The following is a 144,179-nucleotide window of genomic DNA, read 5'->3' on the forward strand; positions in this document are numbered from 1 at the left end:
CGAGATCTCGATGACTTCCAATCAAAAAATGTGTACAAATGGAGAAGGAATCTTCAACACCAGCATCATACTCCATCCATAGTATCTGTTAGATTCTTAGGTCTGGATACCGATTACTCATCAAGCCAGAACAACACTTGTAATTTTCAGAATCGCAAAAGAAGGATGGAACCTAATGGTCACCAGAGAAAGAAAAAGAGGACTGTTCCGATGAACCTTTCTAAAATACCTTTGACAAATGATCAGATTGAAGTCTTTAGCCTTGTGTTATCCTTCTCACCTGCAGCTAGATTTAATCCTTTTGCAGCCGCGATGCACTTACACCTAATTGCAAGTAAATTTATTTATAAAAAGATTTTCAAGAGTGCTGAGCCTAACGATATGGTTCCAACCGCATGCGAGAAAAATGCATTTCTGATCTTGAAGGAACTCCAACAGGAACAACATGTTCCCTCTTGAACTACCTCCCAAATCCCAAAAATTTCCTGCTCTTGCCATCTGTTCACGTGATTTTTTTGTTAACTTGGTACAGTACTTCAGGTAGCATTGAGAGAACTAAAGCAATTTAAACATAAGTTGTGATAAAAACTATCTGATAAAGGGGATAACATTTTAGCATGGCCTATACATATGTATGAACAAGAAATGCTCAGACTGCTACTTGATGGCCAATGGTACAAAAGGCTTATGTATAACCCCCTACCTCAGTTTCAACCTCTACTCTCAGACATGTTGATGAAGGTATGTGAAACTGGAGTCATCACCTATCTCCCTCTGGTTATAGAATTTTGGATAACTAGAGGAGGAAGACATGTGAAGACTCAAACTTCAAGGTTAGATTTTAGAAAGGCAGATTTTAAGAGACTCAGAAAGAGAATAGGAGGGATCCAATGGCTGGATGTCCTTAAGGACAAAAATGTCCAGGAAGGATGGGAAATTTTTAAAAATGAGATTCTCAAAGCACAATCGTTAACAATCCCGAAAAGTAGGAAGAATGGGAAGCATTTAAGGAAACCAGGATGGATGAACACAGAACTTAAACACATGCTAAAAAGAAAGAAAGAAATGTTTATTAAATGGAAAGAGGGAGGCATATCTAAAGAAGATTATAATGCAGTCTGCAGATCCTGCAGGGCATGTATCAGGTTAGCTAAAGCTGACAATGAATTAAGGCTTGCAAGAGATGTCAAAAGCAATAAAAAAGGATTTTGGGGGTATGTCAAAAGTAAAAGAAAAGTCAAAGATGCTATAGGATTTTTACAGGATGAAAATGGAGAAATGGTAAGAGAGGATGTTGAGAAGGCCAAACTTTTTAATTCCTATTTTGCATCTGTTTTCTCTCAGAAAGAAAATGTAACATCAACTGATCTTCACTGTCCTTTTAAAGGAATAGAAGAATCCAAGTTATCTGTAAACAGAAAGATTGTGAGGGAATATTTAGCTAACATAAATGAGTTCAAGTCTCCAGGTCCAGATGAATTACACCCCAGAGTACTGAAGGAGATCGTAGAAGAAATTTTAGAACCACTCTCCATAATCTTTGAAAATTCTTGGAGAACAGGAGAAGTCCCAGAAGACTGGAGAAGAGCAAATGTTGTTCCTATCTTCAAAAAGGGGAAGAAGGTGGACCCAGGGAACTATAGGCCGGTGAGTCTGACTTCTATACCAGGAAAGATCTTTGAACAAATTATTAAACAACATGTATGTAAGTACCTGGATAAGAATGAAGTGATTAACCAGAGTCAGCATGGGTTTATAACTAACAAGTCATGTCAGACTAACTTAATTTCCTTCTATGACAGAATCACTGACTGGGTGGATCAGGGAAATGCTGTAGATATAGTATATCTTGACTTCAGCAAAGCATTTGACAAAGTATCTCACACCATCCTTATTGAAAAAATGACCAAGTATGCAATGGACCAGGCAACTGTTAGGTGGATTCATAACTGGCTTAGTGATCGGACTCAAAGGGTGATTGTAAATGGCTTCACATCCAGCTGGATGAATGTCTCAAGTGGGGTACCACAGGGCTCCGTCCTGGGACCTGTATTGTTCAACATCTTTATCAATGATTTAGATGAAGGAATTGAGGGTAAACTGATTAAATTTGCTGATGACACAAAGCTAGGAGGGATAGCTAATACTAGAGAAGAGAGAGAGAGGATTCAAAAAGACCTAAGTAAACTGGAGCAGTGGGCAGCAACCAACAGAATGGTTTTTAACAGGGAAAAATGCAAAGTACTACATCTGGGCAATAAAAATGAAAAAAGCATATACAGAATGGGAGGAATAGAGCTAAGCAACAGTACATGTGAAAAAGATTTAGGTATACTAATAGATCATAGACTGAACATGAGTCAACAGTGTGATGCAGCAGCAAAAAAGGCAAATACAATTCTGGGATGTATTAACAGAAGCATACAGTCTAGATCACGTGAAGTCATTATTGGTCTTTACTCCTCTTTGGTCAGACCTTATCTGGAATACTGTGTACAGTTTTGGGCCCCACATTTTAAAAAAGACATAGACAAACTGGAGCAAGTTCAGAGAAGAGCGACCAGAATGGTGACTGGTCTGCAAACCATGTCCTATGAGGAACGGTTGCAGGATTTGGGAATGTTTAGCTTGCAAAAAAGAAGACTGAGAGGAGACTTAATAGCTGTCTACAAATATGTCAAGGGCTGTCACATTGTAGAAGGATCATCTTTATTCTCATTTGCACAAGGAAAGACTAGAAGCAATGGGATGAAACTAAATGGGAGGAGACACAGATTAGATATTAGAAAAAACTTTTTGACAGTTAGGGTGATTAATGAGTGGAACAGGCTGCCACGAGAGGTGGTGAGTTCCCCTTCAATGGACGTCTTCAAACAGAGGCTGGACAGACATCTGTCTGAGATGATTTAGTGAATCCTGCTTTGAGCAGGGGGTTGGACCAGATGACCCAGGAGGTCCCTTCCAACTCTACCATTCTATGATTCTATGATTCTAAGATGACCAAAGTGATGCTTATGAAGGAACTCACCTCTATGACCAATAATTCCTATGAACGCTTCTATAAAACTTGGTTTTACTGGCTGGAATTTTGATCCCCTGTTGAATATCTGACTCTAATTGGGGATAACTGAATCTTCATTTTTTGAGCTTCATCCTATTCCTTTCCCCACTCCTTCCCACTCTTCCACCTTCCTTTTCTCTCGCCTTCTCACTTCCTTTATTCTTCTGAACATACTCATATGTTGTTGTTAGATTACTTTGAATGTGAGATTATGTTTATGGAATTAACATTCTGCCTTCAATATATGTTTTATGTTAAGTTCCTAGACTGTGTGCAGAATTCTTGGAATTTATAACACTGTGCTATGGTTATAACTCTCTAATGGTGATTGTTCTATATTTTGGCATGGTTAGTATCTTGTGCTTGTGATTGTACCTCTTTGTTTCTTTTATATATTAATAAAGATAAATAAAAAAAAAATTGAAGTCATCATCAAGCAAGAAATCGGGGGACTGAGTTAGAAAGTCTAGTATTGCAACCATATATTTACTCCCAAAAATTCATAAAAATCCAATAGTCCCCCCGGGTCGACTTATTGTTTCACCTGTAATAATTTCTGTGAACCGTTATGCAAATGAATTGATATCTTTTTGACACCCATAATGGAAACCCTCCCTTCATTCATCAAAGATATCCTCAGATTGGATGGAGTCCAACTTGAAGTCGATATGTTTCTTGTGACGTGCAACATAGTCAATCCAACATGAACAGGAATTGACAGCATTGAGCTTTTTCTCTCCATTAGTAACTTGGACCCGCTTAAATATAAGTTTATATTTGAAGCCCTTACTTTCATTTTACAGCATATATTCTTTTTCAAGTGTTCCTTCTACCTATTGCTCCAGGGCACTGCCATGAGCCGGATGGGCACCCTCTTATGAAAATTTATTTCTGTGTGAGAGGAATATTTTTCTGACAGAACCAATTGCATCAATACAACAGGTCTTGGGGCCAGTATATAGATGACATTTTTATGATCTGGCACGGTTCCACGCTTGAATTCAATTATTTTGTCGCAGCTCTAATTGTCAAAAACGTCAATATCAAATTAAGTCACCAGGCCAGTTCAAGAACAATTGACTTTTTGAATCTGTACATACAGGTTGACGAACAAGGCTCTCTTCAAACGGATATACATAGAAAGAATACGGCTGCTAATACTCTGTTGCACTACACTTCTTACAATACAAGACATCTATTAAAACACATACCCACTGGGCAATTCCTACGCATAAATAGAATATATTCGGATGATCACAGATATGTCAATCAAGAAGATATCCTAACTCAACGCTTTAAGGAAAGAGGATATAGTCATAGATGTATTGATAAAGCAAAGTATAGAGCCAGACATACAGGACACACAGAATTTTGCATTGGCTCAGTTTCAGGATTCGATCCAGTGACATTTTGCTTCGTGGTTTCTTTAATTCTCTGCTGGCCTACAATCCTTTTTGTCTTTTCTTCTTGTCTTTTCTTTTGTCTTGGTTTTCCTTTCTTGGCTGGCTTCTCTCCAGGTGTTTTCCATTTTTCCTTTTGGCTCTGTCCTATCCCATTTTGGGATGGGCTTTATATTCTCACCTTTCACTTACCTCATTAGCTGGCTATACTTCCATATAGATTGCCATTTGGAGTTTCAGCTCCTCATCTAGGGGTTTACCTTGTCCGGTAAGTCCCAATTGTTTTTCCTGCTGCAAATCTGCGAGTTTTCTTCCCCAGCACCTTTCCATTCTTCTCCATGTTTGGAGGTCTGGGAGGTTTCACTTATTCTGTTTGTTTTTTTTGTTCTCCTTATTTATCCCTGTCTATCGTTTCTGAACGTGTTTTAGTTTCTTACCCTGTGTTTTCATGTCTCCCTGCACTCTTTTCTCTATCTTTGTTGGATTCTATCTTTGTTGCCTCCCCTCTGGTTCCTTGGGAGGTATGAGAAACCCCTCAACGGGCTTTTATGAGGCAGGTCCAAGGAGGTGCATTTAGTTGTGTGGCTATGGACTTTTCTGGTCTGAACTGTGACCAGTTGAATACAAGTGCGACTTCTCTCTTTGGTAGTTCTTTCCCTCCTCTGTTACCCATGTGAGCGTGTGAGCACAATCATAAGTTCTTAAACTAAAGAGCGACCAGTAATATGGACATAAGAACGATTCAGTCAGACTCATCCTGGACTATCTGTTAAGTCATCATCAAGTTTAAGAGGTTTTCCAGAAACACTGGCCAATTCTGTTATATGATGATAAATTTAAGAAGATCATCCCAAAACAACCTTCTATTATCTAAAGATGTTTCAGAAATCTAAAGGATCAACTTGTCCATAGCCATCATCGTGACTCAGAGATAGGTTACATCTTCAATTCCAAGGGCCCACGATGGGGGTGCACACACCCTGCGGCTGCTGTGTCGCATACCAAAACATCGAGAAATGCAACAACTTTCATGACTCGGAAGGTACGAAAATCTTAAAGATCACACACTCTATGAACTGTGGCACTACACTGGTCATCTATTTTGCAACCTGTTCATGTAATTTAATTCACATAGGATTGATGACCAGGGAATTTCGGTGTAGAGTAAGCGTAAACGTTCTCGACATCAGGGCAGCTAGAGAAGTAACAGTGATTCATTGTTTAAAACCAATTCTCAAACATTTTAAGCTCCATCACTCCATCACGGGTGTGATGAGAAACTTCTCAAAGAGCGTGTTATTGCCCACATAATTCACAACATAAGGGGAAGAGATTGGAAACGTGCACTTGCACAATGCGAGATTTTCTGTTTTTTTAATAGTTTTATCCTTATTTTTATATTTGTCCCCGTTTTTAATTTCAGGTACTTGGAACATAACCATTGATTTTGAACACATTGGACCTACAGTATTTTAACTACCAGTCCATGGATATGTTGATATTCATACATATTTATATCTCTATTACCAACAACATTACATGTGTCTAAAATGGGGTAAATGTGTTACTGTATGATCAGACTAGCATTATCCTTATATACTTACATATATGTTTATCACATACATTTCCTGTTTTATCGTCAACTTTTGGCATAATTTTTTGCTGATAACTCCATTTTCTATTCATTACTTGAATTCTTTATGTCATTTATATGTAGTTAAAAACATATAAGTGGTTATTACTATGCGATCACTTTTATTATTTTATTTATTTTTTCCATCCTCATCTACTTCTCTTAGATTTTAGTTTTCTTGTTGGTCAGCACATTTTGTAGCATCTTGTTCACTTTTTATGGCATTGTACTGTATGTGCCCTTCTTAACATATGGTCACTTTATGTCTCTCATATACTGTAGTACATTGCATTGCACATATTTTACTTAGCATACGTCTACCTCATTCTTCTTATATAGCTTTTAGACCTCGCCGTATTTACTCGAGCGATGACTAATTCATGACTCAAGCAAAAGATCTCTCACAAAGGTTCCATAATAGAGGCTATAGGAGTCATGATATTGATAAAGCCTTCCTATGGGCTAAAAATACAAATAGACAAAGTCTTCTTGCCAGCCGCAGGAAATCTAAACATGATGGATCATCAGAGGAATTGTACCCGAGGTTCATCACGACCTTTAATGACAATTGGAGAGATATTCATAAAATTTTGGCAAAACATTGGTCAATCTTACAAACAAAGACCTTATTCATCAACTCTCTGAACGACCAACAATGACCTGGCGAAAATCCAGCACATTAGGTGATATACTGACTAAAAGTCACTATGTACCGCCCAATAGTCCTTTTCTGTTTGGGAGTAGGGGCCTCACCTGGGGCAGTTACTCCTGTGGGAAATGTTCCGTGTGCAGATACATTCCAAAAGTTTCTCAATTTTCTAATTCAAGTGGGAATAAATCCTACAAAATAGTCCACTTCATTAACGGCGACACTGAAGCAGTCATTTATCATATCACCTGTCCCTGTGGACTAAATGATTTAGGGATGATTAAGGTGCCGTATCATTTTTGCTGCATAAGTCCCTTTTCCTGACTACCTGGAGGAACCTACATTTGTGTGAGGTCAAATCAAGGGATATCTTCCTTTAGAAGATTTTGAGGATGATTGGGGTCGGTTCTTGCGGACTTATCCATGAACGTTCATTTATTGCTATCTTATTGGACAAACTTATGGGGCTAATATTGAACTACCAAACAATGTTTACAACCATATATATTCATGTATATGTTTTTACTATTCTTCTAGCCTTAGCGTTTCGGTTCTATGTTATTATGCAAAACGGACTGTTTAAAATCTTTATCCTTCTCCTCTAGTATCTCTACATTTCCCTCCGGTTCATGAGGTTGTGTGAGCTGTAGGAGCTGTAGGCCACTCCATGTGCTCAGACAGTCTTGCCCTGCCACATTGTCCAGCAACACACACAGCACATTACATCCTTGGCAGCTTTCAGCCTACCTGGACGTGCTCCCGCGTATGCACTGCTCTGCCTCGGTGGGGGCAGAGTTTCATTACGAGGAGTGCGCCAATTGGCAGTTGGAGACACTTGTCTTTACATATAAGGTGTCACTCTTTTAAGGTAGCCATGCCTCCTGACGAAGCCGCTTCCGGCGAAATGCGCATCAAGGCTCTCCAGTGCATCCCCCGCATCTTCCTCTGTGCCCCTTTACACCTCTACCATGACTCAAGGTAATGGATGTTTATTATCTATCTGAGAGCCATTTTTTCTGATGGCGGCATATGCCTGGCTCACATAAGGAATGATAACTGACTGTCAGATACATTGGCCTCAGTGCTTTGTCCATTTGGACAATTGGACCATTGCAGGGAACCTCCTATAAGTGGTTTATATTTTAGCACTTGCACCTTATGCACTAAGCACTTTTTTAGGCCTAATCCTAGGATTGTGATATTCAGTTTAAAGTTGGGATTGGTTTGTATGTGCAGTATCTTATTATCACAACATACATTCATGACCTTTGCCAGACCACTGAATACATTGAGGGTTATTATACTATGGGCCACATATAGGGGATGCAGGTCTCTTTACAGGAATTTGTTACCATCATATCCTGTCTCCTTTTAGCTGTATCTCTCCCATTTGTTATCCCCTTATGATTTTGTGTTTTGTAATTATTTAATATTTTTGTTTAATAAAGTATATCTATATAATTTAATCCCTTTTTTTGGTTTCTTGGAGATTGCCTGCGATAATTATTCGTCCTATTCAGGATGCACGGGGATTTTTTTGTAATCTACAGATTCTAATCCTTCTCTCCACTGTTCTTGCTTTGGTTATGATATACTTACATATATGTTTATCACATACATTTCCTGTTTTATCGCCAACTTTTGGCACTTTTTACTGATAACTCCATGTTTTATTCATTACTAGAATTCTTGAAGTCATTTATATGTAGTTAAAAACATATACAGTGGGGAAAAAATGTATTTAGTCAGCCACCAATTGTGCAAGCTCTCCCACTTAAAAAGATGAGAGAGGCCTGTAATTGACATCATAGGTAGACCTCAACTATGAGAGAGAAAATGAGAAAACAAATCCTGAAAATCACATTGTCTGATTTGGAAAGAATTTTTTTTCAAATTTTGGTGGAAAATAAGTATTTGGTCAATTACAAAAGTTCATCTCAATACTTTGTTATATATCCTTTGTTGGCAATGACAGAGGTCAAACGTTTTCTGTAAGGCTAAGTACCCATGATGCAGAAATGCTGCAGATTTTTTCCGCATCTCCCTGGCAGGAAAGACGCATGCGGATTTTACATGCATTTTTCCTGCCAGGTAGAAGCGTTTGTCACGCGTTTTTGAATGCATTTCTGCATGCGGGTTATCAAGCGCTTTTCCATGCGATTTTAGCATCACTTGGAAAAGTGCTTAACTTGGTCACACTATATAAATCATGCAACCGGCATGGATTTATATAGTGTGACCAAATTAATAATTAAAAAAAAAGAATAAAAATGGTAAAAAAAAAGATTATACTTACCTTCTAATGGCCCCCGGTCTTTTCTCCGCAGTGTCCGGTCTCTTGTACGGCTTGCGGTGGTGTGAAAGGACCTTTCATGACATAATTTAGTCATGTGACAGGTCATACGACCGCCGAAGTCACGTGACCTGTCACATGACTAAATGACGTCATGGAAGGTCCTTTTAGACCATTGCGAGCCGTACAAGAGACCGGACGCATCGCTGAGGAGACCAGGGGCCATCGGGAGGTAAGTATAATCTTTATTTTTTATTTTAAATTCTTTTTATAACAGGTTCTATGGTACCAGGGTCTGGAGTAGAGTCTCCTCTTCTCCACAGCTGGGTACCATCCGCACAATGAATCGCTTAATATCCGCATGTGCACATGTAGTCATGTGGATATTAAGCAATTCAATGCAAGTCAATGGCGGCAATTACGCTGCGTGCCAGCAAAATTAATGGACAAGCTGCGTATTTTTCCACAATGATAATCCGCAGCGGAAATTTCGGCAGCATGTGCAGAGCACATGTGGATTATCATTGGGGACCATGGGGCACGTATTACCAGGTGCTTTTTAAGCGTTTTCGCTGTGGAAATTCTGCGGCAAAAACGCTTGAAAAACACATAGTGGGCACGCAGCCTAAGTCTTCACAAGGTTGGCACACACTGTTGCTGGTATGTTGGCCCATTCCTCCATGCAGATCTCCTCTAGAGCAGTGATGTCTTGGGGCTGTCGCTGGGCAACATGGACTTTCAACTCCCTCCAAAGGTTTTCTATAGGGTTTAGATCTGGAGACTGTTTAGGCCACTCCAGGACCTTGAAATGCTTCTTATGAAGCCACTCTTTCGTTGCCCTGACGGTGTGCTTGGGATCATTGTCATGCTGAAAGACCCAGCTACGTTTTATTTTCAATGCCCTTGCTGATGGAAGGAGGTTTGCACTCAAAATCTCACGATACATGGCCCCATTCATCCTTTCATGTACACGGATCAGTCGTCCTGTTCCCTTAGCAGAGAAAAAGCCCCAAAGCATGATGTTGCCACCCCCATGCTTCACAGTAGGTATGGTGTTCTTTGGATGCAACTCAGCATTCTTTCTCCTACAAACACGACGAGTAGTGTTTCTACCAAACAGTTCTACTTTGGTTTCATCTGACCATATGACATTCTCATAATACTCTTCTGAATCATCCAAATGCTCTCTAGCAAACTTCGGACAGGCTCGGACATGTAATTGCTTAAGCAGGGGGGACACGTCTGGCACTGCAGGATCTGAGTCCCTGGCGGCGTAGTGTGTTACTGATGGTAGCCTGTGTAATGTTGGTTCCAGCTCTCTGCAGGTCATTCACTAGGTCTCCCCATGTGGTTCTAGGATTTTTGCTCACCGTTCTTGAGATCATTTTGACCCCACAGGGTGAGATCTTGTGTGGGGCCCCAGATCGAGGGAGATTATCAGTGGTCTTGTATGTCTTCAATTTTCTAATTATTGCTCCCACAGTTGATTTCTTCAAACCAAGCTGCTTGCCTGTTGCAGATTCAGTCTTCCCAGCCTGGTGCAGGGCTACAATTTTGTTTCTGGTGTCCTTCGACAGCTCTTTGGTCTTCACCATAGTGGAGTTTGGAGTGTGACTGTTTGAGGTTGCGGACATGCGTTTTTTATACTGATAACAAGTTCAAACAGGTGCCAGTACTACAGGTACTGAGTGGAGGACTGAGGAGCCTCTTAAAGAAGAAGTTACCGGTCTGTGAGAGCCAGAAATCTTGCTTGTTTGTAATTGACCAAATATTTATTTTCCACCAAAATTTTTTAAAAATTCTTTCCAAATAAGACAATGTGATTTTCAGGATTTGTTTTCTCATTTTGTATCTCATAGTTGAGGTCTACCTATGATGTCAATTACAGGCCTCTCTCATCTTTTTAAGTGGGAGAACTTGCACAATTGGTGGCTGACTAAATACTTTTTTCCCCATTGTAAGTGGTTATTACTATGAGATCACTATAATTATTTTGTTTATTTTTTCCATCCCCGTCTACATAGTCTACTTCTCTTGCAGCACCCATTCCTTTAGATTTTTGATTTTTTTGTTGGTCAGCACATTTTGTAGCATCTTGTTCACTTTTTATGGCATTGTATGTGCCCTTCTTAACACATGGTCATTTTATGTCTCTCATATACTGTAGTACATTGCATTGCACATATTTTGTTTAGCATACGTCTACCTAATTCTTCTCATATAGCTTTTATAATACTGCACATCCCTCAGCATGTTTATGTTTTTAGCACTCCTTCACTCAATGCTCTTCACACAGTGTGTACAGTGCTATACAGGGCCACCATCAGGGCATTACTGCCCTTACTGCTGTATGGGGCCCGGTGAGCAGCAGTACAGAGGGTCCCCCCTCTTGTGCTTCTGCTCATCGGACCCCATGGTGTAATAATGTGGCGAGTGCCGGGGCGCACACCTCGGCGCTGTGTGCTTTACCGGACCTTGCAGCTACTGCTCCTTCATATTTCTCCTAACTTCTGGTCAGGTGACAGCGGGTACGCGATGACGTCATCGTGTACGCACTGTCACCTGACCAGAAGTCTGGAGAAGTATGAGGGAGCTGGAGCTGAGCGGTTGCGGGTCTCTGGGAAAGCAACTAGAGTGTTGACAGGACAGCAGAAGCCGAGTTGCGCCTGCAGGTGATGGTAAGCATGATCAAACTTTTTTTTTCTTTCTTAAATGAATTTAATAGGTGAGGGAGGGGGGCTGCAAGTAATGGAGTGAGGGGGACTGCAAGTCATGTAGTGAGGGTGGGCAGCAAGTCATGGAGTGGGGGGCTGAAAGTCATGGAGTGGGGGGGGCTGCAAGTCATGGAGTGAGGGGGGCTGCAAGTCATGGAGTGAGGGGGGGCTGCAAGTCATGGAGTGAGGGGGGGCTGCCAGTCATGGAGTGAGGGGGGCTGCAAATGAGGAGAGGGGGGGCTGCAAGTTATGGAGTGTTGGGCTGCAAGTCATGGAGTGAGGGGGGCTGCAAGTCATGGATTGGGGGGAGCTGCAAGTCATGGAGTGAGGGAGGGCTGCAAATCATGGAGTGAGGGGGGGCTGCAAGTCATGGAGTGCAGGGGGCTGAAAGACGTGGAGTGTGGGGGGGCTGCAAGTCATGGAGTGGGGGAGCTGCAAGTCATGGAGTGAGGGGGGCTGCAAATTATGAAGTGAGGGGGCTGCAGATGATGGTGTAAGGGGGGGCTGAAAATGATGATGTGGGGGGCGATAAATTGCAAATGATGGAGTGAGGGGAGGGGGCTGCAAATGATGGAGTGAGGGGGGCTACAAGTAATGGTGTAAGGGGGGCTGCAAATGATGGCGTGAAGGTGGCTGCAAATTATGGCATGGGGGGGCTGCAAATTATGGAGAGGGGGGCAGCAAATTATGGAGTGATTGGGACAGCAGAAGTCGAGTTGCGCATGCAGATGATGGTAAGCATGATCAAACGTTTTTTTTTTTCTTTCTTAAATTAATTAAATAGGTGAGGGAGGGGGGCTGCAAGTAATGGAGTGAGAGGGGCTGCAAGTCATGGAGTGAGGGTGGGCTGCAAGTCATGGAGTGTGGGGGGCTGCAAGTCATGGAGTGTGGGGGGCTGCAAGTCATGGAGTGAGGGGGGCTGCAAATTAGGAGAGGGGGGCTGCAAGTTATGGAGTGTTGGGCTGCAAGTCATGGAGTTAGGGGGGGCTGCAAGTCATGGAGTGAGGGGGGGCTGCCAGTCATGGAGTGAGAGGGGCTGTAAATTAGGAGAGGGGGACTGCAAGTTATGGAGTGTTGGGCTGCAAGTCATGTAGTGAGGGGGGCTGCAAGTCATGGATTGGGGGGAGCTGCAAGTCATGGAGTGAGGGAGGGCTGCAAATCATGGAGTGAGGGGAGGCTGCAAGTCATGGAGTGCAGGGGGCTGAAAGAGGTGGAGTGTGGGGGGACTGCAAGTTATGGAGTGGGGGATCTGCAAGTCATGGAGTGAGTGGGGCTGCAAGTCATGGAGTGAGGGGGGGCTGCAAATTATGAAGTGGGGGCTGCAAATTATGGAGTGAGGGGGCTGCAGATGATGGTGTAAGGGGGGGCTACAAATTATGATGTGGGGGGCGATAAATTGCAAATGATGGAGTGAGGGGAGGGGGCTGCAAATGATGGAGTGAGGGGGGCTGCAAGTGATGGTGTAAGGGGGGGCTGCAAATGATGGAGTGAAGGTGGCTGCAAATTATGGCGTGGGGGGGCTGCAAATTATGGAGAGGGGGCAGCAAATTATGGAGTGATTGGGGGCTGCAGATGATGGTGTAAGGGGGGGCTGCAATGATGGAGTGAGGGGGGACAAGGAACTGCAAATGATGGAGTGAGGGGGGATGAGGGACTGCAAATGATGGAGTGGGGGGACAAGGGACTGCAAATGACGAAGTGGGGGGGTGAGAGACTGCAAATGATAAAGTGAGAGGGGGACAACTAATGATGAAGTGAGAGGGGGACTGCAAATTATGAAGTGAGGGGGGACTGCAAATGATGAAGAACTGAGTGAGCGCGTTGAGGTTGCAAGTATGACTGAATTGGTGGAAAGAGTATGGTGCTAACTAATTTATATATTAGGTGGGGAAAATGTCTATTTATAGTTAATGGGGGCCCAGTGGTGGATTACAATTTATATTTGGAATGGTGGGTTGCATAATAACTAATGATATATTAATGGTGGGTGCACGTCTGTATTCAGCTGAGAAGGGGAAAAAGTTGGGAATGTGCTCTGGAAGCGGTGCTCTAGATAACTGTGTTATTTTATACAGAGACAAGTCGTGGCTGGTAGAAGTGATGGCGATCTGCGCTGAATGAAAAAGAAAAGCAAAGATGAAGGACTTCTACTAGAGACGTCACTGGTGAGTCAGTGTGTTACCTGTACACCTACACTATATATAGAGCTCCTGTGTATAATATCACTGGTGTTCACTGTATTACCTGTACACTATATACAGAGCTCCTGTGTATAATATCACTGGTGTTCACTGTATTACCTGTACACTATATACTACTCCGCATGCGTGGACGCCAGCGCCATTTGTTGTAGCAAAATTTTTTAGCTCTAGCAAAATGGACGCGGTGCGTGCACAGTACCATCTATCGGCAAGTGACCTATGCTACTACGCATGCGCCGGCACCATTTTGCTGGAGTTAAAAATTTTTTTTAGAAGACCACAATATGAAGTGTGCAAGTGCAGTATTTAAAATGGGAGGCAGGTCACTGAAGGATCAGTGACCTGTGTGAGGCAGTGACTGGGATCGTATACGAGGGACGTTATATATCCCCCAGAATGTGTACAGAGACCTATTAAATCCATTGGAGTGCATTGCAGTCACAGCTGCATCTGCAATGCAGGAGTGAAGGTGAGCATTGACCTCGTCAGGCTATCTGGCTAAGGCAGATTAAGTAAAACCTGGCACGGCCTTCATTTCTTGGAGGAGGCTACAGGAAGGCAGTGGGGCGGTCTCCTCCCTCCAACCCGGGTTTTCCAGTGGCTCTTGCCACAGGTCCTTTAAAAACCCTGCATTAAGGATTAGTGTTGTTCAGTGTTGGGACCTGCGAGGAGCATAGCAGGAAAGCTCTGCGGGCCTGTGATTAGCTGAACCCACGCCTGGGAAGGCTCTGCACCTGTCAAGCTCTGAGCGGCCCGGCGCGGCCGTTGCCCCAGGCAACCATTGTTATGGACTTGTGTTAATCCGGCTGCGAACTGGAGGACTTTCTGTTTACCTGTAAGTTTTGCTGAATAAAAGCTGTTTATGTTGGACTTGCTTGGGTCACTGCCTCAGTTACTGCATGGTGTGAACACCGCCGCCCTCCACCTGTCATTTAAGCTTATAAGGATGAATATGAGAACAGAGCACCAAAAAAAAACCCACTCACAGGCCGCCCTGAAGCATGAGCATATCATTATCTCCAAACTGCAAATAAAGATTTAACAACAACCACAGGACGGATTTCATCAACCAAGGTATCATTTTAATCAGTGTTACGGCACCAACCTGACAGTGTATGTAGTTTACTGAGCACAATCCTGCTGACAGGTTCACTTTAATAAAGTTATATGTTTTTAGATATGTCTGACATTCTTTTCTCTTTTTGGTTTTCAAGATTGTTTATGCCCTTAAGACATATACTGACATATACAGTTATATGAAAAAGTTTGGGCACCCCTATTAATCTTAAGCTTAATGTTTTCTTAAAATTGGTGTTTTTGCAACAGCTATTTCAGTTTGATATATGAAATAACTGTTGGACACAGAAATGTTTCTGCCTTGAAATGAGGTTTATTGTACTAACAGAAAATGTGCAATCTGCATTCAAACAAAATTTGACAGGTGCATAAGTATGGGCACCTCACCAGAAAAGTGACATTAATATTTAGTAGATCCTCCTTTTGCAAAAATAACAGCCTCTAGTCACTTCCTGTAACTTTTAATGAGTTCCTGGATCCTGGATGAAGGTATTTTTGACCATTCCTCTTTACAAAACAATTCCAGTTCAGTTAAGTTTGATGGTCGCCAAGCATGGACAGCCCTCTTCAAATGATCCCACAGATGTTCAATGATATTCTGGTCTGGGGACTGGGATGGCCATTCCAGAACATTGTAATTGTTCCTCTGCATGAATGCCTGAGTAGATTTGGAGCGGTGTTTTGGATCATTGTCTTGCTGAAAGATCCATCCCCTGCGTAACTTCAACTTTATCACTGATTCTTGAACAATATTGTCAAGAATCTGCTGATACTGAGTGGAATCCATGCGTCCCTCAACTTTAACAAGATTCCCAGTGCCGGCATTGGCCACACAGCCCCAAAGCATGATGGAACCTCCACCAAATTTTACTGTGGGTAGCAAGTGTTTTTCTTGGAATGCTGTGTTTTTTTGACGCCATGCATAACGCCTTTTTGTATGACCAAACAACTCAATCTTGGTTTCATCAGGCCACAGGACCTTCTTCCAAAAGGAAATTGGCTTCTCCAAATGTGCTTTTGCATACCTCAGCCGACTCTGTTTGTGGCGTGCTTGCAGAAACGGCTTCTTTCGCATCACTCTCCCATACAGCTTCTCCTTGTGCAAAGTGCGTTGTATAGTTGACCGATGCACAGTGACACCATCTGCAGCAAGTTGATGCTGCAGCTCTCTGGAGGTGGTCTGAGGATTGTCCTTGACTGATCTCACCATTCTTCTTCTCTGCCGTTCTGATGTTTTTCTTGGCCTGACACTTCTGGCCTTAATAAGAACTGTCCCTGTATTCTTCCATTTCCTTACTATGTTCCTCACAGTGGAAACTGACAGGTTAAATCTCTGAGACAGCTTTTTGTATCCTTCCCCTGAACAACTATGTTGAATAATCTTTGTTTTCAGATCATTTGACAGTTGTTTTGAGGAGCCCATGATGCCACTCTTTAGAGGAGATTCAAACAGGAGAACAACTTGCAAGTGGCCACTTTAAGTAGCTTTTCTCATGATTGCATACACCTGGCTATGAAGTCCAAAGCTCAATGAGGTTACAAAAGCAAAAAAAGTGCTTTAGTAAGTCAGTAAAAAGTAGGTAGGAGTATTTAAAACAAGAAAATGATAAGGGTGCCCATACTTATGCACCTGTCAAATTTTGTTTGAATGCAGATTGCACATTTTCTGTTAGTACAATAAACCTCATTTCAAGGCAGAAACATTACTGTGTTCAACAGTTATTACATATATCAAACTGAAATAGCTGTTGCAAAAACACCAATTTTAAGAAAACATTAAGCTTAAGATTAATAGGGGTGCCCAAACTTTTTCATATTACTGTATAGAAATCAGAAAACTTTTGAGTCATATATAGGTTGGACAGGCAACTTTTAATATTAACTCATATAGTAGGTGGCCTAATTGGTAGAAGTTTATACTCAAAAATGGCAATAGAGATGCTAATCTGTTTCTAAATTTAGTCGCATAAAACAAACACAATGGGGTTGATTCACTCTTATGCTATGCCGGTCTTCAGGTATCTTTCCCTCCTCACTTAAACATGCCATCATAACCCTTTTACTTAAAAAGCCATCCCTGGACCAGAACTGCACTGCTAACTACAGACCTGTCTCTAAACTTCGTTTCATCTCTAAACTCCTGGAACACTTGGTCCACTCCCTTCTAATCCGCTATCTCTCAGATAACTCTCTCCTCAACCCTCTATAATTTGGTTTCCGCTCCTTACACTCCACTGAAACTGCCCTCACTAATGTCTCTAAGGCTATGTGCCCACGATGCAGAAATGCTCAGGATTTTTTCCTGAGCGTTTCTGCATCTGCCTGGCAGAAAAAACGCATGCGGATTGTACATGCATTTTTCCTGCCAGGGCCATGCGGATGTGAAGCGTTCTTCACATGCATTTCCGCATGCGGGTTGACAAGAGCTTTCCAAGCGATTTTAGCATCACTTGGAAAGTGCTTGTCAACTTGGTCACACTATATAAATCCATGCAAACGGCATGGATTTATATAGTGTGACCTTAAAGAATGGTAAAAAAATAAAAATATACTTACCTTCTGATGGCCCCCCCAGTCTTGCTTCGCTCCGTCCTGGCTTGCCGGCAGCTCGCGGTACACTGCACTGAAGGACCTGCCGTCATATGACTATGACGTCAGCGCAGGTCCTTCAGTCCACCGCGAGCTGCCGGCAAGGGAAGACAAGCACACCGGGGGCCATCAGAAGGTAAATATAATATTTATTTTATTCTTTTTTTTTACAGGTTCTATGGTACCCGGGTCCGGAGGAGAGTCTCCTCTCCTCTCCTCCAGACCCGTGTACCATCCGCACATTGAAACGCTTGGATTCCGCATCTACAGATGCAGTGATGCGTAATCCATGCATTTCAATGCAAGTCAATGGCGGCGAAAACGCAGCACTTCCGCAAAATAATTGGTAGTGCTGCGTTTTTTTCCGCAGTGATAACCCGCAGCGGAAATTTCCGCACAATGTGCACAGCACATGCGGATTATCATTGGAGAACATGGCAGGCTTTCTACCATGCGTTTTTTAAACGTTTCTGCAGCGTTTTTGCCGCTGCGGAAGCGCTTAAAAAACATATCGTGGGCACACAGACTAATGATCTACTAACAGCTAAATCCAAAGGTCACTGCTCCCTGCTGATTCTCCTGAATCTCTCTGCCGCATTTGACACTGTGGATCACCAGCTCCTCCTCACTATGCTCCACTCTATAGGCCTCAAGGAAACCGTTCTCCTCCTACCTCTCTGACCGCCCCTTCACTGTATCTTTTGCCGGCTCCTCTTCCTCTACTCGTCCCCTTACTATTGGGGTTCCGCAGGGCTCAGTCCTAGGACCCCTCCTCTTCTCTCTATACTCTGCCCTTATTGGACAATCAGCAAATGTGGGTTCCATTATCATCTCTATGCTGACGACACCCAACTATACACCTCTTCACCTGACATCACCCCTACCCTAATACAAAATACCAAGGATTGTCTGTCCGCTGTCTCTAACATCATGTCCTCCCTCTATCTTAAACTGCATCTCTCTAAAACTGAACTTCTTGTGTTTCTCCCCTCTACTAACCCAACTCTACCTAACATCGAAATTACCTTGGAGGGTTCAACCATAACTCCCAAGCAGCACGCCCGCTGCCTTGTGGTCATATTCGACACCAACCTTTCCTTTACTCTGTAGCGCCGGCGTCCCTGCCCTCTGCTAGGCAGGGACGCTGTTCCCCTCACCCCTCTGCTCCGAGCCCGGCGTCCTCCTCCCGCTCTGCTGGCAGCGCGCGCTCCTTCCCGGCCACTGTGCTTAGGGCGCGCGCGCGCTCCCTCCCTCTTAAAGGGGCCACGCGCGCCGTCCTAAGGAGTCCCCGGCCAATGGCCGGAGGACTTCACCATATATAAGGCACCTCCTCCAACATGGAGGTGCCCGAGCAATGTTGTTGCACTGTTCACTACTCTGCTTCAGCCCTCAGGTCCCGTTGCCAGTTACCTGCCAGATTCCTGCCAGTTTGCTGTCTGATTCCTGCCTGATATTCCGCTTACCTGCCTGCTAGCCTGAGGTCCGACGGTCTGCCTACCGACTCCTGTCAGTCTGTCTAAGGACCAGCTTGCCCGCTCACCTGGGAGCGCACTTCTGCTACCTGCCTGCTAGCCTGAGGTCCGACGGTCTGCCCTCCAACTCCTGTCAGTCTGTCTATGGACCAGCTTGCCCGCTCACCTGGGAGCGCACATCTGCTACCTGCCTGCTAGCCTACCTGGAGGCTCCGCCGTCACGTGCTGTGACCACCCGCCTGTCCAGAGACTCCTGCCCGCTCACCTGGGAGCGCTCATCTGCTGCCTGTCTGCTAGCCTACCTGGAGGCTCCGCCGTCACGTGCTGTGACCACCCGCCTGTCCAGAGACTCATGCCCGCTCACCTGGGAGCGCTCATCTGCTGCCTGTCTGTTGGTCTACCTGGAGGCTCCGCCGTCACATGCTGTGACCACCCACTTATCCAGAGACTCTCGCCTGCTCACCTGGGAGCCCACGTCTACCATCTGCCTGCTAGCCTACCTGGAGGCTCAGCCGTCACAGGTCGTACCAACCCTTTACCCAGAGACTGCCCCGGGCACTTGCCGTGACCTCCTGCCCGTTCATCCAGAGACTGCCCCGGTCGCTTGCCGTGACCTCCTGCCCGTTCATCCAGAGACTGCCCCGGTCACTTGCCGTGACCTCCTGCCCGTTCATCCCTGGTCGCCACCCGCTCCCTTACAAGGACCGCCCCCTTGTATAGTAGCTCAGAGGTTCCGCCTCCCAGACCCGTTACAGTTTGCTCGGGCCATGGAACCCGGTGGCACCCAAGCTCCCTCACTCTCGGACCTGTGTCATGAACTGTCCCGTCAGAGGTCCCAACAGGAGTCCATCCTGGGTCACCTGCGGAATGTCAATTCTCGCCTGGACACTCTGACTGCTCCACCAGCAACCACCGCCAGTGCCATGACTCGCAATCCGGCAGCTCCGCTGCCCACCAATACTATGGTATCCTACCCCGGACCCCGGCTTTCTGCACCTCCTCGCTTCGGAGGCGACTCCGCTCAGGCTCGGGGCTTTATAAATCAGTGCACCCTGCACTTTGAACTCCTGTCCCACCAGTTTAACTCCGACCGGGCCAAAATTGCCTTCATCATGTCCCATCTCACCGGGGAGGCCCTGGCCTGGCTAAATCCTCTATGGGAGAGAGGAGACCCCCTGGTGTCCGACTTGTCTGCCTTTCTCACGGCTTTCCGGAAAGTCTTCGACGAACCCGGACGGAAGACCTCATCCGCATCATCTCTGCTACGCCTCCGTCAGGGAAGTCTCACCGTGGGCCAATATGCCATACGGTTCCGTACCCTTGCCTCGGAGCTGGCCTGGGATAACGACGCTTTGGTATCTGTCTTCGGGGAGGCTCTGTCCGGCCGTATTAAAGATGAACTCGCCGGTCGAGACATTCCTACCACTCTCGATGACCTAATAACTCTTGCCACCCGGATTGACTTACGGTTCCAGGAGCGTGCCAAAGAAGTCACCCGTGAGAGGAGGTTTCCACGTCTAGCTCCTACTTTTCAGAAACCCGTCACTCCCTCCGTTTCTCCCCAGGTACACTCTCCTGAGCCTATGCAGGTCGACCAGACCAAGATGGTCAAAACCCGTCAGGACTTACGCCGTGCCGAGGGGAGCTGCTTCTACTGTGGCAGTAAGGAGCACCGGATCCGTACCTGCCCGGAGAGGTCGGGAAACGCCTGTGTCTAGGTTCGCTCAGAGAGGTCGACCTAGACAAGAATAAATCCTCTCCATCTCTGCTGCTGTCAGTCTCAATTATCTGCGGGGAGAATCGTTATTTCGAACTAGCCCAACTTGACTCTGGAGCGGCCGGGAATCTTATTTCACAGGCCCTGGTAGAAAAATACTGCATTCCCACCAAACCTCTGGCTATACCATTATCTGTCGCTGCTGTGGATGGGGGCCTCTTACCACGTCCCATCCAACTCATCACCGAATCCGTAACTCTGCAGGTGGGAATGCTGCATTCTGAGAGCATCTCTTTTCATGTTCTGCCTGGACTCTCTCACGCCCTCTTACTAGGTCTACCTTGGCTCCAGAGACATGCACCCGTGCTTGACTGGCAGACCGGAGAAGTCCTTCGCTGGGGACAGGACTGTCATAAGACTTGTTTGGTTCCTGTTCATCCCGCCCGTCCTTCTCCTACCCCAACTAATCTACCTGGACTTCCGATTCCCTATTGGTCATTTGCTGATGTCTTTAATAAAAAGGAGGCAGAGACATTACCCCCTCATAGACCATACGACTGTCCTATCGACCTGTTACCTGGTACTACGCCTCCCCGTGGGCGTATTTACCCATTGTCCGCTGCTGAGACCCGGTCGATGTCCGAATATATTGAGGAGAATTTGGCCAGGGGATTCATCCGGAAATCTACCTCCCCGGCGGGAGCAGGCTTCTTTTTCGTAAAAAAGAAGGACGGCTCTCTCCGTCCCTGTATAGACTATAGAGGCCTTAACCAGATCACGGTGAAGAATAAGTACCCCCTTCTGCTCATTCCAGAATTATTTGATCGTCTGAGGGGGGCTAGAATCTTCACCAAACTGGACCTCCGTGGGGCGTACAACCTGGTCCGTATCCGTCAAGGGGATGAATGGAAGACTGCATTCAACACCCGGGACGGCCACTGTGAATATCTGGTAATGCCCTTTGGTCTCTGTAACGCTCCTGCCGTCTTTCAAGAGTTGGTCAATGACATCTTCCGGGACCTTCTCTACTCCTGCGTAGTGGTGTACCTGGACGACATCTTGGTCTTCTCTCCGGATCTCCAGACTCATCGGAGAGACGTTCGTCAGGTCCTGCTCAGGCTCAGGCAGAATCACCTCTTCGCTAAATATGAGAAGTGCCTCTTTGAGCAGACCTCGCTTCCGTTTTTGGGCTACATTATTTCTCAGACCGGCCTACGAATGGATCCAGAGAAACTGTCTGCCATCGAGAAATGGCCCCGACCGGAGGGGTTGAAGGCCATTCAGCGGTTCCTGGGCTTCGCCAACTACTACCGCCTCTTCATACCGCACTTCTCTTCCCGGACTGCCCCAATTTCCGCGCTCACCCGTAAGGGCACTAATCCCAGAGAGTGGCCGCCTGAAGCAGAGGAGGCCTTTCTTTCCCTAAAACAGGCCTTCTCTTCCGCCCCGGTGCTGCATCGCCCAGATGGCAACAAGCAGTTCTTCCTGGAGGTTGACGCCTCCTCCTCTGGAGCCGGAGCGGTACTTACCCAAAAATCATCTTCCGGGAGAATGGTAACTTGTGGCTTCTTCTCCAAACTCTTCTCCTCTTCTGAGCGCAACTATTCCATAGGAGATCGAGAGTTATTGGCCATCAAGCTGGCATTGGAGGAGTGGCGTTACCTGCTCGAAGGGGCTCTTCACCCGGTAATAATTTACACTGACCACAAGAACTTGGCTTACCTCCAGCATGCCCAGAGACTTAACCCGCGCCAAGCTCGGTGGTCCTTGTTTTTTGCTCGCTTTGATTTTATTCTTCATTTTCGCCCGGCTGACAAAAACATCAAGGCGGACGCCTTGTCCCAATCCTTTCTGGTGTCTGATCTCGAGGAGGAACCGAAACACATCATCGATCCCGCCAGAGTAATGCAGGTGGCTCCCGTGAGTCTAAATCGTCTCCCTCCCGGTAAGACGTTCGTATCAGTACCTGATCGGGAGAAGATCCTACACTGGGGTCACTCGTCTAAACTAGCTGGCCACGCCGGTCAGAAAAAGACCCTCCAGCTTATTACCCGGCACTACTGGTGGCCTACCCTGCACAAGGACGTAATAGACTTTGTTTCTGCCTGTGTGTCCTGCGCCCGCAACAAGGTTCCGAGACATCTGCCAGCCGGTCGCCTCCTTCCGCTCCCAGTACCTGCTGCCCCCTGGCAGCATATAGCAATGGACTTTATAACTGATCTCCCCGTCTCTGCCGGTTGTACGGTCATTTGGGTGGTCGCTGACCGCTTTTCCAAGATGGCTCATTTCGTTCCTCTGCCAGGCCTCCCGTCTGCACCCGAGCTGGCTAAAGACTTTATCCGCCACATCTTCCGTCTTCATGGACTGCCCCTCCACATAGTGTCGGATAGTGGGGTACAGTTCACCTCACGCTTCTGGAGAGCCACTTGTAAACTGCTAGACGTCACCCTGGACTTCTCCTCCGCTTACCACCAACAGTCTAATGGTCAAGTGGAGCGGATCAATCAGAACCTGACCAGTTACCTCCGGCACTTCGTTAATGCCCACCATTCAGACTGGGTGGATCTCCTGCCATGGGCCGAATTTTCTTACAACAATCACGAGAGCGAATCTTCCTCCAAATCCCCGTTTTTTGTTGTCTTCGGTCAGCATCCTCGGATCCCATTTCCCGTCTCCACCTCGGTGGACAATCCGGCTGCGGAATTTCTTGTTAACAAATTTTCCTCCATATGGGAGAGTACCCGGTCCGCACTCCTTCTGTCATCCGAGCGTATGAAAAGACATGCTGACAAAAAACGTCTGGATCCTCCTCAATTCCGTCCAGGGGATAAGGTCTGGCTCTCGTCCAAGTATGTCCGGCTCAAGATTCCTTCCTATAAGTTAGGGCCTCGGTTCATCTGTCCTCTGGAGTTCATCAGTCAGATCAACCCGGTGGCCTATAAATTGAAACTCCCGGCCAACTTGCGGATCCCTAACTCCTTCCATGTATCTCTCCTCAAACCTGTGGTACTTAACTCTTTTTCCAAGTCTACAGGTACGCCTCCTGCTCCGGTTTCCGCTGAAAACGAATTTGAGGTAGAGAACATTCTGGCCACCAAAAGGGTAAGAGGGAAGACCTTTTTTCTAGTAGATTGGAAGGGGTTTGGTCCTGAAGAGAGAACGTGGGAGCCCCGGGAGAACATCCATGCCCCTCTCATCCTAGCTAAATTTCTCTCTGGCCTAAAAAAGGGGGGGCCTAAAGGGGGGGGTACTGTAGCGCCGGCGTCCCTGCCCTCTGCTAGGCAGGGACTCTGTTCCCCTCACCCCTCTGCTCCGAGCCCGGCGTCCTCCTCCCGCTCTGCTGGCAGCGCGCGCTCCTTCCCGGCCACTGTGCTTAGGGCGCGCGCGCTCCCTCCCTCTTAAAGGGGCCACGCGCGCCGTCCTAAGGAGTCCCCGGTCAATGGCCGGAGGACTTAACCATATATAAGGCACCTCCTCCAAAATGGAGGTGCCCGAGCAATGTTGTTGCACTGTTCACTACTCTGCTTCAGCCCTCAGGTCCCGTTGCCAGTTACCTGCCAGATTCCTGCCAGTTTGCTGTCTGATTCCTGCCTGATATTCCGCTTACCTGCCTGCTAGCCTGAGGTCCGACGGTCTGCCTACCGACTCCTGTCAGTCTGTCTAAGGACCAGCTTGCCCGCTCACCTGGGAGCGCACTTCTGCTACCTGCCTGCTAGCCTGAGGTCTGACGGTCTGCCCTCCAACTCCTGTCAGTCTGTCTATGGACCAGCTTGCCCGCTCACCTGGGAGCGCACATCTGCTACCTGCCTGCTAGCCTACCTGGAGGCTCCGCCGTCACGTGCTGTGACCACCCGCCTGTCCAGAGACTCCTGCCCGCTCACCTGGGAGCGCTCATCTGCTGCCTGTCTGCTAGCCTACCTGGAGGCTCCGCCGTCACGTGCTGTGACCACCCGCCTGTCCAGAGACTCCTGCCTGCTCACCTGGGAGCGCTCATCTGCTGCCTGTCTGTTGGTCTACCTGGAGGCTCCGCCGTCACATGCTGTGACCACCCGCTTATCCAGAGACTCTCGCCTGCTCACCTGGGAGCCCACGTCTACCATCTGCCTGCTAGCCTACCTGGAGGCTCAGCCGTCACAGGTCGTACCAACCCTTTACCCAGAGACTGCCCCGGTCACTTGCCGTGACCTCCTGCCCGTTCATCCAGAGACTGCCCCGGTCACTTGCCGTGACCTCCTGCCCGTTCATCCAGAGACTGCCCCGGTCACTTGCCGTGACCTCCTGCCCGTTCATCCCTGGTCGCCACCCGCTCCCTTACAAGGACCGCCCCCTTGTATAGTAGCTCAGAGGTTCCGCCTCCCAGACCCGTTACATACTCCCCCATATCCGATCACTCACTCGCTCCTGTCACGTGCATCTTAAAAACATCTCCAGAATCTGACCTTTTCTCACCTTTGAAACTGCTAAAACTCTTACTGTAGCTCTTATTCACTCTCATCTGGACTACTGCAACTCTCTTCTGATCGGTCTCCCTCTTACCAAACTTTCTCCTCTCCAATCCATCCTGAATGCGGCAACAAGAGTTGTATTTCTGTCCAGCTGCTTCACTGATGCCTCCATCTTGTGCCAGTCATTACACTGGTTGCCCATCCGCTACAGGGTCCAATATAAACTCATCGCTCTCACCCACAAAGCTCTCCACAGTTCTGCACCACCTTATATCTCCTCTCTCATCTCTGTCTATCGCCCTACACATGCCCTCCATTCAGCAAACGACCTAAGACTAACATTCCCCATAATCCGAACCTCGCACCTCCGTCTCCAAGACTTCTCTCGTGCTGCGCCAGTTCTCTGGAATGCACTACCCCAGGTGATCCGACTGATGCCTAGCCCCATGTCTTCAAGAGGGCTTTAAAAACCCATCTCTTTAAACAAGCCTACCACCTAAGCTACTCAGTAAATTAACTTTCCCCTGTTCCCTCCTTCTAAATATTATTCACAATCTGTTCCCTATTCATCATCTGTCTCCACACCCTGCATGCACAAGATAACTGCACTCAGTACTTGAATATTGCACTTAAACATACTGGTTGATGACCGGATCATGCAGTTTTATGTGAAAATCCCTATTTATTATAATTGCCAGATCTGAAATAACAAGCACTTTTCACCTATTGTGTCCCCCCATTTCCTTGTAGATTGTAAGCTTGCGAGCAGGGACCTCACTCCTAATGTAACTGTTTAAAATGTCTTAACTTGTATTGAATTTATTGTCTGTATATGCCCCCGCTTAATTGTAAAGTGCTGCGGAATATGTTGGCGCTATATAAATAAAAAAATATTATCATTATTATAATATAGGGGCGCTGAATTCATTAAGAGACGCATGTCACTTAATGAATTTGATGCATCTGAGTAGCATACAGCACCATATGCTGCACCAGAAATGCTACTCCAGTAAGAGGCTGGGGTAGCATTTCTGGCGTACTAAACACAGGAACTTTTATGACATCTCATCCTAAATCCATATGTATTAATATGGAGTTGGTTCCCCTACTGGAGCTATTTCAGCTTCCACTCTTCTGGGGAGGCTTTCTACAAGATTTTGGAGAGTCTGGTGATGTTTGCCCATTCATCCAGAGGAGCATTTGCCAGGTCAGACACTGATGTTGGACATGAGCTTGCAATCTCTGTCGCTCTCTACCTGCCCTCCAAGTGTAGTGCAAGGTCTGTTACTCTCTACATGCCCTCTGTAAGTCATACGGGGTTTGTTACTCTTTTCTTGCCCTCCATTTGTAGAGCACTGTGTGTCACTCTCTACTTGCTCTTCATGTATAGCATGGGGTCTGTCCCTTCCCTCTAACTATTATGGGGTCGGTCACTCTCTACCTATCCTCCATGTGTATTGCGGGGTCTGATGCTCTCTACCTGTCCTCCATGTATAGTGTGGGGTTGGTCACTCTCTACCTATCCCCCATGTGTAGTGCAGGGTCTGATGCTCACTACCTGTCCTCCATGTGTACTGCGGGGTCTGTCACTCTCTACCTGTCCTCCATGTGTAGTGGGGGGTCTGTCACTCTCTACCTGTTCTCCATATGTAGTGTGAGGTCCATCGCTCTCTGCATGTCCTCCATGTGTAGTGCAGGGTCTGATACTCTCTACCTGCCCTCCATATATAGTGTGGGGTCCATCGCTCTCTACCTGTCCTCCATGTATAGTGCAGGGTCTGTCACCCACTACCTGTCCTCCATGTGTAGTGTGGGGTTTGATGTTCTCTACCTGCCCTCCATGTGTAGTGTGGAGTCTGATACTCTCTACCTGTCCTCCATGTGTAGTACGGGGTCTGTCACCCACTACCTGTCCTCCATGTATAGTGCGGGGTCTTATGCTCTCTACCTGCCCTCCATGTGTAGTGTTGGGTCCATCGCTCTCTATATGCCCTCCATGTGTAGTGTGGGGTTCATTGCTCTCTACCTGTCCTCCATGTGTAGTGTTGGGTCCATCGCTCTCTACCTGCCCTCCATGTGTAGTGTGGGGTCCATCGCTCTCTACCTGTCCTCCATGTGTAGTGCGGGGTCTGTCACCCACTACCTGTCCTCCATGTGTAGTGTGGGGTCTGATACTCTCTACCTGTCCTCCATGTGTAGTGTGGGGTCCATCTCTCTCTACCTGTCCTCCGTGTGGGATCTGTCACTCCCAGTCCGCCCTCCCAGTGAGAAAACAGCAAAGTGTTTTTTTTTTTTGATTAAGCCCAGACCCAGATGATAGCTATGTCTCATTGAGTTACTGAGTTATCAAGGATGAAAACAGGTCCACTCCCTGTAACCTTTTCAAGAACAGATTTTTTTCGTTTTTACGCTTTTGTTCCCCCCTTCTTCTTCCAAAATGTATAACTTTTTTATTTTTCCATCGCTATAGCTGTATGACGGACAAGTTGTACCTTTGAAGAAAACTATAAATTTTACTATTTTACTATATAATGTTCTGAAAAATAAATCGAACTTTTATGGGCTTGATCATACCAAATATGTTCATTTTTTTATTTCTTTCCTTTTGAACTTGGAAAGCATAATGATTTACATTTTTATAATTTTTTTTATAATATTGGCTGTATTATTATCATTTTATCTTTTAGTCCCCTTAGTGGGCTTGAAACTGTGATTGTTTGACAACTTATACTATGTACTGCAATATTACATTATTGCAGTTTATAGTGTACCTGATGTTCTCTTATGATGCCCAGCCTGAGGACTAAAATGACAGCTTTGGGACCTTCAGCAGGTCCCAGTCAGCCATGGTGACCCATCGGTTCCCAGCAATCATATCCTTGATTGACAGCAGAATTTAAAAGGTTAAATAGCAGTGATCTGAGTTAGCTTTGGTCACTGCTGTTACAGGCAGATGCTGGCAGTCTAACACCACCAGAGTTTGTCTGGTATGCACCCCGCGTGCGACCTGTAACGAAAATTCTAAGTCACAGGTCATTAAAGTGGACTTTTAATAAACTTGGACTATATAAACTGTACATTTCTTCAGATAGTGGCAGGAATATACATTAAATTTTTTTTTTGCATTCCGCTGTGCAGATATAGTTTGCCAAAATTACTAGCGCCCAATTGTTTTTGTTTTTTTTACCATTAAACTGGGCATTTGATGCTGTTAAGCTGTGTGCTTTCATCCCACTATGACGCTGTCCAATCATAAAAAGACAATGTCATAGGTAGGAAAACATTGACACCCACAATTCTAACCAACATGAAACACCCATACTGCTATATGCAGGAATGTAGATTCATAAGGTCCAGGTTTGTGAAAGGTCCTGGTTAAAGAGACCCTGACAGCTGATACGTGATGCCCAGTCCATGGGCAGAGAGTATCAGTCAATGACACAATTTCAGAGAATAACAATGTAAAAGACAACATGGACCGAGCCACACGAGAGATTAGTCGGACAGGTGGGTCCCTGGGACTTCATCCTGTCCACTGCCAATGACTGACAGGTCTCCCTATACACACATGCAGAGAAGGATCTGTCACTCAAGGGAAGGCAGAGAAGCTGCCGGGGACCCATCCGACGAGTCTCCTGTACGGCTTGAACTACAGCATCATTTAAAGTATGTTTTTTTCTGAAATTCTGGAGCGTTTCAGTCAAACATATTTGGCTGAAATATTAGACATTGTCTAAAACACTTGTCCGTGGATCAGACAGGATGCATCAGCTGTCAGGTTACCCTTAAAGAAACTCTCCCATCTATTTTTTTATTAAATGTGTGTATATGTGTACGTAGTGTATTGTCAGTGTATTAAAGGGGTTGTCCACTACTATTGATAATGCCCCACGTATTTTTATGGTTAAAAGAAATGTCTTTGTAAATACCTTGCGCTGCTGTTCTTGCCTATGAGCGGCGCTATCCTTGGCCGCTCACAGGCATCACGTGACCCCCGGCAGCAGCCGGCTCCGACATCCGCCGATGTCACATCAAGTTCCGGCTGCAGCCGGGCGTGACCCAGTGCTGAGCTCCATGATGAGTGATGGGCGGGGTTACCCCACACGTCACACCCACCATCCACTGCGCGCTTTCCCTCTCATTCATTGGGAAAGCACACTGTGGATGCTGGGTGTGACGTGCTGGGTAACCCCGTCCACAACCCAGCAGCCACCACGGGGACCGCGTCACTGATGTCACACCTCACTTGACGTGACATCAGCGGGGGTCATGTGATGCCTGTGAGCAGTCACCGATAGCGCCACTCACAGGCAGAAACAGCAGCACAAAGGTATTTACAAAGATATTTCTTTTCACCACAAAAATACATTGGGGCATTATCAATAGTAGTGGACAACCCCTTTTAATGTACTCATCTACCACCACTCTTTCTGGAGTCCAGCGCCGCTATTCTTCGCTTCTCAGTGACATCATCGCAATTCCGACTAGCCGGCTTACTCTATGCTCTATGTGTGAGCCAGGAAGTCTCTTTTACACTGTAAGCCAATGGCACCTGGTTCTGATGCTCCATAGACTTATAATGTAAAAGTCACTTCCAGGTCACACAGAGCGCAGCGTCACTCGGAGTCTGCAGAGCAGTGAAGTCACTAAGAGGAGAAGAACGGCGCTGGACGCCGGAGAGAGTGGTGGTAGGTGAGTATATTAATACACTCACACTACATTACATGCACATATACATACAATTAATAAATAATTATAAATGGGAGTCCTTCCTTAAAGGGGTTAAAACCAAGTGTGTTGACATGTCTGCACCTGACAGGCTCCCCCACCCCTGATTGATTGTAACAGAGCTGAAAACTTTCCCGTTATGGTGTCTGCCATTTCACTAGACTGTATGATCCTGTTTTTTTCTTTCCAGCACTTGGGGCACAATCTGTGACCTAGAATAAAAACTGTGACTGGATACCCTGCAGTAAATAAATGAATAGTAATCGCACATGTAAATAACATAGGGTACTTAGTTGTCATTTTTTTTTAATCAAATGAGCGTAAAAGCCATCCCAACGTGACAAGCTGTACCAGCTGTGAGAAAGTGTACCCACTGTGACAAGATGTACCCACTGTGACAAGGTGTACCCATCGTGACAAGGTGTACCCATCAGACATGGTGTGCCCACTGTGACAAGGTGTACCCACTGTCACATGGTGTACCCATCAGACAAGGTGTACCAACTGTGACATAGTGTACCCATCAGAGAAGGTTACCCACTCTGACTAGGTGTACCCACTCTGACAAGGTGTACCCACTGTAACTAGGTGTACCCATCAGACACGGTGTACTCATTACACAAGGTGTACCCACTGTGACAAGGTGTACCCACTGTGACATGGTGTTCCCATTACACAAGGTGTACCCACTGTGACATGGTGTTCCCATTACACAAGGTGTACCCACTGTGGCAAGATGTACCCATCAGACACGGTGTATTCATTACACAAGGTGTACCCACAGTCACAAGGTGTACCCACTGTTGTAAGGTGTACCCATCAGACGTGTACCTACTGTGACATGGTGTACTTATTACACAAGGTGTACCCACTGTGACAAGGTTTACCAATCAAACAAGGTGTACCCCCTGTGGCAAAGTGTACCCACCAAACAAGGTGTACCCACTGTTGTAAGATGTATCCATCAGACGAGTACCCACTGTGACATGGTGTACTCATTACACAAGGTGTACCCACCGTGACATGGTGTACCCATCAAACAAGGTGTACCCACTGTGACATGGTGTACCCATCAAACAAGGTGTACCCACTGTGATATGGTGTACCCATCAAACAAGGTGTACCCACTGTGATATGGTGTACCCATCAAACAAGGTGTACCCACTGTAACAAAGCGTACCCATCAGGTGGTCTGATCTCCAGTATCTCACCACACTATGTGTCAGTTATAACCCACAACCTGAGTGAACCTGGCGAGTACTGGATGTGACGCAGTGTGAGATCAGCGGTCAGTGTCACCTGTTACTCCCCACATTGGTGTCCGCTTCTTTGCCTGGTTGGGCCAGCATTGAGTGCACTGACTTTGATGAACGGCATACTTATCTGTTGAAGTTTGCGTTTAGTGGCCCAAAGTCAGTAAGCCCATTAAACACCACCCTTGGTTGCCCACTTTGATGCCCATTTGGTGCCAGCGGTGTATATTTTGCAGCTGATACCACCTCACTACATTATATTTGTGATTAGTTTTGCTGTTTTTTATATTTGCAAAAATAAGTGAAAAAAAAATGTGAGTAAGAGACTGCTGAAGAAGCCCCGTCTGCACGGTGCATTGCTTGTTGTATCCGCGATGCGCTAACAGTCACGTGACTGACAACGGGACCCCCTACAGAGAAGCCCCCTGACAATTAGCGGGAGACACAGGCTGTCCCACCATGAACGTGGAAACCGGTCACTTCTATAACACCAGTGTCTGCAGCACCGCGGCGACCCACACACCGGACCGTGCACTAGCTGCGCCACGCCCCTTCCCGTCCACTTCAGTCATGTGACGTCTTGACGTCACAACCACAGCGCTACATGCCGGCAGTCACCGGTCGGCGGGAAGTTGTCTCAGACGTCCACGAGTCCTGCCTGTACCGAGCAGAAGAGGAGCATGATGGTTACCGGAGCTTTCTGTCAGTTGTACCACTTAACTGTGTGAAGGAAGCTCCTCTGTTTACGTCCCCGCTTCCACAGTCGTGACTGACGCGTGTAGCCGCTTATTACCTCTAGTCATGGCTGACTGTAAAAAGAGCAGTCCCTTCCTGGATCCCATAATGGGTAATCATACCGTGCTCTCCCATCTTGTATCTGGCGTGTTCAGGGGGCTAATAAGGAGGCAGTAACAGCTTATATAGGTATTGTGTATAAGGGGAGAGGTACTGTACAGCACATTAATGGCGGAATAGGTACTTGTATCGAGGTGGGGGGGAGAGAGGGACGGGGTACGCGTCTCGAGGTGGGGGAGAGAGAGGGACGGGGTACGTGTCTCGAGGTGGGGGGGAGGGACGGGGTACGCGTCTCGAGGTGGGGGGGAGGGACGGGGTACGTGTCTCGAGGTGGGGGGGGACGGGGTACGTGTCTCGAGGTGGGGGGGAGGGACGGGGTACGCGTCTCGAGGTGAGGGGGGGAGGGACGGGGTACGTGTCTCGAGGTGGGGGGGAGGGACGGGGTACGCGTCTCGAGGTGAGGGGGGGAGGGACGGGGTACGCGTCTCGAGGTGGGGGGGCGGGGTACGCGTCTCGAGGTAGGGGGGGAGGGAGGGGGTACGCGTCTCGAGGTGAGGGGGGAGGGACGGGGTACGCGTCTCGAGGTGAGGGGGGAGGGACGGGGTACGCGTCTCGAGGTGAGGGGGGGAGGGACGGGGTACGCGTCTCGAGGTGAGGGGGGGAGTGACGGGGTACGCGTCTCGAGGTGGGGGGGGAGAGGGACGGGGTACGCGTCTCGAGGTGGGGGGGGAGAGGGACGGGGTACGCGTCTCGAGGTGGGGGGGGAGAGGGACGGGGTACGCGTCTCGAGGTGGGGGGGAGAGGGACGGGTACGCGTCTCGAGGTGGGGGAGAGAGGGACGGGGTACGCGTCTCGAGGTGTGGGGGAGAGGGGGACGGGGTACGCGTCTCGAGGTGTGGGGGGGAGAGGGACGGGGTACGCGTCTCGAGGTGTGGGGGGGAGAGGGACGGGGTACGCGTCTCGAGGTGGGGGGGAGAGGGACGGGGTACGCGTTTCGAGGTGTGGGGGGGAGAGGGACGGGGTACGCGTCTCGAGGTGGGGGGGAGAGGGACGGGGTACGCGTCTCGAGGTGTGGGGGGGAGAGGGACGGGGTACGCGTCTCGACGTGGAGGGGGAGAGGGACGGGGTACGCGTCTCGACGTGGAGGGGGAGAGGGACGGGGTACGCGTCTCGAGGTGGGGGGGGAGAGGGACAGGATGGGGTCACGTGTATTTCTTATGTCCATACACGTGCCAAGGATCTGCCAAACCAGTGTTCAGCCAGCTTTATGGCCAGTCAGCCTTTACAGTTAAAGTGCTGTACTTTACACCTTATGCCTGCTACACTTGAGATTTGTCTGAATACAGCTGTATTGGATGTAATTGTATTGTTTGCTTATTATTTCTTAGGAGAGAAAACCGCGCATCAAATTCAGTCTACGTCATTTATTGATTCAGCCATCAAGATGAGAAGAGAGGCACATGCCCGCAATGTTGTCTTAGCCTGGGGGCTTTTGAATTTGTCTCTGGCAGGAATGATTTATACAGAAATGTGAGTAAAACTAGAAATTTTCAACCATTTTGACCTTCCCAATAAACCCTGTGCCACAGTGTGTGATGGCTACAAGTGTGGCAACCCTGATTTGATTATTTTCTTAAACTTGTCTCTATGCATAAAGTTACGTTGATAATGCAACATTTTTATGGTCTGTTTCCCAGTTATGTACAAGATATTTTGTTTTAGTTAACATGTCTGTGTAATATACTGTATTTCTGTAGAATATTTGCAGTTCACATGCTGCTAAAAAAGACAATACAATGTTATGGCATTTTCTTCTTCCACAATGTAAGGGCTCTTTCACATGTCAGTGTCTCCAGTACACGTGTGGTGAGTTTCCACACGTACCGGAGACACATACACATGTCAGTGTGTTTTCACAGACTATGTATCCGTTTTTTACACGCTGTATGCTGCAAAATGTCCCACACTGATGACACATAGATGACCTCCGTGTGTCATCAGTGTGACACTTACTGGTGTTCCCAGGCGCCGAATGCTGGAGGCATCTGTCATCATTGTCCCCTGCTGGCGCTGCGATCAGCACCAGAAGGGGAGAATTCTCACAGTTGTATTGTGCCTTTGCTGTGTCCAGCAAGTTTTAAAATAAGAATAAAATAAAAAAAATCCTTATACTCGCCTTTCCAAAGTTGAAAAAAATCCAGTGTCCCACGCTGTAATCCATCTGACCGTCAGGTGACCACACACGCTCAGGAGCAGGGCAGAATGATTCACTGCAGCGAGCGGGCCCCTGACCTGTGCTGAGCTCACTGAGCGGTGTCCTGTCACTCACTAAGCTCACCCGGCGCTTGGGAATAGTGCTAACGGTACACTGATTCCCAGGCACCAGTACGTGTGATACTGATGCGGCACACGGGTAGACACAGATATCTCCGGTACTGTTACCAGTACCGGAAATATCTGGACATGTGAACGAGCCCTAAGACTGCTAAGGCTAAGTTCCAACAATGAATATTTAGTGCGCTTTTTATATTCTATATTTTCTGCACCAATTAGCTAAATTAAACTGCATTATTTTTCAAATTTTCATTCCGTTTTTGAATGTGTTTTTTTTTTTTTGTTAAACTCCTTGACAGCATCATAGGAGGTGCCCTAATAGGGACAGGAAACACAAAGAGGATAAATAGCCCCTCCTATCCTCATTTTTTTGTTCTCCCTGTCCCTATGGGACAAAGATTACCTTTTCTTACCGGGCTGCTGAGGTCAATTGCCTTACCTTCCTCCTCTGATAGCTGTTCCTGTCTTCCTTGGATTCAGGACCACCCCCCTTCCCAATATCGTGCTACTATTCAACGTCACTTCTAGTTGCGTTTCACGCTGCAATGCGGTAGAATGCACTTCCAGTTTCCACCCGTCCAGCACAGGCTCTTGATCTCAGGAGATTGATGGCTTCGTTTTTTCGGCACCGCCAGTGGCTTCGTCAGTGGTCCAACCATAGATTATGGCCGCGCTAAGTCTTGGTCACTGGTCTGTAAGTAACTGACTGAAGACACCTTAAGATAAAACCAACATTACTTTATCTAGGGAGCGTCGCCTTCCTGCTTCGCATCTGCTGGGCATAGCACAACCTCAGGCCCAGTAAGTACTTCCTGGTATGGGTAGCTCTCAACTTTTTTTTTTTGGTGCAGCTATTATTGCTTCTCCCCTCTTTACTTTCAGGAGGATTAGAATCTTGCACCAAAAGTTAAAGATAAAACTGCAAATCATAAATGCGCCATTTGCTGTGAAAAGATTTCAACTTTTCATAAGAAACTCACTATTGCACTAAAAAAATAGTGAGAGAGGAACAACTTTCCCTATTAGAAGAAATAAAGGACATTCTCTCTGTATCTATCTTCTCTTAATCCCCTTCTCTGGAACCATGTGGGGCCAAAAAGAGGTAGATATTATAAGAGAATTAAGATTCAGAAGTCCGTGTCATAATTTGAGAAGATGCTGGAGGAAGGAGGACTCCATTTTATGGTCCAAGAGAACAGGAAATCTTTTTTTATCTGAGGACATGGAAAAGCTCCCTATGTCAGTAAGAGCACTATGGAAGAGAGAGTGAGGACAAACACGGGCAGTCAAGGACAAATTGTTTGGCTGATTCATAAGATCCAAAAGGAAGATGGTATTTCCAATTAATGATTGTCCAGAGTCTGATTCTGGATGAATGAGAATTCCCTGAGAAACCATTGGGTGTCCCAAACGAAATAAAGGACTTATTTTCCATGGGGGAAGAAGTAGCTAAATGCTGGTCTGAACTACCAAGGATTGACAGCAAGCTAGCTAACAAGACGACCTTACCGTTCTGAAGTTTCATCACATTTTTACGTTTTTACGATCTATGACGTATAGGTACGTCATAGGTCGCCTCCCCTTCTTTGATGTGGGCTCCGGTACTGAGCCTACACCTTTTCCGGAACATGACGGCTGATAGGAGCGCATGACAGCTGATCAGATCAGCCACGGGTGGAATCGCGATCCACCCGTGGCTGTTAACATGTTAAATGCCGCTGTCAATCTCTGATGGCTGCATTTAACATGCCCGCGCCGGAAGCGTGTCACTAACTTCACCCAATAGCTCCCCTGTCACATGATCACGGGGCTCCAATAGGTTGGCATGACAACCAGGGGTCTGCAGAAGAAAAAAATATATACATACGGTGGCGACCAAAAGTTTTGCATTTTTTTTTTTTTTTTTTTAAAAAGTGTGATTACTTCTGTCTGGTCGTTATGATGCCATTTCCCTGGTGATGAATTGAAAGTGCATGAAGTTGTCCTCATGCAAGACCTTTAATTTTAACCAAAATACTTTTGAATATAGGTATGGTCATTTAATTAAAGAGAACTGACTGCCAAAAGTTTTACATATACAATTTATTGGTCACAACATAAGAGTAATTCATTGTTTACAATGCCATAACTTAGTATTTTGTATCCTAACCTCTTGGTTTAATTATTGCACCACACCGATGGGACATTGAAGCCACTAGGGTATTCAAGACATCTTGAGAGATCTTGCTCTATTCCATTTGCAAATCAGCAAGCAATTCATCTTTATTGCTATGGGTACTGGCCCCAACTCGTCGCCCTAACTCATCCCAAAGGTCTTCTATAGGGTTTAAATCAGGTGATTGGCTTGGCCATTGCAACAGGTGAACATTTTTCTTTGCTAACCAATTTTTGACTAAATTGGATGTGTGCTTAGGATCATTGTTTTGCTGGAATTTCCATCCCCTGCCTACTTTGATTTTACTATGTGCCAGTATTACATTCTCCAGTATATCCTTGTACATGGTAGCATTCATATTTCCAGCAATTCTATGCAGAGGGCCAATGGCAGACGCAGAAAAGCAGCCCCACACCATGACATTGCCACCACCATGTTTCACTGTAGGTGTTTGGTACCTTACATCAGGGTTCCCCAACTCCAGTCTTCAAGGCCCACCAACAGGTCACGTTTTCATGATTTCCTTAGTATTGCACAGCTAATGCCTGTTGCATGATTGCCTGTGCAGGTGATGCAGTTATCACCTGTGCAATACTAAGGAAATCCTGAAAACATGACCTGTTGATGGGTCTTGAGGACTGGAGTTGGGGAACCCTGCCTTACATCATTACGTTTTCCAATTGGGCGGTATATATAGTGCTTGCCATCACTACCAAACAGATTGAACTTTGGTCTAAGGTGTTGTGGTCGGATGAATCAATCTGTCTCTTTTCCATTGGCTGTGTTCTTTGGCAAACTCAAGTCGGACCTTCCTGTTCTTTGCAGAGATGAAAGGCTTCTTGACTGGAACTCGTTCATTCAACCCTACTGCTCTTAGCCGTCGCACCACAGTTTGGCGACTCACTTTGATCCCATATTCTTCGTTCATTTCGTGTGAAATCTGTAGAGCACTTTTATGGACAAAGGGTACTGACTTTTTGTTAATAATGTGATCAACTCTGGAGGAAGTTTTCCGTGGTCGTCCACTTCTAGGTTTGTCTTCTGTTCCATAACCTTCTTTTCCTTTCTTTAATATACGTGACACTTGACTCTGAGAACAGTTGAATTCCTTAGCTACCTCTTTTGGGCTTTTGCCTGACTTCACTCTCAGAATAACAAGTTTCCTGACATCTGGTGATAAATTTGGCTTTGTCTTTGCTATCTTTTAACCTAAAAAAAAAACACACCAAAAAATAAAATAAAGCATTTTAGGCAAAATTCGACTACCCATGACAAAATATGCAAAACATTTGGCCAAACAAATGTTGAAAACTAACGCACAAAATGATAAAACAGTCTCAAACACAATTTTTGTCCTTATAGCTGACAAGTATTTGCTTCCAGTTTGCTAAAATCACCAGGACAATGGCATCACAACAACCACAGAACTAATCACACTTTAAAAAAAAAAAAGCAAAACTTTTGGTCGCCACTGTATTTGGTATCGCCATGTTTGGAATCGCCCGATCTATCAAAATGTAAAAAGAATTAACCTGATCGGTAAACGGTGTAACGAGAAGAAAAATCGAAACACCAGAACTTCATTTTTTGGTCACTAAAACATTAGCTCGGTGCACAAATAAATAAGCCCTCACCAAAAAACCCCCCGAAAAAACAATTGTGGAATTCAATGTCACTGCACTTGGATTTTTTTATTTCCTGTTTTCCAGTACACTATATGATAAAATCAGTGCCGTTCAAAAGTACAACTCGTCCTGCAAAAAAACAGCCCTCACACTGCCATATTGAAAAAAGTTATGGCTCTGGGAAGAAGGGGAGCAAAAAACAAAAAACGAAAATCCCAAGGTGGTGAAGGGGTTAAAGACCTGATGAATTGGAAGATAAACTGTGTGTTGAAGAAATCTACAGAAACTACTGCAGCATTGTTAAGAACAAATGTTTCCATTTGTGCTCTGAGGTCCATGTTTCGATAGGTAAGCCAAATTGATGATCTTCTTAGAATGGGAACTCCTAGAGAAGATTTGACCTCCTTGCCTCTTCTCCAGAAAGCCACAGGATTTCTAGCAGATGTCGCAGCTGAATCAGAGTAGAGGCTAGTTCAGTACTGTCAAGTATAACGAGACAGGCTCTATGGCTAGAGGTGGAATGGAAATGTAGTTTCTAAATCAAAACTATGCTCTATTCCTTTTCAGGGAGAATATATTATCGGTCCAACCTTAGACGAGTTAAAGATTTCCTCTGTGGCAAAACATTTCTTCAAGTTAGTGGGTTCTGGAATCAGATAAGGCCTGGCGATAATCAAATGATGTCATCTGATGATAATTCTCCTCTTACACGCTCCAGAGTTTAAAGATAATTTTAAAGGAAATCTATCAGTAGGATAAACCCTCCTAAGCTATCCATATGGGTATGCAGGTCATAAAATGATATAGTTTATTTAACTTTCTATCTGCAATCTGATGTCTTATTCCAGAGAAATCCACGTTTTTCTTATGTAAATGAGCTATGGGACTCTGAACAGCTTGAAGTTGGAAGTTCTTCTTATACTGTTCTCCGATCAGTCAATGATCTACTACATCATGATCCATTTTACCATCCAAAACCTCAGAATTTCTGCTTGGCTTGTTAAACAGCAATTCTAAAAGCTAGAGGCCTTTTACACAGTCATATGTACCCTTCAAAGAAATGGGCAGCAAATAGTAAATGCCATGTATAGCAAAATATGGACGAGATTTATTTCTTGGTATGGTCTTATTCCTCTGGATCCCCTTCATCCGGACATTGCCAAAATGCTTGACTTTTTCTAAAATGCTGTAGAAAAAGGATTAAAGCCCAGTGTCATAAGTCCAAGTTTCAGCCTTGAGCACTTACTTTGATAAAAATATGGCTGAGCGTCCAGGGCTGTGGAATCAGAGTGGGTATAAAATGGACCGACTCCAACTCCTAAAATATATATAATAAACTAGATGGTGGCCCGATTCTAACGCATCGGGTATTCTAGAATATGTATGCGGCCGACCGGGCGCAATCAGCAAAGCGGTGTTTAAATTTGGCAGCAACATCGGTGATTGGTCGCGGGCGGCGGCCACGACCAATCAGCGAACCGTGTTAGTGAGGACTGGAGAGCGTGTTTAAATTTGGCGCCAAAATCGCTGATTGGTCGCGGTCGCCGGCTGATCAGCAGAGCGGTGTTTAAATTTGGCGCCAAAATCGCTGATTGGTCGCGGTCGCCGGCTGATCAGCAGAGTGGTGTTTAAATTTGGCGCCAAAATCGCTGATTGGCCGCGGCCAATCAGCGAATCTTATTAATGAGGACCGGGGAGTATCCCGACCGGCGGCGCCGCTCCCCGGTCCTCCCTTCACACTTGCCGTCGGGAGATCAGCGGCCCTAGGCGCTGATCTCCCGACGGTAGTCGCATGGAGGGCAGCGGTGCCGCCGGTCGGGGTCCTTCTGCTGCTAGCAGCCGGGAGATGAGCGACTGGCGTCAGTCATCTCCCTGCTGCATCGCCGCTGACCTCCGTGCGGCAGATGAGCCGCTAACGGCCGCCATCTTTTTCTGAAATCCCGCGTCGCTGATTGGCCGGACCGGACAGAAAGACAGACGGGATAAGACAATTATATATATTAGATTGGGTACAGTAGTTCAATGCAATTTGTGGGGAATATTTTTTCATAAGAATTTGGGAAAGTTATGAAATGTCCTATTCCTGATCTAAGGGTCTAGACTTTTAGCTGAGATGAATCTGTGCTACAGTAAATTTATCACTTAAACATGAGCCATGTATGAGGGAGTCGTGGAAATTGAGGAGTCGGAGGTTTGGCTTACCGACTCCACAGCCCTGTGAGCATCATTGGGTAAAAAGGTTCATGACTGCAGTCTCTTGAGTATTTGCAAGAATGTGGAACTTTATACCATCATGGGATCTTATATTTTCCTCAATGGCTTTAATACCTCCATTTGAAACCGCTGTTCCTTACAGACTAAAACTATCCTGAAAGGCAGCTTTCCTGGAAGCCATCACAGTTGGTAGGAGATTCGGTGAATTCTAGGCCCTCTGTTTGAGAACCCTGTCTAAATATGCTAGAGGATCAAATTGTTTTCTGTCTGTGTCCATCTTTCCTGCCCAAAGTTATATTGAATTTCTACATGTCTCAAGGAATTGCTGGATTTTATGGAAGGAAGAACAGAGAAGAACTGCACTCTTTATAATGATCAAAATATTGGAGGAAAGAGCATAATCTTTGTTTAGTTCTATGGACTTAACAAAGGGAAGAAGGCTTCAAAGAATACTATTGCCCACTTGTTTGAAAAAAAAGAAAAAGTGATCTGTGAGCCCTGTAGAAGCTATGATGTATCATCCCACGAAGGTTAAAAGTTTACTTTACAAGAGCCGTCTGTCTCCTGGGCCCCACTGAGCAGAGTTGACACGTGATCCTAGGTCCATACCTCACTAGACTTTATAGATTATATGTAACGTCTACTACAGACTTTGCCTTTGGGTGAAACGTTCTCCATGCACTGGACCCTCCCTGATAATGTTCATTTGGCATTCCTTCTATGAAGCTATCGTCGAGGGTGGCCTGGTAAAATAGAATTAGATTTACCGTGAATTCGGTTTCTCGGATCCTTCTATGACAGCATGGGTAGTTTCCGCCCTTCTGTTTCCTCTTCTGTATTTCTTGGTGTTAAACAATTTGAGTGTTCGTGTTGAGGAGATAATAATAATAATCTTTTTTTATATAGCGCTAACATATTCCGCAGCGCTGTACAAAATTATCATCACTGTCCCCATTGGAGCTCACAATCTAGGTTCCCTATCAGTATGTCTTTGGATTGTGGGAGGAAACTGGAGAACCCGGAGGTAACCCACGCAAACACGGGGCGAACATACAAACTCCTTGCAGATGTTGTCCTTTGGTGGGATTTGAAACCAGGAACCCAGCACTGCCAGGCTGCAGTGCTAACCACTGAGCCACCATTCTGCCCAGGAGATGGCGAAGGGCTATTTATCCTGTATTAGGTCAGGGAGTCAACCTCCTTTTGGTGCTGTTGTAGAGGGTTCCTAGAAACCAAATAACCGTTAGGTCTGATTATATTTTTGACATGTGCTTTTATGGAGAGTTTTTTCTGCTGTGGTTTTTGGTATGTCAAGTTTAAAAACTGCTTTGTTACCTAGCTTTGATAGTAATGTGTGGATTACATGCATTTTTAGTGTGTTTTTGCTCTAACACACTAAAAAAGCACATGCGGTTTTTTTTTTTTTGTTTTTTTTTTACAAGCAGATTTTCCTCATCACATTCAAATCTATCAGAGAATCTGCAAATAAAATGCATTTTTACCACAAGAGAAATCGACATGTTGCGGATTTAAAGAACGCAGTCTATTCTGCATTAAAAAAAAAAAAAAAAAAAAAAGCACCGTGGCATGAAATTTCTATAAATCCCGTTCACTTTGCTGGAGTTCTAAGGTGTTGCATTTTTAGAGCAGCGGAACTGCACCAAATGCTCTTCATGAAAAACCACATTTACACCAAGTTCCCAAGTGTTGGAAAAAAAAAAAAAAATCTGTTCCGTCTTTGTAATGAGTCCCCAAAACCCACTGGTACCTTCATACACTGTGTTTATATGTATGTATTTATACAACAACATGAATACTAGCGTTTTCAAATAAATAAATTGTATAGCAGCTCCAATACGAGCCCTGTGTATACTCCTCGAATGCAAAATAAAAAGTGAATCTAAAATGAGTACCGCAAGCTAATAAAGTGAATAATATACAAAAAAATGGAAATAATACTGAATATTATGCAAAGTAGTGTCAGCTAGTCTTGCAGGGTGGGCAAATTACATAAGTTCTAACATATGTGCAGTAGATTCATAGATCGCTGGTAAAGAGTGGTTATATAATCTGTAATCCACATTACCAGTACTAGACAAGGCTGTGGAGTCGGTAAGCCAAACCTCTGACTCCTCAATTTCCACGACTCTGACTCCTCATACATGGCTCATGTTTAAGTGATAAATTTACGGTAGGACACATTTTTCTCAGCTAAAAGTCTAGACCCTTAGATCAGGAATAGGCCAGACATTTATAGAACATTTCATAACTTTCCCAAATTCTTAAGAAAAAATATTCCCCACAAACTGCATTGAATTACTGTGCCCAATTTATTATATATTTTAGGAGTCTGAGTCGGTCCATTTAATACGGACTCCACCAAAATGGGCTCCGACTCCACAACTCCGACTCCACAGCCCTGGTACTAGATCCTGAGATAGACCTCTGGATAGTCTCGTGTGTGAGTAGTATGATCCAGGGCTCTCCTGCCGTTAGCATCCCTGGTAACCAGTTGTGGAGTTTCCGGGGAATGGCGTGTGACGTCACTCGTTAGAAAGTATGATGGCCTGAAGGAACCCAAAAAAACTACACGTTTCGGAAAAGATGCCGTTTACTTGTGTCAGGGGGGTTTATGTACATATTTCACAAACACTTTTTACCAGTGATCCATGAACCTGCCGCACATACAACCCCTGGCAAAAATTATGGAATCACTGGGCTCAGAGGATGTTCATTCAGTTGTTTAATGTTGTTGAAAAAAAGCAGATCACAGACATGGCACAAAACTAAAGTCATTTCAAATGGCAACTTTAGGGCTTTAGGAAACACTAAAAGAAATCAAGATTAAAAATGTGGTACTCAGTAAGGGTAATTTTTTTTCAGACCAAGCAGAGGGAAAAAATTATGGAATCACTCAATTCTGAGGAAAAATTATGGAATCACCCTGTAAATTTTCATTTCCAAAACTAACACCTGCATCAAATTAGATCTGCTCGTTAGTCTGCATTCTAAAAAGGAGTGATCACACCTTGGAGAGCTGTTGCACCAAGTGGACTGACATGAATCATGGCTCCAACACTAGAGATGTCAAGTGAAACAAAGGAGAGGATTATCAAACTCTTAAAAGAAGGTAAATCATCACACAATGTCGTCCGAGCACCACGTATTTATAGCGTGCTCGGGCTTTAAGTTTTCGTCGCTCCGTGAACATGATTTGCAACTGTTTGACAGATTTAATACATGTGAGGAATGCTGGAAAAACAGGCATTCCTCACAAGGATTAAATCTGTCAAACAGTTGCAAATAATGTTCACGGAGCAACGAAAACTTTAAAGCCCGAGCACGCTATAAATACGCGGTGCTCGGCCGAGCATACTCGGCGAAAGGGTTAACAAAACATACTCGCTCATCACTAATCTTCAATAAATGCCCAAGTTTACATTGATATTTTGGACAGTTTTCTTATCCCATCAATTGAAAGGATGTTTGGGGATGATGACATCATTTTTCAAGATGATAATGCATCCTGCCATAGAGCAAAAACTGAAAACATTCCTTGAAAGAAGACACATAAGGTCAATGTCATGGCCTGCAAATAGTCCGGATCTCAATCCAATTGAAAATCTTTGGTGAAAGTTGAAGAAAATGGTCCATGACAAGGCTCCAACCTGCAAATCTGATCTGGCAACAGCAATCAGAGAAAGTTGGAGCCAGATTGATGAAGCGTACTGTTTGTCACTCATTAAGTCCATGCCTGAGACTGCAAGCTGTTATTAAAGCCAGAGGTGGTGCAACAAAATACTAGTGATGTATTGGAGTGTTCTTTTGTCTTTGTTTTTCATGATTCTATAATTTTTTTCCTCAGAATTGAGTGATTCCATAATTTTTTCCCTCTGCTTGGTCTGAAAAAAAATTACCATTACTGAGTACCACATTTTTTATCTTGATTTCTTTTAGTGTTTCTTAAAGCCCTAAAGTTGCCATTTGAAATGACTTTAGTTTTGTGCCATGTCTGTGATCTGCTTTTTTTCAACAACATTAAACAACTGAATGAACATCCTCTGAGCCCGGTGATTCCATAATTTTTGCCAGGGGTTGTATGTTAGGACTTTCCATCTGTAATTTGCCCACCCTGCAGGATTAGCTGTCACTACATTACAGGGGAGACTATTTCAGATTCTTATTACATTCAGCATTCTTCGTCTCATCACCACTTGTGACAGCTCGGATTCAGAGCATAAATGTAACCACAAATACATTGACGTTTCTTTGTTTCCAATATGCTTATGTGTGCCCGGAAAACCACTCTAACAGAGGATCTGTAAATATCTTTAGCTATATACAATGGTGTGAAAAAGTGTTTGCCCCCTTCTCGATTTCTTATTTATTTGCATGTTTGTCACACTTAAATGTTTCAGATCATAAAACAGCCCCATACCATCACACTACCATGTTGTTCCTTTTCTGAAATGCTGTTACTTCTACGCCAGATGGGACATACACCTTCCAAAAAGTTAAACTTTTGTCTCTTTAGTCCACAGAGTATTCTCCCAAAAGTCTTGACGATCATAAAGATGTTTTCTGGCAAAATTGAGACGAGCATTAATTTTCATTTTGCTCAGCAGTGGTTTTTGTCTTGGAACTGTGCAATGCATGCCATTTTTGCCCAGTCTTTTTCTTATGATGGAGTCATGAACACTGACCTTAACTTAGGCAAGTGAGGCCTGTAGTTCTTTGGATGTTGTTGTGGGGTCTTTTGTGACCTCTTCCATTAGTCGGCGCTGTGCTCTTCAGTTAATTTTGGCCGGCCACTCCTGGGACGTTTCATCACTGTTACATGTTTTCACCATTTATGGATAATAGCTTTCACTGTGGTTCGCTGGTGTCCTAAAGCTTTAGAAAAGGCTTTATAACCTTTTCCAAACTGATAGATCTCAGTTACTTTGTTTCTCATTTGTTTCTGAATTTCTTTGGATCGCAGCATGATGTCTAGCTTTGGAGGATCTTTTGGTCTACTTCACTTTGTCAGGCAGGTCCTATTCAAGTGATTTCTTGATTGAGAACAGGTGGGTCAGTAATCAGGCCTGTGTGTGGCTAGGGAAATTGAACTCTGCTTCCCAAAGATGTAATAAACAACAGTTTAATTTATGTGTTAGGGTTGGGGGGGGGGCAATCACTTTTTCACACAGGGTCCTGTAGGTTTGGATTTCTTTTTCCCTTAATAATAAAGACCTTCATTTAAAAACAGGGTTTTGTGTTTATCTTGTCAAATATTTCAATTTTGTTTTGTGATCTGAAACCTTTTAAGTGTGACAAACCTGCAAAAGAATAAGAAATCAGGAAGGGGGCAAACACTTTTTTGCACCACTGTACACACAGTTTTCAATAAATGGTTTTCAGGGCTTTATTTCTTTTTTGTTTCCTCCGATTTAGTAGTCCTGGGCTACAAATCTTTTTAAAGTGTACCTGTCAGCGGATTGTGCTCAGAAAACTACATGCTACCTGCCTCTTATTTTTACATAATTCATCTAGTAATGCGGGGCTAGGTAAAATAGGAGGCCGGTCAGTGAAGGCACAATGAGCATACACGTGAATATGTAAGCAAAGCACCAGATAGAGCGCCCCCCACAGGTCGCCCCAAAGCACGAGCATATCATTATCTCCAAACTGAAAGTAAAGATTACACAAGAATCACCTGACGGATTTCATCAACCAAGGTATCATTTTAATCAGTGTAATGTCCCCCACCTGACAGTGTATTTAGTTTACTGAGCACAATCCTGCTGACTGGTGCATTTTAAACAAAAATGCTCCTCTACTTAGCTATTTTAATCTGATAAACACTATAATTGGGAATTCTAGTATTTTTAATTTGACTATGTATTTCTTTCAGGTCTGGGAAGATGTTTAGTACATATTATAAAATTTCATGCTGGCCCTTATGGTACATTGGTAAGTTGTGAATCGCTCATTTTCATGAACATTCAATATTACTTGTTTCAATTTCAGTCTATTTTTTATTTATACATATATATATTACAGTATATCTGCTGGATTTTAAAGGGGGTGTTTAAAAGGATTACTTGTTTATATACCTTGACTTTTGTGTCTGTCTTTTTACTTGAGACTGGTTTATCATTGATATTGACACATTTTCATAATTCTGTGTATCTGTTCCCTAACTGGAAAGCTACCACTATATCTGTATATATTATGTGCGGATTTACTCTTTGCCATCTAAGGGTGAAGTCCTTATCCAAATGATGATAATCAAAGGGAATCTGTCACCAGATTTTTTTGCTACCTTATGTTATAGCTGCATAATGTAGAGGCAGAAACCCTGGTTCCAGTGATGTTTCACTTACTGGGCTACAGTGTGTCTTTTTTATACAATCTCCTGCTGATCATCATAGATTTATCAGTAGAGGACTAATAAACCTGCTGCCATGTAGTCCAACCATGCCTCCACCACTCAGTTTTCTGCCTATGCACAGTGTACACAGAAACCTGCTAATCAGTGGTGGGGGCGAGGTTATAGCAAGCTGAGCATTTAGAGAACTGCTAGACCTGTTGCTGAGGAAAAGGTTTTTAATCAAATTTTTTTTTTATCCGTGAGATTAAATTGGACAACCCCTTTTTGATTATTTTGTTTACTTATTTAGGTTAACCCCTTGGTGACCGGACCGATTTTTTTAAAATCTGACCAGTGTCACTTAATGTAGTAATAACTCTGGAATGCTTCTACATATCCCATTGATTTTGAGATTGTTTTTTGTGACACATGATACTTAACCTAAATTTACCATTATTATAAAGTAATGTTTTGCGTTTTTCTTTATAAAAATATCTGAATTTTGACTGTTTTAAAAATTGCAATTTTCAAACTTTGAATAACTATCCCTTTAATCTCAATGGTCAAACCACACAAAAACATTAACAAATACCATTTCCCTCATGTCTGCTTTACATCAGCTCCATTTGTAAAGTGTTTTATTTTGTTAGCATTTTAGAAAGTTTAAAAATGTTACAGTAATTTTTCATTTTTTCAAGGAAATTTACAAAAATTATTTTTATAGGGACCTGTTCAGTTATGAAGTGACTTTGGGGGTCCTATATGTTGGAAACCATCCAAAAGTCATATCATTTTAATAATGAATAGCTATCTATACAGTCTCTAAATAGTGAGACTATATCTCGTTTGTCCAGATTGTGTTTACATTTTAGACTGTTTTATCTCATGGTTTTTAATTAAATTATATTTGATCACATTACTAATTTCCCATTTGCTCACATCTTTTTGCTTTATCTTTAGTGATTTACTCTTGATCTGATATACTGATTTGTATGTAGCTGATTATCTGAATTGTCCTAATTATAATAGTGATTACGGCATGCTCAATGAATAGTGATTGGTGATTGTTACAGCTCCCTGCACTGCCCCGATGACTGGAAGTGAGCAGCTGAAGGGAGAATAGAACTTCATTTTCTCCCTATAGCTGCTGCTCCAGTTGCCCTTCCAGTTATGATTAAAATGTTATTTGCATACAAACTAAAAAATATCTGCCATTTTTGTATGTGGTGTACTACCTTCAAGGAGTAATATACAGATTATAATGTACTTGCAGAATTGTGTAAAAACGGAATGTGATTTTTTTTTTTAACATATATATTGTGTTTCTCAACAGAACTGGCATTTGCTTTATTGTTTAGTCTGAATGCGTTGGTTGATTTTTGGAGATATTTCAAATGTACTATGACTTCACCAAATCTTAGTTTAAGCCCTTCCCAACAAAAACTTCTTGGAGTACAAAATTCATGTAAGTATTTACAGCGCATAAATTGACTCCAGTGTGTGTAATTTTTTGATATTTTATTTTTATTTTTATATTTAAGTTGTTAAGGAGAAAAATGAAAATTGATACAAGAAAGAGCCTCAATAGGTCCCAGTACAATATTTCTTATATAAATAAATCTAGGTTTATGATTTAATCTTAAACCACATAAATACCCTTAATGAAGGTACGCCGAAAAACTTGCGTAGGGGTGGGAACATATCGAGGATACTGCTGTCTACACCAGTCTAGGTATATATTTTCTCTTACACCTTACCTGGGCATATTGCATGATCTATGGCATTACAGTGACGCCTATATGGAATCGGCATATTGGATCCAGTTGCACTTTATTACAGGTTTGTGGTGTCGGTAAGCCACACCTGACTCCTCAATTTCCATGACTACGACTCAGACTCCCTCATACATGGCTCCTGTTTAAGTGATAAATTTACTGTAGCACAGATTAATCTCAGCTAACAGTCTAGACCCTTAGATCAGGAATAGGACAGACATTTATAGGACATTTCATAACTTTCCCAAATTCTTATGAAAAAATATTCCCCACAAACTGCATTGAATTACTGTACCCAATTTATTATATATTTTAGGAGTCTGAGTCCGTCGATTTTATACCGACTCCACCAAAATGGGCTCCGACTCCACAACCCTGCTTTATTATATTGGGATCTACTTATCTCATGGATTCACATATTTGGATTGACTAACAATTATCCAATTGCAATAGAATCCATGTTGCGATATTGATATTTATATTGTATAAGATTACATCATAAACCTAGATTTTTTTGTATGAGTAACTTAGCATTCTGGTACCTATAGATCAGTATACACATTTCTAATTTTATATACATGTCAGGTCTATGCATTGCATAATTGGATTACTCATTAACTATAAGACAATAGACATCCAGTATATATAATTATGTGTGTATATGTGCCATTTATACAACAGCCCCTTTGTTGTGTACATTTTTATTTTTCTCCTTATCAACTTCCATATGTCATGCGCTTCCTTTCTGCTATATTGCAGACTCAGTGCATCTCTTAATCTTATTGTTTTCTAATAAAATAACATTTTCTCGTTTTTTTTTCATCCTCTTGGTTGTATTGTCATATTTTTACCAAGGGTCATGCCCATTTCTTTATTTCTTATATGTACGCATACTTCAGACTTTGGAAATTACATATTTGATATACAATGGTATTGTCTGTCCATATATAAAGTATGTATGCTATTTAGTGTTTGGATCGCCCCCAAACTTATGATTCATCATATAGATATTATTTTGCATACCAAACAGTGCTGCAGCGCTCTGTGTGAACCGAGATATATGCAAACATTAAAGGGGTTGTCCCACAAACATAGTACATTTTAATCAATAGATTAAATAGATTATTTGAACAATAATAAATTCCACAATTGAATGTGTTAAAAAAAAAAAGTTTCTGTGCTGAGATAATCCTATAAATAAGCCCCTGCTGTGTACTGTCTGACTGTACAGATTTGCTCCAGATTATGGTCAGCCCCTGCCAATGCTCATGGCCAGGGGAAGACTCAGGACTGATGACATGGCAGAAACATTTGCTTCCGAGGTGGAAGAGACATATGGAAATGTGTTACCTCAGAAAGTAGTAGCTGTGAGCCCCTGCTGTGTCCTCTGTACAGTCATGGCCAAAAGTTTTGAGAATGACACCAAAATTATATTTTCACATGATCTGCTGGCCTCTGGTTTTTATTAGTGTTTGTCTGATGTTTATATCACATACAGAAATATAATTGCAATCATATTATGAGTACCAATAGGTTATATTGACAGTTAGAATGAGTTAATGCAGCAAGTCAATATTTGCAGTGCTACCCCTTCTTCTTCAAGACCTCTGTAATTCTCCCTGGCATGCTCTCAATCAACTTTTGTACCAAATCCTGACTGATAGCAGTCCATTCTTGCATAATCAATGCTTGCATTTTGCCAGAATTTGTTGGTTTTTGTTTGTCCACCCGTCTCTTGATGATTGACCACAAGTTCTCAATGGGATTAAGATCTGGGGAGTTTCCAGGCCATGGACCCAAAATCTCTATGTTTTGTTCCATGAGCCATTTAGTTATCACCTTTGCTTTATGGCAAGGTGCTCCATTATGCTGGAAAAGGCATTGTTGGGCGCCAAACTGCTCTTGGACGGTTGGGAGAAGTTGCTCTTGGAGGACATTCTGGTACCATTCTTTATTCATGGCTGTGTTTTTAGGCAAGACTGTGAGTGAGCCGATTCCCTTGGCTGAGAAGCAACCCCACACATGAATGGTTTCAGGATGCTTTACAGTTGGCATGAGACAAGACTGGTGGTAGCACTCACCTCTTCTTCTCCGAATAAACTGTTTTCCAGATGTCCCAAACAATCGAAAAGGGGATTCATCAGAGAAAATGACTTTGCCCCAGTCCTCAGCAGTCCACTCCCTGTACCTTTTGCAGAATATCAGTCAGTCCCTGATGTTTTTTCTGGAGAGAAGTGGCTTCTTTGCTGCCCTCCTTGAAACCAGCCCTTGCTCAAAGAGTCTCCGCCTCACAGTGCGTGCAGAAGCACTCACACCAGCCTGCTGCCATTCTTGAGCAAGCTCGGCACTGCTGGTAGTCCGATCCCGCAGCTGAAACCGTTTTAAGATACGGTCCTGGCGCTTGCTGGTCTTTCTTGGGCGCCCTGGAGCCTTTTTGACAACAATGGAAGCTCTCTCCTTGAAGTTCTTGATGATGCGATAGATTGTTGACTGAGGTGCAATCTTTGTAGCTGCGATACTCTTCCCTGTTAGGCCATTTTTGTGCAGTGCAATGATGGCTGCACGTGTTTCTTTAGAGATAACCATGGTTAACTGAAGAGAAACAATGATACCAAGAACCAGCCTCCTTTTAAAGTGTCCAGTGATGTCATTCTTACTTAATCATGACTGATCGCCAGCCCTGTCCTCATCAACACCCACACCTGTGTTAATGGATCAATCACTAAAACGATGTTAGCTGCTCCTTTTAAGGCAGGACTGCAATGATGTTGAAATGTGTTTTGGGGGTTAAAGTTCATTTTCTGGGCAAATATTGACTTTGCAAGTACAGTAATTGCGGTTAAGCTGATCACTCTTTGACATTCAGGAGTATATGCAAATTGCCATTACAAAAAATGAAGCAGTAAACTTTGGAAAAATTACTATTTGTCTCATTCTCAATACTTTTGGCCATGACTGTATACTCACCTATCATAAGTGTCTCATACCACAGCTGGGGAAGCATGTGCTGACCATGAACTGGAGCAGCTCTGCATGGTCAGACACAAACATTACACAGTACACACAGCAGGGTGTTTTTTATACACATCCAATTGTGGAACTTTTAATTTATATAATATTTTAATATTCTAAAATCCATTAATTAAAATGTTCTTTGTTTGTGGGACAAACCCTTTAAATATATGAAGTCTATATTGCAATACTGCCTCATAGACTATACTTTTATAAAACTGAGGCACTTGGTATAAAGGCCATGTTATTCTGAGGGATCAGTGGGGAGGATAAGGCTAAAAAGCCATAAGTGTGGCCATAGTGTTCCTAGAAAGGAGGTTGCAATAGGTGGGCCACTCTTCATTTACCTAGGGGTAAGAAAATTTGTGGAAAGGAGGATAGTTGTGCTTTTGTCTCACTTTTTAAAAGGAATGAAAGTAATGATAGCAAGAACTAAATGGTGCTGTCAGAGCATGCGCAGTTGCATCTACAAGTCATCACTTCAAGTTCTCAATATGAACATGTGCTGCCCACTGCATGCAGACGGCCAGCGTGGAAGCCATGTGTTGTAGATGCGACCGCGCATTTGCCGCCAACAGCACCATTTCATTGGAGACCTAATGTGTTTTCAGACACCACAAAAATGACTTAGTTTGCTTGATATGTAAAATAGGAGGCAGGTCACAGACCACGGGACCAGGGCACCAAGAAAAGTCCCTACCCACAGGCCTGCTCTGATGCACAATGATTACGTGATTACAGGAAATCTTCACACTGATTACATAAAAACCACAAAACGAATTTCTTCACCACAGATATAATTTAGTCAGTATTCCAGCACCAATATGGCCACGTGTGTACTTTACTTTGACAAAATCCTGCTGACAGGGTTTCTTTTAAGAACCGTCCACACATAGGTACTCTTCACCCAAAGTCCTACCTATCATTTAAAAATATTTTTTCTCTTAAATGGTAAGTACTACTTTAAAAGTTCCAGATTGGTTGTGCTTCAGATTCTTAGTAGGGATGATCAGACCTGTGGATGTTCTGATTCATCAGGTCGACCGAACTTTAAGTTTGAGTACCTGAACTCAATAGAAATCAACTTTGCTGGAAATTGTCTCCCTCTCTCTCTTTCATCTGTAAAACTAACTTCTCTCCTCTTTTTTTTTTTCCTCTTTAAAACAGACTTCCAGGAGAAGTCCATGTTTCAGAGTTAAGCACCGGACACTGGGTGTCCAATACGAACCCAGAACTTTACAGTTCCGGTTCGCTCATCTCTAGTCCTGAGATCACCACCGCAGGAAGAGGCACACAATTGGGCTCAATAGAAAGTTTATGAACTCCTACTCCATTCTTTGTATAGGTTAATTTTTTTTCGAGCGCATATACTGCTCGAAATTTCTGCATGTCCATGGAGATGATCAGTGCTCCTGCCTGCTGAGCAGCACACTGCACGGTGGCTTTTTGATCGAACGGTGTTCGCAGGACCCAGATCCCCATTTATCTTTTACATGTTAGATAGTACTGATCATCATCTAAAAGAAAAATGATAGGTACTGTCTAGCTTAAAAATGGACACTCACCCTTTTCCCCTCTTCCTCATTACACTGTGTGTAGAATTATTAGGCAAGTTGTATTTTAGAGGATTATTTTTATTATTGATCAACAACTATGTTCTCAATCAACCCAAAAGACTCAAATATCCAAGCTTAATATTTTTGGAAGTTGGAGTGGGGTTTTGTTAGATTTGGCTATCTTAGGAGGATATCTGTTTGTGCAGGTAACTATTACTGTGCAGAATTATTAGGCAACTTAATAAAAGCCAAATATAATCCCATCTCACTTGTTTATTTTCATCAGGTAAACCAATATCCGTGCACAAAATTTAGAAATAAACATTTCTGACATGCAAAAAAACAAAAACAAAAAAAATTAGTGATCAGTATAGCCACCTTTCTTGATGACACTCAACAGCCTTCCATCCATAGATTGTCAGTTGCTTGATCCGTTTTCGATCAACATTGCATGCAGCAGCCACCACAGCCTCCCAGACACTGTTCCGAGAGGTGTACTGTTTTCCCTCCCTGTAGATCTCACATTTTATGATGGACCAGAGGTTCTCTATGGGGTTCAGAACAGGTGAACAAGGGGGCCATGTCATTATTTTTTCTTCTTTTAGACCTTTACTGGCCAGCCACGCTGTGGAGTAGTTGGATGCTTGTGATGGAGCATTCTCCTGCATGAAAATGATCTTTTTCTTGAACGATACCAACTTCTTCCTGTACCACTGCTTGAAGAAGTTGTCTTCCAGAAACTGGCAGCAGGTCTGGGAGTTGAGCTTCACTCCATCCTCAACCCGAAAAGGTCCCACAAGTTCATCTTTGATGATACCAACCCATACCAGTACCCCACCTCCACCTTGCTGGCGTCTGAGTCGGAGTGGAGCTCTCTGCCCTTTATTGATCCAGCCTCTGGCCCAACCATCTGGCCCATCAAGAGTCCCTCTCATTTCATCAGTCCATAAAACCTTTGAAAAATCAGTCTTAAGATATTTCTTGGCCCATTCTTGATGTTTTCTCTTATGTTTCTTGTTCAAGGGTGGTCGTTTTTCAGCCTTCCTTACCTTGGCCATGTCCCTGAGTATCGCACACCTTGTGCTTTTTGATACACCAGTAACGTTGCAGCTCTGAAATATGGCAAAACTGGTGGCGAATGGCATCTTGGCAGCTTCACGCTTGATTTTCCTCAATTCATGGGCAGTTATTTTGCGCCTTTTTTGGCCAACACGCTTCTTGCGACCCTGTTGGCCATTTGCCATGAAACGCTTGATTGTTCGGTGATCACGCTTCAAAAGTTTGGAAATTTCAAGACTGCTGCATCCCTCTGCAAGACATCTCACAATTTTGGACTTTTCACAGCCCGTCAAATCTCTCTTCTGACCCATTTTGCCAAAGGAAAGGAAGTTGCCTAATTAAGCACACCTTATATAGGGTGTTAATGTCATTAGTCAACACCCCTCCTCATTGCAGAGATGCACATCTCCAGATTTACTTAATTGGTAGTTGGCTCTCAAACCTATGCAGCTTGGAGTAGGACAACATGTATAAAAAGTATCATGTGATCAAAATACTAATTTGCCTAATAATTCTGCACGCAGTGTAATTGTACTATTCTTGTGTTTCGGCACTGCTGGTGAACTTGCGTATCTGTGGTGGGTGGGCTAGCTGTGCATTAGGTCTCCCAGCTATGTTATGTCTGTCAGTCGCACATGCTGAATGGAGTTCTTGATGACTGCCTGGTGGGGCAGCAGGGGCAATTGTGCACGGCTTGGCTGTATAAAGAATTAGGGACTTCGGCTCAGAGGGCACTATGTCGCTGTTGCTGGTTTATTTTATTTTTTTCCATGTTTGTTTGTTTTTTTTTTTTGTTTTTTTGTAATGGTAACTCTCCTCTGATTTAAGAATATCCAAGTCCTTCCTGTTAGCGTATGAGAAGTGGAAAGAGAGGGGAAGCTGCATACACTGAGCTTAGCGTAGTTATCGGAGTGCACTTCCACCTTTCAGCTCTAAGGTGGAACCAAAACATTGCGAGAAATTCTGCTTTTTACACTACTGACTTTATATGTGGCTTAAAGTGAGTGATTTTGGGTGTAAATTTTTCTGTTACACTACTGATATAATATTTAATTTGCAGATGTGCAGTTTACTCCACCAAAGGATATTGCTAAAAGTGTAATTCCAGCAACCACACCTTCACCAAGTATACAAGGCCAAAGTGTACTGAGCTACAGTCCATCACGTTCACCTAGCACCAGTCCCAAATTCTCCTCTAGCTTCATGAGTGGATACAGCCCCCAAATGCAAGGTCTACTGCCAAGCAGTGGCAGTTCTTTTGCTACAGCCGTACCCTACTCCCCAAACAGCAGTAGTTACACCAAGGTAATGTTTAATCTTAAATCCAATTATTTTATTTCTGAAAAGCTTAGTGTGAGCCTCGACCAGTGGTAAAACCACTTCATGACCATGACTCCTTAATATGAGAATAACATCAAATAAGGAGGAAACACTGAGACAAGGTACTATAATGTTGGTTTTAGAAAACTGCTGTTGCCCCTAAGCATGAGGAAATGCTTGTCATATAGTGTATGCTATAAATCACTGTACAGTATACCTTAAAGTAACATCTGGGCATTTACAGCTCTGCTTTAAGGGAACCTGTCACCATGAAAGTGACATCCAATCTGTGGTCACCATGTTGCTGATCAGATTGATATATAGTTTTGTGGGAAAAGGTTCAGTATAACCTGTGTTTTCATCATTTAATCCTCTGCTCTTTCTTGGATTCTCTGTCTAGTGGGCGGTCCTATTAGTGACTGACAGCTATCTCTTTATGCACACTTAGAAAGATAGCTGTCAGTCACTAATAGGACCGCCCACTGGACCAAAAATCTTAGAAAGAGCAAAGGTATAAATGATTAAATAACAGGTTATAATGAACCTTTTCCCAGAAAACTATATATCAATCTGCTCAGCTTCCCCTGTTCTATAACACGGTGCCTGTCGATTGGACGGCATTTTCCTGGTGATCGGTTCTCTTTCTCTTTCTGTGTAAATCTAGCCTAATGGCATTTTACCATTTGTGTTCTTGCTGTCAATGATTAGAAATATTACTGTGTTTTTGTTTTTTTCTTTAAACAAAAGGCTGAGGCTACAAACTTAGTGTGTGCCTCACTATGAGAGAAAGCATTTACCGTATATACATAGACTATGCACATTTGTGAAGTGAACATGATCAGGAGTGGTTTCCAACCTTAAAAGAAATCTGGCAGTAGGATCAACCCTCCTAATAACGTCTACATGACCATGCAGGTCATAGGAAGCTGAGTAATTCCTTGATATCTGCAATTTATTATCTTATTTCAGAGAAGTCCACATTTTTCTTAATATGTAAATGATCTGTTAAGATGTATGGGTGGGACCCATCTTCCCAAGTTTGTCTCTAGATCTTATTTTAAATAGAAAGGGGGGCGTTACCATATGTAATGCCTGACTGTCTGCTCTCCTGATCTATATGTTTCACACTGGTTATTCTACCCCTACAGCCCCCTTTCATTTAAAATGAGCTCTGGAGGTAGATCCTCAAGAGATCAGTGTCCCGTCCATAGATCTTTAACAGTTCATTTACATTTTAAAGCTGTTGTTCACTACTCAGACAACTCCCTCCTGAATTGCTGTGTTACCTTTCAGTAAAATAATACCTATACTCACCACCTGTGCTGTTCTAGCGGTGTCTGCACGGGATCTCCCGGGAAACTGGTGACAATGTCACATGATCCCTGCGACCAATCAGTGGCCACTTCACTGACCCCTCCCTTCGGGTGTAATTGACATCTGCAGGAAGTCAGATCTGCAGCTGCTCTTGCCTCTTTCGGATGTCAATTATGTCCGAAGGAGGGGGTCAGTGGAGTGGCCACTGATTGTCACACGATCCCTGCGACCATTGGTGGACAACCCCTTTAAGAAAAACACGGATTTTTCTGGAACAAGGTATTGGATTGCAGATATAAAGGTAATGTTTTATTCTGCTTCCATTGACCTGCATATCCACATAGACTGCTTAGGAGGGTTGAGGCAGATTCCCTTTAATATGTATACATGAATGCTTCACACTCCAAAGTATACTGTAAACGTTGGGCAACTTTCTAAGTACAAAACCCATATAAAAGAAGGGTGTGCAACATATTATAATTCTGGTCTGAAATATGCACTGACTTGTACAAGCTCTGTTCCCTGGTACAACAGGAGCTCTTCTAGTTTTTTGCCTGTGACCGTATATTACGGGAGAGGTGTGTGTGAAGGAGGCTGGCTGATGGCTCATTTCTGTAGCTAAGCCCAACCCCCTTCTGTCTACATCAGATGTGGCATACAAGGGGCCTGACTTGGCTATAAAATGAATAGTAAAGTAGCAACAAAAGTTCAACTGTGCTGACATGCAGCTGTACAGCCCCTCGGCATACCTAACCAGCAGGTCAGCTAGTTTGAAAAGGGTATGAGAAATAAAACAGTCCTACCACCTCGTATCCAGGCTTCTCATTGCTGATGTGCACAAGAGCCAGCTGGCCACGCAGATGCTTGCACTGATTCTAAAAGATTCCACGGTCAGATTCCAGCACTTTTCCTAAATTGCCTTTATTCTTTAACAGTGCAGATGTAAATGTAGGGAGCATGTTGTTCTCTCAGCGCATTTCAAACACCCCAGTTCTGATTCCTGGCTAAAGAATCCTCCTTTCTTAGCCATGAGAGAGAACTCCTATTATGTTTGCATGGTGTTTTTAAAATTGAAGAATAAAGAATACATTTTTATTTATTTTTTATTTTTATGGAGAATGCTGGGATGCAATTATGCACTCTTGGAATTATTTACAAAAGGAAAAAAAAAACTACTGAGTGGGCTTGCTAAAGAGCCAAATGGTCAGCTGTTATCACCTAATCATGCCATACATATGTGGATCCAACCCACAATGGACAGAAAAAAAATCTGACTTGGCAATTGACCTTTCTGGCTGTTGATCAGCTGATACATTTATACTTGAAGCAAGCTTTGCTGTTTAATGGTAATAATAACCTTCTCTTGCATTTTGCCATATGTATTTTATGCCAATTACCAGACTGTACATGTGTGTTGTGATTGCTGGTGCCAGTTGGTGTATGGCTGTGATTGCCACACTTACCTGGCAACCATGATCAAAGAACTGTTATTGGCCATTTAATGTTAGAAAGTACTGATCACATAGCTGTCAACTGCAGGGGACTTTGTTCTATACGGATAGCCTTGCAAAAGTTGACGCTACATGAAATGGCAAAAAATTAAAGTGAGATCTCTTTCAATCTTACTTTTTTGTTTTCTCCTCTCCATAAATAATTAAATTTGTATGTCTCCTTCCAGATGCAAAACTTTAGCCCTTCACCAGGGTCACCAGCATACCCAAGTAGTCTTGGTCCATTGGAAAACAGTGGCTTGAGATCTCGGTATCGCTCATCACCATTTGCTTACAGTTCCCCTGCTGGAAAGGATGACTGCATGACCGATCTAAAATTACTGGATACATTCATCCGTAGTGAAGAAGAAAAGCAACAGCGTTCTCAGCTGGGTATGAGCTCTTTGTGAAGAAGCTTTATGGTGATTTAAATTGCTAAATGTGTTAACCCCCCCCAAAAAAAAAAAGGTAGTGTATAATATTTGTATGTACAATATATATTACCAGTGTATGTATACTCTGTGCTCTTGGTCATAACTTGTTGTCTGCACAGTATGACCTAATAAAGAGTTTATTTTAATTAAGCATAATCTTGTACTATAGGGCACCTTTTCTACATTCCCGCCATCTTTAGTATATAGTAGTATATGTTTACTGTTTGATTCATATGGGACCCTGCAGAACTGGTGTGTTTGTCCTATGGGAATTTTCTCTTCAATACCCTTTCTGAATGGAAATTTAGGGAGTCCAGAATCCAGCTCAACATCAAACAGCCCAACCTTCTGGAATTATAGCCGCTCCATGGGAGATTATGCTCACACTCTCAGGAAGTACCAGTACCAGCTGGCATGCAGGTCTCAGGCCCCTTCTGCACACAAGGATGAGGCAGATCTTGGCTCCAAACAGGCAGCAGAAGAGGTACAGTAATAAATCCGGCATGCTGTTTGTGGTTATGCACAGGGCTGTGGAGTCTGTAAGCCAAACCTTCGATTCCGACTCCTCAATTTCCATGACACCGACTCCAACTCCGACTTCCTCATACATGGCTCATGTTTAACCTTTTCATGCCAGAGCCTGTTTTCGCCTTCGTGACCGGGCCAATTTTTTCAACTCTGACCACTGTCACTTTATGAGGTAATAGCTCTGGAACGCTTCAACGGATTCCCCTGATTCTGAGATTTTTTTTGTGACATCTTGTACTTCATGATAGTGGTAAAATTTCTTCGATATCAGTTGCGTTTATTTGTGAAAAAATCGGAAATTTGGCGAAAATTTTGAAAATTTTGCAATTTTCAAACTTTGAATTTACATGCCCTTAAATCAGAGAGATATGTCACACAAAATAGTTAATAAATAACATTTCCCACATGTCTACTTTACATCAGCACAATTTTGGAACCAACATTTTTTTTTGTTAGGAAGTTCTAAGGGTTAAAAGTTGATCAGCGATTTCTCATTTTTCCAACAAAATTAACAAAAACATTTTTTTAGGGACCACATCTTATTTGAAGTGACTTTGAGGGGCCTTTATGACAGAAAATACCCAAGAGTGACACCATTCTAAAAACTGCACCCCTCAAGGTGCTCAAAACCACATTCAAGAAGTTTATTAACCCTTCAGGTGCTTCACAGGAATTTTTGGAATGTGGAAGAAAACAATGAATATTTAACTTTTTTTCACAAAAATGTTACTTTAGACCCAATTTTTTTTTTTCACAAGGGTAACAGGAAAATAATGGACTACACAATTTGTAGTGCAATTTCTCCTGAGCACGCTGATACCCCATATGTGAGGGAAAACTACTGTTAGGGCGCACTGCAGGGTTTGGAAGGGAAGGAGCGCCATTAGACTTTTTGAATGTAAAATTTGTTTGAGCACCTTGAACCCCCAGGTCCTTCACAGAAGTTTATAATATTGAGCCGTAAAAATAAAATTTTCACATTTTTCCCACAAAAATGTTTTTCATCTTCTAATTTTGCATTATCATAAGGGTAACAGGAGAAATTGCACCATGAAATTTGTTGTGCAGTTTCTCCTGAATATGCAGATACCCCATATGTGGGGGAAAACCACTGTTTGAGCGCACTGCAGGGTTCGGAAGGGAAGGAGTGCTATTTGACTTTTTGAATGTAAAATTTGTTTGAATAATTAGCAGACGCCATGTTGCATTTGGGGAGCTCCTGATGTGCCTAAACAGTGGAAACCCCCCCACAAGTGACACCATTTTGGAAACTAGACCCCTAGGAGAACCTATTTAGATGTGTGGTGAGCACCTTGCACCCCCAGGTCCTTCACAGAAGTTTATAATATTGAGCCGTAAAAATAAAATTTTCACTTTTTTCCCACAAATGTTTTTCATCCCCTAATTTTGCATTATCATAAGGGTAACAGGAGAAATTTGTTGTGCAATTTCTCCGGAGTACGCCGATACCCCATATGTGGGAGAAAACCACTGCTTTGGTGTACGGCAGGGTTCGGATCGGAAGAGAAAGGAGTGCTATGTTGGCTGGGATAGGTGGCAGACACCATGTCACATTTGAAGAGTCGCTGACATGCCGAAACAGCAGAAACCCCCACAAGTGACCCCATTTTGTAAACTACACCTCTCAAGGAATTCATCTAGGGAAGTAGTGAGTATTTTTTAATTTTTAAATTTATACCATTGGGCAGTGAAGAAAACATAATTATATTTTTACCACCAAAAAATGTTTTACCCTCAGATTTTACATTTTCACACAAGGCAATGGGTAAAAATGGTTCCGAAATGTGTCACACAATTTCTTCTAAACGTGGCAATACCCCATATGTGGCTGTACCACTTAGCCATACGGCGAGATCCGGGAGGGACGGAGCGCTATTTGACTTTTGGAGAACAAATTATTGTAGAATAGTTTGCAGACTCCATATACACAGCCCCTAAGTGCTAGAAGAGCAGAATCCCCACTCAAGTGACCCCATTATGGAAATTATACCCCTTTGGGAATTTACTTACTGGTGGTGTGATGATTTTGACTCCATGGGTGTTTTCCAGAAACAAGCGGCAGTAGATGTTGCTGAGTGAAAATTTCAAACTGCCGTTGAAGTGACCAGTATGCTGTAGTGACCAGTACGTTGTGCCCAGCTCGTGCTTCTGGAGACATGCACCTGTAAATTAGGCAAGCTCTCATCACTACAGGAATGCCAAACATGTGGACCCTAAATGTAGTTTAGGCACATTGTGGGGCTCAGAAGGGAGGGAGGCATTTGGATTTGGGAGCACAAAATTTTCTGAATTTCTTTTGGGGGGCAAGGGCCATTTCGCTTTTCTAGAGCCTTTGTGCTACCAGTAACTTGGAAGTCCCTTATATTTTTAACAGATAACGGACCTGAGTGGGGACTAGCTTATTTTGAGGACTGAGTTGAACCTTTTTATTAGGAACATTTTACGTAACATTTATCCGGCGCTCTAGGCTGAGCACTTACATCGGGTTTTCCATCTAAATTTCCAAGTGATGTAATTCCGATGAAACCCCTGCGGGATCCATTCACTATAATGAGGCAGCAGAGTTACTCTGGACTCCGTCTGTCCTCTGTTTAGCGGTGTCCTTTTTTTTTTTTTTTTTAAGAAGTGCACAAAATTGTGGCCAACCGCACTTTTATGCACGCCTTAAAAAAACTGACACCGTGAGATCGCAGGCCAGTCGGCATCCACAGTGCCTCTATCTGCCTTATTATAGGGAATCTTCCGTCATTGGTTCCGTCTGAATCACGTATTTTCAGAGATTTACACGGAAACTCTGGTGTAAGTGCTCCGCGCAGAGCGCAGGATAAATGTGTGCCGAGCCTTACTGTGATCTTTGGGAGACCTAATAAACAAATCAGTAGTAGGTGAAGAATTCTGTTTATTTTCTATGCCGTTCCTCGTGTGGTATAAGTGATTAGATTACTTTATTCGGTTCGGTACGATTACAGTGATACCAGATTTATATCGGGTTTTTATGACTGACAGCTGTCACACACTAAACGCTTTTTTTTGCAAAATCTAGTTTTTGCATCACCATATTTTGAGAGCTATAATTTTTCCATATTTCGGCCAACAGCCATGTGAGGGCTTGTTTTTTGCGGGACGAGTTGACATTTTTATTGGTACCATTTTTGGGCACGTGACATTTTTTGATCGCTTTCTATTCCGTTTTTTGGGAGGTAAAATGAAAAAAAAACAAAAAACCAGGAATTGTTTTTTGAGTTTTTTTTTTATGCTATTCTGCGTGTGGTAAAAGTGAAAAGGCAGCATTATTCTTCGGGTCAGTACGTTTACAGCGATACTACGCTTACCATATATTTTTTTTTTTATGTTTTGGCGCTTTTACACAATAAAACAATTTTATAGAAAAAATATTTTTTTAAATAGCTTTATTCTGAGAGCTATAACTTTTTTATTTTTCGGCTGATGGAGCTGTATGGCGGCTTTTTTTTTGCAGAACAAGATGACGTTTTCAGCGGTACCATTTTTATTTCCATTTGGCTTTTTGATCGCATTTTATTCCACTTTTTATTTGGCGATATGATGAAAAAGCATAGTTTTTTTGCTGCGTTTTTTATTTTATTTTTTTTACCGTGTGCACAGAAGGAGTTAATTAGTGTGACCGTTTTATAGATCGGGTTGTTTCGGACATGGCGATACCAAATATGTAGTTTTTTTTTTGTTTTTGCATAAATATATGGATTTATTGGTTTAATATTTTATTTATTTTGTGATATTTTTTTTTATTTTTTTTTAACAGTTTGAAAAAAAAAATTTTAGACTTTTTTTTACATTTTTACTCAGTCCCTGTATTGGACATCAATTTTTATTTTTCTAATCACTGTTCTCATGCAATGCAATAGACATGTATTGCATTGCATGAGAGCTCTGCTGACAGTGTAAAACTGTCATTATCTCCTGCTAGACTCAGCTGCAGGCTGAGCCTAGCTGGACATCGTACATGGCAGACCCGGAGGCGGTCATGTGACCTCCGGCTGCCATGACAACGCCAGGTCATCTCAGACATCGGGGGCCGTCGGAGAGGTAAGTGGACGACCCCCTCTCCTCTCACTATCTTCTAAATGCCGCAATCGCTATAGATCGCAGCATCTAGAAGATAGCAAAGGGTTAACATCATTGGGACCTGATCCAATCAGGTCCCGATGATGTCCCCTGTCAGAGCTGTCGCTCTGCACCGCACCTGCAGCGCTTACAGGACCCTGGGGGTCCTGAGTGCTGCGGGACCACCGACCGTTTATAAACAGAGCCCAGGCAGCGCTGACGTTTATATACAGTGGGTGGTCGGGAAGGGGTTAAGTGATAAATTTACGGTAGGACACATTTTTCTCAGCTAAAAGTCTAGACCCTTAGATCAGGAATAGGACAGACATTTATAGGACATTTCATAACTTTCCCAAATTCTTATGAAAAAACATTCCCCACAAACTGCATTGAACTACTGTACCCAATTTATTATATATTTTAGGAGTCGGTCCATTTTATATTGACTCCGACTCCACCAAAATAGGCACCGACTCCACAGCCCTGGTTATGCATCTAAACCATATATAGTATTTTTTTTATTACATTCACTTAATATTCTTGATGGTTTATTATGCTAAAGATGTTCTGAACTATCATATAGTAATGAATGTTCAATTCTTTCCTCAAATGATTTTGAAGCTATTAACTATCCTTTCTTTATGAACGTTCATACTCATGATTTTTATTGTGTTCCAGAATATTAAGATTTGAGAGTCCACAGTGGTTGATACCTTTTTAATGGCTAACAAAAGATGGTAACAAATAGCAGCTTTCAAGACTACTCAGGTCTCTTCATTATGATGAAGTAGTCCTGAGTAATCTCGATATCTTGCAATTTGTTACTATCTTTTCAGTTGGCCGTTAAAAAGGTATCAACCACTGAGGACTCTCAAATCTTAATATTTTTCTATCTACTGGCTAACACGGTAAAAGATGTATCTTTTTCCTACATTGTGTTCCAGTTAAGAAGTAGCTTGCAATTTAAATCTACTCATGCAATTTGTAACCTTTAAAGAGGTATTCCCATCTCCAAGATCCTATCGCAATATGTAGTAGGTATAATAATATTAGCAAATACCTCCAATTAGAAATGTAGTATAGTTTTTCTGATTAGCTATGTCTCTTTCCCTCATGTGCAGGCATTGCAGGACCTTAGATATCCATTGTTGCGACGACTTGCAACTAGGTAACTAAGGTCCTGCAATGGCCTGCACACGAGTAAAGAGACATAGCGAATCCGTAAAACTATACTACATTTCTAATTGGAGGTATTTCCTAATATTATTATTACACCTACTACATATTGAGATATGATCTTGGAGATGGGAATACTCCTTTTAAAGAGGTGGGAGTTTGACACCCTGCACCTCCTCAGATCAGCTTTTATTGGTGTTGGCTGGAAGTTCTCAGATGTCCAGATGAATAGGGGGTGGACCTGCAGTACCCAGCCATGGCAACTATAGTTTTGACAGTTGCTGTGTTTCCGCAGCATAGAAAAATTTCCTAAGGATAGGAGGCCATCAATAATAAAGAAAAAAAAATGACCAATCTATTTAATAGAATAAATAACTCTTTATTTTTGTTTTTTGTAGATCTGGGCAAGAGTAACAATGAACCGTCAACTTTTGGATCACATGGATTCATGGACAGAAAAACTCCGTAATGTATGTCCTACTTTTATTATTTAAAATTTGTAATTTCTGCCAGAAAAAAATACCTGTTTAATTTTCCCATATTTTTTTTTTAAGTGGATAAATGAAACCATTTTGGTTCCATTGGTCCAAGAGATGGAAACCGTTAACATGCAGATGAGAAGGCTTGGGTGTCCTGAGCTGCAAATAGGAGGTAAATAACTTGAATCACTGAGTGCTGTTAATATGTATATATTATAGTAGAACAGAATGTACTCGCCAGAGCTTTTGAAATACAATTATTTAAAGGTAACCGGACAGCTAGGTAATGCTGCCCGAGTCACTGCAAGCATGAATCGGCCACTCGCTCTGTCATTTCAAGCAGGTATGTATGCTGCAGTGTTTCAGAAAAAAAAACCCCGACTTTTAAATGTATGTTCTCTTTGCAATGCGGCAGCAGCTCAGAGTGAAACATATCTGCCTGACATGACGGTGCTTCATACTGAATCTGTACCCTCCTCTGTGTGGGCGACCAGCTAAGAGCTGAGCACTCCTGTCTCCTCTCGGGTAAGGTGGGTTATGTGATCGTTGGGAGGCCCCACCAATCTGCTTGTAATTATTATGGCAATGAAATATGAAAATACATTTCAAAGGTTTAACTACTTTTTAACATGCAAATTGAGGACTATAGAGTATGAGCTCCTGTTTGTTTTTGTTTTTTTTGCAATTTCTGAGCTTTTGCGCTGTCTGAACTTGGAGTGAATTTGCAGGGACTTCCACTCCAGGAAAATGGTCAGCTGTCTTGAATGTCTTTCACTTGGAAATAACCTTTCTCATTTATGGACTCCAAATTGTTTGGCAATAGCCTTATAACCAACTCTGTAATGGGCAGTAGCAATTGCTTCTCTAAGATCATTTCTGTCTTTCCTCCTTGGCATTGTGTTAATACACCTGAATGCTGTGTTCACATTTTGTGGCTGCGCTGCATTGTTTTTGCCACTATTGCTGCCACAGTGTTTGAATGCATCTTCATAGATGTGATCACACTTGCTAATGAACTATTAATCAAGTGCTTTTGATTGGCAGCACCTAACCGCTACATACACTCTCAATTTCTATGGAAGCTCAATTTCTATGGAAGCAGTAAGGGTGTTCTTAATTTTCTAACTGACTGCTTCTGCTTGGGGTGTGTATGTGTATGTATATGCAGAATTATTAGGCAAGTTCTATTTTAGAGGAATATTTTTATTATTGATCAACAACTATGTTCTCAATCAACCGAAAAGACTCATAAATATCCAAGCTTACTATTTTTGGAAGTTTTTTTTTTAGATTTGGCTATCTTAGGAGGATATCTGTTTGTGCAGGTAACTATTACTGTGCAGAATTATTAGGCAACTTAATAAAAACCAAATATAATCCCATCTCACTTGTTTATTTTCACCAGGTAAACCAATATTAGTGCACAAAATTTAGAAATAAACATTTCTGACATGCAAAAACCAAAAAAATGAGTGATGAATATAGCCACCTTTCTTTATGATGACACTCAACAGCCTTCCATCCATAGATTCGGTCAGTTGCTTGATCTGTTTTCGATCAACATTGCGTGCAGCAGCCACCACAGCCTCCCAGACACTGTTCCCAGAGGTGTACTGTTTTCCCTCCCTGTAGATCTCACATTTTATGATGGACCACAGGTTCTCTATGGGGTTCAGATCAGGTGAACAAGGGGGCCATGTCATTGTTTTTTCTTCTTCTAGACCTTTACTGGCCAGCCACGCTGTGGAGTAGTTGGATGCATGTGATGGAGCATTGTCCTGCATGAAAATCATGTTTTTCTTGAACGATACTGACTTCTTCCTTGCCACTGCTTGAAGAAGTTGTCTTCCAGAAACTGGCAGTAGGTCTGGGAGTTGAGCTACACTCCATCCTCAACCCGAAAAGGTCCCACAAGTTCATCTTTGATGATACCAGCCCATACCAGTACCCCACCTCCACCTTGCTGGCGTCTGAGTCGGAGTGGAGCTCTCTGCCCTTTATTGATCCAGCCTCTGGCCCATCCATCTGGCCTATCAAGAGTCACTCTCATTTCATCAGTCCATAAAACCTTTGAAAAATCAGTCTTAAGATATTTCTTGGCCCATTCTTGACGTTTTATCTTATGTTTCTTGTTCAAAGGTGGTCGTTTTTCAGCCTTCCTTACCTTGGCCATGTCCCTGAGTATCGCACACCTTGTGCTTTTTGATACTCCAATAACGTTGCAGCTCTGAAATATGGCAAAACTGGTGGCGAATGGCATCTTGGCAGCTTCACGCTTGATTTTCCTCAATTCATGGGCAGTTATTTTGCTCCTTTTTTGGCCAACACGCTTCTTGCGACCCTGTTGGCTATTTGCCATGAAACGCTTGATTGTTTCGGTGATCACGCTTCAAAAGTTTGGAAATTTCAAGACTGCTGCATCCCTCTGCAAGACATCTCACAATTTTGGACTTTTCACAGCCCGTCAAATCTCTCTTCTGACCCATTTTGCCAAAGGAAAGGAAGTTGCCTAATAATTAAGCACACCTTATATAGGGTGTTGATGTCATTAATCAACACCCCTCCTCATTACAGAGATGCACATCACCAGATTTACTTAATTGGTAGTTGGCTCTCAAGCCTATGCAGCTTGGAGTAGGGCAACATGTATAAAAAGTATCAAAGTGATCAAAATACACATTTGCCTTATAATTCTGCACACTGTGTGTGTGTGTGTGTGTGTGTGTGTGTGTGTGTGTGTGTATATATATAAAAATATAGATATATAGATATAGTCACAATTTTAATGAGAGGATATTTGTGGGAGATAATAATAATCCTACAAACCTATAAAATATTGGTGTTGCATTTTGTAGATTTTTTTTCCAAAGTATAATTTATTTACATAAAGAAGCTTAAAATCAATTTAAAAAGATCAGAGGACTGAGGCTGATGTACAAAAATATCATGATCATATTATAAATCTAATGAAAATAGCAAACAAGGACACTAGGTGGTGGAATGTAAATAGGGCAATCCCTATATTTGACTTCTGAAAGACAGGTGCATCTCACTAAATTAGAATATCCTCAAAAAGTTAATTTATTTCAGTTCTTCAATACAAAAGTGAAACTCATATATTATATAGTCATTACAGAGTGATCTATTTCAAGTGTGTATTTCTGTTAATGTTGATGATTATGGCTTACAGCCAATGAAAACACAAAAGTCATTATCTCAGTAAATTAGAATACTTTATAACAAGAGCTTGAAAAATGTTTTTAAAATCCAAAATGTTGGCCTACAGAAATGTATGTTCAGTAAATGCACTCAATACTTGGTCGGGACTCCTTTTGCATCAATTACTGCATCAATGCGGCGTGGCATGGAGGTGATCAGCCTGTGGCACTGCTGAGGTGTTATGGAAGCCCAGGTGGCTTTGATAGCAGCCTTCAGCTCGTCTGCATTGTTGGGTCTGGTGTCGCTCATCTTCCTCTTGACAATACCCCATAGATTCTCTATGGGGTTAAGGTCAGGCGAGTTTGCTGGCCAATCAAGCACAGTGATACTCAGGGCTGTGGAGTCGGAGCCCATTTTGGTGGAGTCGGTATAGAATGGACCGACTCTGACTCCTAAAATATATACTAAATTGGGTACAGTAGTTCAATGCAGTTTGTGGGGAATATTTTTTTCACAAGAATTTGGGAAAGCTATGAAATGTCCTGTTCCTCATCTAATGATCTAGATTTTTAGCTGAGAAAAATGTGTCCTACCGTAAATTTATCACTTAAATATGAGCCATGTATGAGGGAGTTTTGGAGTCAAAGTTGGAGTCGGTGTCATGGAAATTAAGGAGTCAGAGTCGAAGGTTAGCTTACCGACTCCACAGCCCTGGTGATACAGTTGTTTTTAAACCAGGTATTGATACTTTTGTCAGCGTGGACAGGTGCCAAGTCCTGCTGGAGAATGAAATTTCCATCTCCAAAAAGCTTGTCAGCAGAGGGAAGCATGAAGCGCTCTAAAATTTCCTGGTAGACGGCTGCACTGACTTTAGTCTTGATAAAACACAGTGGATCTACACCAGCAGATGACATGGCTCCCCAAACCATCACTGATTGTGGAAACGTCACACTAGACCTCAAGCAGCTTGGATTGTGGCCTCTCCACTCTTCCTCCAGACTCTGGGACCTTGATTTCCAAATTAAATGCAAAATTTACTTTGCATTTACTTAGTGTCAATGACTGCCTTCTGAACATCTGTTAAGTCAGCAGTCTTCCCCATGATTGTGGAGCCTACTGAAACAGACTAAGGGACCTTTTTAAATGCGTAGGAAGACTTTGCAGGTATTTTTTGTTAATTATTCTAATTTACTGAGATAATGACTCTAGTGTTTTCATTGGCTGTAAGCCATAATCATCAACATCAAGAGAAATAAACACTTGAAATAGATCACTCTGTTTGTAATGACTCTATATAATGAATTTCACTTTTTGTATTGAAGAACTGAAATAAATTAACTTTTTGATGATATTCTAATTTAGTGAGATGCACCTGTATATAAAGTGGCCAAATAATTTTTTAAATAGCAGGCAGTTGATGTAAAAAAAATAAATTTGGCCAAGAAGTAAAAAAATATAACCTGAAGTGTGAACATGGGTGGTTGGTGTATATTCTCTCAATTCACTTTATTTTTTTACCTTGGTCTTTTATAATAAATTGTTTGGTCACTTTATATATATATATATATAATATATATATATATATATATATATATATATATATATATATATGTATATATATATGTATGTAAATATATATATATATATGTAAATATTTATATAGCAATTGGCTATTCTGTTCCACCACTTAGTGACTTTGTTTTTATATTTTCATTGTAGTTATAATTATATATAACATGATCATTGTATTCTTGTACCTTGGCCTCTGTCCAGTGTTTTTTTTTTTTTTATCCCCTTAATCCCATAATTATTTTCCCTACACTCTGTGGTGGAGATACAGGGTGCCTAGTCTGTTAATTTTCTTATTCAACTGTACGTTTAATTTCCTTCAGCTCTGCGGGTGTGACAACCCCTTCTCATTCCTCTTGTTTGGCCCCCTTTGCCTTCAGACAAATTGAACATCAAGAGGAAGTCGGAAAGCAGCCGCAGCCCTGGCTTCCTGTTGATGGTCAATTTGTCTGAAGGTGGGGATAGTGAAGCTGGCACTGATTGGGCGCAGGTCTAGTATGGCATAATAACCTCACTTGAGACCCGGGAACGCGAGTGCCGACACCGTTGGAACGGTTAGGGGGGCGATTATAGCTGATTTTTATTTTAGCAGGGCCAAACATGAGGCATGAGAAGGGGTTGTCTAAGTAGTGGACAACCCTCTTTAAATGCCGCCCCCCCCCCCCCCCCCCCCAAAAAAAAAAAAAAAAAAAATCCTGTATGACGTTATGGGGGCACACTGTACATTAAATGAGAAATTCTCACAGGTAAACAAAAAAGCCACGGTCTATCTAAATCACTCTTACTAGCCCCACATAAAAATATTTGTAACAGAATTGAGAGCACTTTTTTGAATGTATATTACTAATCATGTGTGCTCATAAAACATTGGAGATACACTTATTTCTCCACCAATATCACCCTATAACCACAAAACTAAAAAGAGAATAAGACAGTGATGTAAAAACGAAGCTCCATGTATCTTAAAAAAAAAAAAAAAAAAAACTTAAAGGGGTATTCCCATTTCCAAGATCCTATCCCAATATGTAGTAGGTGCAATAATATTAGAAATGTAGTATAATTTGCTGTCGCTTACCCCATGTGCAGGGCATTGCAGTAGCTTTTGTATCCATGGTTACAACCACTAGCAACTAACAGTCACTATATGAGTGGTCGTAACTATGGATACCTAAGCTACTGCAATGCCCTGCACATGAGGGAAGATATAGCGAGTCACAAGAACTATACTACTTTTCTAACTGGAGGAATTTGTTATCATCATCATCATTATCCCTTTTAACAATTACTTGAATAGCCAAGCATGAAAATATTTTTATAGCCATTTTAAACCGCATGTATGAGAATAAACAAATGTGCCTGGTTAGGAACGGCTATAAATTGCCCGGTCTTGAGCTGGTTAAGTGTCGTGTATATTTTTTTTAAATTATATTTTGTAAGATATTGGTGTTTCATTTTGAAGGTTATTTTTTAGAAGGGATAAAATTATATTGTAGTATTAGTATTTGCTTCCTTCTGCATTTTGGCCTAGTTTTTGTTAAATAATGACTGTGTAATTTGTCATGTGGTGTTAATCTGAGGTTGTATGTGTTGTCTTGTCCGGTTGTATAACACTATTGGATTCAAAGTCTGGGTACTTTATCTCATGACTTTACATCTAGTATTGTGCCTTCTAGATAATTGGTTTGTATTTTAAATTCGTCATGTTGAATGTGGAGCATGAGAAGAATGTGAAATGTGTACCTGACTTATAGTAAACCCTGGAAGACGCAGAATTGCTTTGTGTTTATATCTAGAGTCCAGTATTAGCAGTTTAAAGCAAGCGGCTATTGTAAAGGCACCGCTGATCCCTTCACTCAATGTTATTGTTCAGTACCTGGACATCACCCCAAATCAAGAATACCTCTTTGAAAGAATTAAAGGTAAGGACTTAAGGGGTATAATGTGCTGAAGAAGAATCAAGTGATGGGTGCATACACCCCTCTTGGGTTGGAAATTCCTACTACCAAATTACCCAAAGGGTAAATAGACCCAAATAAGGGGATGTAATAAAAATTAACTTTTATTATATTTGTTTTAAAAGTGTTGAAAATTTTAAATTTCAATAGTGAACACGCAGCCATGGTATAGTTAGGACAGCAAATGCCTCATCAGCAGAGAGAATATGGCCCAAAGTACGTATGAGTCCTTTTTGAGAAGGAAAAAAAAAACTGGTTCACTACTGTAATTTTTATGTATTGAAGAGACATATCTGAAACATATTTTTTTATGCAAATTAAAAGCTGCTTTTTACATTACCAGCAAAGGCTGAGATTTCAGAAATCTCATGCAGACACATTGAGATTCTTTCCTGACTGAATTGGAAAACTGCAGCATGTCACTTTCAGAATTTTTGCAGTTTTTTTCACCATAGAAAGCAATGAGAATGCCACAAACACAAACAAGTATTTTTTGTTGAATGAAACTAACTTTATAAAACACTTACTGTAGACAAATGACACACACAATCTACACCAAAAACGCAGCAAAACCTTGTTTTTTTTTTGTTTGTTTTTACTGCCAAGAGAGCAGGTTTTGGCTGCAGATTAAAGCAAAGCAGCAAAAAGCAATGTATGAATATGGCCCTTTGGTGCCCCTCGATCATGTCACAGGGCAGCTGATGAGCGCAGACAATGACGCGCCCCCATTCTGGCACGCTGTTGATGCCACTGTCAGAGATTGACAGCAGCATTTAACATGTTAATAGTAGCAGACGGAACTCTGCTCCACTCACGACGGTTTGTGGCTGCATGTCGCAGCCAAGGTTTGGCTCCATACACCCGCTCCTGTACATGTATGGCGGGAAGGAGTTAGTGTAATTGATGTAGGGCAATAATGTATTTGGTTTCCTGCATGTATTTTTCTTCTAGAACTGTCCCATGGTGGATGCATGAGCTCTTTCCGGTGGAATGGAGGTGGTGATTTTAAAGGCCGGAAATGGGACACTGACCTTCCTACAGACTCTGCGGTATGACAGTCTTAATAAACATCGGTTCCTTGAATTTAACAGTTGTCATTGTGAGGAGAATAATACAACATTCACACGTTTATTTGTTGACCAAATTTTGTTGCTAAAATCTGCAGCAAAACAGTCTTGTAAATGTGGTTTATAAAACAAGTTAAAAAAAAATATCCCAGATAAGGTGTTGCCAGTTATACAAGTCACAGGATGCTGTATTCTGCCAGTGATTTTCCTTATGGATTTGCCATGGATTTCATCCATATCTGTGCAGAGGATAAAGACACACAGCCTGGAATCCATTACAAAATAGATCTGTGTAGCAGACATTTTCATGGCCTGAGTGAATTTCAGCTAAAACAGATAAATGCATTTTTTTTTATATACTTCCATAATGAGCTGCTCATGACTTGTGACAAATAAGAAATACATTTTGTCTGCCTTAATATCACAAAAACTAATTGGGGATCCATCCTTATTTTCTTTTCAGGTGTGGATCTGTCTAATTAATAAGCTGTCACACTTTTAAGAGGTTGTTGGGTTATGTAATTGGGTCATCAGGATCTGACCTGTGGCTGTGTGACACCCCCACTGATCAGCTGTTATTAGTTCTGATCAGCTGTATATGTATACATTGAAAAGACCTTTGCTGTTCAGCTGCATCAATATGTTGAGGCTGCAGCTGAAAACTGAGGTCCTCTCCAATTCTCTTTAAAATAGGAGTGATCTGCAGTAGATAGCAGCAGCTTCTACACCTTGAACAGATCTGTGCTATTCTGCTCCGCAAATTGCTTTATCTGTTTACCACAAGGACTATCAGATGATTTGTGGCGCCTGGTGTCGAACCCCCTCTGATGACCAAGCCCAAGGATTGGTCATCTGATTTATATTCCCTGGATAGGCCCTAAAACCAGATCTATAACCAGATTTAAAAATACAATCTCTACATCAGACGTGATAAATGTTTTGTCAATAAACACATGTTTTTGTTTAATGGGAAAAAAAAATACACATTATCAGGCCGCATCTGGAATGACCTGTTCTACAAAACTGTCACGCTATTTAATGAAGCACTCCTCCCTTCAAAATTGTTATCCTCTTAATATATTTCAATATTCATATTACATAGCATTGTGTACTTACAATTGTTCATTTTGCCTTTCTACCTAGCTGAATCCTTCTAAGCTCTATGTAGAAACAGGAGGTCAAATTTCCCTATGAGTCAGAAGTCACTGCAAAAGTCCCTGGTAAGGGGAGGAGCAGAGCAGCTGGGTCAGGGATTGAAGAGGAGGATGATAAATGCATGGACAAGAGACATCCTGTTCCACATAGAGGCGAATTAGCTGAGTAGAAAGGCGAAATGACCAATTCTAATTACATGGTGGTATATAATATGATTGCAATATATTAAGAGGATAAAATCTTTGAGTGTTTCTTTAACCCGTATAATGACCAAAAATGGCGCTTCTCACAAAAAAACATGGGGTATGCTGCGGTCACCAGGAGGCTGACACTTAGACCGCTCGTACCTTACAAAGAAAGGAGAACTTCTCTTCTAGGACATGCGACCCTCTAGTCGACAACACCTTGGTCAGAGGTCATCTCCGGATGCAAAATAGCGTTTTCTTCCCTCCCTCACGACCTCTACTTCAGATCTTGTCCTTCATATACTCCTTGCTTTGCTCCCGTTTTTTCCAGGCCATCTCCTCCCTTTGCTGATTAGGCATTACTAAACATCTGAAGCCCCATAAGGGCTTCGGAGATTTTTTTTTCCAATCTTTTGTCTAACCCAAGAAGGATGGCTCGGTCTGGCCCATTCTAGATCTAAAACTGCTGAAAAGTGGGAGGATGGAATCTTTATTCTTTTGTATACAAACAAAAGAATATAGAAGCACTCTGTAAGCGCTAGGATATATGCAAATATTAAATACATGAAATTTGAACTGTTATCGCTATATAGAATATACCTATAATAATGAAGGAACTCGGCACATAAATTGATCTATTCATGAGAAACTCATCAGCCATGACAAGGTGATCTTTCTTTGATGGGACCCTAAACCTAATATTTATCAAATATGCCTCTACTGGGCTAAAAGCCTACAACTTTAAAGGGCTGGTAAGATCCAGTATTAATTAAAAACAACCTTAGACCATGTTCACACATTCAGTATTTGGTCAGCATTTTACATCAGTATTCGTAAGCCAAAACCAGGAATGGAACAATCAGAGGAAAACTATAGAAACACATCACCACTTCTGATTTTTCACCCACTCCTGGTTCTAGCTTACAAATACTGATGTAAAATACTGACCAAAAATGTGAATGTGGCCTTAGGCTGATGGGAAGAGTGCACAGTCAGAAAAGGAGGCAGTCAAAACCTCCATTAGTATACAACAAAAATGTTTACCTTACTTTTGAGGTATATCCTTTATAGCAGTAATGCAGTTCAAATGTCGTATATTCACTGTTTGCAAATATCTTGACACTTAAAGTGCTACAGCACTCTTTTGTTTGTATATTGTGCAGTCATAGCAGCTTGCACCTATTCAAACTTAATTTATTCTGTTCGGAGGTGCTGGTCAGGTTGTTTTTTATTCTGTCGTGGACTCCATGGAACCTGTGGAATTTTGTGCTCAGTGGACATTCAGGATACCAATCTCCACATCCTCCTTTTTCCAGCGCACCAAATGTTCCTGTGCTTCGCAGTCCATTATTGTCATTTCCAGTCCATGGCTCTCCCATTCATGCTGGCTACCAGCGTGTTAACGAAGGCCATGGCCGCGGTCTTGGCCATCTTCTGTTCCAGGCAGAATGTAGTTATCCTCTATCTGGACACATTCTTTTCATATTTCCCTCTTACTCAGCAAACCTAGAGGCTATAGAGATCACCAGTGTTGCCAACCATCCAGTAATTCCTGGACGGTCATTAAAAATAGGGCACCATTTTTACCTGTCTGTAAAAAAATGTAATGTGGACATGATTTTTTTTTTTTTAAGTTGAAGAGAACTCTACAGATTATCATGACTGTATTTATCCACCTTATTACAGTTTACAGCAGGGGTCTCAAACTCAGCTGGGCATATGGGCCGCACACGGAAAAACATTTAATTTGGGGGGCCGCATTATTTGCATGACAAAGTGACATTTTTAGTGATACCATTTTATTTTCTATACACCTCTTGAACTGGTCCCCCGTATTGCAGACGTGGTCTCCCATCCAGGTCCCCCGTATTGCAGACGTGGTCTCCCATCCAGGTCCCCCTTATTGCAGATGTGGTCTCCCATCCAGGTCCCTCTTATTACAGACGTGGTCTCCCATCCAGGTCCCCCTTATTGCAGACGTGGTCTCCCATGCAGGTCCCCCGTATTGCAGACGTGGTCTCCCATCCAGGTCCCCCGTATTGCAGACGTGGTCTCCCATCCAGGTCCCCCGTATTGCAGACGTGGTCTCCCATCCAGGTCCCCCCCGTATTGCAGACGTGGTCTCCCATCCAGGTCCCCCCCGTATTGCAGACGTGGTCTCCCATCCAGGTCCCCCCCGTATTGCAGACGTGGTCTCCCATCCAGGTCCCCCCCGTATTGCAGACGTGGTCTCCCATCCAGGTCCCCCCCGTATTGCAGACGTGGTCTCCCATCCAGGTCCCCCCCGTATTGCAGACGTGGTCTCCCATCCAGGTCCCCCCCCGTATTGCAGACGTGGTCTCCCATCCAGGTCCCCCCCCGTATTGCAGACGTGGTCTCCCATCCAGGTCCCCCCTGTATTGCAGACGTGGTCTCCCATCCAGGTCCCCCCCGTATTGCAGACGTGGTCTCCCATCCAGGTCCCCCCCCGTATTGCAGACGTGGTCTCCCATCCAGGTCCCCCCCGTATTGCAGACGTGGTCTCCCATCCAGGTCCCCCCCCCGTATTGCAGACGTGGTCTCCCATCCAGGTCCCCCCCCCCCCCGTATTGCAGACGTGGTCTCCCATCCAGGTCCCCCCCCCCCCGTATTGCAGACGTGGTCTCCCATCCAGGTCCCCCCCCCCTGTATTGCAGACGTGGTCTCCCATCCAGGTCCCCCCCCCCCCGTATTGCAGACGTGGTCTCCCATCCAGGTCCCCCCCGTATTGCAGACGTGGTCTCCCATCCAGGTCCCCCCCGTATTGCAGACGTGGTCTCCCATCCAGGTCCCCCCCCCCCCCGTATTGCAGACGTGGTCTCCCATCCAGGTCCCCCCCCCCCCCGTATTGCAGACGTGGTCTCCCATCCAGGTCCCCCCCCGTATTGCAGACGTGGTCTCCCATCCAGGTCCCCGTCCCCCCCGTATTGCAGACGTGGTCTCCCATCCAGGTCCCCCCCCTCCCCCGTATTGCAGACGTGGTCTCCCATCCAGGTCGTCCCCCCCCCCCGTATTGCAGACGTGGTCTCCCATCCAGGTCTCCCCCCCCCCCCCCCCCCGTATTGCAGACGTGGTCTCCCATCCAGGTCCCCACCCCCCCCCCCGTATTGCAGACGTGGTCTCCCATCCAGGACCCCCCCCCGTATTGCAGACGTGGTCTCCCATCCAGGTCGTCCCCCCCCCCCCCGTATTGCAGACGTGGTCTCCCATCCAGGTCCCCCCTCCCGTATTGCAGACGTGGTCTCCCATCCAGGTCCCCCCCCCCGTATTGCAGACGTGGTCTCCCATCCAGGTCCCCCCCCCCCCCGTATTGCAGACGTCTCCCATCCAGGTCCCCCCCCCCCCGTATTGCAGACGTGGTCTCCCACCCAGGTTCCCCCCCCCGTATTGCAGACGTGGTCTCCCACCCAGGTCCCCCCCCCGTATTGCAGACGTGGTCTCCCATCCAGGTTCCCCCCCCCCCTGTATTGCAGACGTGGTCTCCCATCCAGGTCCCCCCCCCCCTGTATTGCAGACGTGGTCTCCCATCCAGGTCCCCCCCCCGTATTGCAGACGTGGTCTCCCATCCAGGTCCCCCCCCCGTATTGCAGACGTGGTCTCCCATCCAGGTCGTCCCCCCCGTATTGCAGACGTGGTCTCCCATCCAGGTCCCCCCCCCCCCCGTATTGCAGACGTGGTCTCCCATCCAGGTCGTCCCCCCCCGTATTGCAGACGTGGTCTCCCATCCAGGTCCCCCCCCCCGTATTGCAGACGTGGTCTCCCATCCAGGTCCCCCCCCCCCCGTATTGCAGACGTGGTCTCCCATCCAGGTCCCCCCCCCCGTATTGCAGACGTGGTCTCCCACCCAGGTCCCCCCCCCGTATTGCAGACGTGGTCTCCCACCCAGGTCCCCCCCCCGTATTGCAGACGTGGTCTCCCATCCAGGTCCCCCCCCCCCTGTATTGCAGACGTGGTCTCCCATCCAGGTTCCAGGTCCCCCCCCCCCCCCCGTATTGCAGACGTGGTCTCCCATCCAGGTCCCCCCCGTATTGCAGACGTGGTCTCCCATCCAGGTCCCCCCCCCCCGTATTGCAGACATGGTCTCCCATCCAGGTCCCCCCCCCCCCCCGTATTGCAGACGTGGTCTCCCATCCAGGTCCCCCCCCCCACCGTATTGCAGACGTGGTCTCCCATCCAGGTCCCCCCCCCCCCCGTATTGCAGACGTGGTCTCCCATCCAGGTCGTCGTCCCCCGTATTGCAGACGTGGTCTCCCATCCAGGTGGTCCCCCCCCGTATTGCAGACGTGGTCTCCCATCCAGGTGGTCCCCCCCCCTATTGCAGACGTGGTCTCCCATCCAGGTGGTCCCCCCCCGTATTGCAGACGTGGTCTCCCATCCAGGTGTCCCCCCCCCCCCCCCCCCGTATTGCAGACGTGGTCTCTCATCCAGGTCCCCCCCCCCATATTGCAGACGTGGTCTCTCATCCAGGTCCCCCGTATTGCAGACGTGGTCTCTCATCCAGGTCCTTATTTTGCTGACATGTCCCCCCCCACACTGCGCACAGGGTCCCTCCCCCCCCACCATACTGAGCACAGATCCCCTGTGCTGTATTTCACATGACCGAGAGAGAAAAAAATTCTCACCTGTCCTCCGTTCCCTCGGCGTCCTTTCTGCACCTGCGGCCTGCAGGCACAGACCCTATAACGATCACGGCTGTCTCCAGCAGCCGCGGATATCAGCGCTGTAATGCAGTGTATTGCCGCGCAGAGACCGGCTCTCTGCGCGGCAACACCAGTGTCAGCCGCCGGCCTATCAGAGGCCAGCAGCTGGCATCTGCACATGGCAGTGACTCATACGCCGCTGCGCTGGGACGCAGATGTCAGCTGCTGGCCTCTGATAGGCCGGCGGCTGACACTGGTATTGCTGTGCAGAGAGCCTGTCTCTGCGCGGCAATACACTGCATTACAGCGCTGATGGCGGCTGCTGGAGAGAGGCACGATCGTTACGGGGTCTGTGTGCCTGCGGGCCGCAAGAAGCAGCCGGAGGGGCCGCATGCGGGCTGCGTGTCTGAGACCCCTGGTCTACAGTGAATGCAGCTAATATGTTCATGTAGTTTTTATGGTCTGTAGACATGTATCACTTTTTATGATTTATCATGATCAACTAATGTGTTCATAAAAAGTTGGCAGTCTGTGATTTGTTTGAGAAGCTGTCCAGAAAAAAATTAAAACAAGTTGGCAACCCTGGACACCAATCTCGCTTTGGATAGATTGTCAATTAACTAAAGTCCTCTCTGATTCACACTTTTTTTTTTCTTGTGATACTGCTGAAAACATAATCTCATTCCTCAAAAATCAAGCCCTCACTCCACTCCATTAGTGGGAAAATAAGTTATAGCTCTTAGAATATGACAATGTGTATACTTTATTTTTTTTACCTACAAAATTGTTCTTGGTGTACACAACTAGCAAAACTAGCGCTATCAAAAATGTAAAAACAATTTTTGAATTGCTACTTTTCTCCTAAAAATTTGAAAAGAAAGTGATCCGAAAATTTTATTTACACCAAAATGGTAGCAATAAAAACTTGTTCATCCTGCAAAAAAAACAGGGTTATAATAAATAAATCTTTTTTTCTTTTTTCTTTCAAAAAAGCATTTTTAATATGTAGAGGTAGCAAAACATTAAAAGCCTATATAAATCTGGTATCACTGTACTCATACTAACCTGAAGAATAAAGTTGTTTCATACCACGTGGTGAATAGTATAAAAGAAAAAATAAATGAAGTTCTTGAACTGATATTGATTTATTCTCCACCCCCCCCCCACCCACCCAAAGTGTCCCTTGCAGTAAGGTTTGTTTGACATTTATCTTGTGCTGTGTGCCATCTAAATCCCCAAAAAAACGTTATTCAGGTGAAACCTCTGACAATTTCCGTTTTTGCGTTTCCGTTTTTTCATCCCCCTCTTAACAGAGCCAAACATTTTTATTTTTCTGTCCACATTGACATAGGAGGGCTTGAAAAAGATTCAAAGTGCGGTGAAATATGAAAAAAACGCAATTCTGACATTTGTTTTTTGGTAATTTTGTTTTTACGGTGTACATTTTGTGGTAAAAATGACCTTGCAATATGATTCTCCCCATCAACACAATTACTGCAATTCCCAACATATCCAGTTTTTTAATTATTTTAGTGGTGGAAAAAAAATCAAGTTTTCCCCCAAAAAATTTGTTGTCACTATTTTCCGAGTCCTGTAACATTATTTTTTGGCCCATGGAGCTGTGTGATGGCTTATTTCTTGCAGCGCAAGACAATGTTTTTAATATATTTTGGGATAGATATGACTTTATGATCGCTTGTTACAGCCTTTTTTGTGTAAATGCAGAAACCAAAAAAACTTAATTATGGCGTTCTTGAATTTTTTTTTGTGTTTACCAATCGGGTTAATTTGTTTTTATATTTTGATCTGACTTTTCTGAACTCGGCAATACCACGTGTTTGTTTTTGTTTTTTTGTGTGTGTTTTTTAATCATTATTTTGGTGGAAAAAATGAGAGATTTGAACTTTGTAGGGCTTTATTTTATTTTTTTTATAGTTTTTAAAACCTTTATTTTTTTTTCTTTTCACTGTTAGCCCTCTTAAAGGACTTGAAGATGTGATTGTCTTATCGCTTGTGCTTTATACAGCGATGCGACAGGATTGCTGCATATAGCAGATATCTCGGTCTCCTTTGAAGCCCGGCCACAGGCAGGGTTTCAAAGGAGCTCCATAATGACAAGCACGGGGTCACAGCTGATCCCCGGCTGTCATGACAACCAATCAGCGACCTGCGATCATATCACTGGCACGCCAATGTGCATACAAAATGACATGCACGCATGTCTGCGCATGTTAATTGCCACTATCAGAGATTGACAGCGGCATTTAACAGGTTAACAATCGATGGCAGAGCACAGCGGCAGGTCCTGGCTGTAATAAACAGCAGTTACCTGCCTGGTACTGGCCGGGCTCGCTGTGGGAACCTGCTCTATACACCCGCTTCTGTCATGCACCGTACATGTACAGTGGGTGCCGTGAAAGGGTTAAAGTATATTTTAAAGCGTTTGGCTGCAATCGTGCTGCCAGCAGTTCGGGCAGCATGAACCAGGTGACAGGTTCACTTTAATTGTTTACAAAGATAGCCACTTGCTTTTCTCTACTAATTGGCCTTCCAGACCATTGAGCCAATGTACTTAATGAAAAGCAGTCATCAGAAAATGACCTATTTTTAAATCAGGTTTTTAGGGTGGAAATTTGTGCTAAGTATATTTGATAGATTGTGATGTTGGAAAAATATTGCCAAAAATTAAAAATATATAATACTAATCTCATGTTTACTACCCATTTGACAATATGAAAATGAAAGCAATTATAATGTTATCCTCATGGTAAAGTCTAGTAAATCTTTTTTTTCCACTTATTTTTTTTAAAGATACTTATTCATGTGTTCTGTACATACCTTGACTCTCGACTGCCGCCTCATCCCAAGTATCCCGATGGCAAAACTTTCACCTCTCAACACTTTGTTCAGACACCTGATAAACCTGGTATGTAAAACGAGACCTCTACTTTTCTTAGCTCGCTCATAATTCATGCATAAATGTATTTTTTTTTATGTTAAAAGAAAACTGTTTTTAAACAAAATATATCTTAACCAGAGCTGATATTTACTATAAGGATTTCACATACTCTCACATTTTCATCTATACTTACCATATTATATTTCTTTGCCATAAAAGATCTTTTTGTAATGCCACGTGAGATCCTGGTCCCTACCACCATGACAGTATGTTATAGGGGATTGGATGGTTATGACAATCTATAGAGCAAGCTTCTAGATAGTATTGGACCTGTAGGGGAATATATGTAACACATGCTAATGGCTTCATTCACAGATACTATTGTACGTGGGAGAAATCTTAATGTAATTTAATTCAATTTTATTGTAACTTCTCTATTGGTTTTAATTCTTTTCTCTTCCTAGATACAACAAATGAAAATGTCTTTTGTATCCACCAGAGCAACATCAATCCCCCCCACTATGAGCTTGTCTACCAAAAGCACATTTACAACTTGCCAAAGGTATCATTTTTATAAAAGCCTACTGTCTAAAAAAGAAAGAAAAAAAAATCTACGAACCCCTTTTAAAATGCCAGGTTTAAAAAAAAAAAGAATTTGATCATCCAAGCAAAAAATGTAACCTCCAAAAGATATGAGGCCATGGGCCTCATAGAAATCAATACCTAATAAAATAAGCAAAAAACTCGCAAGACATAACATAATTCCTACTAAAATATGGAGTCACACATCCTTGTACTTAGTATAAAAATTAAATTTTGTATTAAATAGTTATTGAAGCCAATTACAATAAAAGGTCATATTCAGAATGGTGAGAGCACAGAGACATAGGGGTACACCTAGGAATATTGTATAAAGGGGTAGAAACTTGTGTCACAAAGAAGCGATTGATAACAGTGCAGTAACAGTCACTTGATTGTATAGCAGTATGCAAATATAAAACAAATCATATAGCAAATCTATATATTGTAATCATCTGTAATACTGAGGCAAAATTGTACCAGCACGAATAGGATTACCAAGTAAATATAGAGGAGCTTACCCATGATTTTGTATGTCTTTGTGTAACCCACAAAACCCGACGCGCATTTCACATGGCCTTCCTCGGGGGGCTGTGTGAGTTCGTGCACATCTGCCGGATATAGGACTCCCAACAGGTGATGATGATGACCCGGAGTGGCGTATGCATAGCGGCGTCCACAACGTGTGCACATCACTTTCAGCCATTTCGGTGACACATCGGGTCAAAGGAAAAGTTTCCTGTGACATCATTGACCCGCACACATCACCCAAGGATGCCGTTAGTGATGCACAGGACGGAAGGACTGCAGTAGGCATGCACACCAGCGGTATCCAAATTAGAAAAGGGCAAACAAAGCATACTACATAATGCAGGTTCTGTTTTTATGCTTCAAAATATTTCTCATTGTTTCCCACTGACCATTGTATGTAGATATAAAACAGATTTTTGAGTCATAATGAGATTTATTTTGGGAAGTAACAAGTAAATTAAGGCTGGGTGTGACTCTAGCACGATGATGGCCTTTCTTGATAATTCTATTGCTTTACCCCTGTGAAGCAAATCACTCCTTTTAGATCTGATGCTTGCTCCTCAAAACGTGTCCGAGGAATAGATATGTCCTGTGTAATGACTGTGTCTGACCGTACAGGAACACGGTTTGATCATACCACAGCTCCTGGGGGCAGGGGAGAAAGCAAAAAGAGTATACAGACAGGACAACAGGGGAACACAATTGATTCCTTCTTTGAGGTAAAACATTGTTTGAAAACAGGCAGGGAAATGTTTTACCTCACAAAAAGAATTAACTGTGATCCCCTGCTGTAATGTCTGTATACTCCTTTATTTCCTCCCCTGCCCAGGAGATGTGGTATGATCAGACCATGTTCCTGTACGGTCAGGCACAGCCATTACACAGTACACAGCAGGGGCACATTTATAAGATTATCTCAGCACAAGAACTTTATTTTTAAACACATCCAATTGTGGAAGTTATTATTATTCCAAGATCTATTGTTTTAAAATATACTTTTGTTTGTTACACAACCCCTTTAAGAACTCTTTAAGCTGAGATGGATAGATAGATGAGAAGAACCATTTAAGCTAAATATAATATTCCAATATAGTATTGTTTTTATATATTTCAAGGGGAGAAACAACTTGTTCCATACGTTGCTAATGTTTTTGTACATAATAAAGACTAAAGAATCTGGAATGCTTGGGTAAGTGTAATTTTGTTTCTTCAAATGCTAATCCCTGAATTTACTACCACTTTTGGTGAATAACATATTCTGAAATTAATTAATTCACTTAATTTTTCCCATAAATAAGTATTGCATGCATAGATTTATACTCTTTAGGCTTCCCTTTTTCCAGATTTACTTTGACAATAATTATTGTGATTTCTGGACCAGTTGTAGGTATCCTGACACAAATTCAATAGCCTCATTATATGCCTAAAAAGCTGTTTAGTTCAGGTCACATGTCCAGTATTCATCCATTTGAAATAAAACCGGTAAGCAAAAAAAAAAAAAAAAAAGTGTGCACCACTTACTTGTCCTACGAAGATACTGGATTTCTTCCAGATATAATAATAATAATTTTTTATTTAGCACCAACATATTCCGCAGCACTTTACAATTAAGCGGGGACATGTACAGATAATAAATTCAATACAAGTTAAGACAGTTTACACAGTTACATTAGGAGTGAGGTCCCTGCTCGCAAGCTTACAATCTACAAGGAAATGGGGGGAGGGGGGGGGGGCAATAGGTGAAAAGTGCTTGTTCTTTCAGGTCTGGCAGTTATAAAAAATAGGGATTTGCATATAAAGCTGCATGATCGTGTGCAGTTATCGTGTGCATAGAGGGTGTAAAAACAGATGGACAGTAGGGAGCAGAATCTGAATAATATTTAGGAGGGAATAGGGGGGGTAGTTTACTGAATAGTTGAGGTGGTAGGCTTGTTTAAAGAGATGGGTTTTTAAAGCACGCTTGAAGATGTGGGGGCTAGGCATCAGTCGGATTGTCTGGGGTAGAGCATTCCAGAGAACTGGCGCTGCACGAGAGAAGTCTTAGAGATGGAGGTGCGAGGTTCGGATTATGGGGGATGTTAGTGTTAGGTCATTTGTAGAACGGAGGGCACGTGTAGGGCGATAGACAGAGGTGAGAGAGGAGATATAAGGCGGTGCAGAACTGTGGAGAGCTTTGTGGGTGAGAGCGATGAGTTTATATTGGACCCTATAGCGAATGGGTAACCAGTGTAATGACTGGCACAAGATGGAGGCATCGGTGAAGCGGCTGGACAGAAATACGACCCTGGCTGCCGCATTCAGGACAGATTGGAGAGGAGAAAGTTTCGTAAGAGGGAGACCGATCAGAAGAGAGTTGCAGTAGTCCAGATGAGAGTGAATAAGAGCGACTGTAAGAGTTTTAGCAGTTTCAAAGGTGAGAAAAGGTCGGATTCTGGAGATGTTTTTAAGATGCAGGTGACAAGAGCGAATGAGTGATCGGATATAGGGAGTGAAGGAAAGGTTAGTGTCGAATATGACTCCAAGGCAGCGGGCGTGCTGCTTGGGAGTTATAGTTGAACCCTCCAAGGTAATTTCGATGTTAGGTAGAGTTAGGTTAGTAGAGGGGAGAAGCACAAGAAGTTCAGTTTTGGAGAGATTCAGTTTAAGATAGAGGGAGGACATGATGTTCGAGACAGCAGACAGACAATCCTTGGTATTTTGTATTAGGGTAGGGGTGATGTCAGGAGAAGTGTATAATTGGGAGTCATCAGCATAGAGATGATACTGGAACCCAAATCTGCTGATTGTTTGTCCAATAGGGGCAGTGTATAGAGAGAAGAGGAGGGGGCCTAGGACTGAGCTCTGCGGAACCCCGATAGTAAGGGGACGAGGTGAGTAAGAAGAGCCGGCAAAAGATACTGTGAAGGAGCGGTCAGAGAAGTAGGAAGAGTACCAGGAGAGAACGGTTTCCTTGAGGCCTATAGAGCGGAGCATAGTGAGGACAAGATTGTTATCCACAGTGTCAAATGCGGCAGAGAGATCCAGGAGAATCAGCGGGAAGCAGTGACCTTTGGATTTAGCTGTTAGTAGATCATTATAGACTTTAGTGAGGGCAGTTTCAGTGGAGTGTAAAGAGCGGAAACTAGATTGTAGAGGGTCGAGAAGAGTTATCTGAGATATAGCGGATTAGACGGGAGTGTACCAAGTGTTTCAGGAGTTTAGAGATGAAAGGAAGATTAGAGACAGGTCTGCAGTTAGCAGTGCAGTTCTGGTCCAGGGATGGCTTTTTAAGTAAAAGGGTTATGATGGCATGTTTAAATGAGGAGGGAAAGATACCTGAAGAAAGAGAGGTTAAATATTTTAGTCAGGTGAGTGGTGACCACCAGCGAGAGAGACTGCAGCAGATGTGAAGGAATGGGGTCACTGTTGCAGGTTGTAGGCCGAGAAGAAGTGAGGAGCTGGATAACTTCTTCTTCTATAACAGGCTCAAAGATGGCTATTGAGCTTGAAGTGTGGCAGGGAAGGGGATCCAGGCATTGAGGAGATTGGGCTGAGATGTTCTGATGGATGTGGTTGATTTTTTCTAAGAAATAAGTGGCCAGATCCTCACCGCTGAGGTTGGTGATGGGGGCCTATGCTTTAGGTTTCAGGAGGGAGTTTAAGGTTTCAAAAAGTTGTTTTGGATTGTTGGACATTGAAGTGATGAGGGTGGTGAAGTAGGATTGTTTGGCCAGATCAAGGGCAGAGTTACAGGTTTTGAGAATGAACTTATAGTGGATGAAGTCTTCTGCTAAGAGATTTTCTCCACTGATGCTCAGCACACCTTGAGCAATGCTGAAGAAAGCGTGTTTGCATCTTGTGCCAGGGCTGCCGTTGTCTGTGTCTGGTCTTTTTTGTAGAAGGTGCTGCTTCGTCTAGGGCACTCTTCAGTATATTATTGTAGTGTGACAATGCTAAGTCTGGACAGGAGATGGGGGCTAAAGATGTGTGGAGATTGTCCATAAGCTGTTGGGTATTAGTGGTATGTGTATTCCTTTAAGTGGGGGTGTCTCGGGTGAGGAGACAGTTCTTGATAGAGAAGGAAAGAAGGTTGTGGTCCGAGAGCGGGAGAGGGGAGTTAGTAAAGTCATGCAGAGACTGGAGAAGACCAGGTCAAGAGTATTCCCGTCTTCATGCGTAGGAGAGTTAGTAAACTGAGAGGCCGAGTGAGGAGGTTAGAGAAAGTAGATGAGCGGCAGATTGGGAGAGGGGATTATCAATGGGTATGTTAAAGTCTCCCATGATGAGGGTGGGGATGTCACAGGATAGAAAGTGAGGAAGCCAGGTGGCAAAGTGATCCAGGAACTGGTGGGAGGAGCCTGGATGGCGATACACAACCGCTACTCGCAGGGAGAAGGGTTTAAAGAGTCTGATGGTGTGGACTTCAATGGAAGGAAACATAAGTGAGGGAACTGGGGGGATGACCTGGAAAGGAGCAAACCAACACCTCCACCCTGACTGTTCTCAGGTCTGGCGGTATGTAAAAATTTCAGCCCACCAAAGGAGAGAGCAGCAGCAGAGGTGGTGTCTGCTGGATCCAGGTTTCTGTAATAGCCAGAAGGTTAAGATCCGTTTCGATTGGATGATTACTGGACATATGAACTCGGCCTTACATTTTTCTTGTGCTGTCTTATTTATGCTTAAATTTTAGGCAAATAAGGCTTAAACCTACCCTCCAATTGTATATCTTGGTAACAATTAAAGGAACCGGTCATGTCTGATAAGGCTATTAACCTGCAGATGTAGGGTGCTTCACGGAATTTTAAAACCTTTTCCAAAAAAAATATTTCTTTAGCCTCAAATTTTTTATTTTCACAAGGGTAACAGGAGAAAATGGACAACCTAATATGTTGTGCAACTTCTCCTGAGTACGCCAATGCCCCATATGTGGGGAAAACTACTGTTTGGGCACACTTTAAGACTCTGAAGAAAATGAGGACTATTTGACTTTTCGAGTGCGGATTTGGCACGGAATATACTGTCGACACCGTGTTGCATTTGAAGAGCCCCTCAAGGTTCCAAAAAATGTTGCTTTAGCCCCAACTTTTTAATTTTCACAAGGGTAACAGGAGAAAATGGAACACCCAATTTGTTGTGCAATTTCTCCATTGGATGCTGATGCCCCATATGTTGGGGAAAACTACTGTTCGAGCACACAGTAGAGCTCCAAAAGAAGAGAGTGCCGTTTTGGGAAGAAGACTTTGATCATATGGTTTGTGGGCACAAACCGCATTTGTAGAGCCCTTGTACTGCCTGAAGAGCAGGAAACCCACACACATGACCCCATTTTGAAACCTACACCCCTCAAGGATTTCATCTAGGGGTGTGGTGAGCATATTGAACCGACAAATGCTTTACAGAATTTTATAATATTGGGACGTGAAAATGAATTTTTTTTTCCCATGAAGATGTTTTAGACCCAAATTTTTGGTTTTCACAAAGAATATGATGAAATGGACCCAAACATTTATAAAGCAAATTCTTACGGATACAGCAATACCCACGATGTGGTCAGAAAAGACTATTTTTGCACACAACAGGGCACAGAAGGGAAGAATCGCTATTTGGCTCTTGGAGCACCAATTTGGCAGTACTAGTGTGTTTGTGCCACTTACAGAGCTCATGAGGTGCCAGAACAGGAGAACACCTCTCCCCACTACTGACCCCATGTTGGATGCTATATTCCTCAAGGAATTCATGTAATGAATATTTTATCACATAAGTGTATGACCAGTTTCTTTACCCTTGAGATGTGAGAAAAATGAAAAATTAAATTTTTTACAATAAGTACATGTAGATTGTTTCTTCTTTACCTTGGCTATAAAAAAAAATTTAAAAAGTTCACCGTAATACCCGCACTATCTCTAGTACGGAAACGCCCTATATGTGGTTATACACTTCTGTTTGGGCATACAGCAAGGCTCAGGAGAGAGGGAGCGCCATTTGGCTTTTAGGGAGCAGAGTTTCCTGGAGCAGTTTGTGAGAACCATTTGCAGAGCCTTGAAGCTTCCAAAACAGCATAAATCCCCAAAAAGTGACCTATTTTGCACATTTCAGTCAGGGAAATTATCTAGAGGTGTAGTGACTATTTTGACCCCACTGGCATTTTCCAGAAATTAGTGCGCAATGGATGTTGCAGAGTGGAAATTGCAAATATGCCATTTTAGTGTCCAATACATAGTGTCTGGATTGTGCTCCTGGAGTCATGTGCCGTATAGGTTCTGGACAACAGTTTTAACTAACAATAGACAACTCATTTCAATATAAGATTGCCCAACACTATATTATACTATACTATGCCCAACACTCACAATCAGCTGGAAGTGCTCCAGCAGCTGCCCGAACTAACGCTGGGTCCACACTACGCTTATGGAGACTGTTGGCAGTTATATGTCCATTAGTGTGCACTGTCAAGCTAGATCTCGAAGCATCTGTCTGGCATAGGGACCCCCTGAAAGAGATGTATATTGCATGGTATACATCTTTACAGTGTCCCTCTGTATTGGAAAGTGCAATTTGCTGCACTTTCCTATACAATTACAAAGGTGCATTCCGGCCAGACAGAGGCTGAAAGAACACATTTTTAGCCTGTGTCTAGTGAATGGTCAGCCATGATGACTGTGAGGAACTGGCCACAGACTCTCTCCACCACGGAGCACCGGTACGTGGAGCTTTTTTTATGTTTGCTTTTTTTTCACACTACTATTCTCTACAAACAATTTTCACATCTTTATATTCAGCTATATAAGGGCTTGTTTTTTTGCGTGACTGGATGCTTATGTTGATTATATATCGATATAGAGATAGATAGATAGATGGATACATACACATGAGGAATGAAGCGTGGAATCTGATTGGTTGCTAAGGGCAACTGAGCCAGTTTCACTTTACACCATGTTTGATAAATCTCCCCCTTCATAACCTTAATAAACTTTCTGTCCACCTACTTTTGGACAACCATGTATGTATGTGCATACATACATACATACATACATACATACATACATGTCCAAAAGTAGGTGGACAGAAAGTATAATAAGGTTATGAAGGGGGCGATTTATCAAACATGGTGTAAAGTGAAACTGGCTCAGCTGCCCTTAGCAACCAATCAGATTCCACCTTTCATTCCTCACAGACTCTTTGGAAAATGAGGTGGAATATGAGAGGTGGAATCTGATTGGTTGCTAAGGGCAACTGAGCCAGTTTCACAAATCTAGTTTTCATAGATAGATCTCCCCAAATCTGTTTTCTTTTCAGATAGCACATAATGGCAAATAATTTAAATACAGATCAAAGAAAATGGATTTTAACAGAGTATTGGAAATTTCAAAGTGCTGAAACCGTTAGAGCAAATTGGGTTGAAACATTTGGTACTCAAGCCCCAAAGAGACAAACCATTTACCGCATTTGTGACAAATTCAATGCCACTGGCTCAATCCTTAATGCTCCAATAACTGGTCGACCCCAAACAGTCTGTACAGAAGATAATAAACAACTTGTTGCTGAAACATTTGCTCAGAGTCCAAAAAAGTCACCAGAAGAGCCTCTTTGGAATTGGGAATTTCACGAGCTTCTATCATGCGAATCCTGAAATCTATTGGGTGGAAAGCTTATCGTCCACATCTAATTCATGGTTTATTGGAGAATGATCCTGACAGGCAGCTGCAATTTAGTAAGATTATGCTTAACGAAATTGAAGAAAATCCAGTAATTTTAGATAACATTATGTGGAGTGATGAAGCTTCTTTCAAATTATCCGGCCATATTAACAGACACAATTGTATTTACTGGTATAATGAGAACATGCATTTAACATTAGAGCAACAACTAAATGAGCCGGGTGTCAATGTTTGGGGTGTTTCATCAAGATACTCGCAGACTACTCTTGAATAATGTGGAGGGCCCCATCTTGTTGGAAATAAAGGTCATTTGAATTAGGCTGTTGCTGTAACTGGGGAACAACTTGATTCATTAGAATTTCGATACTTATCTCCTGTGACTGTTCCATCAAAAAATATTGGTCCTAAAACACCAAAACTTGAAATACCACCCCAAACATTGACACCAGGCTCATTTAGTTGTTGCACTAATGTTAAATGCATGTTCTCATTATACCAGTAAATTCAAATTATCCGGCCATATTAACAGACATAATTGTAAGAAGCTTCATCACTCCACATAGTTATCTAAAATTACTGGATTTTGTTTGATAAATCTCCCCCTTCATAACCTTATTACACTTTCTGTCCACCTACTTTTGGACCACCCTGGCAGCGATACATAGGTGTACTTTTTTTTTTACTGAAAAAAAGTACATGCCATCCATTTTGCCAATTTCTTTTTCTTACTTTCCAATTCATTTGTTCGCTTTTTTACAAACTTTATTTGACTTTTTTTTTTCTAACTTGGCCCCAGTATGGGACATCAACTTTCCTTGCTTTGATCACTTGTCTAATACTCTGCAATGCTTCTTCATTGCAGGGTATTAGATCAGTCAATCGCAAGGCAAGGCTGGGCCTTAAAGGCTAGGGTCACCATGGAGACATAATTGCACGCCGCAATTTTGGTGTGCCTCTCTGAGCAGAGGAAGCCCCTTCCATCTATAAGCAGATTAACGCCACAGTCGCTATTGACAGCAGCACCACAGGGGATAAATGCCCGCGATCACTGCTTGCACTGTTACTGCAGGGTGTCAGCTATGATATATAGCTGACGCCTGCTGATGATTTTGCCGGCTCTGCTTGTGAGCCGGCATGATCATCGCGCCTTACATGTATGGCAGATGTCGGGAAGGGGTTAATGTATGGTAGCCATTAGTACTTTCTCTGTGTGTGTCTTATTAGTACAATGTTTGTTTGGTTTATTCTATACTGAAATAATAACAATGGCTATATATGAATAAAGGTTAAGGCCTGAGAACAAAGTAGACTGGAAAGATTCTTTCCTGTATTTTGGAGGACCTGCAGTATATTAATCAGTATTTGTGTGGTCTTTTGCATTACGATAGCTGTTTACTCTGCTGTCTTGTGTATCCCTGCTGATTTTTTTTTGCTTTAAATTGTATTGGTTGCCAAGAGGTGGACAAAAAATATATTTTTGCCCTGGAAACTTACATGATATCTATCTGTTTGTTATGCATGCATATCTCCTAATGCTCTCTGTACCATCGAGATTGGCTAAAAATGAATTGTCAACTCCAATCGAATGCTATGACTTGTATCTACTGTATGGATCTAATACTGTGTAGTCACCAATTTTTCATTTTTTTTCTTTTGTAGGAGAGTCAATCTTGGCTTATCCGGAGTGAACATATTGTGGATTTTTGGCGACCATTGATAATAGAATGTATTCTGAAATCTCTGACCTCCATAATATCAAGGTTTAGTGTTACTTTTTATCTCTGGAGAATAGTGAAGAACCTCATCAAAATAGTGATTTCAGTAGGAATCCTATTTTCAGTGTGATCACTGAGGGATGCATTATTAAATAAAAGAATTGCAGTGAAGTGGTTGCAGTGTTTCCAGTGGTGCATTTTAGGTGGAAGATATATATTTATCAAGTTAAAGCAACATAAAACGTGAGCAGTATTTAAATAGCCCTTTCATTGCTGTACAATGCTTGTTTTGTAAATCCTCTTTTAGGTAAAGATAGATATTTTATATGGAATGGTCTATGTAATAAACTTTATAAATTTTGACTTTGTTATTGTTTTTTTTTTTTTAAACTATGGCTCCTCCCTTCATGTGGAAGGTAAACTAATACTGGAGGGTGGAAAAAAACAGCCAATTCGAGTCAATTTTCTAAATTCTTGTAGAAACATACATGCTGATTGCTTGTTATGATCAACAAGGCTACTTTCTCTATGATCATTTTACTATATTAAACCCTTAGTGACTGAGCTAATTTTGACCCTAAAGAAGGATTCCCACAAAAATGTTTTTTGCCTGAACCTGTGTAAATGCATATGTATTGTAAATGCAGTAGACTGCAATCGATGTGTATATTACTGCATTTACACATGTTTGGGCAATAATTTTCATGGGTGCCCTTTTTTTTTCAACAGTACTTATTAGTTCCCTAAGGGAACTTTAACCTGCGATTGTCTGATTTCCAACTATATGCATCAATAAATCAGTCGCCTTTGAAGCTCAAACACAGGCTGGGTTTCAAGGGAGCTCTGTAATGACTATCACTGAGGTCTTCATCAGACCTTTGACTGTCATAGCAATCCATCAGCGACCCGGTATCACGTCTTGGGCGCCGCTGTCAGTAGTTTAGCAGGTTAAAAATCGTGGGTAGTACTTCGCGCCACCCACTGTTGTGTGGGCAGGTCCTGGCTGTAACACACATATTATCTGCAGAGTATGGGGGTGAGCTCACCCTCTAAGCCCACTCCATACACTCGCCACCGAACTGCGCTGTACATGTACAGCGGATGTCTTTAAGGGGTTAAAACTTTTCTAAGAAAGCTTCAGTCATGTTTAATTATCGCTTAGCTACTAGAAGCACTTCAGAGCAAGCACAGTATTTTCCACTTAAGGCTATGTGCCCACGATGCAGAAATGCTACATATTTTTTCTGCTTCTCCCTGGCAGGAAAAACACATGCGGATTTTACGTGCGTTTTTCCCGGCAGGTAGAAGAGTTTGTCAAGCGTTCTTCACATGCATTTCTGCATGCGGGTTATCAAGCGCTTGTCCAAGCGATTTTAGCATCACTTGGAAAAGTGCTTGACCACTTGTTCGCACTATATAAATCCATGCAACCGGCATATATAGTGTGACCAAGTAATAGTTAAAAAAAAAAAAAATAATAAGAATGGTAAAAAATAAAGATTATACTTACTTTCCGATGTGTCCGGTCTCTTGTACGGCTTGCGGTGGTGTGAGGACATGCGATGACGTCATTTAGTCATGTGACAGGTCACGCAATCGCTGACTACGGCGGTCGCGTGACCTGTCACATGACTGAATGACGTAATCGCATGTCCTTCACACCACCGCAAGCCGTACAAGAGACCGGACGCATCGCTGAGGAGGCCGGGGGACATCGGAAGGTAAGTATAATCTTTATTTTTTATTTAATTTTTTTTACTTACAGGTTCTATGGTACCCGGGTCTGGAGGAGAGTCTCCTCTTCTCCAGACCCGGGTACCATCCGCACATAGAATCGTTTAATATCCGTGTGTGCAAATGTGCTGAGACGGATATTAAGCGTTTCAATGCAAGTGAATGGCGGCAATTACGCTGCGTGTCCGCAAAATTAATGGACATGCTGCGTATTTTTACGCAATGATAATCCGCAGCGGAAATTTCCGCAGCATGTACACAGCACATGCGGATTATCATTGGGGACCATGGGGCACGTATTACCAAGCGTTTTTTAATCATTTTCGCTGCGGAAATTCCGCGGCAAAAACGCTGGAAAACGCATAGTGGGCACGCAGCCTAAAACTGGAAGATCAAGAAGAAAGAAATAGAAATAACCAGTTTATATTTGAAAGTGTAACGTATAACCCAGCAGTGCCCCCTTTCCTCGCCCTTCCTTGCCTATTTAATAATTTGTTGCATTTTCAATAAAAAAAAAATTCTGGATCATCTTACCTTTGAATTCTGCATTGTACTGGAATATATTTTCAGTTTAGGAGTTTTTTTTTATTAAAGTGGATACCCATTTGTCTTAGCAAATATATACATCTATACTTTAGGCATCGCTTATTCATTCCCCCCCCCCCCCAGCCCTGCCTCTATGCTGTTACTTCAAGCCAAGGACCATCGGTCAAGCAGGAGGAGGTGACGCTGAGCGGAGAATAGAGCTGGAGTGACACAGGCTTCAGATCTACAAATAGTTCTTAAGTCTCATTTTGGTATCAGTTTAACCCCTTAAGGACTGAACTGTAGGTTAATGATCGGGTCTCATTTTTTTAATCTGACCAGTGTCACTTTATGAGGTAATAACTCTGGAATGCTTTAACAGATCCCAGTGATTTTGAGATTGTTTTCTCGTGACCTATTGTTTCTCATGATGGTGGTAAAATTTGTTCTACATGACTTGTATTTATCTGTGAAAATATTGGAAATTTAGCAAAAATTTTGAATGTCACAATTTTCAAACTTTTAATTCTTATGCCTTTAAACCCTTTCTGACGTGGGGCATATTAATATGTATCTGCTCCCTTGACCTATTGGACCAGATACTTATTAATACGCAGAGGCTGTGCTGGCACGATCGCCGCCGGATGTCAGCTGATCGTCACAGCTGACATCCGGTACTATGTGCTAGGAGCGGTCCCGCACCGCTTCCAGCACATTATCCTCCAAAATGCTGCAATCGAAGTCGATCGCAGCATTTCTGGGGCAAGCAGCGGTGAGACTGCCCCCTCTTACCTCTATCCGCCGTCCCGCTCTGTGTTTGCCGGGTGTGAATAGTTGCCATGGTGACCCGATGTCTTCATGACGACATCCGGGTCACCAGGCATCAGCAAAATGGGTAAATCATGCTCAGTGCACAATCTACCTAGCTTGTGTGTGCACGGGCTGACAGCCTGCACAGCATAGGGGCTGATGCTTAATTCTTATGCTGTGCAAGCAATCAGACTCCAAAAAATGAAAGTTCCATAGTGGGACAAAGTGTAAAAGTTAAAAAAATAAAAAATTTAAAAGTGTACAAAAAATTAGAAAATTATTCAAAAAATATACTGTACCCATAAATAAATATTATAATGAAAAAAAATCAAAAGTACACATTTGGTATCGCCGCATGTGTAACGACCTGACCTATAAAATTGTCCCACTAGTTAACCCCATTTAGTGAACACGGTTAACCCCTTTCTGACGTTTGACCTAATAGTACATCATGATGACCTGGGCCGATTGGACCAATGACGTACTATTAGGTCATACTGCGATCGCGCCTGCACACAAGTGGTGCGGGGCGATCACCGCCGGGTGTCAGCTGTGACAATGTGCAGGGAGCGGTCTTACACCGCTCCCTGCACATTAACCCCCTCAATGCTGCGATCGAAGTCGATTGCGGGGACAAGGGGAGGTGATCTCCGATGCCTCTCCTGCCGGCGTCCAGCACTGTCTGCTGCGGCTCCCGGATGTTGCCATGACAACCCGATGTCGTCATGACAACATCCGGGTCACCAGACAGCAGGGAGATACTTTGGTCATGCGCAGTGCATGACCAAAGTATCTTCTCCCTCTGCAGCAGTGACAGCCTGTATAGCACAGGGAGCTGCTGCTGCTCTCTATGCTATACACGCGATCTGAAAATGAAATGTGAAAGTCCCATAGTGGGACAAGGTGTAAAAGTAAAAAAAAGAATCAGAATGTGAAAAAAAAAATAATTGTAAATATATTTAAAAAAAAATGAGAAAAAAAATCCAAAAAAATTAATATATTGTACCCATAAATAAATATTATTGTGAAAGAAAAAACAATAAAAGTACCCATATATGGTATCGCCGCATCCGGAACGACCTATCCTATAAAACTGTCCAACTAGTTAACCCATTTAGTGAACATGGTAAAAAAAACAAAGCAAAAAAACATGCTTTATCATGCCGCCAAACAAAAAATGCAATAAAACGCGATCAAAAAGACGAATGCAAATAAAGATGGTACCGCTGAAAACGTCATCTTGTCCCGCAAAAAAACAAGCCGCCATACAGCTCCATCAGCCGATAAATAAAGGTGCCAAAACAGCAGAATCCCCCCATAAATGACCCCATTTCACAAACTACACCTCTCAATTAATTCATCTAAGGGTGCAGTGATCATATTGACACCACAGGTGTGTTACAGAATTTGATACCATTGGGCAGTGAAAAAAAAAATAATTGCATTTTTACCAGAAAAATTTAGTTTTAGCCCTTGATTTTATTTACATTTTAACACAGGGAAATGGATAAAAATGGTACCAAAATTTGTCACTTTCTGCTGAACGTGGCAATACACCATATGCGGCTGTACAATACTGCCTAGCCAAACTGCGACACTTGGGAGGGACGGATCGCTATTAGCTTTCTGGAGCACAGATTTTCCTAAAATAGGTTGTGGACTCCATATACAGAGCCCCTAAGTGCTAGAAGAGCAGAATCCCCCCATCAAGTGACTCCATTTTGGAAATTATACCCCTGCCAAATATGTGGTTTAGGGACACTGTGGGGTTCAAAAGGGAGGGAGGCATTTGGATTTGGGAGTGCAGAATTCTCTGGTTTTCTTTTGGGGGTGGGGAGGCGTAGCGCTTTTCCAGAACCTCTGTACTACCAATAACGTGGAAGCCCCCTGTATTTCCATTAACCGATGACAGACCTGAGTGGGAGCTTTTTTTTTGTGGATGGAGTTGAAGCTTTTATTGGGAACAATTTTACATAACGTTTGGGATCAGATTTATCCTGAGCACTTACTTTGGGGTTTCCATCTAAATCTCCAAATGACGTGATTCAGATGAAAATCCCGAGGGATCCATTCACTATGAGGCAGCAGAGTTACTCTGGACTCTGTCTGGTCTCTGTTCAGCAGTGTCTTTTTTTCAGAAGTGCACAAAATTGTGGCTCACCACGCTTTTATGCACGCTTAAAAAGACTGACACCGATGGATCATAGCCCAGACGGTGTCCACAGTGTCTCCATCTGCCTCATTATAAGGAAACTTCTGCTGGGGCTCCATCTGAATCAGGTATTTCAGAGACTTACACAGAAACCCCTGTGTAAGCGCTCGGCATAGGATAAATGTGAGCCGAGCCTTACTGTGATCTTTGGGAGACAGAATGAACAAATCAACAGCAAGTCAAGAATTGTTTTTTGTTTTTAGCTTTTTTACGCCTTTCCTCGTGCGGTACAAGTGATTAGACGACTTTATTCTTCTGGTTGGTGTGATTACAGCGATACCAGATTTATATTGTTTTTTTATGTTTGGCTGCTGTCTCACACTAAAAGACGCTTTTTTTTTTGTTGGAAAAGCTAGTTTTTGCATAGTCATATTTTGAGAGCTATAATTTTTCCAGATTTCTGCCGACAGAGTTATGTGAGGGCTTGTTTTTTGCAGGACGAGTTGATGTTTTTATTGGTACCATTTTCGGGCGCATAACATTTTTTGATCGCTTTCTACTCCGATTTTTGGGAGGCAGAATTAACAAAAATTAGCAATTCAGGAATTGTGGCTTTTTGCATCACAATATTCTAAGAGCTATAACTTGTTAATTTTTCAGCCGATGGAGCTGTATAGCATCTTGTTCTTTGTAGGACAGGATGATGTTTTTAGCTATACCATTTTTATTTACATTTGTCTTTTTGATCACGTTTTATTCCACTCTTTTTCCAGAGGTATGATGAAAAAGCATAGTTTGCCACCTTTTATTTTTTTTTACGCCATTTAATGAAAGGGTTAACTAGCGTGACAGTTGTATAGATTGGGTCATTCCGGACGTGGCGATACCAAATATGTACTTTTTTGGGGGGTTTTACCTAAAAATTTGGATTTATTAGTGTAATATTTTTATGTATTTTTTTTATTTTGTAATTTTTTCTAGAATATATTTTTAAATATATATTTTTAGAAAATATTTTTACAATTTTGTTTTACTTTTTTTTTTTTTTTTTTTTTTAACTTAGTCCCTCTATGGGACTTTCACATTGATTGTAGGTATAATGCATTGCAATGCACCATTCGCTCATAACCTGTTATGTGCGTCATTAGTCGTATAGGGGTTAAATGCGGATTTCTCAGTAACTGAGGAATGGACTGGCCATGTAAGGTATTGCTGGGCTTGTCTTTGAAAGAGCTACATGCACATATTGTTTTGGGGGTGCAATCCTGACAGATTCTCTTTAATATAAACTGATCACCTTTGCTCTTTTACTATCTTTATTGTATCTTTTTTTACGGATGAGCGAGCATTAAAATGCTCGGATGCTCGTTACTCGAACCGAGCAATTCCTAATGTTCGGGTGATCGTTTCGAGTAACGAGTATAATGGGAATCCGAGCATTTTTCCTGCAGACCCTCCCTACAAGGAGGTCTGGGGGGCAGTGAAAATGTTCAAATGGGTGGGGAAAGTGCTGAATTAAAGGAGAACAGCATGGGGAAAGACACCTGGTAGCATCACTGACTCCCCGATCGCTGCTGCAAACAAATGGTGTCACACCTTTACTCCACTTTAATGACTGACCATAAAGCATTCAAAATCGAAGAGAAATTGGAGTTTACAGGAAAACAAATGTTACAAAATATTTTTCCTGTATAATGACTTGTATATAAGGCAAGATTTAAAAAAATAATTTAAGTAAACCAAAAGTGAAATTTGTATTAAAACATTGGAATGCATAAATGCTATTCACGAAGTGCAAAGTCTGCCAAAAATTAACAGCAGGGTCATCCATACATCCTTGAAGGCACCAACTGTAGTGCCTCATTCAAATATTGTGAACAAAGTGTTGTTGTGGTACTTCTACACTCGTAAAAGCTCTGCATACAGTGCAAAGCCTGCCAAAAATTACAAGCCGAGTCATCCATACACCTTCAAGGCACCAACTTGCCTCATAAAAAAAATATGAAAATATAGCTGTGGCACTTCTACACTCATAAAGGCTCTGTACACAGTGCAAAGCCAGGAAAAAACTATAAGGAGAGTAACACAGTCACCTATAGACCCTTCAAGGCAACAACTGGCGGGCCTCATTCAAATATTGAAGAATGAAAACACCTTATGTGCTGCTGCCATCTCGTGTGGAAAAGTCGGGGCTAATCCATGCTTTAATATTTATCAGAGTGAGCTTGTCAGCACTTTCTGTTGACAGGCGAAAGTGCCTGTCTGTTCTGACCTCCCTCAGTAGCACTAAAAACCAGCTCAAACAAGATGCTAGCGGCAGGGCAGCACAACACCATACCTCTAAGGTATAGCGGGACAGCTCATGCCAGGAGTCCAGCTTTGAGACCCACTAGCTGAAGATCGCAAAGGAATTAGAGAGCATGCTGGTTTTGCAACCAGGTATTGCTTGACCATCTTTAAAAACTTTTCCCTCCTTGTCAAAAATACCTGGTCATCAGGGCCTGGACTCTGGGAGGATGTCATAAAATTGACCTAGGCCTTTGACAGTGTATCCCTGCCTCTGGTATGTGTCTCCCTCGCCTCTCCTCCCTAGTTGGGCAGGAAAGCTTGTCCCCTGCTCTAGTGTTGTCTGATGGGAATTTTTTCAACATATTTTCCACAATGGCCTTCTGGTATAGTACCATTTTAGTAGACCTCACTGCCTCAAGAAGGAGAGATGCAAGGTTCCCCATGTAGTGTTGGTCTAGCAGGGTGAATAACCAGTACTCTCATTTGTCCAAGATGAATTTAAGGCGATGATCACGGGAAAGGCAGCGGTACATAAAATCTTCCATATGTGCCAAGGTCCCTAGAGCCAGCACTTCCCTGTCTCCACCATGATGACTACTCTCCAACTCCTCCTCATTCCCCTCCTCAGCCCAACCATGTAGGACAGCCAGCTCCTGTTCCTCCTCCTCTTTCTCAGCCTCCACCTCCTGATTGTTACCTAATCCACGCGGAGCAGATGAGATGAGGCTGGGTAGTAAAGTCCTGCTCATCGCTATTGGCACCTATGAAGTTTAAGTACATAATGTGGAACATCTGAAAAAATGAATCAAGTGAAACAGTTTTTTTTCTATAGAGCAGGAAAAAATTATAAGGAGGGTCATCCAGTCATCCATAGACCCCTGAAAGCCATCAACTGGGCCTCATTCAAATATTTTTTAAAGTGTAGTTGCTTTACCCCTACATAATGTGCATCGCCAGGAAAAAATTATAAGGAGGGTAGTACAGTAATATTCTTCAGGTGTCTGCTACTTCTTCCTCGATAGGTTGGGGGGGACTGCCTCCACCTGCTTCCTGGAGCCTGATTCCCAGGTGCCAGAGCTATAAGTGACCTGCCTTCGGGTAGTGCCGGAGCCCCCGACATGTAGAATTGGGTGACAAACCCCTGTGTCACCGCATAGGATGTGGTGAACCACAAGGACAGTCCGATCTCTCAGGGGCGGTAGCCCCATCTTGAGCCGCTGCAAGGAGCCTCTCCATGGCCTGTTCATTTCTCAAGAAGGGTTCACCCTGCTCCCATCCTTCTCTGATTACGCCCACCGCATACCACCGATGTTGCCCCTCCATTTTGAGGAACGTGACCCTGGTTCCAGCCATCAGCTCTTGCAGCTTTCGAGGCAAGTATTTCGTCTCTACTGCTCGCTGATTGAACGAGATGTGATGACGGGTCCCAAACTCTTCTATGGATCCCCATCTCCGCTGCCGGTCGTACGTAACAACCTCCCCCCGGGATGCTATCTCTTGGTTCCTTGCGGCTAGCGGGCCCACTGGCATTTCTCCAGCCCTGGTCCTGCCTCGCCTTGCCTCCTTTTCTCTTCCGACCAGCCAAACCCCTGCAGTCCGCTCACCAATTCGTTGATCCTGGCTCTCCCATCCGCAAGAACACCAGCAGTGAATTCTGCAGCCTGGGTTCGGGCCTTGGTGGTTATGGAAAAGCGGCGGGTTCTGGACCACAGGCTCCTGCCACCTCCGTTGTCGCACCAACTTGGTCTGGCTCTGATATTCCACCTGTTAGTCCCTCGGGAGTCTCACGGGATTCTGCTATCTTAGTCGACTTGTCGCCCACTAAGTACTGTATGGATTACTAATTCAATCCAGAAACATTTTTCAATGGTTTTTTGAAGTGTTATATACCACCAAAATTTAACAGAAAGCATGTTATACTCTATGGATGACAATATAGTCAGTTTTCTCACCCAAAAAATAAAGAATATGGTCATGTGTAGCAAATATATATTTAGCAAAGGACTGCAAAGCCCTAAGCCCTGCCTAGAGGCTGTATTCTGCCACTCTCCCTGCTCCTGTGACTGTCCCTCCCTAGGCTAACTGCAGTATGTATCTGATACAAACCGCAAACTACAAGATTGGCCCTAAGAAGGACTGTTAGTTTGATTCAGCTTCAGCACCAGTATCAACACTAGATGACTCTAATTTGTTAAACTGTGCACACACAGGCCAGAACAATTACTCTCTCCCTCTTATAAGAATTGTCCCTATGCTGTGCAATGGCGTTAGTGTGCCGAGCGTGGCGGCACCTGTCCTTTTATAATCCCTGATGATGTCATATGGCCAGCCAATCACAGTAATGCCACTACCAAGTTGGCTAAGGCATTACAGTGACTGGCAGGCAATCTCAACATGTTTATTGGCTGTGTAACAGGCGCCAAACATTCGAGCATCGGCTAATGCTCGCTGAGCACATCCGAGCACCCAGATACTCGAGTGATATCCGACTATTACAAAGCACATTCGCTCATCCCTAGTCTTTTTATTTTCTACTCTTTGAGAATTTAAAGGTATAAAAAATATATTGATGTATGCTGTAGTGGAAGTGTAACTACTGTGCATACAGTGCATTGTGAAAGTGTTTGGCCCCCTTGAACTTTTCTACCTTTTGCCACATAAAGATATAAAATTCACATTTTTTGGGGAAGAATCAACAACAAGTGGGACACAATCGTGAAGTAGAACGAAATTTATTGGATATTTTAAACTTCTTTAACAAATTCTTCTTTAACAAATTAAAAACTGAAAAGTGGGGAGTGCAATATTATTCGGCCCCCTTCAGTTAATACTTTGTAGCGCCACCTTTTGCTGCGATTACAGCTGGAAGTCGCTTGGGGTATGTCTCTGTCAGTTTTGCACATCGAGAGGCGGAAATTCTTGCCCATTCTTCCTTGCAAAACAGCTCAAGCTCATTGAGGTTGGATGGAGGGCGTTTGTGAACAGCAGTTTTCAGCTCTTTCCACAGATTCTCGATTGGATTCATGTCTGGACTTTGGCTTGGCCATTCTAACACCTGGATACGTTTATTTTTGAACTATTCCATTGTAGATTTTGCATTCTGTTTGGGATCATTGTCTTGTTGGAAGATAAATCTCCTTCCCAGTCTCAGGTCTTTTGCAGACTCCAATAGGTTTTCTTCCAGAATGGTCCTGTATTTGGCTCCGTCCATCTTCCCATCAATTTTAACCATCTACCCTGTCCCTGCTGAAGAAAAGCAGGCCCAAACCATGATGCTGCCACCACCATGTTTGACAATGGGGATGGTGTTTTGAGGGTGATGAGCTGTGTTGCTTTCACGCCAAACATATTGTTTTGCATTGTGGCCAAAAAGTTCGATTTTGGTTTCGTCTGACCAGAGCACCTTATTCCACATGTTTGGTGTGTCTCCCAGGTGGCTTGTGGCAAACTTCAAACGAGACTTTTTATGGATATCTTTGAGAAATGGCTTTCTTCTTGCCACTCTTCCATAAAGGCCAGATTTGTGTAGTATGAGAAGACATTATCTCCATCATCGAAACAAGTAAGATTTGTTACATCATACCATGGACAAACGGCCGCAGTACGGAATAGCTTAAATAAGTTCTGGCCTCTTTTAATGGCGGACCCTATTATATCCAAATATTTGGGCTAGTCCCCTAATATCACATTCCGGACATCACGTAATTTGGGTGATAGTCTTGTTAAGAGTCATTATGTGAATAATCAGACTACTTTCCTGGATAGTTCGAGACCTACCTGGTGGTGTAAGCCCTGTGGGAGATGTGTTGCTTGCCCAAATATGGTACGAACAGATTCCTTTTCTAATGCGGATGGTTCCAAGAATTTTAAAATTACACAATCTATCACGTGTACCTCCAAAGTAGTGATATACCATGCCACGTGCCCCTGCTCCTTGATCTATATTGGACTTAGCACACGCTAACTTAAAGACCGGATACGGGAGCACTTGAATGGTGTCATTGCTGCTAAGGAGATTACTGATGTGTCACTGCTCAAAACACTACCAAGCCATTTAAAAAAATTTCATGATTGCGATGCCACACAGCTACTAGTACGTGGCATTGATATGATATTTCCCCATGAACCTGGGGGTAACATTAGCAATCGATTGGCTAGACTTGAGGCCAAGTGGATTTGGACACTTGACACTGTATGTCCCCGGGGCCTTAATGAAAACCTCAGTTTTGTTCCTTTTCTGTGAATCTTTCCAGTTTTAGCTTGGGATTGTGTTTATTGGTTTAGTTTTAATGTTTGTTTTTAATATTGCATGTTTCACCCACAGCTCTCCTTTGAGGTATGGAGTCCTTTATAATCTGGTCTCTATAACAAAGGACTGGACGAATAAGACGGATGTTCTTAATTATTGAATATTTTGGATGGTTCTATCAAGGCACATTGGAGTCGTATTTATATAACTTTCCCCTGAATGGACACATTGGACCATGTGTGATATATTTTAATATATATGTGTACTGTACAAAGTGACCATTATACAGCCTGGCAAATATTGTTTATCCATTTCAAAATGTGGGTTATGTACGGATATACGGAGGCATGAGGTATGAAATAGGGACTATACTAATGATAACTTGTGATTGCTATATCTATCTAGTATATTATACCTATCCAGCCTGTATATGGTTGCTTAGTGTATGGAATCTGTTTATGCTTCTAGACTTACTATATGGATATACATATATATATTTTGTGTATATGCTTTCTATGTCCCGATTCACTGTAAGGGACTACATACTATAAGTATATTCACATGGAGATATTTTTTTCTGTTTCCCAATCCTTTATATGGGATTGGATACTTTAACTATATTTGTATAGAATCATTGTTGACCTTCCACTCCTGTGGGATACGCTATGACATATTATCTTACACTATATGATATATATTATTTAAATCTATGATCTGATAAACACACTTTCCAATGTAACGGGTCTGGGAGGTGGAACCTCTGTGCAATTATACAAGGGGGCAGTCCTTGTGAGGAAGCGGGTGGCTCCCAGGGAAGACGGGCAGGCAGTCACGGCAAGTGACAGGGACAGTCTCTGGGTAGAGGGGCAGGTAGTCACGGCAAGTGACAGGGACAGTCTCTGGGTAGAAGGGCAGCGGGCTGGTGGCTGGTGAGCGCTCCTAGGTGAGCGGGCGAGAGTCTCTGGACAGGCAGGTGGTCACGGCAAGTGACGGCAGAGCCTCCAGGTAGGCTAGCAGGCAGGTAGCAGGTGAGTGGGCAAGAGTCTCTGGACAGGCAGGTGGTCACGGCAAGTGACGGCAGAGCCTCCAGGTAGGCTAGCAGGCAAGTAACAGGTGAGCGCTCCCAGGTGAGCGGGCAGGCTGGTCCATAGACAGACTAACAGGCGTCGGAGAGCAGACCATCGGACCGCAGGCTTGCATGCTGGTAAGCGGATATCAGGCAGGTATCAAGCAGGAATCTGGCAGATGACTGGCAGGTAACAGGCAGGAATCAGGCAGGTAACAAGCAGGAATCTGGCAGGTAACTGGTAACGGGACCTGAGGGCTGAAGCAGAGTGAAGGCTTTGCAACAACATTGCTCGGGCACCTCCATTTTGGAGGAGGTGCCTTATATATGGAGAGGTCCTCCGGCCATTGGCCGGGGACTCCTTAGGACGGCGCGCACGGCCCCTTTAAGAGAGGGGGAGCGCGCGAGCCCTAAGCACAGAGCCCGGGAAGCAGCGCGCGCTGCCAGCAGAGCGGGAGGAAGCCGCCGGGCACGGAGTGGAGAGGTGAGGGGAACGGCGTCCCTGCCTAGCAGGGGGCAGGGACGCCAACGCTACAGTACCCCCCCTTTAGGCCCCCCCTTTTTTAGGCCAGAGAGAAATTTAGCAAGGATGAGAGGGGCATGGATGTTCTCCCAGGGCTCCCATGTTCTCTCCTCAGGACCAAACCCCTTCCAATCTACCAAAAAAAAAGGTCTTTCCTCTTACCCTCTTAGTGGCCAGAATACTCTCTACCTCAAAGACGTCTTCAGCGGAAACCGGAGCAGGAGGAGTACCTGGATTGTTGGAAAAAGAGTTAAAGACAATGGGTTTGAGGAGAGATACGTGGAAGGAGTTGGGAATCCATAAGGTGGCTGGGAGTTTTAATTTGTAGGCTACTGGATTAATTTGCCTGAGGATTTCGAAAGGACCGATGAAGAGAGGACCTAACTTGTAGGAGGGTATCTTGAGCCGTACATGTTTGGAAGAGAGCCAAACCTTGTCTCCCGGACGGAATTGAGGCGGATCCAGACGTCTCTTATCAGCATATCGCTTCATCCGCTCGGAGGACTGAAGAAGTGCAGACCAAGTACTCTCCCAAATGGTAGAAAACTCGCTGACAAGAGACTGCGCGGCAGGGTTGTCCACAGAGGCGGAGACGGGAAACGGAATCCGGGGGTGCTGGCCATAGACAATAAAGAACGGGGACTTGGAAGAGGATTCGCTCTCGTGGTTATTATAAGAGAACTCGGCCCAAGGAAGGAGGTCCACCCAATCAGAATGGTGGGCATTAACAAAGTGCCGGAGATAGCTGGTAAGGATCTGATTGATCCGCTCCACTTGACCATTGGACTGAGGGTGGTAAGCGGAGAAGTCCAGGGTGACGTCCAGCAGTTTACATGTGGCTCTCCAGAAGCGTGAGGTAAACTGAACCCCTCGATCCGACACGATGTGGAGGGGTAGGCCATGGAGACGGAAGATATGGCGAATAAAATCCTTAGCCAGCTCAGGTGCAGACGGAAGACCAGGCAGGGGAATGAAGTGGGCCATTTTAGAGAAGCGGTCCACGACCACCCAAATGACAGTACACCCGGCAGAGACAGGAAGATCGGTAATGAAGTTCATAGCGATGTGTTGCCACGGGGCAACAGGTATGGGAAGCGGCAGGAGATGACCAGCTGGTAAGTGTCTGGGAACTTTGTTGCGGCCACAAGATGAACAGGCAGAGACGAAGTCTACCACATCCTTACGCAGGGTAGGCCACCAGTAATGCCGGGAAATGAGTAGGAAGGTCTTCTTTTGGCCGGCATGGCCGGCTAGTTTAGAAGAATGACACCAGCGAAGAACCCTCTCACGGTCTGGAGGCGCCACGAACGTCTTGCCGGGTGGAAGACTAGTCAAATCCAAGGGGGCCACATTCATCACTTTGGAGGGGTCGATAAGGTGCATAGGCTCCTCCTCTTGGTCGGAGGACAGGAAGGATCGGGACAAGGCATCAGCTTTGACATTTTTGTCCGCCAGGCGGAAATGAAGGATGAAATCGAAGCGGGCAAAAAACAAAGACCACCAGGCCTGACGTGGATTAAGTCTCTGGGCATTTTGGAGATATGCCAGGTTCTTGTGATCCGTGTAGATGATCACCGGGTATAGAGCCCCTTCAAGCAGGTAACGCCATTCCTCCAGCGCCAATTTAACGGCAAGCAGTTCTCGGTCTCCTATGGAGTAATTGCGCTCAGAGGAGGAGAAGATTTTAGAGAAAAAGCCGCAGGTTACCATTCTCCCGGAGGAAGACTTTTGGGTGAGCACCGCTTCGGCTCCAGAGGAGGAGGCATCAACCTCCAGGTAGAACTGTTTGTTGCAGTCCGGACGGTGCAGCACAGGGGCAGAGGAGAAGGTTTGTTTCAGGGAAACGAAGGCCTCCTCAGCTTCGGATGACCATACCTTGGGATTTGCTCCCTTACGGGTGAGCGCAGATATGGGCGCAGTCCGTGACGAGAAGTGAGGAATGAAGAGACGATGGTAATTAGCGAAGCCCAGGAATCGCTGTATCGCCTTCAAGCCCTCCGGACGGGGCCACTTTAGGACAGCAGAGAGCTTCTCGGGATCCATTCGCAAGCCTGTCTGGGAGATAACATAGCCCAGGAAAGGAAGAGAGGTCTGCTCAAAAAGGCACTTCTCGTATTTAGCATAGAGGTGGTTCTGCCTGAGCCTAAGCAGGACCTGACGAGCATCCCTCCGGTGTGTGGGAAGATCCGGAGAGAAGACCAAGATGTCGTCCAGGTATACCACCACGCAGGAGTAAAGAAGGTCACGGAAGATGTCGTTGACCAGTTCTTGGAAGACGGTGGGAGCATTGCAGAGACCGAAGGGCATCACACGGTACTCATAGTGTCCGTCCCGGGTATTAAATGCTGTTTTCCACTCGTCTCCCTGATGGATACGGACCAGGTTATATGCTTCACGTAGATCCAGCTTGGAGAAGATCCTGGCGCCTTTAAGACGATCAAATAACTCAGAGATGAGCAGAAGGGGGTATTTATTTTTAACCGTGATGAGATTGAGTCCTCTGTAGTCAATACAGGGACGTAGCGAGCCGTCTTTCTTTTTGACAAAGAAGAATCCGGCTCCAGCCAGGGAGGTAGATTTTCGGATAAATCCCCTAGCCAGATTCTCTTCAATGTACTCAGACATGGCCCGGGTCTCGGCTGCAGACAACGGGTAGATATGCCCACGGGGAGGAGTGGAGCCAGGTACCAGGTCGATCGGGCAGTCATATGGCCTATGGGGTGGCAACGTCTCTGCTTCCTTCTTACCGAAGACGTCCGCATAGGGCCAGTAAGGAGCCGGGAGACCTGGTAAATTAGTTGGAGTTGGCGGAGGGCGAGCTGGGCGGACCGGAACCAGGCAGGTCTTATGGCAGTCTGGACCCCATCGGAGTACTTCACCGGATCGCCAGTTCAATACGGGTTCGTGTGTCTGGAGCCAAGGTAGACCTAGCAACAGGGAGTGAGAAAGTCCGGACAGCACATGGAATGAGATTTCCTCAGAGTGCAGCATTCCCACCTGCAGGGTTATGGGTTCAGTGACGAGCAGGATGGTCTCCGAGAGAAGTCTTCCATCCACGGAGGCGACTGATAATGGTTCAGCCAGGGACTTGGTGGGAATACGGTATCTCTCTACCAGAGACTGGGAGATGAGGTTTCCAGCAGCTCCAGAATCCAGGTGGGCGAGTTCAAAGTGACGGTTTTCTCCCCAAGCAATAGAGACCGGTAAAGTCAGAGACGGAGAGGGCTTACTTTTGTCTAGGACGACCTCTCCGAGCGGTCCTAGACACTGGCGTTTCCCGGCTTTTCCGGGCAGGAACGGATGAAGTGCTCCATACTGCCACAATAGAAACAGCTTCCCTCGGCTCGGCGAGATTCTTGGCGAGATCTGACCATCTTGGTCTGGTCGATCTGCATAGGTTCAGGCGAAAGCGCCCGCGGAGTGACTGGTTGAGAGGCAGGTCTCAGGGAAGTAGGAGCAGAGCGAGAAAAGTCTTTCTCCCAGGTAGTCTCTTTGGCACGTTCTTGGAACCGGATGCCAATCCGGGTAGCTAGTGACACCAGGTCATCCAGAGTGGTAGGAATGTCCCGACCAGCTAACTCGTCCTTAATCCGACCGGAAAGACCCTCCCAGAAGACGGACACCAGAGCCTCATTTTCCCAGGCAAGCTCAGAAGCGAGGGTGCGGAACCGTATGGCATATTGGCCCACGGTGAGACTCCCTTGGCGGAGACGTAGCAGAGAGGAGGCAGAAGAGGTTTTCCGTCCAGGTTCATCGAAGACTTTCCGGAAAGCAGCGAGGAAAGACGGCAGGTCGGACACCAGGGGATCCCCTCTCTCCCACAGGGGATTTAGCCATGCCAGTGCCTCCCCAGTGAGATGGGACATGATGAAGGCCACCTTGGCCCAGTCAGAGATGAACTGGTATGCCAATAGCTCAAAGTGCAGGGTGCACTGGTTTATGAAACCCCGAGCTAAAGTAGGTTCGCCGGCAAAGCGTGGAGGTGCCAGAAGCCGAGGTCCATAGTCGGGTACCATGAAGGGACTGGATTGCGGTACCGCAGGAATGGGCATGGCTGGACCAGAGGTAGACATAGACGAGAGTTAACGGACCGTAGATAGGACAGTACCACCTCCTGCTGAGTTTTCTGACGTAAGACTTCCTGGTGCAGATCGGAGATCTGGGGGCCACCGGGTTCCATGGCCCGAGCAAACTGTAACGGGTCTGGGAGGTAGAACCTCTGTGCAACTATACAAGGGGGCAGTCCTTGTGAGGAAGCGGGTGGCTCCCAGGGAAAACGGGCAGGCAGTCACGGCAAGTGACAGGGACAGTCTCTGGGTAGAGGGGCAGGTAGTCACGGCAAGTGACAGGGACAGTCTCTGGGTAGAAGGGCAGCGGGCTGGTGGCTGGTGAGCGCTCCTAGGTGAGCGGGCAAGAGTCTCTGGACAGGCAGGTGGTCACGGCAAGTGACGGCAGAGCCTCCAGGTAGGCTAGCAGGCAGGTAGCAGGTGAGCGCTCCCAGGTGAGCGGGCAAGAGTCTCTGGACAGGCAGGTGGTCACGGCAAGTGACGGCAGAGCCTCCAGGTAGGCTAGCAGGCAAGTAACAGTTGAGCGCTCCCAGGTGAGCGGGCAGGCTGGTCCATAGACAGACTGACAGGCGTCGGAGAGCAGACCGTCGGACCGAAGGCTTGCAAGCTGGTAAGCGGATATCAGGCAGGTATCAAGCAGGAATCTGGCAGATGACTGGCAGGTAACAGGCAGGAATCAGGCAGGTGACTGGCAGGTAACAAGCAGGTATCTGGTAACGGGACCTGAGGGCTGAAGCAGAGTGAAGGCTTTGCAACAACATTGCTCGGGCACCTCCATTTTGGAGGAGGTGCCTTATATATGGAGAGGTCCTCCGGCCATTGGCCGGGGACTCCTTAGGATGGCGTGCGGCCCCTTTAAGAGAGGGGGAGCGCACGCGCGCCCTAAGCACAGAGGCCGGGAAGCAGCGCGCGCTGCCAGCAGAGCGGGAGGAAGCCGCCGGGCACGGAGCGGAGAGGTGAGGGGAACGGTGTCCCTGCCTAGCAGGGGGCAGGGACGCCGACGCTACATCCAATATATATTACTATTCATTGAAATTCCATTTTTAAATATGGACGTCTGACTTCTTCCGTCCGTATATTGTAAGAACTGGTCCATGTGCGTTGCCATTGATATATAGTATTATCTGTCCGTGTGCCTCTCTTCAAAATGGAGATTCGGCTATTTCCGCCCTTCCTCTGATGGGACTGGCACGCGTGCGCTGTCTTGGATCCGTAGGCCCCGATACCTGTGTCTATACGTCGGCGCGTGTCATCGGGTCACCTGACCTGATGCGACACACACGAGACGCGGCTTCCTGATGTACTCCTGGATGGCGCGCGCGTCAATTAAGCCCCAGTACACACTCATTGGCTGCGGACACATTTTTAAACCCCTCTCTTTCCCTTTAGCGCCACCCCCTGATGAAGGCTTTAAGCCGAAACGCGCGTCGGGGTAGGCACCACATAGTTCTCTTGGACCATATAGGTATGATTATGCAGCATGCTGCAGTACATTGTATATGAATAATACACCTTTGGCTCTTTGTGCTGGGATTGCTAGGCCTAGTGGTTACAATTATGCACGGCACTTTAACTATTTATTGATTGCACTAAGGCACTTTGCTCAGTCTAGTGAAGCCATTTCAGATTTATCAGTTTATTAATGCAAAGAAGTGGAATATTCTTGAATGGCCAGGTCAGTCACCTGATCTCAACCCAATTAAGCATGTATTTCACTTGTTAAAGACTAAACTTCAGACAGAAAGGCCCACAAACACAGCAACTGAAAACCACCGCAGTGAAGGCCTAGCAGAGCATCAAAAAGGAGGAAACACAGCGTCTGGTGATTGTAGCATCGGCGTCTCTGCCCCCTGCTAGGCAGAGACGCCGTCCCTCTCACCTTCCTGTTCCGGGCGCGGCGTCCTCCAGCGCTCCTTCCCTCGCTGCTGCCGGCGTGCGCTCCTTCCCGGGCACTGTGCTTAGGGCGCGCGCTCCCCCTCTCTTAAAGGGACCGCGCGCGCCGTTCTAAGGAGACCCGGCCAATAGCCGGAGGACCTCCCATATATAAGGCACCTCCTCCAAAATGGAGGTGCCCGAGCAAAGTCGTTGCAAAGCATACTCACCTCTGCTTCAGCCCTCAGGTCCCGTTGCCAGCCTGACTACCAGTCCAGTCTGCCTGCTTGTCTGCTCTTCAGCCCGACAGTCGGTCTCAAGCATCCACCAGTCTGTCTATGGGCAAGTCCACCTACGGACCAGGAAGCACCTGCCAGTTACCTGCCTGCTACCTGCTGTACTTGCTAGCCTGCTCACCTGGGACCGCTCACCTGCTAGCCTACCTGGAGGCTCTGCTGTCACTTGCCGTGACCACCTGCCTGCCAGACAAGAGACTCTTACCTGCTCTGCCGTCACTTTCCATGACCACCTATCTGCCTGCCAAGAGACTCTTACCCGTTCTGCCGTCACTTGCCGTGACCACCAGCCTGCCTGCCAAGAGACTCTTACCTGTTCTGCCGTCACTTGCCGTGACCACCCGCCTGCTCACCCAGAGACTGCTACCCTCCTGTTGTGTCCACCCGCTACACCGGTCAGTCCCCGCTATCTGACCCGTGGGAGCCACCTGCTCAATTACAAGGTCGTCCCCAGACTAACATCTGCCCCTCGGGGTCCCTCCTTGTTCCAAGGCACAGAGGTTCCACCACCCTGCCCCGTTACAGTGATGTCCATGAGTTCAAGACTTCAGGCAGTCATTGCTAACAAAGGGTTTTCAACCAAGTACTAGAAATGAACATTTTATTTACAATTATTTAATTTGTCCAATTACTTTTGGTCCCTTTAAAAACAGGGTGGCACATGTTAAGGAGCTGAAACTCCTAAACCCTTCATCCAATTTTAATGTGGATACCCTCAAATGAAAGCTGAAAGTCTGAACTTCAACTGCATCTGAATTGTTTTGTTTAAAATTCATTGTGGTAATGTCTAGAACCAAAATTAGAAAAATGTTGTCTCTGTCCAAATATCTATGGACCTAACTGTATATTCTATGTCCATGTAACATGTACAATGAGAACTTATACTTTTCACTTATGTATATAATTATGTTGTGTGAGCGCCTGTCTGTACAGTGCCACCTACTGGCCTAACCATGATTCATTAAAGGTTTTTTAATTTATCTTGATCTGTTTTGTTCGGTTTTCTTTGTTGGTTAGCAGATTTGTGCAGTGTACGACTGATTGTTGCCCTATGGACAGACTCTCCCACCTCAGCTGTAGATCTCTGCAGTTCATCCAGAGTGATCATGGGCCTTTTGGCTGCATCTCTGATCAGACTTCTCCTTGTTCGAGATGAAAGTTTAGAGGGACGGCCGGGTCTTGGTAGATTTGCAGTGGTCTGATACTCCTTCCATTTCAATATGATCGCTTGCACAGTGCTCCTTGAGATGTTTAAAACTTGGGAAATCTTTTTGTATCCAAATCCGGCTTTAAACTTCGCCACAACAGTATCTCGGACCTGCTTGGTGTGTTCCTTGGTCTTCATGATGCTCTCTGCACTTGAAACAGAACCCTGAGACTATCACAGAGCAGGTGCATTTATACAGAGACTTGATTACGCACAGGTGGATTCTATTTATCATTACCAGTCATTTAGGACAACATTGGATCATTCAGGGATCCTCACTGAACTTCTGGAGTGAGTTTGCTGCACTGAAAGTAAAGGGGCCGAATAATATTGCACGCCCCACTTTTCTATTTTTTTTTTTTAAAGTTTAAAATATCCAATAAATTTCGTTCCACTTCACGATTGTGTCCCACTTGTTGTTGATTCTTCCCACAAAAATTAGAATTTTATATCTTTTATGTTTGAAGCCAGAAATGTGGCAAAAGGTAGAAAAGTTCAAGGGGGCCAAATACTTTCACAATGCACTGTATCTCAGCCACAGAGGACTCCTAAAGCAAGAATATTATGTAGATTAATAACTATTATTTAAATCTAACATTTTCATGATCTATCTTATGCAAGTCTCCTCACGGTGTAGTCTTCTTAGTCTGTAAATAGAAATCGTAGCTATTAGAAAAGCAGTAGTTATTTAACAGCTTGTGACTCCTGACTACATAAAAAGAGGTATCTTCCCTTTATGATGGATGCAGTGTATCATATTGCTTATCTAAACTGTAATTAATTTGTAACACCATAAATAGTAAAACAATCATAAGCTTGGTTCTTGAATTGAACGACAACCAAAGCAGCTTGTGATTAACATGGCATGTGTATCTGATTGAGGTAGTCATGATTTGTGGTTTTCCTGTCATTCACAGTCAGCAACCCATTTACATAACAGACAGGACCTTCTGCCTCTTGTCTGGACCAAACAGGTTTAATTTGCATACGTTACTGGTCTCACACAAATAGCATGGCATTTGATCTGAGAGTTAAAGGCTTTTTGTTATTGCTCATTTGATTCCTAATTGCAGGGTTAAGCAACTTCTTAAATAGTCTTGATCAACTAGCTGTACAAGGGAGAGCAGTGCAGCCTCATATAAATCACAGCACTTGGAAAACTTCATCTAGTTCCATTTTTATTGCTTTCCTTGTACAGTGCAGAAATCAGGCTTGATTACAGCACTGAGAGGGTTACCTGCTCGGATTCTCCAATAACTGACATCAACCCCAAAAAAATATTACCCCAATTGCCACCGCACCAGGGCAATCGGAAAGAGCCAGGCAAAGCGCCAGAATTAGCGCATCTAATGGATGCGTCAATTCTTGGCCAATATCTATGGACCTTCCTAGCTTGATAATATCAGCCACCAGCTGACTGCTTTACCTTGGCTGGTTATCAAAAACCCCACATAATTTTTTAAAACTTGCGTTTTTGATGCGTTTCCACCACAGAAATGCACTGGAAATGCATGTGCATTTTTTACTTTGGGTGTCAAAAACTCATCGTGGGCACACAGCCTTAAAATTCTAGCAAAGTGGATGGGATTTATAGAAATCTCTTGTCCACTTTGCTTTTTTTTTTTATTTATCGTAAACTGATCTGCGGTGCGTGTGTCAAATCCGCAACATGTCAATTTCTCTTGCAGGTGTGCTGAGTTTTATGTTCAGATTTTTCAGACTTGCATTAGATGCGGAAAATCTGCAGGTAAAAAACACGCGTTCTTAGCGTGTTACAGCTGCAGAAACGCATAATAAACGCAAGTAATCCGCACATGACGTCATCAATAAAGTTTTGTCAACGCCAAATACCAGGAATTATCAAAAACCAAGCAGCTTTATTTAAAACATGATATACCAACAACAGACAAAAACTCCAGCACCAAAAACGCACTCAAAACCACAATGAAAAAAAACGGCAAGTAACCTAATTTACCTAATAGGTGAAGAAATAGTGCAGAAAATCTGCAACATCAAAAGCTCACCAAAAGCTCATCGTGGGAATGTAGCATAAGCCCTCATTTCTTTTTCAAACATTCGAGAAAAACGGACCGATTATTCTGATCAGACTTTGACCATCGAGTTTGGCCCGAGTATCATCGTTTTTTCTCGTACGTGGAGACATAAAAAAAAGTTTCTAATTTTTCTCCTTTCTGACAGTCTGTGAAAATTGGATCATACTTAGATGGCATCCGAGAGCGGGTCGATTTTTTCACGGACCCGTAGATTTGTATTACTAATTTTGATCAGACCTGCGGATCAAAATCAGACACCACCCCGCGATTTTCGGTAGACCGAAAATCACGGATATGTGAACGACCCTATAGACTATCACAGTAATGCTATCGGTGAAAACCACGGATCGCACTTGTACATGAAAATCGGATGTCTGAATGAGGTCATAAAGTGATTTTAACTATATACTGCTATTTTGTAGTATATAGTACAAGCGATCAGATGGTCACAAATTCAAGTCCCCTAAAGAAACTAAAAAATATTGTGAAAAAAAACTAGGTAAAATTTTTATATATTAAAAATATATAAAAATTCGAATCACCCCCCTTTTTCTCACTTAAAGATAAAGAAATAAAAAAATGCACATGTCATATCTCTACGTCTGTAAATGCCTGAACTATCAATATATAAAATTAATTAACGTGATTGGTAAATGTTATAAACATAAATAAAAAATCAAAACGGCAGAATTTTTTTTGTTTTTGGTTGCCACAACTACGCCAAAAATTGTAATAAAAACACCAGTTTGCACATAAAAACAAGCCCTCACACAGCTCCATCAGCGGACAAAGTTTTGGAAAATGGCGGCATAAACTAATTTATTTTCCCCACTTTAAAAAAAAAACAATAAAAGAAAACTATACAGGCTTAGTAACTGGACCGACCCGGAGAGTCATACTGACAAGTCATGTTTAAAGCACAATCAATGAAATACCTTTCCCAGAATGTAAAGGGTCATTCCTTTAAGCCATATGTTACCAACCAGCACAGACATAATCAGATGTACAGGCACCAGTAACCGCTAATATCTAGTGACAGAACCGTTTCCAATGTTCCAATAGACTGTACTCAAGTGCGCCCCCTTTTGCTCTTACACTGAAATTACAACTACAGATCCCGCCGTGCGCCTGAGCTTCACGATCGGCGCATGCGCACTTGCGTGATCCTATTTCTTAGGGCAGCGCTGAGGGCTGGATGGCGTGTGCGTGGCCGGGCGGAGGGCAGCGCGTAGCAGTCATGTCAGTGGACCGGGAGTACACGCGCCGCAGGCGGTACACACATGACACTTTCGGTAAGAGCTACCCTGTGGCTGGCTGTATGCTGATGTTTACGTCGTGACTATTGTGATTGGATCTGTGTATCGCGACTTGCAGGTAATTAGTGTCAGCTCCTGGGAATGATGTAGCGCATACACCTGTTCCTTGGCTGCAGATACCGGACCTGTGGAACTACAAGTACTATGTGGTCCTGAGATTGTAGCAGAGAATTAGCTGTTGGTTTCTATTGTTCTGCTTATGTTTAAGATATTATTTTCTGGCTAATTTTAAAATCCTAAGTAATATGTATAAATGTAATGTGTGAACTGGGCAGAGACCCCCGATGCGTTTCCACCGGACAGAACTTGATTCCGGTGCAGCTTTGTAGTGGAATTTGCATCACGATCCATGAGTTTTACTTGCAGATTTTGTTACGGTTTTAACCCTATGTGTTGCAGGGGGTGAGATCTGTGGGGGAAATCCGCAGCATAACTTGACAGGCTGTGTAGTTAAAATCCGTATCCCAGGGCAATGTCCGTGCGGATTTTATATGCGGACGAGGCTTAGTAAAATGTCGCCCTCTTCCCCGATACTGTGATATACTGTGGATTTTCTGGAAAATGTTCAGCGTAAGGGCTTGTTCAGACATCTTGTGATTTGTTTATTTTATTGTATGAGAGAATCTTTCATTAGTGATATATTGTGTATGTATGTATGTATGTATGTATGTATGTATGTATGTGTGTGTTTTATTTTTTTTTCTCGGGTGGGGGGTGGGGGGGAAACCCCACAGCTTATAGTTCCACCAAAGTGGATGGGAATTATCAAAATCTCATGGCTACGGTCCTTTTTTTAATTCTATATCTAAGATCGTGACAACTTGCAAGCTGAATAATCGAACAGTCATTTTTTAGGCTTTCACAGCATGAGCCTGTTACAACCTATGCACAGTAAGTGGTTTTTATTATGTGCATATCTCCATTATGTTTATTGAGCCCTTTTTCAGACCGCATCCACCTGATAAAGACTTTTTGCGCAGCATGTGAGAGAGCTCTCGCTGTACACTGTCAGCCTCGCTCCCTAATGTGGCAGCCAGAACAGGTCCTGTCTTCCTCTTGTTTACTATACAATGGACTCCTTGAGTCAGTGTTTTGAGGATGTAACTGTTTGTTTTTACTTTTTTTGTAGGTGGAATTTTTTTATTATTATTCTGCATTGCAATTTTGTTGTGTTGAAAGGTGAAACAACTTTGTATCATGTTCATGATACCTATCAGTCTGGCCAGTTTCCCACACACTAGGAAAACCCCTGTGTTTGTGTTTCTGTTTTTTTTAAAGCACCATTTCGGCATTATTATTATTATTTCACCGTCGGACTGGCATCATGTTCCCTGCCCGAAGTAAAATACTTACCTGCCACCGTCTTCTGCCGACTGCGGCTAGTAACTATATTAATAAACCTATATATGTAAAGTGAGCATGGAGCCAATGTGCACATTTGAATAAAAGAAAAAAACTATAAAGAATAAGTGCAAGCCAGAAGGAAATGAAAATAAACCATTATTTTTATTGAAGAATTAATTAAATCAAGTAAGACACGTAATAATCAAAGCTGATGAGCATACAAGCAATAAAGACGGCATGATACACGCTTGAAAGCGAGTTAATACAAAATAAATATCTACAATGTAATGGGTAGCTTATTGCAGACTGATATCAGTACATCAAAAATAACATGATATAGTCATGCAAAAAGGCTCAGTAAATAGAAATATAGATACCATGAGTGGGAAGTGTAAACATTCACAGGGTCTCCCCAGACAAGGAAAGAAAACGTACCCCCCGTGGGGAAGATATGGCTTGGATGACTTATGCAAGAGGCAGGTCCCCAGCATTGCCTCTCCCCTAGTTTCCCTTGACTGACAAATCTTTCTCTATAGAGGCTCAGTCTAAAAAATCGGACCTTGGAGATACTGCTGGGGACCTGCATCATCCCCAATCACAATTTGAAAGTCTTCCGCAGCATTTCTGGGTGAAACATGGCCACAATAACTAAGCCACCCTCTGATTCTAGCTGTCTCTGGGATGGGCACCATGAATCAGCTGACAAGTTCTCTTTTTAAGTCCACGTTCACGCATTCAGTATTTTGGTAATTCTTTTTCCAGTATGTCCCCATGACAGCACCATAGGAGGAGTAATCCCATATCCTGTCTAGGGACAGGAAGCACAAGAGGTTAAAAGCCCTCCCACCCCCAACCTCCTCAGTGGTTTTCCTGTCCCTACACAGGACAGGGAGTACAGGAGGAGCGCTGGTGTGAAGGAAAATATACCTCAGGCGATCAGGGGGGCCACGGCTCTCTCCTTCCCACCGCCAAGTGGGTTCTGGGTCGACACTCCCTGTCGGGAGTCCCTCAGCCCTCCGGTGTGCTGGAGCCTCCGGGTGCCGCTTCCCCATTGCTTGGGCTCTGGGCGGGTCTGGCTTCTCCGCCCAGCGTCTAAACCGGAAGTTCGGGGTGGCTACTTCCGGTGGCGGTCGCACAGGAAATTTAAACCGCGGTTAAGACCAGACGCCAGGGAGCAGGGAAAATGACTGGATGACCAGGTAAGGTATAAGAAGGGGGGCTGGGGAGCACAAAGACAGGCTTACAGCTTGGGCACCCCTGACAGCAAAATGGCAGAGATGTCTCACCCTGATACATTCCCTGGATCGCCCCTCAGTCATGTGAGTGTACCATTACCTCCTTTATATGGTTAATGGAGCTTACTCTTACCAGGCCCTCCATATTTTTTTATAGGATCTATCTGGGCAGTTACCACCTCCTTCTGAGAAAAAGAAGGATACAGGGAAAAAGGCCACAGTAGAATCCAAGAGGTGCCTGGATTGTAACATCAGACTTCCCAACTCATATACAAAGCGTCTATGTGCTGAGTGTAGAGCCTCCATGCTAAAGGAGAAGCACGGGGCTTTATTAAATGACATGTGTAATATAATCAAAGAGGTTCAGGCTTCTATTACGTCTCTGCAGCCCCCAGGTTCATGAGTCCAGAATGTCCAGGGACCCAAAACACCCAGAGAAGATATAGCACCATCTTCTGAGGGTGAAATCGACCCATCTGGCGACTCTGACAGTGAGACTATTAGTCCACCTCAGGGCGGGGAACGGAAAAGATACATGTTCCACTCAGATGGTATGGATATTCTTCTACGAGCAGTCCGAAACACGATGCAGGTAGAGAAAACAGACAAGAGCAGTAAAATTCAGGATGAGATGTTTGGTGTTCTTAGAACCCAGAGATCCATGTTTTTTCCTGTTAATGCCCATGTGAAGGACATGATACTAGAGGAAAGGGAGGATGCGGAGAAGAGACTCTCTATACCACGAGACTTCCGCGCCCGAATATCTTTTAACCCTGAGGACACGAATGTGTGGGACACTATTCCTAAAATTGACGTCCCTGTGGCTAAGGTGGTCAAGAAAACCTCTATCCCCTTTGAAGACTCATCAGGACTTAAAGATTCTATGGATAGGAAGGCGGATGGACTATTGAAAAAAGCCTGGGAAGCTTCAGTAGCAATTATTAAATCTAATATCGCTGCTACATCCATTGCCAGATCCATGAGAGTCTGGCTAGAAGAACTAGAGAGTCGCCTATGGGATGGCACCCCGAGGGAATCTCTCCTTCAATCATTGCCCCTATTAAAAAATGGCAACAAATTTTATGGCCGATGCTTCAGCTTAATCGGTCAGATTTGCGGCCAGAAATAATTTGCTTTCCAACTCAGCCCGTAGAGCTGTTTGGTTAAAGACATGGTCTGGAGATACAGCTTCTAAGAACAAACTGTGCTCCATTCCATTTTCAGGGCTCAGAGTATTCGGACCTGTACTAGATGACATGCTAAAAAAAGCATCCGATAAAAAGAAGGGCTTCCCTGAGGACAAAAAGGAGCAGCCCTTTTGTAAACCGTTCCCCCTCCCGTAAATATATCACGCAGAAAAAAGGGAGGTCCACAAGCTGGAGTTTTAATAAGGGAAACAAAAAGATAAAAGATTCCAGCCCAGTACTAGTTCCCGTCCAAAACGACAATGACTGTGTCAGAGTAGGGGGGCGATTTAAAGTTTTTCAGAAACAGTTGGCATCTGGTAACTCAATCCCTGGATACCAACAACTATAGCGCAGGGTTACAGGATAGAATTCTCTCAAAATCCCCCTCAAAAATTCCACCTGACGAGAGGTTCCCCTACCTCTTTCCCGTCTGCAGGCAGACATAGAGAAGCTGCTGCATCAGAGGGTTATTGTACCAGTTCCAGAACACGAACAACATCAGGGCCATTACTCCTCCCTGTTTTCAATAAAGAAACTGTCAGGGGAGTTCCGTACGATTATCAACCTGAGACCTCTAAACCGGTGGGTCCGCTACAAGAAATTCCGCATGGAATCTATAAGATCAGCCATCCCTCTAATAAGCATGGATGTGGTAATGTGCACCCTGGACCTCAGGGATGCATACCACCACCTGCTAATACATTCCTCAAGTCAGCAATATCTGAGGTTTGCACTACCATCAGGCAGTCATATTCTACACTACCAGTTCCGATGTCTTCCCTTTGGCCTGTCATCTGCTCCCAGAATCTTTACAAAGATCATGGTTGAGGTGGTGGCCTATATCCGACTCAGGAATATTACCATCATTCCGTACTTGGACGACTTCCTGTTGGTAGCAGGATCTCCTCTAGATATGACGCAACATCTGGAATTTGTCCTACGGACATTAACCAGCCTGGGTTTGATTGTGAACAAAGAAAAATCCAGTTTTGTCCCTAGTACATCACACATCTTCCTAGGAGTCCATCTCGACTCCCGAATACGAATGTCTTGTCTCCCAGAAGGAAAGATGCTCTCAATTCCACAAAGGATTCGTTCTTTTGCAAGAGAGAGGAAACCTTCAATCTGGAAGGCAATGAGTATTTTGGGAATCATGACGTCATGCATCTCCTGCGTTAGATGGAGCCAGTTCCATTCCAGGCATCTACAGAAATGCATCCTGGAAATGACAGACAGACATCAGAATTGCCTAGACAGGAAGATATCTTTGTCCAGAGACGCCCAGGACTCTCTACACTGGTGGCTCGACCAGAAGAATCTACGGAAGGGAGTGCAGTGGATTCTAGAACCTTGTCTGTTAGTGACCACGGACGCAAGTCTCTCAGGATGGGGATCTCGAATGGGAGATTCTTATCTCCAAGGAACATGGTCCACGGAGATTCAGACCCGATCATCGAATTTTCGGGAACTACAGGCAATCTGGGAAGCCCTACAGAGAAGCCGGGCGGTCTTAAAAAGAGAAACGTAAAAATTTTGTCGGACAACATCACGGCAGTCTCTTTCATCAGACATCAGGGCGGATCAAGACGTCCCTGGCCAGCAGGATATTCTTAGGTATAGAGAAGATAGTGAGCTCCATTTCAGCAGTTCACCTTCGGGGATCCGACAATCAGGAGGCAGATTACCTCAGCAGGTGTCAGATGAAGGCTTCAGAATGGGAACTGAAGGAAGAGGTGTTCCAGCAATTAATCCGCAGATGGGGTCAGCCGCACCTAGACCTTTTTGCATCCAGAACAAATGCGAAGACGACATCTATCTTCTCTCTCAACCCAGGAAATCATCCTTTTGGCAGTGGACGCACTCACAATATTGGGGAGAGGGCCTAACATATGCCTTCCCACCTGCTCCTCTAATTCCGAGAATACTGCGGAAAATTCAGAAAGATCGGGCGACCGTCATAGTAACTGTCCCGTTCTGGCCAAGGAGAAGTTGGTTCTCCCTTCTATGTCATCTAGCGTTGGAAGACCCAATCATTTTACCTTTTCAGGAAGATCTTCTGACGCAAGGTCCACTGTTTCATCAGAATCTTCAGCTCTCAGCTTGGCTTCTGAAGGGGAGATCCTGAAGAACAAGGGCTTATCTGCCAGAGTGATTCAGACTATGCAGGCTAGTAGAAAACCTGTAACCCAGGCTATTTTATATATATATATATATATATTAGTCTGGAGGACCTTTTGTCATTTCCACAGGACGATAGATGCCTCCCAGCCAGACATCCCTGTGATCCTTGATTTCTTGCTGGCAGGATTTGATGCAGGTCTTAGACCAAGTACCTTGAAGGTGCAGATTTCGGCACTAGGTGCTTTCTTTGACACATCATTGTCCTCACATCCCTGGATAATCAGGTTTGTCAAGGCAATCCAGAGACTTAGGCCTACACAGAACACAGAGAATTTCTTCCCCTCCGTGGGATCTGAATCTTGTCCTGAGAATCCTTTGCAAACCTGCCTTCGGCCCAGTTAATGATTTGGGAATAAAGAACTTGACTCTGAAAACAGTCTTCTTGGTGGTTATCACCACAGCTAAACGGTTGGGTGAAATCCAGGCTCTATCTGTCGTCGAGCCTTGTATGCAGATTCGGGATGATTGCATCATTCTGAAACTGGATCCAAGTTTCTCCCCGAAGGTGGTGTCATCAATGACCTTAAACCAAGAAGTGGTTCTTCCATCATTCTGCGAAAAACCCTAGGAATCAGAGGGAGGAAGAGTTCCACCATCTCAATGTCCGCAGAGCAGTGTTGGCCTATTTGGAGGCCACTCGAAACGAGATTAGACTCAATTTTTTTTCCCCCAAACTGTATAAAAAGGTTAGAGGCAGGAAGGCTTCAAAACCATCCTTAGCTTAGATGGGTGACATCCATGATTCATCTAGCATATCTTTCAGGACAGCCTCCCCCTGAAATTATTAAAGCCCATTCCACCAGAGCAACTTCCACGTCATGGGCAACTAGAGCAGGGCTACCATTGAACAAATATGTACCGCAGCCACATGGTCAGGACATACTACTTTCTGCAAACACTACAAGCTAGATGTTCTCTCACAGCAGAGCTCTGCATTTTTGGTAGGAAGGTACTTCAGGCAGTTATCCCACCCTAAGCTATGAGTTCTGGGTATACTCCTATGGTGCTGTCATGGGGACGTACTGGAAAACCGGAATTGGTCTTACCGGTAATGATGTTTCCAGGAGTCCACATGACAGCACCCTTATTTCCCTCCCTCCCTATATTGCTACTGTATGTGACTCTAACATATGTCTAAGCAGTCTAAAATAAAATTTTGTTGTACCCAGCCAATGTGGTTCTTGGAAAATCACTGAGGAGTGTGGGAGGGCTTTTAACCTCTTGTGCTTCCTGTCCCTACACAGGATATGGGATTACTCCTCCTATGGTGCTGTCATGTGGACTCCTGGAAACATCATTACCGCTAAGGCTATTTCCGTGTTTTGTTTTTTTTTGTTTTTTTACATCAGTATTAGTTGCGTTCCCGATTTATGGCTTACAATCAGAGGACAAGTATAAAAGAAATATGTGCATCATTTTTCACCCACTCCTGGTTTTGGCTTACAAATACTGATATAAAAGGGGCCTAAATGTTCCGAAACAAACGTTTTCAAAATGTTTGGAGCTTAAAGGGGTTACCCGGTCTAAATTGATAAGTCTGCAGTCACTCTGTGTGACTGAAGACTTATGAATTCCCTCCCCTCCTCCCCCAAAGCACGCACTGTGCGCTGCCGGGATTTGCTGGTTTGAGCCTGGACCGGCAGGTACGTATTCGTTATGCATACTCCCAGCCAGAACCCATCCAGCGGGTGCGGACTCGCTCCATTCACTTCTATTGAGCGAGGCTGCGCCCCCATCTAGCACCCTCCCAATACTGGTGGCTGCAGCGAAGCCACGCCCACTAGTCGGGTTCTGGCCAGGAGTATGCACATGCGTACCTGCCGGTCGCGGCTCAAACCGGCAAATATCCTATGGTATGTTTTACAAGAGTTTATGAACAAAGTGTGTGTCGGCCTGTCTTTACGGGACGTTGACTTATTACGTTTCAGTGTATCTGCAGTTTTTCAGCAGTAAAATATGTGCATGTTACCAGGGCCGCTACAAGGTATTTTGGTGCCCTAGGAAGATGAAGCCAATGCTACACCCCCAAAGCAAAGGAATGGCTCAGACTAAGGTAACAGGACCCCTAATGCAGCTCCTCCACCCTTTTCCTCCGATGGGTTAAGTAGCAAACTCTGATGACCACTTCCGCTAGAATTGTTACCATTTTCACAAAAAAAGTCATCAAAGGTAAAAAAAAAAAAAAAAAAGTGTACTGTAGGGATGTGACTGAACAGGGAAGGGAATTTCAAAGGTAGATACAGAATCAGTCATTATATATTATATATATTTTTTTTTATTTTTATTTTTTTTTTTTTTTACGGACCATACACACAATACAGGGGAAAAATGGCTATATTCATCCCTGACGTTCTATATTTTAAATGTAGAACCCAAGGATAGTTATAAAAACTAATAGTGTAATTATAATCGGGGTTGTTTAATTTCTATTAAGGTGCCCAGCATTGGGCCAATACCCTAATGGAAAATAAACAGACCCCCCCCCATTATAAATAAAGGGATACGTATGATTGTTTTTGCGTCCATCATGCGACAAATACAGCTTACACAAAACTGATGTTGGTTCTGGTGATGTATTCCGGTGACCTATTCATGTAGTGATGATTATTCTGGTGATGTATTCATGCACTCATGGTGGTTCTGGTGATGAATATAAGAACCAAACTTAGTACAAATATCAATTGTAATATCAAGTCAGCCCCATAAACCATTGTATCGCATGAACCTACAAGCCTACAACTCTCAGCATGTCCTTAATAACTCCCACTATCCCCTTACCATTGTTAACAGCTATCATCAGACTGTCGACCATACATGAACCACATTACTGTTGAGAATTAGTCAGTATCCCAAATTAAGGCCACGGCCCCACCATCAGTATTTTTCCTGAGGAGTGGGAGTCAAAACCAGGTGAGGAACAATCAGAGAAAAGGGATAATAGAAACAAGTCACCAATTCTGCATTTATCACCCACTCCTGAGAAAAAATACTGATGGTGGGGCCGTGGACTTACATTTATGGTACATCCAGGTACCTTTTATAGATTATATCTTCTCTGGAGCAGTCTGTCTTTTTTTATCTCCATCTTGTCTAGATGAGTTTTCACATCCACATCTCGGCTCTGCAGACCTCCCTCTTTGGTCTTTTCCAGCATATCCCCACACAGTGCCCTTAAAAATAAGTGTTATTAAATTGCTCTCTGCATGAAAATATCTGTTCATATTATGACCTAAATAAGCCTCCTATGGTTTATGGCCTCCACACGGTCTATCATTATCAGCTATAACCGCCTCACCATCCGCCCTTATGAACCATGACCTATTCCATGGCTGTCCTCTCTAATTTATAAAAAAAAAAAAAAAGTTTATACTCACATAATCCCAGCTCCCGTCCACCGTCTCCTCTTCTGTGAGGTGCAGCAGTGGATGCTGGACGGCGCGGTGACATGACTCCATTGCGCCATCCAACAAGGCGCAGGCCGGAAGCGTCTTGCATCTTGCTGGAGATCCCGTCAGAGCAGGGAGCTGATTACAGTTCCTCTGCTCCTGTCCCGGGTGGCGCACACACCGATTGTATTTGCGTCTGACAGACGCTAATACAATTAAGTGCAGAGAGAGCCAGACGGCTGGGACACTGGAAAGAGGGGTGAGCGTTGTCAGTGACTGACAAAGCTCACATTTGTGCCTGCGCTCCATCAGTCACTGTGCTGAATGTCTGTGGACGGAGAAAGGTGCTGGGGTGGCTGCAGACATTTGGCGTTGTATGTGTTTTTTTTTTTTTGTTCGACCTACCTCTGGTCACGGCTCTACATGTTACATGTGGGTATCACTGCCTATTTGGTGCTTGCAGTGTTCCCCTTTTCTATTACAAAGGGTGAAATCTGAGTTGATCCTTTTGGGGAAAAAAAGTTGACAAATCTGCGGATTTTAAAGTAGATGAGACTTGTTGACATCTCCTCTACTGAGCTGGCACTGTATTATACTGCAAATTTTCTGCTCGAAAATCTGCACTGAATATGCAAATGGAGAAATATCGATCTAAAGTTCCCATGGACCTCATCCTAGTCAATGTTAGGTCATTCTTGGGACAAATCCACCATCGTTTTTATTTTTCTTTTATGAGAGAAAAGGACACAATTTACGCTCCTTAACATTTTATTCCAGCTGCAAATTTGGAGTTTTAATTTTTATTTTGCAAATCAATAGTACATGTGAAAATAAGTAACTTAGTAGTATATCTTGCGCTTCTACTTGGTGTATTGCTCAAAGTAGCTCTTTTAAGAATGCTGTGCAGAGCTTATTAAGACATCAGTGATTTTTCTTGTAAGTTAACCCCCTCCCCTCCAAAAAAAAAAATAAATTAAAAAGCATTCGGATGTCCTCCATGTCATCTCTGATTTTCACTAAATATTTGCTGGGAGAAACTTTTTTTTTTTTTTTCTTGTTTTGTAGAGGAGAAAATCTGATGAAACTAAGGGCTTATACAAACGTCCGTGCAAACTGGTCCAAGTACAAACTGACCGCTGCTCTCCCAACCCGACCGCGACAGCCTTACCGAAACATATGAAGCTGTCGTGTTCGGGGCAGGAGGGCCGCCGCCAGGCAGTGCTTTAGCAGTCCGATTTGCAGGGACGTCTGCATGAGCCCTACTAGTAAAAACTAATGGGCTGACTTTACATACTCTCACACATAGATTAAAAACAAATCCAAAACACTTATGGGTTTGTTTGTTTTTCATGGACCCATAGACTTGTATTGGTGTGTTTTTAGAATCTTTTTACTCGTATCAAACTCGGACATGTCACCATACTTTGGAGTGGACAACTCTGTGTGTCTTTTGCAGACCTACATGTGAACAGCCCAACAGACTATAGGCACAAGATCTTTCCATGAAAAACATGGATAGAAATCATACAGTATATGATAGATTAAGACATCTGAATCAGCCCTTGGGGTACATTTATATGATCGCATATTTGGTCTGTGGGGAAAACTTACATTTAGCAAATCCAATGTTAGTCTGTGCTCATTCACACAGGCTGTTTGTAAAGTGGTTAAAAAATAAAATTGGCATTCCGATAATATCAATCCAAACTATAAATCAAAATCATTCTCTCATATGATGAACGTCCGAAGTAAAGAATATGAAAAACAAACAATACTAGACTTGGTTTGGTTTTATTCACCCAGCCTCTCAACAAACAAAAATGAAATCCAAAAAAAAATAATCAAATTATATTTATACAAAAAAATATTACCAGTGAAAACTAAAGCGTCTTCTGCAACATTTAAGCCTACACACAACTGTCTACAGAGAAATTAATAATTGAGATATGGCGACACCACTCCCACTCTCCCCACAAATAAATAAAAATAACCTGTTTCTTTGACTTCTTGGTGACAGAGCCAATTATGTCCTTAATGACCAGGCCAAATTTTACATTTCTGACCTGTGTCACTTTATGATGTAATAACTCTGGAAAGCTTCAATGGATCCCTCTGAGACTGTTTGTTTTTTTGTGACTTCATGATAATGGTAAAATTTCTTTGATATGACTTGCGTTTATTTGTGAAAAAAAAACAAAACGGAAATTTGGCGAAAACTTTGAAAATGTTGCAATTTTCAAACTTTGAATTCTTATGCCCTCAAATCAGAGAGATATGTCACACAATAGTTCATAAATAACATTTCCCACGTCTACTTTACATTAGCACAATTTTTTTTTGCTAGGAAGTTAGAAGGGTTGAAAGTTGACCAGCGATTTCTCATTTTTCCAGCGACATTTACAAAACCATTTTTTAGGGACCACATCACATTTGAAGTGACTTTGAGGGGTCTATATGACAGAAAATCCCAAAAAGTGACACCATTCTAAAAACTGAAGCCCTCAAGGTGCTCAAAACCTCATTCAAGAAGTTTATTAACCCTTCACGTGCTTAACAGGAACTGAAGCAATGTGGAAGGAAAAAATTAACATTTATCTTTTTTCACAAAAATTGTCCTTCAGACCCCAATTTTTTTATGGACCACAAAATGTGTTGTGCAATTTCTCCTGAGCATGGCAACACCTCATACATATGGGGGGGGAACCACTGTTTGAGCGCACAGCAGGGCTCTGAAGGGAAGAGGCACTGTGACTTTTTCAATGCAAAACTTGGATGCCATGTTGCATTTGGAGAGCCCCTGATGTGCCTAAACAGTTCAACCCCGCTAATATATAAAAAAATATATATATATATATATATATATATATATATATATTAGTACAGACCAAAAGTTTGGACACACCTTCTCATTTAAAGATTTTTCTGTGTTTTCATGACTATGAAAATTGTACATTCACACTGAAGGCATCAAAACTATGAATTAACACATGTGGAATTATATACTTAACAAAAAAGTGTGAAACAACTGAAAGTAAGTCTTACATTCTAGGTTCTTCAAAGTAGCCACCTTTTGCTTTGACTGCTTTGCACACTCTTGGCATTCTCTTGATGAGCTTCAAGAGGTAGTCACCGTGCACTGTTCGTGCACCAAAATCATAACTGGATTTTTTTTTCTCAGTAATGGTGAAAATTAATGTTAATACGCAGTTTGAGTGTACAGCGGGGGGAGGGGCAGGGGATGGATCTCTGCAGGAATAATGAAGATCTACATTTTATTTTTTTTTCTCTTTCCCGCATTTACAGTGGGGAGGTGCAATCTGTCAGCCTATCAGCAGCGCACACACGGAGCGAACTGCTTTTTTTCACACAAGCTAGGGCATGTCATTGGCAGTGTATGTCACATGTCCTTGCCCTATAAGACCCAGCCATTTTCCCCGTCGCCACCATTTTCTCACTGCTGCAGCTGCGTGTTAGACGGCACCGCTGTTGCTGTGTGCGCTATACTTTGTTAATTTCAAGCCAATGTTCGCACAAATCTACAGCTAGCTTGGGAGTAGGGAATAGTTGTGATTGCAGTCCTTTTAAGGTCTAGGTTACATCATTTCCTACAACTTTTATCAGGCAGGTCTGTGCTCTTAAATAGATAGGTTGGGAGTAAAGACTAATTGTAATTGCAGTCCTTTTGAGGGCTAGGTTACATCAGTTCCTATCACTTTTTGCCAGGCAGGTCTGTGCCAGTGCTGTGCAAGTTTTTTTCACAGCATTTGGCTAAATCTAGCAAAGCAAATCCTTTTTGTCCTCTTGCAGTGTGTGTTAGTCAGTGGAGAAGCCTATCTGTGTTGCAAGCTACACCACCTGTGTAGAGAATACAAATTTTTTTTACTGCACCTAGTGAAGTAAAACCTTTTGGGCATAGAATGATGCTATTAGTCCATCTATACTAACCTCCACCAGGTTGCAAATTCAAAATAATTTTTATCTGCATCTAACCCAGCCAATACTTGGGCTAATACCACAGTTTGGCCACTCAGCTCTGCTCGGTTCCCATCCATTGTTTTTGTGCAAACAACTCCAGAGTTGTGAATTAGTTAACCACCAAAATGAGTGGAAAAAGGCCTGCTGCTGGTGGAAAGGGGAATAGGCGTGTTGGGAAGGGGAAAAAAAAGGTTGTGTCCGTGGGGTAGGTGTTAAAGCAACAGTAACATCTGCAGAAGAAAGACCATCTTCCAGCCAAACTAAGATGTCTACTTCTTTTAGCGGACAATGTGATAAGATCCCTTTCTTGTGGCCACGCCAATCGCTACAAATTCCAGATGAGGCACAAAAACAGCAGGTGCTTCAACGGATATCAAGTGCTCCTTTAAGTGGGCTCTCCTCCACATCAACTTCAACATCACAAATACTCCAGTCCTCAGAGGTGTCACCCCAATCGCACTTGCTTCCTCACAGCTCCCAAGTCTCCAGCTGCCCGTCTGAGTATGGGGTAGAACAGATGGTTGAGTCTGCAGAGCTGTTTACTCATACTATAGCCTGGGAATCAGAGGTCGGCTCCAGAGCTTCTGTGAATCCAGACGAGGAAATGATCTGCACTGATGCCCAGAATCTTTGAGTCGGATCCAGGACCAGACGCAGAAGGTTCTGACCATAATGTAGACCCTCGTTCCCAAACTGTAACTTCTGTTGGTGGAGACAATGAGGAAGACGATGATGAGACTCAAATACCTGATTGGAGCGACAACTTTAGTTTTTTGTCAGGGCAGGAAGAGGTTGGCTCTGAGGACGACGGGTGTGATAACACACAGGGTGATGATGACGAGGTTGGAGATCACATTTACGGTCAACCCACAGTCAGCCAGTCGATGAGGTCAGCAGAGGAGGTGGAGGAGGATGCTAGTGACGACGAGGTCAGGTTGCGCCTTCCTGGACAGAGACGTAGTACTGGAAGCACGTCAACAACTGCATCCTCAAACACAACTCTGCCTCTGACCACAAGTCATGGTGGCTCTTCAGGTCGCATGGATGCTAAGCCTTGCATAGCCTGGGCATTTTTTCAGATCGATAAAGATAACCCAACTCGTGTTATCTGTAACATTTGTCAGCAAAAGCTAAGTAGAGGCCAAAAAATACATAGTTTGAGTACTTCATGCATGAACCGGCACATGGATATAAAGCATAAGTTGCAGTGGGAAGCTCACTGTGCTACAATGCGGCCTAGCCGGCCGGGCCAACCACCGTCTGCCACATCTTGTGCATCCGCGGCCTCTTCATCCTCTGTGACTGGGGAGACAGCAGTCACACCTGTTTTGGGACGCAGACCTGCCACCTCTTTACCCGCAACAGCCAGCGTGATTGGCAGGTCATCATTTTCTTTGGAGGTGGTAACACCAGCTGGTGTTCAGCGCTGTCCAACATCGATAGCACCACCTTTGGATCAAGGCAACCTAACATGTCCGCCTGCATCTTCCTCACAGACCGGCAGTCAACCCCATCTAAGCACAACAGCCAGCCCTCGGTCCCTCAGATGTGGACAAGTAAAAGACCATTTCCTCCTAGCCATGAGAAAGCTAAGAGGTTGAATTTCACCATCTGCAAGCTCTTGGCTACAGAAATGCTGCCTTTCCGCCTGGTGGACACAGAGGATTTTCGAGACCTTATGTCCGTCGCAGTGCCCCAGTACCAGATGCCCAGTCGGCACTACTTCTCAAAGAAAGGTGTGCCTGTTCTCCACCAGCATGTCGCACACAACATCACCGCTTCTTTGAGAAACTCTGTGTGTGACAGGGTGCATTTCACCACAGACACTTGGACGAGTAGGCATGGACATGGGCGTTGCATGTCGCTGACTGGGCACTGGGTAACTATGGTGACAGCAGGACAAGGGGCTGCTGTCCAAGTCTTGCCGTCCCCACGAGTTGTGCGTCAATCCTCTTTATCTCAAAGTTCCTCCACTGCTTCTGCCTCCTCAACCTTCTCTCGGTCCTCCACCTGCACCCAAAGCCTGTTTGGTCATGCCACAAGCTTTCTAACTGCGCAGAAGGGATCCTGCACACCTCCTTACTATGCTGGCAGCAGGGCTCAACGTCATCAGGTGGTTTTTAATTTGAAATGTCTGGGAAATGTGAGTCACACAGCTGAGGAGTTGTGGTCAGCTCTGGAGAACCAGTTTCATGAATGGTTGTCTCCACTGGACCTGAAACCAGGGAAGGCCGTGTGCGACAATGCTGCAAACCTGGGTGCTGCCCTTCGCCGGGGCAATGTCACACACGTGCCTTGTATGGCTCGCGTGTTGAACCTGGTTGTCCAGCAATTTTTAGCCCACTATCCCGGACTAGATGGCCTTCTGCAGAGGGCACGGTCGCTGTGTGCTCACTTCCGCCATTCGCATCCCGCAGCTCAGCGACTTACATCTCTACAGAAGTCGTTGGGCCTGCCACTTCACCGGCTAAAATGCGGTGTGCCTACCCGGTGGAATTCAACTCTGCACATGTTGCAGCGACTGTGGCAGCACCGACAAGCCCTGGTGCAATACGTTCTGACGTATAGCCTGGGCCAACGAGATCCAGAGGTGGGGCAAATCACGCTGGAGGAGTGGTCTCAGATCAGGGACCTATGCACACTTCTGCACAGTTTTGAAATGGCGACGAAGATGTTTACTGCTGACGATGCCATTATCAGCATGACTAATCCGGTGATTTACATGCTGGAGCACATGTTAAACAGAATTTGGAGTCAGGTGGTGGCACAAGAGGAGGAGGAGTTGTATGCGGAAGGGCTAACATCTGCAAGGTCCAGATGGTCGGCAGCATCAAGGCGGCAGGCATGTGAGGCTGGGGGAGATGGTTTTACCAGGGCGCATGGTAGCAGCCAAACTAGTGAGGAAGGTGGAGGACGAACTGATGGAAGACCCATCAGATGAGGGAGACCTTGATCACATTTCTATTGTGCGAGGTTGGGGGGATAGGGCTGAGGAAGGAAGCATGATTGTTACCTCGCCACCAACACAACAGGGACTTGGTGCTCCTGGATGCGCAAGACACATGAGTGCCTTCTTGCTGCACTCCCTGCAACATGACCCTCAGATTGTCAGAACTCAAAATAATCCTGACTACTGGGTTGCCACACTCTTAGATCCCCCACACTCTTCGATCAACCTTTTCATTTTAATAAAGAACAAAAATTATAAGCATTAGCAGGTTATTACAAACTGAAATCAAACAGTTTTCAACTCAAAACTTTATTCTAGGTGATGTTACATTTGCACATAGGACCCCTTGTTCGAAAGGAGCTTCTGAACTCTCTCGTCCATTGAATTTGTCAGATTTTGGATGGTTTCTGCTTCAATTGTTTTTCATGAGGACAGAATACCCTCCCAGAGCTGTTGCTTAGATGTGAACTGCCTCCCGCCATCATAGACACTCCTTTTTGATGATGCTCCAGAGGTTCTCAATGTGGTTGGGGTCAGGGGAGCATGGGGTCACACCATAAGTTTGTCCCCTTTTATGCCCATATCAGCCAGAGATGCAGATGTGTTATGTGCAGCATGAGACGGTGCATTATCATGCGTGAAAATGATCTTGCTGCGGAATACACGGTTCTTCTTCTTGAACCATGGCAGGAAGTGCTGTTTGAGAAACTCCACATACATTATGGAGTTCATCTTTACCCCTTCAGGGATCCTAAAGGGGCCGACAATCTCTCTCCCCATGATTAGAGCCCAAAACATTACTCCACCTCCTCCTTGTTAGCGCCTTAGCCATGTTTGCATGGGGTGTCCATCAACCAGCCATCCTCCACTCCATCCATCTGGACCATCGAGCGTTGTACGGCACTCATCGGTGAACAAAACATTTTTGAAGTCAGTCTTCATGTATTGTTTGGCCCACTGGAGCAGTTTCTGCTTGTGTGCAGTGGATAGAGGAGATCGACAGGATGGCTTACGCACAGCTGCAAACCTCTGAAGGACTCTGCATCTTGTTGTTCGGGGGACGTTGGAGGCACCAGCAGCTTCAAAAACTTGTCTCCTGCTATGACGAGGCTTTTTTGCCGCTGCTCTTTTAACCTGACGTAATTGCCTGTAGGAAAGAGTCCTCAATTTTCCCTTATCAGCACGCACACGTGTGTACTGTGAATCAGCTACATACTTCTTGATTGTGCGATGATCAGGATGAAGTGTCTTGGCAATGTTGATTGTAGTCATGCCTTGACCTAAACACTCCACAATTTGTTGCTTCTCAGCAGCCGTCTCATCCTTTTTCTTTCCCATTTTGGCAGAAAATGTAGGCTGCTTAATAATGTGGGACAGCCTTCTTAAGTAGTCTTGCCTTTCATTGGACACACCTGCCAAACTAATTAGCACAGGTGTCTGCAATTGCTTACAGTGATATAAAGAGCCCTGACACACATCACCATCAATGAGTTTAACTGACAAACAAATTCTTGCCTTATCACTCCTAAACACTTTTGCATAATAATTTGGAACACAGTGTACATGTGCTTTTCCACAAAACACCAGTGGTTCACGTAGTGGTTCTAACTTGCCAACCGTGGTCTGTATGGAGTTGTTCAATAAAGGGCCCCAAATTAAGATAACATAGACGGGATGAATACGAATTGCTAAGTATTTGATACACTGTGAGGGCCAGGCAAAGGGAAAGTTGGACTGGATGGAATCCTGTATGGATTTGGGGTGGGAGACATCGAGGGCCTCAGACTTCGCTGCATTGATTTTAAAATTTGACCATGTAACAAAGTGATCTATTTCAGCCATAACAGCAGGGATGGATATATGTGATTGAGTGATATATACTAGGACATCATCAGCAAATGCAGAGCACTTGTACTCGGTGCCTCCCACCTTAAGCCACCTAATATTGGGGTTATGGCGAATTGATGAGAGCAGGTGCTCCGTCACTAGGATGTATAAGAGAGGGGACAGAGGACATCCCTGCCCTGTCCCATTGGTGATTATGAAAGGTGATGAAAATGTTCCATTTATCTTCAGCCTAGGTGACGTGATGTTTGCCTATAAAAGGGTCCCCTAGACCCCTACCCCAAGCTTTTTAAGAGAATAATATATGGCGTGCCAGGAGACTCTATGGAATGCTTTCTCAGCATCCAACGAGAGTATCTAATTACAAATTTTTAACTGCATCTAGCCCAGGAAATACTTTGTGCCTAGTAGCAGTCTCTGCTAGTCAGCGGATTATCCCAGCTGTTAAGCAAACTACACCACCTGTAGTTTGGACACTTAATTTTTTCAAAGGAAATGGTTCGGGCCCCCGGGACACTCAGTGAAGAGCATCTGGGAGGCACCCCAAGGCACAGGGGCTGGGACTGGCGGTAGGACGCCTTGCGGTAGACCACCAAGCTCGATCCTTATAAAAGCTTTTTAACTGCAGCAGCTTTAGTGGACGCTACTGGAGCTGGAATTACCGTGGCTGCTGGCATGAGACTTGCCCTTCAATAGATCCTTGTAAAAGGATTTAAAGTGTTCTCATTCAAATTAGAGAGAATTTAAATTAAAAAGATTAGACCTGCCTCCACCGCAGGGGGGGCTCGCTCGACCCACCAGCGGACAGGCACCAGTATTGGGAGAGGGGGGCTGGACGTCGGGGTCCAACACGGCTCTGGCTCAAACCCGGCGACACGGAGGTCGCACGGGCAGGAACGGACTGGCCGTGTCGGCTTCGCACTTTTTTGGTTTTAGAAGGGCATGACATGCCTATATTTGTGTCTCCCCCTCCTTTTACTCCTCCACCTCTTTTCTTTTCGCATGACTATATGTACTTGTCACTTTTCCATGTGTTAGGTCTGTCTTCTGAGCAGTTTGTCAGCTTTTGGACACCTTTTGAAGGTGTTTTCTATGTGTTTTTGTTTGCCTACCATTTGGTTTTAACAGTGTTCGGTGAACATACGGGTGTTCGACGAACCGAACTCGAACACTACGGGGGTGGCTCAACACTAGTCGTCATCTTCAGGGTCGTCGTCTTCAGGGAGATCCAGAGTGATTACCATGAACCATTTCAAAAAGTTTGAACTTGGAAATGTAGCAGAAGGTACAAGAAGGCTGAGGAACTGCCGAGAACCAGCTGACGGTACTGGAACCCGGATGGGTAGCAGAAGGTACAAGAGCCAATGGAACTACCGAGGACCAGCTGACGGTACTGGAACCCGGTTACTAAGCAGGATGTACCTGTGCCAGAAAGCTCTACCAAGGACCAGCAGACGTTGGTGGAACTTGGATACCGAGAAGGAGGCACCTAATCCAAAGGCACTGCCAAGAACCAGCTGATGGTACTGGAACTCGGATGGTTAGCAGAAGGTACCCATGAAAAAAAAAGTTTCAAGGCCGCGAGCCGGCCGCAGTTACCGAAACCCACAGTCCTACAGGGGGTGCTTGTCCTATTGGCACTATGGAACCAGCCTTCATTGCCAGATCCCGCAGCCCACATAGGAGTCACCTAAACTGCAGGCACCATAGAGTCGGCTAACCCGACCGCAACACGACAGGACAACGTATTGGAGGCAAAGTGACATTGACATTACCCGGAAACAGCTGGCGTGCTGGAGCCAGGCTGGGCAGGAGGGAGTACCCGTGCCAAAGACACTGCTGGGAAACAGCTGGCGGTGCTGGAACCCAGGGTAAATACTAAAAACAGAGGAGCCAGAGGCCTAATTGGAGCAACTTTAAAATCTGTAGTAGTGAGAATGTGGACAGAGCAGGAGAAATTGCCGTCCGCACAGCAGGGGAACAGCTGACGTTACTGAACCCCAATAACATGGCAGCAAGTGTTGACTGTGCAGACGGCACTTCTGAGCAGCAACTGGCGGTGTTGGAGCTCAGGGATTACAGTTCAGGTGGTAGAAACATGAACACAACAGGAGACCTGGATACTGTTGCCAAACAATTTATTCTGGAAGAGGACTGGCAAATTCATGCGAGATCCAGGCCTTGTTCATTTTCAGAAAAGTAAGCCGGTCAACGTTACCGGAGGATAGATGCATGCGACAGTCTGTTAGTACACCACCTGCGGCACTAAAGACGCGTTCCGATAATACACTAGCAGCAGGGCAAACCAGCACCTCCAATGCATACTGGCTAAGCTCTGGCCATGTATCCAGCTTAGAGACCCAAAACTTGAAGGGAGAAGAGACGTCTGGGAGTACACTAAGAGGGCAAGACATGTAGTCTGTCACCATCTGACGGAAACGTTGCCTCCTGCTGACTGGAGCCGTCTGTGATGGTGTAGACCTTTGTGGCGGCGGGGACACACAACTTTGCCACATTTGGACCATACTGGTCTTGCCTTGTGCTGAGGCGCTGCTTCTGCTCCCTCTTTGTGCAGAGCTTCCTCCACTGCCTCGACGCACTGAGCTGCTTTGTAAAGCACTAGCAGCACTGCTCTCGGTTGGAATGGAGAACATGTTGGAATGCACCAGTGCGTCTTGGTACTCCCGCATTTTACGCTCCCGGTTCAACGGTGTTATGAGGCTTTATAATTTGTCCCGGTAGCGAGGATCTAGGAGGGTGGACACCCAATAATCAGCCATGTTGAGAATGTGGGCGATGCGGCGGTCGTTTCTCAGGCACTGCAGCATGAAATCAACCATGTGCTGCAGACTGCCAACTGGCCAAGAAACGCTGTCCCCTGCTTGGGGCGTGATCTCTGCCTGCTCTGCATCACCCCACCCTCGCTCTAGATACTGACTACTAGAGCATTGTGTACCTCCCTCCTCTGGACAGATGTCTTCCTCATCCATTGACTCCTCCTCATTATCCTCACAAAGTGTCCCCTGCCTAGGCCTTTGTGAGGAACCACGTTGCGCAGACTGTAGAGAAGCAGATGGCATTTGTGACTCCTCATCCTCCACCTCTTCCAAAACCTCGTCCCTTAGTGCTTGCAGTGTTTTTTCAAGCAGGCAGATAAGGGGGATAGTCATGCTGACTAGTGCATCATCTGCACTCTCCATCCGCGTGGAATAATCGAAGGCACGCAAAACGTGGCAAATGTCCTTCATAGAGGCCCACTCAGTGGTGGTGAAGTGTGAACGGCGCGCACTGCGACTTGTTTGCGCCTGCTGCAGCTGGTACTCCATTACTGCTGCCTGCTGCTTACACAACCTCTCCAACATATGTAACGTTGAATTCCACCTGGTGGGTAGGTCACATATGATGCGATGTTCCGGAAGACGTAATCGGCGCTGCAGAGCTGGAACGCCGCAAGTGAGCGCATTCTATGCGTACCTTGTGCAGCAGTGCATCAATATCCGGACAGTCCCTCAAAAAACTCTGCACGACCAAGTTGAGCACATGTGCCAGACATGGGATGTGAGTGAGGTTGCCTAGGCCCAGAGCTGCCACCAGATTTCGGCCATTGTCACACACTACCATACCTGGCTGGAGATTCGCTGGCACAATCCACACGTCGCTCTGCTGCTTGATGGCATTCCTGAGCTCCTGCGCTGTGTGGCTTCGATTCCCCAAAGAAATTAATTTCAATGTGGCCTGTGGTCAGGTGGACCTTGCTACTGACGGCGTTTTGTAGCGCATGTTTAATTTTTCCCTCCACATGCTGTTTGCAGGGCAGGCACAGCTTGCCTGCTGAAATAAAAGCGGGCACGTTGTATTGTCGGACTGCCAATGCCATAAAGTTACGGAAGGTGTCAGTCTCCACCAGCCTGAATGATAGCATTTCAAGGGCCAGTAGTTTTGCAGTGCCAGCATTCAGAGCCTGTGCTCGGGGGTGGTTTGCCGAGTATGGGCGCCTTTTCTCCCATGCCGGTGCTAACGATGGCTGTAGACTGGCCTGGGAGTGTGAAGATGACAGGGACCGTGGTGCTGTGGGTGGAATTACACTGTGTCTCTGTGTCATAAAAGGACCTGGCACTGCAAGTCAAGAGATTCAGAGAACAGAAGTAGAGATGGCTCCTGTCCAGGACTCTCTGACTGCCTGGGCAATTTGGCAGGTGGTGAAGAGACAGATGGGTGCTCTTCAGTGCTCAGGACCTGAGAGGATCTGGAACTAATTAAAGTCTATGCGTTAGCTGCCATCCATCCGACAACGGCTTCAATTTGGTCCTCCCGCAGCAGTGGGGTACGGCTAGCTCCTACAAAGCTGCGCATAAAGGACTGTTCCCTGGTAAAACTGGGGGATGCTGAGTCACTGGTGCCTGCAGCAGGCACAGAATCCCCACGTCCTCTCCCTGCAGGCACAGAATCCCCACGTCCTCTCCCTGCAGGCACAGAATCCCCACGTCCTCTCCCTGCAGGCACAGAATCCCCACGTCCTCTCCCTGCAGGCACAGAATCCCCACGTCCTCTCCCTGCAGGCACAGAATCCCCACGTCCTCTCCCTGCAGGCACAGAATCCCCACGTCCTCTCCCTGCAGGCACAGAATCCCCACGTCCTCTCCCTGCAGGCACAGAATCCCCACGTCCTCTCCCTGCAGGCACAGAATCCCCACGTCCTCTCCCTGCAGGCACAGAATCCCCACGTTCTCTCCCTGCAGGCACAGAATCCCCACGTTCTCTCCCTGCAGGCACAGAATCCCCACGTTCTCTCCCTGCAGGCACAGAATCCCCACGTCCTCTCCCTGCAGGCACAGAATCCCCACGTCCTCTCCCTGCAGAAACTCCACGCCCACGACCACATGCCTTACTCCCTGCCTTCTTCATCTTGGTAGACTGATAAAGATAGGCAGAAAAGTACTAAGGGCTTAGTGTGCTTATTCCTGAACAGCTGCTAACAGGTATAAGAAACACTAATTTTATAAAGTGTGGACTAGACTTTAATATGAGCTAATGTGGCCTACACAACTGTAAAGTGGAGTGTTTGGTGAACTTTATTTAGTTTTTTTTTTGTTACAAAGACACTGGATGTGCCCAAAGATGTAATACCGATAGCTACAAAAAGTTTGTGATACTATTACAATGCAGGAAGGTAACCTACAATGTAATAGATGAAGCTACAAAAAAATGGGCTAATACTAATCTGGCTGGGGCTGCAGGGCACAATGCTGCAGAAAGGCTCCTCTATCTACTCCTATATAGTGTGTTTGGAACCAATTTAGCTGAATACGGATGGAACCACCACACTAATGGGAGAAATCAGGAAAAATTATCAATTAGAAAAAAAGGACAATGTATGCGGCAGTGACGCACGCTGAGCGCACTACAACCAGACGTGGCTGAAGCACACACTACAGTGTGAGCTACACACACACACACACACACACACACATACATACATACATACATACATACATACATACATACATACATACATACATACATACATACATACATACATACATACATACATACATACATACACACATATACACATATACACACATATACACATATACACACATATACACATATACACACACACACACACACACATACACACATATATACACACACACACACAGACCTTGCAGACTGCGGTGAACCACAGAGAACTGTGCACTAGCGCTGCAAGGCATAGCGATTTATAAAGTAGCTTGGGTAAAGCAGAATAGAGCAAATAGGTAGCTAAAACTGTCCCTCAAAACAGCGTCCTATCCCTAACTGAATTCACAGCAGAGTGAGCTCAAAATAGCGGCGGCTTTTATAGTGCATCATAACCTCATTTCAGCAGCCAATCACAGCCATGCCATTAGTTAAGATGCCTACATGCCTAACAGGATGTGCCCACACTTCTTAGGATCCTCATTGGCTGAATAAAATGAAACTGGCTCATTGCATTATGGGAACTTCCGATATCCGATATTCTAAAGGTATCGGAATTCCGATACCGCGAATATCGGCCGATACCCGATATTTCAGTATCGGAATGCTCAACACTACTCGTAGTATAAGGATAGCAAGCCAATTAAACTGATTATTCATCAAAAATTGAGACCACTGAATACATCTTGTCAGTCCAAAAGTAAGCATTCATACAGCTCACTTGATAGAAAATTTTGAAACGTATGGCTTTCAGAATATGGTGGCACAAAATCAAATGGCTTTTTTTTTTTCTTTTTTTTTTTTTTTTTTTTTCCCAACAGCATATTTGCTGTTCAAAAGTCATAAACTATGTAATTGCCATAATCATTCCAAAAGATTACTCTCTCGTACAGATTAGGAGTTGCAAAAATTTAAAATGTCGTAAAATGGCAGAATTGCTGGTGTGTGGTTTTTTTTTTTTGGGGGGGGGGGGGGGGTTTGTTTTGTTTTTTTTTTCCTTCTAAATTCTCTCCAGAAAGAGTTAATCCTATTAATTACACACAAAAACAAGCACTCCTACAACAATGTTAGGGTTGGATTTAAAAAAAATGTCTCCTGGAATGTGACAATGAAAAATATGAAGAGAGAAGGGGGTGGGGGAGGTGAGGAGGTGTGTACTAAGAGCCTAAAGTGGTCCTGCCTTTAAGGCAGTGTTCCCCCCCCCCCAACTCCAGTCCTCCAGAGCCACCAGCAGATCAGGTTTTCAGGATTTCCATAGTATTGCCCTGGTGATAATTCCATCACCTGTGCAATACTAAGGATATCCTGAAAACATGACCTGTTGGTGGCTCTTGAGGACTGGAACTGGGGAACTCTGCCTTAAGGGATACTGACTGCTTCTGTTTTATCAATTGGGTACTTTTTTTTTTTTTAAAGTAATTTTATTTTTCTCTTAGACTTCCCAAGGGAATTTGAACACCGTGCTGACCCAAACCATCGTAGAGGGTCCCTTTGTGACAGATATTGTGTCTTAAATATGCAGGGTGATTTGGTAGACACTCATTCTGGATCTCATCAGCATAGTCTGCTGACTCCAAGACTACTGCCAGGTGAGTGAAAAGAATGATTTTATTATAATGGGTTAATATTTATTATTGGAACTATAAGAAATTTATATTTTTTTTTTTGTTCTGTTGCACTACACACAAGTGATACCAAAAATTCCTTTTTTCTTCTTCTTAGGATTACCTTTCCCCTGATATACAACTTCACCTTTTGTAGTAGTTTGTTCACTTCTATAATGCACTGCAATAGTTTTTTTTTTTTTTTTTTTTTTTTTTTTTTAATAAAAACTGTTCTCCAGAGTCCAGGCCTATTAAGATGGCATACCTGGGTTCCTTTATTGAGCTCATGGCTGCCATGACAATTCTTCATTTTGCAACGCAGCCTATGGGCTGAAAGAGGGCGCCTATTCCTTCCTATCTAACTACTTAGTTGCCGTGCTCATTACTGATTGTAGCCATAGAAGCAGGTTGTCGGCTACATGTTACAGCTGATGCTCGCTCATGATAATGGCAGCTCATTGTCTGCATTGTTCGCCCTCTTGTGGCTGCAAGAGCAGAATTGTAATATTTAACTCTACATAAGGTTTTTAATGTATATTAAAAATTGCCCACAAACTTCATTGCTCAAAGATACAATTGAAACCAGAAGTTTACATACACTGAGAAAAAACGTGCATGTCTTTTTTTTTTTATATGATGTCTGACATGAAATCAGAATAAATCTTTCCTGTTTTAAGGCAATTAGAATTACCATATTTTTTAATATTTGTCAAATGCCAGAATGAGAGAGAATGTTTTAAGGCATTTTTATTACTTACTGCAAAGTCAAAAAATTACATACACTAAGATTACTATGCCTTCTGATAGGTGTTTTTTTTTTTTTTTTCTCAACATCTGAATTAGGGACACATGTGCATGTATTTTAATGCACACCTGAAACACACTGCTTCTTTGTGTAGCATCATGGGAAAGTCTAAAGATATCAGCCAAGATATCAGGAAGAGAATTGTGGACTTGCACAAGTCTGGCTCATCCTTGGGTACAATTTCAAGATACCTGAAGGTGCCCTCGTTCATCTTTACAAACAATTATATGCAAGTACAAACAAGATGGGAATGTTCAGCCATCATACTGCTCAGGAAGGAGATGGGTTCTGTGTCCCAGAGATGTACCTGCTTTGGTCCGACATGTGCATATCAATCCAAGGACCAAAGCAAAAAGACCTTGTGATTGGGGAAGCTGGTAAGATTGTGTCAATATCCACAGTGAAACGATTACTGCATTAACATGGGCTGAAAGGCCACTCTGCCAGAAAGTCATTACTCCAAAAGAAACACAAAGCCAGATTAATGTTTGCAAATGCACACAGGAATAAATACCTTAATTTTTGGATGAAAATTAGTCTGATGAAACTAAAATGGAACTTTTTGGGCATAATAACCATCGTTTTGTTGGAGGAAAAAAGGGAGAAGCCTGGAAGCCTAAGAACACCATCCCAACTGTGAAACATTGGGGTAGCAGCATCATGCTGTGGACTTGTTTTGCTGCAGGAGGGACTTGTGCACTTCACAAAATGGCATCATGAGAAAAGAAGATTATGTGGCAATACTGAAGCAACATCTCAAGACATCAGTTAGGAAGTTAAAGCTTGGGCGGAAATGGGTCTTCCAAATGGTCAATGACTTGAAGCATACTGCCAAAATGGTAACAAAGTGGCTTAAGGATATCAAAGTCAATGTTTTGGAGTAGCCATCACAAAGCCCTGATCTCAATCCTATTGCCCCTTTTAATATGGCAAATTAATTTCCCTCTCCCATAGTGTATGTAAACTTCTGGTTTCAACTGTAAATACGTAATGGTCATGAAATGGACAAGACCAAACAGCATTTATAGTATCTTGCTATAGAGCAGTGGTCTCCAACCTTTGTTGACTTGAGAGCCACATTCAGCTCTGAGAGATCATCCCGGGCCACGTTCTATGCAAAGAAATTATAGCAACCATGTACATCTGAATAACTAGGCACTCCATAGTTAAACTGATGTGATCTTTATTTGTAATCTATTATGCATGTTCATAGTACATTTCTGTTAAACTCACACCTCCTCCCCGCGTACACAGATTGCACGTAGGAGAGGTGTGTATGATATAAAATCACAAATGGAAAGGTGGCATACCTGCCGTTTGTTGCTCTTTACCCAATTAAAGACCAGGCCACTTACCTGACAGGCACATTTTTGGGTCTCTTTCCCTTTTTTTTTTCACATTTATACATGGGGCTGTATGTTGTATAGTCATGGCCAAAAGTGTTGGCACTTTTTAAATTTGTTCCTGAAAATGAAGCATTTCTCCCTGAAAATTATTGCAATTACACATGTTTTTATAATATATTTTTAGCAGTGGAAAAAGTCTGATATTTTTGTTTTTTTTCTTAATGACCACAAAATTACTAAAATACATTTTTAAAATCTGTTACCCATTCTGTAACAAATATTTTGATATATCGGACACTTTTTTTTTTAGTTTCTTTACATTACGCACTGTGCCCCTTCATAAGGTCATAAAAGTCCTTTGGGGGACCATAAGATCTTTCTGGGTCTCCTATGACCCAGCAGCTTCTGGTCACACCCATCTCTCCTCCATAGCACTGTCGGGGCTTCCAATTACAGCATACACTGCTCCTCTTCAGTGCTGTGTAAATTTGCCTTTTATGATGGGCATGTCACCTGTAATCTAACATTTCATTATGGCAGAAAAAAAACCTGTTTTGAGAAGCATAACAATCATTGGCACATTGATAATTTGTAGGAGCACCTTCAACTCCGACCTGTTGTCCCCATCACTCGGA

The 144,179-nt window shown here is 43.9% G+C and overlaps 2 protein-coding genes across 5 annotated transcripts in view; both read left to right on the forward strand.

The window, feature by feature from the left end:
• The first annotated feature begins 31,798 nt into the window (after window positions 1–31,798).
• TMEM209 (transmembrane protein 209) lies at window positions 31,799–92,392 on the forward strand. Its single transcript, XM_073650751.1, has 15 exons — window positions 31,799–32,079; window positions 33,416–33,557; window positions 46,249–46,307; window positions 48,041–48,172; window positions 55,170–55,414; window positions 58,422–58,626; window positions 58,976–59,151; window positions 64,874–64,945; window positions 65,030–65,126; window positions 71,476–71,601; window positions 72,589–72,686; window positions 81,514–81,628; window positions 82,066–82,163; window positions 83,827–83,900; window positions 92,008–92,392. The coding sequence occupies exons 1-15, from the start codon at window positions 32,034–32,036 to the stop codon at window positions 92,063–92,065; spliced, it is 1,743 nt and encodes a 580-aa protein (XP_073506852.1). The 5' UTR covers window positions 31,799–32,033; the 3' UTR covers window positions 92,066–92,392.
• A 23,651-nt stretch (window positions 92,393–116,043) lies between these two features.
• LOC141166133 (uncharacterized) overlaps window positions 116,044–144,179 on the forward strand; it is a 111,662-nt gene continuing 83,526 nt past the window's right edge. For 2 of the 4 annotated variants that reach the window (XM_073652501.1, XM_073652500.1), the window contains exons 1-3: window positions 116,044–116,199; window positions 141,226–141,378; window positions 144,140–144,179. The exon at window positions 144,140–144,179 is cut by the window's right edge and continues 91 nt beyond it. In XM_073652501.1, the coding sequence (XP_073508602.1) occupies window positions 116,103–116,199; window positions 141,226–141,378; window positions 144,140–144,179 (290 nt within the window). In that variant the 5' untranslated portion in view covers window positions 116,044–116,102. Of the gene's footprint in view, window positions 116,282–118,433; window positions 118,767–141,225; window positions 141,379–144,139 lie in introns of those variants that run through there. The other 2 variants (XM_073652502.1, XM_073652503.1) reach the window with 2 other exon arrangements.

Source organism: Phyllobates terribilis, unplaced genomic scaffold, assembly GCF_046119375.1.
Source record: "Phyllobates terribilis strain yellow unplaced genomic scaffold, ASM4611937v1 Scaffold_11__3_contigs__length_659146591, whole genome shotgun sequence".
NCBI lineage: Eukaryota > Metazoa > Chordata > Amphibia > Anura > Dendrobatidae > Phyllobates > Phyllobates terribilis.

Bases quoted from the DNA above. Each gene is read 5' to 3' on its own strand.
- TMEM209 (XM_073650751.1), top strand. From the start codon at position 32,034: ATGGCTGACTGTAAAAAGAGCAGTCCCTTCCTGGATCCCATAATGG. The intron at 65,127-71,475 runs GTAAATAACTTG...GTTTATATCTAG, and splicing joins TCCTGAGCTGCAAATAGGAG to AGTCCAGTATTAGCAGTTTA. The intron at 72,687-81,513 runs GTATGACAGTCT...TTTTTTTTAAAG, and splicing joins ACCTTCCTACAGACTCTGCG to ATACTTATTCATGTGTTCTG.